We start from the raw sequence: 144179 nt of genomic DNA on the forward strand, positions 1-144179 counted from the left end.
GCAGGCCCTCACGTTACACGACTCTAAAATGAATTGAGGAAGTAGTATAATTTATAGTAGCATCATTGTGGGCAAGATATGTAAAAATAAAGTTATAAAAGTGCAAAATGTAAACCATGGAAACTATAAAACACTTCTGAAATGTAGGCATCCTTGGTTTGTTGATTGGAAGACAACATTATTAATATAATGATGTCACCTAAGCTTATCCACAGATTTGATAAGTCTTTATCAGATTCCCAGATTACATCATCTTTGATGAAATGTACAAGCTGATAGTAAAATCCATATGGAATGGAAAAGAGCCCAGGACTATAGCTTCAAAACTCACACTAATTCCAAAAGTTATCATGAAGTGACTGTGGTCAAGATGGGGACAATGTGCTACTGACGCAGAACAGAAGTATAGATCAGCAAATTGAGACTTGCAACTGAGTGCTAATTAATTTAGTAATACTTCAGAAATAAACCCGCACAACTGTAAATTGGCTGATTTCAGATGAGCCTTCTCTATGGAATTTTCCCTAGGAGTTGACTCAAAAGTCCCCAAGACCAAGTTCTCAGCATAAAGATTTATTTGCCTCAGAAGACGGGAAATAAGAAGCAAAGATAAGAGATAAAGCACAAGGAAAAAAATGGAAGTGGACAAGGGAAAGGAAGCAGAGGCATTTGTCTTAGAGGAGGACAGACTGATTGCCTCTAGATAGAGAGGAGACAGGCGTGACCCTTAAACAAATGACAGTATAAACAGTTAAAAGGGAAAACCTTGTGTTAGGATGAGGTGTTGAATTTTAATTGGTCATGTTAAGTAGGTGAGCCAAAGGGGCTTTTGATTGCTGGACTTCAATTCTTTGATAGCTGGATGTTGGTAGTCAGACTCAAGAGAGGAAGTGGACAAATGAGAGAAGAGACCATGGACTAGTTTTAGAAATGTGATCTATCGGTCTTTAGCAAGGCAGAGAGAATAGGGGAGAAGGGCAAGTCCTTCCAGATACACACTTGCCATGCTCAGGCTGGCATCTAGTCTATCTAATAGAAAACAAAACAACAACAACACAAAACAAGTCCTTTCTACACATGATGCTTTATCTTACTATTTCTGTGCAGATGTCTTAATGTGTCATCGGGCAGCTAAATAGTAGATGAGGGGACAAATCTCTTCATAAAACAGTCCATCTGAGAAAAAGAGAAGAAATGATACAGTTAGATGTTGCAAGGAGGGGAGCCAGTTGTTTGTCCAGGGTGCCCGGCTCCCAGCTGCCTGGATAGCTTAGCCCTGAAATAACTACACAGAAACTGTATTAATTAAGTCACTGCCTGGCCCCTTAGCTCTAACCTCTTACTGGCCAACTCCAACATATTAATTTAACCCATTTCTATTAATCTGTGTATCGCCACATGGCAGTGGCTTACCGGGGAAAATTCCCAATGTCTGTCTCCAGCAGATCCATGGTGTCTCTCTCTAACTCTGCCCTTCTTTCTTCCAGCTTTCAATTCTGTCTTCCCTGCCTACCTAAGTTCTGCCCTACTAACAGGCCCAAAGCAGTTTTTTTATTAACCAATGAAAGCAACACAAAGACAGAAGAACCTCCTACAATTAGATGACATATATTTTATCTATTTACAGATTTGGTAAACAGAGTATATATATATATATATATATATATATATATATATATATATATATAAGTAGACATGCATTAAACAGTCACATTGCTGAGGTCAAACACCTTTCACTTCTTTTGGCCTTTTGCTTTCTTTCCAAATATTATAATATAGCCAAATAGATATTTCTGAGTTTATCTAGGTGGGAGTTTGAATGAGATGTCTCTCAGAGTCTCGGGCATCTAAATGCTTGGTCCCTTGTTGGTGATGCTGTGGAAAGTTTAGGAGGTTAGGATTTCCTGATAAAGATGAAGTATGCCCCTAGGAGTAGCCTTTGAGGTTTTCCTAGTACCACCTTCGGTGTTTCAGACACTGTAAACTGTGAGCTTGCTGCTCCAGTCAACATGTCTGCCTGCTCCATACTTCCCTCCAGCAATGGTGTTGGTCTTTTGTTTCTTTGGAACCATGAGACCAAATAAATGCTTCCTTCTGTAAGTTACCTTGGTCATGACATCTTATCATAGAAAAAGTAAAGTAGATAATGAATCTAGTCTCTGAAATCAATTGTAAATTTGCAGGTAATATCAAAGACTGTATAACAGAGCAAACTTCACCATGCAAATGCAAAAGCTAAATTTAGGCAATGGGACACTCCTCAGGTTATGTTCTGTGCTCTCCAACATGTAATTGAATGAAAACAAGAACACTATGGCAGTAAAAGGAGAGGTAAGTTTGAGATGGAGTCCATGTAATAATATTCTGTAGTACTGGGACATTTGTTTCTTTTCAACTTATTTGTTTGTTTTTTATGTAATTACTTATAATGCTGAGAATCAAACTCAGGGACCACTTTTGTTAGGCAAGTCCTCTATCACTGAACTATAGCTATAGCCCCCAAACTTCTGTTTCATCAGCTAAACATGTTGATTTATTATGATCAATAAGTATAGTGTTTGATTCATGTGGGTAAGTATTCATATTTTCTTTTAAAAATAAAGATAATTTAAGTAGGCTAGTTCATATTATGGAAAAGACTTAGTGGACCTAGTTCAGTGACTGGATATGTATCTGTTACATCACAGGCAACAGTGAAAGTTTTTGAGTAGAGAGTGACATGATTATAATGGCCCATTAGAAAATTAATCAAGCAATGTGTGGGCTAGATTAATGGACCAAAGATGAGAAGACATTCAGCAGATTATGAAGCAGCTTCAAAAAGAGTTAATTAAAATATGACCCAGGGCAAAAATAGATGTGACAGGGTTTGCAGATGCAGAGTGAGTCTTGTGAAGTGACTGCACATGTTTAGGGAAAAATGAGATTTAAGAACAATCAGGAAGAGTTTTATAGTCCATTTTTTAAATTTTAATGTATGTGTTTGGTTTTAAATGAAACAAGGTTTTATTGTGCAGTCCCAGGGCAGCCTCAACTTGGGATTCTCTTCCTCAGCTTCCTAAGTTCTAGGGTTAAAAGAATATAACCAGGATAAAATTCCCTTAATGAGCTAAGAGATTGGTAGTGCAAAGCAATGTAAGTCAAGAAAATGCATGCTGAGTATTCACAAGCACTATAACAGCAGAAGTGTACACCACACTGCTACCACAGTCTTCAGCTAAACCCTTCTTTTCTCACCTACTGGTCTGTGACCCTGAGTAACTAAGCCTTCTAAAAACATGATAGACTTGCCATAAAATAAAAGCAATGCCAGAATTCATTTCAGGGGCTACTGTGAGGTAGCTACTGTGAGGGGCTACAAGCAAAGGTGCCAGGCCGGCAGTGAAGCAGATGAAGGCTGCAGGGACTCATCTGGACCCTTAAAGAAATGCCTGGACACTAATAAGCATGTGAGCCCACCTTCCAAATGCTTGAAAGTGGATGAAAATAGATCTCTAGGGGGAGAAGATGGAAAAAAATTAAAGAATTTGCTGGAATTTCTGTGTGCTTATAGTGGAGGTGGTGTTACAAAGATGTGTCTAATAGGTATTACTAAAATATCTTCATTTCCCTTTGTTTTGTCAATACTTTTGTCCTAATATCTGGTTAGAAGAATTCTAGAACTTTCCCACTTAGGAGCAATTCAACAAATAAAGGGCCATGTGGACTGACTTCTCATCTGCCTGACATTAGCAGATAAGGGAGGATGAGTTCCATATTCCCCTAATCACACTCCTCTGCCCATCAACTGGATTTAAGTCATCTGGGCACCAAATCTTAAGTTGCAAGGTTTCTCAGTGCCCATGGATTTGGTGGTCCTGTTGGTTTTGTGGTTTTAATAGACACGGTTTGCTAACATCACAGCAGACATGCTGGATCATAGATTCCCAGGTCGTGGTGATTTTTTTTCCACTCCCCTCCTCTTCTTTATCTTTGTTTTCGATGTGGTTTGCCTGCATTCGTGTGTGTGTACTTATACATATGCATGTACATGAATGCAAGGAAGTGATGCTGGGTGATTTCTTCATCACTTTATTATGCCAAGGCAGGGCCTCTTGCACAATCCAGAGCTCATATTCTGATCCGACTTTCCCTGGGGGCCAGATCTCTGCTTCTGGAGCTCCCCCGGACTTAGAGATTGTAATCAGGAACCCATGCTTGTCAGACTTTTATGTGGGTGCTGGTGATTAGAACTATGGTCCTCATGCGATAGTCACCAAGCTATCTTCCTAGTCCTACTCTGTCTATTGATTGGATAGACAATATTATTAATTATTAAATTAAAGACAAGAACAGACTTCTTTAGCCCAAGGTATACTATGAAGAATCTGAGCCTAGTGCTCAATTGGAGGATATTTCACAAACTTTCGCCTAAGACATAGTCTCATTTAACATAATGCCTGACCTTCCCGCTCAACAGTCAGGTCCAAGTTGTTACCATCTGACAGGACCAGAACAAACCAACAGTCTTCAGTTCTACATTTATTGTCAATGATGCCTGACTATTAAATATTTGACAAAGGCATACTACATTGCATTCACTTGCTTCCTCTCAGCCTTATTAAAGGATACCAAGTCCCTCTTCATCAAATAGAAGGCTCCAATTCCTTTTCTAGAGTGCTGGCTATTTGGGGGAAATTCATAAGGAAGAAGATCTTCATGGAGGTGTTCTTTTTTTCCTTACTAGAATCAAGTTTCCTTGGGAACCTTGTTTCACATTGCCCAGTGACTCTCAGTGTCATACATAACTGGGCTCAAGCTGATTCATTTGCTCAAAGGATATGTTGCCTGCCTCAGATAACATGAGAAACAATTTTAAAATGATTTTAATATGAAATCTCTGTCTTTTCTAAGATAACTTGCAAGAGGCCACATTTCCAGGGAAACAATTTTGAAAAGAGAAATTAATTACTATATATATTCCAAATATTCCAGAAACTTACCCATATCATCCTGTATACATGACTAATGCATGAGGACCATAGTTCTGTTTATCAGTATCCACATGAAAGTCTGACAAACATGGGTTCCTGTATATAATACCATATATTATATAATTAATCTGTATAATATATTATATATAATATATACTACTACACATATATCATTCTGTATTTATATGGTACATATAAAGTATACATATAGGATGATATGGTCAAGTTTCTGGAATATTTGGGACTGGAGGAAAAAGGTCCTCAGGAAAAAGCAAATGCAGTGAGATGCGCCCAGCATGCCATGGGCAGTTCACCCTTTGAAGTGTTTCCAGAAGTCATAGGTAGAAAGATGCTGATGAGCTGGACAAGAGACTGCAAAATTCCTAAAGAAAGCCACAGCTGGGTACATGCCTTGGCAATTTCTTGGACTGAGAATACAAAAGTCAAAATTTAGAATGTCTAACTGTTAAGGGTTGAGACAGGTTGCCCTGACTTCCACTCATGATAGACTATAATCTAAAACAAAGCCTTTTCCTGTTCAGGTTGCTTTTGTTACGTCACTTATCACAACAATAGATGTAAACTCGAGTATTACCCTCCAGCATGGACCAATATAGAGCTACATTCCAGGATGGAGAGATAAAGGAGCAGATGTAGCTTTTTCAGTGATTAATATTGAACAGAAACATGCTAGATTCTGTTAGAAAATGCAAATTAAAAATCATTATGACTATCTGAAGGACCCCTGGCAGTAGGACCAGGATCTTTCCCTGGAACATGTTGGTGGGAGACCATATTTAGCCTTAATGCAGAGATGGAGGTGCTTTGTTCTGCTGCAACTTAATGTGCCCGATTTTGTTGACTTCCCATTCAGAGCCCTTACCCACTGGGAGGAGTAAATGGGGGATGGGCTTGGGGTTGAGTGGAGCAGGATAGCGGGTGGGAAGGAGAACTGTGGTTGGGCTGTAAAAATGAAATTTAAAAACTAAATTAATTTAAAAACCATAATGAATTAAATACCTACGGATCAGAATAGCTTAGCTCAAAACACAACAGCAAACAACACTGACAAAACTGAAGTCAGTGGAAATGCAAAGCAGCGAGCAATCTCCTCTGACAGAGTGGGAAGCAGCTCAGCCACATTGCAGAATGGGTAGGAAGCAGCTAGTGAAGCTAAACAGACGTACGACTGCAATCCAGTAAATGCATTCCAATTCAGACATCACACAATACACATATTCATGTTCACTAGAAAGACACACAGGAAAAACATATCAGTATTATAGAAAAGATAAATCGCTAGGAGTCTATGTGATGGACGTGATACAATGACATGGGGACAAACTACTCCACAGAAAGGTGGGCCTCCTAAACATGAGAAAGAACCAAGGAAGCTTCTGTTCTCTATTTGGTTGTTTTTCGGGAGACTTTCCCCATGAAGGACATACCCCCTAAAATATGGCTTCTAAGGTTTACCAAACATTGACTTATCCAGTTGCAACTCATTCGAGATTGTAAAACGTTTGTTTTTATTTCACCATTTGAAACCATTTTGTGTGTTCCCTTAAAAATGAATTTAAACTGAATTTGTGTAAAATGGAAAATTAATAACATAACAGTATAAAAATCAACACCAATATGTATCATGAAATTTAATCCCATGTTCTCCCCAGCACTAGGAACTATCTTATTAAGCTATGTCAAATTGAGTTTAAAAATTATGTGTTACTTTAAATCATAATTGACTGATTTCTAGTGATTCATAATTTAAAATTACATTTGCATTCAGTGTCCTATGAATTTTTTGGCTTTCTTTGAGATGTCAGCTTTTCTTAATGTTTTCTAAAGTTTTTTTTTATATAATGAAGATATTATTGTGTTTTGCTCTTGAGATTGAAATGTTAGCCAATTAATAAATAATGGCTGGGGGTGTGGAACTGACTAGTAAGAATTGTACCTAGGTCCTCACCGGTCTGCTCAAACACCCTATCCATAAACCACATCATTGAACCAGTACAGCTGATATTGGAGACAAGAAAAGTTTCTATGTTAAAAAAGCTAAAAATTTTTCCCTTTAGTTTTTTTTTTATTAAATTTGTGCATAGATGGTTAATTTCCTCAATCATTTCAAACCTCTTTTACCCCTGTTTTTTGTAAAGCCTGAATGTCTTGGCCTGTATATATCTCTAGTGATTTCATTGAGGCACCTAGCCTCTGGTTCTCATTCTGCACATGTGATTCCAAGGTCTAAAGTTTTTCCTTTAAAGATAACATCTCATCCTTGGACATTATTTGGATAGCATACAGATTGCCTCCCTGGAGAGATACTCTATCTGCCAAACTATCATAACTTTTAAAAAAAATTTGATTGTCAAATTTAACAGTATGAATTCTTTCAAATAATTTCTCAGTACCCTTTGACATGGATTCAGTTTTGTCTGTCAAATTAATATTACCCTTTTAAATAGTATTAATTTTTTCAGGTAACTTTTGATTTTCAGTGGTATTAATCCTGCCAGCTAGCTTTTCATTATTAGTCTATAAAGACTGTATCATTTCTAAAAGTGCCTCATTCTTGGCTTTATTATCAAACCATTTTCTTAAGGATATAATATGAAGAAAAAAACTCAGTCCAATATCCAATAAATGCATGTGTCACAATAACTATATAAGCCTTGCAGAATACAATCCATAGTGTTAGCAAAAAAGTTACTAAAATTCTCTATGGTAATATTGTCTACAATTATATAACTTTCAAGTTTATTGATTTATTAATTAATACAATATTTACCTTATGTTATCCGGTAAATTGTTTAAGGTGTAATAATCTTTATTGTCCAGCAGGCGTCGTGGTTGCAGAGTCACAACCAGCCGTGTAACCTGGTGCCATGAACAACAGTCCCATGTTGTTTTAGTTTTTTCACCTTGATGCTGGTTAAATACTGAGAAATATGCTTTGCTTGACAAATTAAAAGCAATTAAATCAATTCTGTACATGGAGCAAAAAGCCCAGAACTCATGGGCAGGGAACACAGACTAGAAACTGAGCAAGTCACCATGTGGCAGGGATGAAAAACTTTCTGGGCTGTGGACCAATTAGGCCTTTAAGTTGGTCCCCCCTGTAGGTGTGGAGTGCGGATCCACGTGGGGCACCAGATGAAGAAGGAACACTAAAAAGAAACCCCACACTAGCTTAGAATTGAGTATAATAAAGTGTTATTTATTTAGGGGGTAGACTCACAGATCACAATCCTCTGCACAAATGGGGAACAGGAACCAAATCTCACCACCAGAAGAGAGGCTGAACACGCGTTTTTTACATAGGCATTTATAGTATGAGGCCACGCCCAAGTGGGTGGGTAACTTAAAGGCTATTGGCTGTAGGAAGTCCTAGAGCAGATAATGTGTAGCCCTTTAAAACTGTCACAAGATATGTTAGGGTTAGCTTTTGTGTATCAGTTTTGACTAGAGCACAGGGTGTTCAGATATTGGGATAAAGAGTGTGGTGTATGTGTGAATGTGGGGGGAGAGAAAAAGATTGAGGGAATTCTGGTTGAGAGTATTTGAATCGATAGACTGAGTAAGACAGATCAGAATCTCCCCTGTGGGGAGCGCTCAGGAAATTTGCTGACACCCTGAACAGAGCAAAGTAACAGAGAGTTTTTCATACTCGCTTGCCTGTCTTTAGGCTGGGGTCTGCTCCCCTACTTTGGACTCAGAATCATATTGTTATTTACAGGGTATCTGACTTGTCAGTGGCAGAATCTAGAGTTCTTTACTTCCATAACAGTGTGAGCTCAATCGATTGGCAGGCAGGCAGACAGACAGACAGATAATAGATAGATAGGCAGACAGAAATAGAATGGATAGAGATATGGATAGATAGTCATACTGGTTCAATTTCTCTGGAGAATCCTGATTAACACAATGTCCACTTACATTTTTTTCTGAGGTTTTATTGCTGTTCCTTATATAATCTTAACATGACCCAGAGGTTTCAGCACAAAGAAGACATCAAATTTTGCTGCCTGTTGTGACCCTGAATAACTGACTCCTCCCTTCAATGTTTGAAAGGAAGTCGACGATTCTCTCCCCAGTGCTGTCATTGCACCCGAATTGGTCTCTGTCCTTCCCTCTTCTCCGCAGCTCAGTCCTCCTGTCTCGACCGACAGTTTTGGCTGAGATCCTTGACCCCTGACCTTCTCCTGGTACCAGGTTTTCTTTGAAGCATGTATGTAAGAATCCGTGTCTGACTCCTTTTCTGCTGGAGAGGCCCTGGGTGTCACGCAGGGCTCACATATTGGAGATTTCATAAAGTCAGATCTGTTCTCAGCATGTGTCCATTGACAGCTCAGGTGCACTGATGGCATCACCAGTACCAGAGGAGTAGCACCCTGGTCCTCACTGCAACTCCCTGCCTCCCTCTCTCCCAATTCTGCTCCATTGAGAGGTTCTAGGTTTATAATGGCTACAATAATAAGCAGCACTGTATAGCCAGAGGCATTGATACAGTCATTTAGAAGGTGTAAAAACTGCAATAATAATTCTTAGCCACATTAAAATTGTCATGCTGCTAATTTAGGAAATGGATAGAAGACAAGTAAATCACAACACTTCACAGTAAACTTAAGCTTCAGATAAGCAACCATTCGGATGCCTAGACATCAGAACCTTGGACAATCACAGGACCAGCCTAGGCACCTTGGTGAGATATTTCTGTCTCACAAGAAGAAAATAAAGAAAGGTTAGGGTATGTTCCAGTGAGCAATTCCTGGCATAGTATGCAGGGTGCCCTGGGTTCAGTCTCCAGGACCAGGACTCCAAAATCAAAACTACATCATATGTATTTTTAAATTACACGTCCCACACAGTTCCTGAAAATCCTAACATGAAAGTGTATTACACCCAGAAAAGCATTTACCAAATAAAAGTAATCAATAAGGTGAAAGCAGAGAGGAAAAGGAAGGACGATGATTTACTATTTATTTCTTTTTTTTTTCTACATTGGGCTGCCATCACTTGAGTATACAAGACACTTTTGCTTGGTGTGTGTGTGATGGGAAGGATTGACTTACGCAATTATAAAGGCTAAGAAGTCTTACCACAGTCTCTCTGCAAGTTGGGGGGAAGGCAAGGAAAACTGATGCTACAATTCGAATGTTAAGACCCAAGATCCAGAACGAGTCCTAGGAGACAGTAAATTCACCTGGCCTCTGTCTTTTGTTCTACCCATCTCTTGAAGGATTAGAAGGCTCCCACTCTCTTTATTCCATCAGCTGATGGCTACAGCCAATCTCAGTGCGAATCTCCTGTAAAATGACCTCCACAGACACACCCATGTTTGGCCAGTTATTCCACCATGCCCTTAACACAGTGAAGTTGGCACATCCAACAGATGGACTTCTACAGCCGCTGCCCTTCCTCCTCTCCCAACTCACATCCCTCCCCAGTCGTCCAGGGCTGGTGATGAAAGAAGCAGAAGGAAAGGAAAAGAGAAAAGGGAGGAAACTGTCTTTTCCCAGAATTCCCAGCTGAATCTGATCTTGCGCTATCCTCTTGCTGATGGTGACAGCTGTGCCGCCCTAGGCAATGCTGATTCATTCTCAAATTAAAACAATAAAATTTACTAACAACTCTACAAGTCCTCGAGTGAAGAGATCTATAAAGTGCTTTCCCAGCAATTGCTTTCCCAGCTCCCTTCCCTTTGAACTCCAGGGTTTAAGGACTCTGCTAAAACCTCACAACTCTAGTTCTCCCAGTTGGCTCTTAGCTTTGGTCTTGCTCAGCTTTTAATGTGTCCTCCCCCCCACAAACTGTCTGTTTTCCTCAGACAAGCAGAGGCTGGAGCCTGCCAGACATTCTCATTCTCTCCAATAATATGTGTGTTAGAGACCCTCGCCTGGTCCAACATCATTATCCATACAAAAAAGACCAAAGAGCACCATTGCAGAATATTTTTGATAATGTTGCAATCGAGATTTTCTGGATTACTTCAGATTGGTTTAGGTCTTAGATACAGTTCTTTGAAAAACAATTTCCATTCAGTCTTAAGACCAAAGAAGACACAAGGACTATTGAATCCTTGCTTTATGGTCAGAGAGATATAACAGACAATCCTAATGATGGTGTGTGGTCAAAAGCCTCAGAGTCCCACGGGAACACACACACACACACACACACACACACCCCACACACAGAGTCACAGCAGTGTGACTCCTTCCTGGAGATGAAGTTAACAGCAAATAGGGCTTCGTATTTGTACTTATCTGGAGATGGATCCTTAAAGCTACCCTTTTTGTATAACAACAGAAAACCTATCCTGAGACACTGTGTGATTGTGTTTGTATTATTTGGCCTTTCTGATAGGCATGCAGGTGGGGAAGTCCAGAGTCATTTCATGAAGGAAGCCAGCAAGCATTTTCAGCCTTGTTTAACAAGTGAAATCGCAGAAGGTCCAGGGAGGAACTGTGAAAGACGATGTTGTTAGGAGGCTGCCAGCCCAAGGGCAAGCTCTGTGTTCACGTGCACAGGCAATGGGTGGCACAGGTAGAATGCTGGTTTGCAAGAAACATGATTCCTGAGACACTCTGAGATTTCTGTACTAACTAAGGGCTCTGTTCAGCCTTTATAAAGTCCCCCTATGGCTAAGTAATAAATGCCACCCCTTAGTTAGATGAATTATTGAAAAATATTTAATCCCTCATTCAGAGGCAATTAGAAGGATAGTCTTTTTTAGTTAGAGTAATAATTACAGGCAGAGACCATCTTAGCCACACACTGCTCATATCGGATGTGGATAAGCTACCAAAACCCTATAGGTCTCCTTTTTGCCAATGATATAAGCAAACCCAGCTCTATTGTAATGAGAGCAAACACTCATTAAGCAAAATATCTCCATAAATTTTTATCTACAACTTAAAAATTATCTTCCATTTGCAGTTTTCATCCCCCCAACACTGATATCCATCAGCTTGTGACATCGCTAGAAAATTGCAGTGAAATGGCTCTATAAACAAACGTACATATTTAGACCTAAAGATACAACGAGGAAAATAAAATTTTCTGAGTGAAAGAACGCAGTTGGGAACTTAACTTCTATCTGTTTAGATATTAATCTGTTGATGAGGGCACTCCAAATCCCCAAACGCCAGCACTCAATATTCGTTCCTCGGAGTCTACGAAGCGCCGAGCACTGAACATGAGACATGGGCTCTGTTTCCCAGGCCTTTCTCAGAAGCATTTACACCTGCATAAAGTTGCTATCTTACAGAGAAGGCCAGCACAAAGCAATGTGGCACCAGAGCAGATGACGTGGGAAGGTAAAGAATGGAAGAGCCCTGAGATTCTGCCTAGAAGATTCTCTGAAGTGGAGACGCTCATGCCTCATAAGAGAAGTAAATGGTGCATTGGATACGGGACCCTAACAATGCAAAGTTTTGATGGCCTATGCACTGCCTATTTATGTCATTGCCATAACAATAATAATATGGTGAATCAAGATTATTAGACACCAGCCCAGCAAGATGGATCAGTCGCAAAGAGTGCCTGGTGTTAAACCTAGCAACTTGAGCTTGGTTCCTGAGACCATGTGTCATGGAGGGCATTTTGCTCAGGTTGTCCTCTGGCCACAACTAAACCCACTTGCCGTGGACAAGAAATAAATAATTTGATGCATTTTTAAAGCTTAGGTACCATACCCCACACCAAAACACATGCTGAATCCTTACAGCCAGTCTTCCTAGAAGAATAAACAAATAATAAACATCTTCGTGTTTTCCTCTCTCCCTAGAACCTTCAACACTTCTACCTTTGGAGGATTCTTAATATAATTGCTTTCTGTCTTTTCCATGATAGAAGCTAGAAAATTGAGTTTCCTCGTCTCCTTTACCAGAAAGGCACGGCTGTCGACGGTGTGTGACATAACAAAAACACTGTCACCACATGGTATATTTGTTCAACTTTTCTCTACAATGAAGTTTTACAGGTGAAATACTAAGCACGGAGCAAATATTGGCTGGAGACCCTATGTGAGGCATATTTGCCTGTTTTCTCTTACTGAAGACCTGAGAAAAATCAACTTTAAGGAAGGAAGGGTTGGTTCTGAACTGTCAATTCTTGCTTCGCGGCTCAGCTGCTTTTAGGTCCACAGCTGGGCAGTTCATCATTTCAGGAAGAAGATGCTCCTTCCTGCATGGGGGAAGGGGAGGCAGCAAAGAGAAAAGGAACTTTTATAACAGAGCTCCTTGAAGCTATGAATCCAGAGGTGGATTAATGTACCGAGAAAGGTAGGGCCTTCATGATCTAGTCACCAGTCTAAGACCTGCGTCCGAACCCTTCTGTGTTGGGGATCAGACCATCAGTACAGGCTTTTGAGGAACATTTTAGACACAAATTTTAATAAGAATTCAGTCACATGGAAGAATGAGGATGCCTGGAACCAACTTTCTGGTAAAGCTAGAGGTAGAGAGGATCAAGGTTTGTGCTACCACTGATCTTAAGGGCAGGACTGGGGCACAGCAGTGGTGAACTTGCCCTGTAGAATCCAGTGTTCAGGAGCTATGAAGCAAGGGTTCTAGCGTCAAGCACCTCTCCAATGTGGTTGCGACACTGATTAATGAACTAAGTTCTTAGAGGGGAAGAGAGAGGCTGACCACAGGCCAGACACTAGAGAGGTGTCTTTAATGATGAAAAAAAAAATAGAGAGGGATGCATCTCTTTCAGTTTAACCGAAGCAAAAAGGAACCACTCCCTGAAAAAAAAGCACAAAGAACTATAGGAGACTATGTATAGATCTGGTTCCATAACTATAGAATCTCTGCTGGGAGCCAGAGAGAAAGAGAGATCTGTTGAGACAGAAATGGATAGAGTGTAAAGGGGTAGAAAATGACCACACAGGGTCATTGCAGTCCAGAAATGCAGTTTGGAAGTGATTCTAGAATTTCTGGAAACTGCTGAAGATTCAGAAGTATCTCTAATCTACAGGTCATATATTTTCCCAGCAGCACATGGCATCCTCGATATAGACTCAAATGATGTAGATAATTAAGGTCACCTGGGATGGAGCTCTTGCCAAATGGAAGCAATGAACAGACAAGCGAGCAAGAAAATTTATTTCTTGAAGATCTGATTTTTGTCTTTTGTTAAGGTTAGGAGCAGAAAGAGCCTTCAATCTTAACATTACACTGAAAAGAAACATTACAGTTTTAATTGTTCATTTCTTGAAAATCTCGCAGATAATAATTGTGAAAGGCATTCATTAGCCGAGGAAAACTATATAAATTGTGACTCTTGTAGCACATTAAGCAAAACTGCAGTCTGCATTTTAAATTCCTGTTATCGGGAACAACAGTTCAAAGAATAATGAAATAAGCCATTTTCTTATATTCATAGCACAATTTATTATTCCCCATCTCTTAGAAAAAGAAGCCTATACAGATGAATTTGAGTGCTTTTTCCCTAGTATAAATAAAATGTTAAGTAGTGTGAGGAATTGCTGTAATGCTGTAGACCGAAGCACTTCCAGTAATGTTTTTCTTGAACAATGGTGGCAGTTAAAAGAACATTTCAGGACTTGTTTGTGATGATGACAACATAGACCCAAAGAAGTAAGATCGCTGTTCTTGAGAAGCACGTGACATGAGCTGTTGGAGGTTGCCCACAGGGTCCATGTGTGTTTGAAAGAATGTGTTTTGACATTTCCGTAGCTGCTCCCCCTTGGCCACTCATGCCCCAATCTGGCTGACATTCCTCTAGGACTTTGTCCTCTTCTTCTATATGTGTTATTCATTTGTCCCTTTCTCTCTCTCCCTCTCTGTTTCTCTGTCTGTGTGCGTGTGCATGTGTGTGTTTCTCTCTCTCTCTCTCTCTCTCTCTCTCTTTGTGTGTGTGTGTGTGTGCTTGAAGGTCAGAGGTCAACATTAAGTTTAAGTTTTCATAAGAGGAAATCATGGTACCTACTGTGTAGAGGTCAGCCCTACAGGGTCTGGATAAAATTTCTATCATTCTTCGTTCTCTTCTTATTGTCTGGGGCTCAGTGGCCGCTCAGTTACATTCATGAGTAGAACAACACTGTCCTAGGGTTTATGACATGGCAAAGTGGAATATATTAGGCACATAATGGTCATCATACTAGAACAGTCACCTCATATTATAAAGCAATTGAGTCAAGCTTATTCCATTTTTGCACTGAATTTTTTTATCATAGTGGCTTTAGTATTATAGCACTTATCAATATTGTGTTGACTTGTGTTATTTGTTTTGTTTATGTTTTCCCTATTAGAAGTCTCTGTCCCTGAAATGTCCATGGAAAGGAAATGCTGGCATTGTTTCCTTGAGTCCTAGCATGGCGAACCGGCCAATATGAGGGATATACAAGGATTGCGAGGCCAAGTATGTCAACATATGACTGCTTCCTAGGACTGGAGTTACATAACTGTCGTTCTGGTCCCTTTGGTGCCTCCTCCCCTCCCCGTCTTTCATGTGTGCCTGTGTGTTTTACTACATGGCCTGTGAGTAGTGTCTGCCCTTTACTGATGTGGCGCTGATGGTCAGGCTCTGGTGTGGCAGCCTATAGTCTCATCCAGGAACAGAGCCCGTCTCCAGAAATTCTGTTCTGTAACTTGGCTTTCTGAGGGTGTTCACCTCTGTCAGGTGGCTTTACATTAATGGCCATTCTGAGGAAGAGACAGCTTGGCAAAGCAAAAGGAATCGAGCCCTGCAAAGAACTCATCTTGGAGATTAAATCTTTGAAGATTCTCAGATAGCCATTATTGCTCTGGCTCCTTTCCAAGCGGGAGAGTCAGCAGAATGATTAGTGTCTTATCTCCCAGTTAAGGATACTCACAGCCATTTCTTTTTAAGTGTATAAAATAAAAAAATCTATTGAGTGGTTACTTCCTGTGTTTGGCAGTTTGAAAGATACACAGGAAGTGTCTGGAACAGAGGGGCACTGCCAATAGCCAGTTTTCGCACACTAGGAGAGCTTATGAGCTTCTATAAAGGGGTGTGTGTATTGCAATGTTTTCTTAGTTGACATGGAATTGTTAATTACATACATGTATATATTGAAACTCTAGGGCTATTATAAGGTTCTAGCTAATTTAATAACAATATCCAATAACATGCTAAGAGCATGAAAGATGTTTCTTTGCAATTTTACTTTTAAATTAATGACATAATTCAACTATTTCAAGATGCACATATACATAGGCCCAAATTCATTGTATTTTTACATTATATTAAACTACAAAATTATCTCTTCTTGCAGTTGGGGTGAACATTGGCCTTCTAATGATTTTGTTTATCTTTTGCCTTTCCCTATTTTTACATAGATGATGAGTTTCTTGAAAGTACAGTGTGACTTTAAAACTTTTCTTGTTCAAATCAGAGTTGTGATCTATTCTGTTCTCATGGAGACTTGATTAAGGAATTGAGATTAGAAGTTAACCTGTTGTTGGAATATACTAAATCCTCTAAAAGTCTCCAAATTCTGCATATTTAATTTTCATTAAACCCCAAGTAATAGACAGCCACAGACTGGAGACTGAAACTGAGTCAGGCTGTTCTCAGGAATCACAGGGTGGACACTTTCATGTTCAATATCATCTGCACTAAGGACTGGAAAATTTACCTGAAGTTAAAGATCTCACTTTCCCCATTGCAGAGTTCTGGGTGCTGACATACTTCAGTAGCAGAACCCTGCACCCCAGAATCCCCTTCTCTGGAGCTTTCCTGAGGGCAGCAGTAGTGGGGGTAGGGCCTTCCCTTGAAGATTCCTCATCCCCTTTCAGTACTGGAGCCAGACAGTGACAGTGGTATACTGCACAAGGGGTCCTATATGCAGACTAGACCTCAAGTGCTCTGATTCCCTTTCTCCCTTTGGTGTACTACTTATTGCTTTCTTCTGAGGGCTGACTCTGCTACAATGAGCCCCAGGATTCATGTTTGGAGCACTGATAAGAACCTACACCCCCAACTCCTCCAAGATGATGGTTTAGAAAGTGGGCTATGGTGGAAATTTATTTTATGGTATTGCATATATTTTACACACTGACTTCTGTGTGTACCCACATGGGCAAGAGGATGAGTTTAAGGATCTGGGCCACCAACTGGTCATGCTACACTACCAGGGTTCCAAGGTTCTGAAGGTTTCACAACAACCTGGCTCACTTGTGCGTGGTGGTAGTGCTGCCTCCAATCTGTAGAGCCAGAGGACAGCAGATGTTTCCCCGTGTCCTTCCACTGCTGGCGTTAGTCATGCAGTGGCTTTGTCGTGTGTCTCACATGCAACACACATGATTGGTCTATATCTTTCAAAGTATTTTAAAACAACTGGCCCATGGTTTCAGTGAATATTCCTAGACAATATGCTATCGTCTTTCAAATCAAAAAGGTAAAGTGCTGTTCCTGAGACAGTCTGTATCCCACTAGAAACATTTTCTAAGCTTATGGTCATCAATTAAGGCAAACCAGTGGCACAAAATAATAGAAGTTCATTCCTGGAGGCCAGCAATCCAAACTCAGTTTCACCGGGGTGAAATCGAAGTGTGACTGGTGACCCAGGCTGTTGGCAGAAGGTCTAGGAAGGGATGTGTTTCCTCCTGTCTTCTGATACCAGTGGCCCTGAGAATTTTTTTGTGACATCACCTGAATTTTGGCCACAGCAATTCCTCTTTGGAAAATATCATTTGTTTCCTCTTATAAAAACACCCGAGATTGCCTTCAGAGCTCACAGGGATAATCCTGAATTACATCTCTAGAACAATAAATCAATTGTATAGGTAAAAATTATTTGTTCCAGGGATTGTAATCTTGAACTATTTGTGACAATCATTTATTCACCCCCACTAGATGAGAACAGACATTCCAAGAGTAGACACATCCCTCTTTTAGTCGTATGTATAAATCAATCTCATTGGTGGTGGTGGGGAGAAAACAGAGGTAGAGAACCATCACATCCCAGGGCTAGGGGATGACTTGGTAAACAGCTCACAGTACACACATGAGTACCTAAGTTTGAGCCCCTGTGTTCAGGTATAAAGCCAAGCACAGTGACTTATCGTTCCAATCCCAGACCTGGTAGAGACTGGTGGATGCTCCAGAACACCTTGACCATCGGGTCTAACCTTCTCAATGAGTTCCAGACTGATGAGAGACTCAGTTTCATAAAAATAGAAGGCCAATGGGACCTGGGGAATGAAACCTGAGACTGAGCTCTGATCTCTACACCAAGAAGCACACACAGAAGTATACATGGATACATATACATACACATGAAAAATCACATTCTAGGACTGCCATGGATATTTTCTCAAAGAAGACATGTATGTAAGATGTATTTTATACTATATAAATGTGAGAAATAAATTTGGAAATAATTAATGTTCTCATTCTTCCTCTTCAATACTGGAGGTTTGTTTTTTGACGTATTATCAATGACAAGTTGTTGGAAGTGACTGTGCCCAGAAGACATGATGGATGGATGATGCAGCACCAAGATTAACTGGGTGACCAGCACTGAGCAAGTGGCATTGAGGGATGTGGTACATACACAGTGAGAAGACAGTTTATTTCAATAAAAGCTACATTTAAGGATTCATTATCTTCCAATCTTTTGTCATGAAGAGAGCTGAAATTCCTCAGAAATGGCACATCGGAAAACAAAACCAGAGAGGGTCTTGTTAGAGATGAATAGGAAGACATGGTGCCCCCAAAATATAAGATGTTCTCTTGCTCACTGATTAGAATTAAGTAGTTCAGTATTTTTCTATTCACTATCCCCAAACTTTATTAATAGTATCATATAATGAGTGCATAGATTTTATAAAACATGTTTAAATTGCTATTATATACAGAGGCTTCAGCAAAGCTTTATGTTTGACTCTAGAGTCCATAGAAACAGCTCTAAGCTTTCCCACATGCCAGGTACAAGGAAGGTGATTAGTTGATGAAATTAAGGTGGAAAATTTTTATTTACTTCACTAGTTATTTCCTAAGTAGTAGTTTTAATAACTACGGCTAGATTTAGATTTATATTAAAATTTAAAGGAGTTTGTGAGAACAAGGATGCTTTAAAAAGCGTTTGGTGTCCGCAGTGTATTTCTGGTTGAGCAGGACATCATGAAAGTGCTTCAACGATCTGTGGGATGGTAGAGTAGCACCCGTGCTAGCCGTTCTGCCTACGTGCCTGAGTTCTTCTTTGGAAGTCTGTAAAACAGCAGTGCTCAGACTGTCTTGCGAATACACTCATGTGCATTATATCCCAAAACGCCTGAACTGTCTAACTGATCAGGAAGTTCATGTCCCTATTCATCATTTCCATATCCAGACATATTGTCTGCTCAACCTTGGAACTGACAGACAGCACGTTTGCTTCTACCATTGTAAACATTAAGTCATTGTTCAACGTTTTCAGACTAGAGTTCCCATCATTATGGATTTCCACTTTTGGTGGCTGTGCCCATTTATCTCCAGGAGTGGCCCCTGCTCAGAAGAGATGCTGTGCTTCAGGCAGTGGTATAAGAAACGTGTGGGTTGGGCTGGAGAGATGGCTCAGCGGTTAAGAGCACTGACTGCTCTTTCAGAGGTCCTGAGTTCAATTCCCAGCAACCACATGGTGGCTCACAGCCACCTAGAATGAAATCTAGTGCTTTCTTCTCTCCTACAGACAGGGTACTGTATAAATAAATAAATAAATCTTAAAAAAATAAAGAAACGTGTGGGTTGTCACAACAACCACAGAGAATGATCGGCATTTGGAGAGCAGGAGCCTGAAGCTTGTGGCACAATGGAGGAGAGAGTTATGCCCGAGATGACAATTTTGGAGGTGAAAAGAACCCACTGCACCTGGCCTGAGATTGAGAGCTGAATCCAACTTCCATGCTACATGTAAAATATTGTAGTTTTATGATAATATTAGTCTACATTGAGGTTTACAGGATTGTAACTTCCCTGGCAATTCAAGGAAGTCTTTACTTTGCTTAAAATATTCATAATCTGGTAACCATTTTGGAAAATTACATCCTAGAGGGGAAAGAATTTATTGTTCACTACATGCCATAGGTAACAGTTTATCTGTAGCCTCCATGTCTTTCATAAATGTACATAGAGAGATGAACATCTAGTGTCTCAAACACAGCTTCTACTTTAGCATTGTCAAAACTTTATATATTGAAACCATCACATGTCTTAAAAATTTCTGCAATCATTATACTAGACTTCTGCTGCTTTTATAAAACATGTTTGTAAATAAGTAGTCTATGTAACTTACCACAGGTAAACATGGTACTTTTGGATAGATTTGGAGAAGCATTAGTACAATCGTCTACAGTGGAAGCCTCTATTTATTGAGCCAGAGCCTGCTGCGGGAGCTCCTTCCGCTCCTTCAGCCAATAGCCGCTGAGATACCAGCCCATTGGGACGTGGTCTCTCTCTCTTTAAAAAAGCAGCGCTGTCCTCCATTCTCTCTCTGGCTTCCGGCTCTGCTTCTGGCTCCTAGACTCCTTTCCTGATTGTACAGAGGGGCTGTTGTCTGGGACAGTAATCTGTAAGTGTTTTCCCCTTCGAATAAATAACCATTCTATTAATCATAATTCCTAACTGGTGTGGGACTGTTTGTGACTTACGCCTTCAAGGGCCTAGGTTGTAAAGTTCAAGAGTACCAGGATCAGTTGCTTTGCTTCGCAGGAAGGAAGACCTGTCCAGGATACCGATCTCCTTTGGTGTTCATTTTCCCTTGGAGGTCCTTATTGGCAACATACACCCAATGATAAGAGCAGAGGAGAGCGTCTGCAAGCCATAAACAGACTGAAGAAACTGGTACTACGTAACCTTTATACAGCTGAGTTCATTCAGAGCTAAGTAGGTGAGACTGCTGTCACCGAGGAAGCCATCTATTTCATTGGAGTTCATTTGTACCCTCTTGAGCACAGCACATGCAGAATAGGTCCTGTCCAGAGGAGAGGGTGCCTGAATCGGCCGTGGCCCATAACCATACTGATGTATATTTTGCTTATCACCATAGATCCTTCATCTGGCGAAGGACGGCGATACAGTCGGAGACCCACATTGGAGCACCGGACTGAGCCCCCCGAGGTCCAAATGAGGAACAGAAGGAGGAAGAACATGAAAAACGAAAGCAGTACTGCGAGGGATGCTATCACCTACTGATACAAGGGAACGGATCTAATGAGAGTTTACCAAGGCCAGTTGGACGGGGACTGAACGAGGAAGTGATCTAACCAGATTCTCGGAATTTGACCGGATTCTCTGAATGTGGCTGGCTTGAAGTCTTTCTGAAAAGCCATTGACTGATACTGGGACCTGTTTCCTCTGCATATACTGGATTTTGGGGATCCAGTCTGTTTGGACACTCACCTTCCTGGACCTGGAGGGAGGGGGGAGGAACTTGAACTTCCCACAGGGCAGGAAACCCTGACTGCCCTAAGGGACCAAGAGGGAGGAGGAGAGGGAGTGGGGGGAGTGGGAGGGTGTTGGGAAGAGGGGCGGAAATGGAAACTTTTATAATTTAATAAAATTTACTTAAAAAAAAAAAGAATAGGTCCTGTCAAGGGGAGAGTCCTGAGACAAATAAACAGATTCATTTCAGCAACACCGGAATGTCTATCCTATGAAGGAGAAGGCTACGTATTTTTGCAAGCATCGCCTTCCTGGTTCCTAGAAGAGAGTACTGGTACTGAAGCTACCAAAATCACCTGTTAGTGTATGCCTGAGAGTCACTGTGGGTCTTAGTTCTCGGAATGTCTCTGTATCATGATTCCCAACTAGTTTTATAGGCCTAAGCCTAAGTGCAGTGTGGAACACTGTGTTTTGGTGGTGGCAGCATCTCAGATGTGTTTTTGATAATCATGTGTGGTTATAAAAAGCACAGTAAGGTTTTCATTCATAGAAGAATTAATAACACCCCAAAATATGAACTGACAGGCACGAAGGCCAGGAGGAACGCTTCACAGCAGCCTCTGTAGTGCCAAGTCCTTGAAAGAAAGGCTCCACTGGCCAGAAGTCTGCCTCAATGGTTTCCATCAGAAGTTTATTCTGAGTCTATTTATTATTCAAATAGAAGGAGAATTCAGCCAAATCATGAATCACTATCATTAATTATTCCCTGGGATTAAGGAATCAGTTATAACCATGTCTCCCTTTAATCCTGTTTTATTAATTTATATTCTTGGCAAACTCTTCTACTAAACGGATTCAAGCTTACCACAGGGACCCAGAGGAGAACGGAGGTCTCTGGGGTCAGAGAGCAGCATTTGCTTTAATTTGATAAAATAAATTAGCATGGGATTATGGGTGCTATTAGCATAAAATCCCCACTGCTGCTGCTCTGGCCTTCAGGAGAACGCTGAGTGACTGTGTTGACTCTTGTCTGAATTTCTATCAAAGACAGATTTCCAGTACAGCTGTCCTAAAGTGACCAGGCGGATGGGAAGCTCTGGGTCTTTGGGAATGTGTGTGTGTGTGTTTATACAAGAGTGTGCACCCTGTCATGTGGAGAAGTTAAGGTGACTTTAAATGTAGAGAGCCCCTCCCCAGGTAACCAGTGCCACTCTCTTGGCATGTTTTTTTCACTCTTGCCACGGAAGGCAGAGAAACAGATTTTGCTGAGATAACCACTCCAAAGGCTGGATTGAGCAGGTATGCCTTCATAATTTATCAACCAACATTGCAACCAATCTCTCTCTCTCTCTCTCTCTCTCTCTCTCTCTCTCTCTCTCTCTCTCTCTCTCTCATTCTTACTCCCAAAACATTCTAAATCAAACCCAGCCTTCTTTGATATAAACTGTAAGAAGTTTTCTCTTCTTCACTCGTTTACAGTAAGCTCATCCTTAGTTCACTCACTCGGGGCTTCCTCTACTTCCCACAACATGTAGAATCTTAAAAACATAGGTCCAAACTCATTTTTTACCCTGTAAGAGTGGAGCAAAATTGAACAGTGAGAGAACGGAGCTCCTAGAATGGCCCATGCCTATGGTAGCGTAAATATCTAGCAGCTGTCATAGAGTTGGCAAAGATGACCTAAAATGCAGTATCTAAGTTTCCTTGCATGGGAAAAGACTCATGGCTAACACTTCTGAGACAGTATTTATCATCAGCCTTACCATGCTATTCCTGACCAGCTGCTTTGTTCCTGGGGCAAACTAAGTTTGTTCTTGTGAGCATCACACTGTCTACACAATATAAACATTAGTAAGCTGTAGCACGTCGGAAGACTGAGAGACTCTAAAAAAATGACCCCACTTTCCTAACTTCCCCTCTGATGGCAACTGGGAGATGTGACAATAAGAGAGTCAGTGCGCCAGCCCCAAGAACTATAGGAAGCTATGGTTTCGAGTGTTAGATAATTATATGCGCATGTTTAAGGACTGCATTTTTCTTTGGTGTCTTTAAAACAGATATGCAAGCGAGACAATGAAGTCATTAGATCTTAAAAGATGACTCTCAATAAATGTTAACTGGGACATTGATAAAGAGTGTGTTATATCTGAACAACTAAAGTTTACATATATTATATATCAGAAAGTAAAGGTCCTTTATACTGTAAAGGGAAATCCCTTTGAAAGGGGGAAACAATTATTTTTTAAATTTAATTAGAGGCATAATTCATCCGTTCATTTCAGATGGTATGTGAACAAAATTACGTTTCCGTATTTTGGGGGACAACATCTGCAACTCCTACAGATGTTGATTTCCAGCTCTCAAAGTGAAAAGATGTGTGGTGTGGTATGGTGTGGTCAGGTGTGTGTGTGTGTGTGTGTGTGTGTGCGCGCGCGTGTGTGTGTTTTCCCAGCTTTGCATGGGTTCTGGGGACCTAGACTCTGTTCCTGATGCTTATGCAGCAGGTAAATTACCCATGGGTCCATCTCCATAACCCCCAAAGAGGGTAACTGAGATAGAGTCTCAGAGATTAAAAGGTGATATTTCTTCTCTTCTCCCTTCTTCCTTTGCACATCTCTCTGTTGCGACACTTGAGCATGGTGTAAGCTATCCTACCCACCACCAATCCGAGAGCAGTACCATGCACGGAGTGATGCTCCCACCAATACCTTGTTACTCTGGAGCTGCTGTTATCAATTAGCAAATGAAAATTCTAAGATTGCCCTGCAAAAAAAAAAAATGAGTTATTTCGTTTTGAGAAATTTGTATATGGGCTGTTCAAAGTTATTTGATATTAAAAATGCAAGAGGGAAACTCCACTGGGAGTCACAATGCAGCAATAACATTTAAATAAATTACTGAACCTGACATCCAAATCGTTTATTTTTCAACACCCCACCACTCTTCATGATAATTCTCAGCCATAACCATGATGCAAGAGGTACCAGCCTGTTTATCACACGTGGGCACACTACCTGTTTTGTCTTTAATACAATTCCAAGTGTTTTATCTTAAAAATATAGGTGCAAGAAATGCTTCTACTCTAGTCTGCTCACACTTGACTTTGGCTCAGTGTAATGCGGCTGGAATTTCAGCTGCTCAGTCAACCTCTCCAAGGCCAGGATGCTTTCAGTCATCAGCCCCATAGCAAAGAAAATGAAATGACTAGTGTCCTTTCTTCCTCCCTCCCTCTCTCTCTCCTTCCCTCCCTCCTTCCTTCCCTCCTTTCTTCCCTCCTTCCCTCCATCCATCCCTTCCTCTCATTCTCGTTCTTTCCTTCGCTCTCTTCTTGCTTTCCACCTACTCTTTTACTTTCAAACAGAGTCTTGCTATGTAGCCCAGGCTGTTCACAAACCTACAATCCTCCTGCCTCGATCTTTCAAGGGTGGAGATTACAGGCACTCACGGGATCCCCACTTCCATCTGAAACTTCGTTCCTCTGGTGCCACCTGGGAGTGGGCCATTGGCTTCAAGGACTACTTTTCCTGTCAATAGTAGGCATTGATCTCAGAATCTTCTCTGAAAAAACTCAGAATTACAGGGACACTCACTTTGAATTTCAAAGTGAATGGTGACCCAACTGAGTCTGGAATGATTTTTTTCTTTATTGTACAGTCTATGAAAGAAAAGAAGGCTAGAAAATGAATAGCTCTTCATGCCTCCCGTTCCACCCACAATCATCCTCCATGTCCTCATAAACTATGTGTACCAGGAGATTAGTGTGGAGCCAATGGTCATGCTGTTTGCTCTGTCTTGGCTTCTGGAGAGAGAGTAGAGTGGGGACGAACCTGGTCTAATAACTCAAAGCTCAAGGCTGCAGACAGTCCCACCATGCATACTATTATTGTGTCTCTCTCTTTGTAATCCATTTCCTTATCTGTAATCTATTTGTGCTTATGCACACAGACCCAGGCTACACTCTACCTTGGGCAGAGCAGCTTTATTTGGCAGTCGGCAGCCGTCATCAGCCAGATGTTTAACTCTCAGACCGGCAGGAATAAGGAACTCAGAGCTCAATCCTTAACAAGACTTCTACATTAGCCCCTCCCACCAGGGAAGGTGCATCTCAGAGGAGGAGGTGGAAAGGATGTTGTTAGGCCCAGAAGGCAGGGTGGGTGCTGTGAAATGCTGCCTGCTCAGACCTGGCATGGCTACTACACTCAAACTCACAGCCGCTGTGGTTCCCTACACAAGACCAAGCCAGCTAAAGTCCCAGGCTCCACCCCATACTGAGAAGCTAGTGGCAGTGGACAGTTGTCAGAGGGAGGAGATTTTTTTTTTATTTTTTGAGGGTGTGGTCACTGGTAGCCACATGTGTGGGGGAGTGCAGGGAGACATAGTGGTGGATATGATTGATCATAGTTCACTGTGTGCATATATAAGATTCTCAAAAACGAAGACAACATCTTAAAAAGATTAGACTAGGTCATGCTTTTGCACCAATACCAAACAAATAAAAAATGGTTTTGTGGGATTAAAACAATACTTTTAAACCATTATACTAATTTGTGATAGAGTTTAGCTTACCCTGACAAAAATCACATTCTTAAACATTAAATTTACATTCTTGGGAGGGAGGAATAAACACACACACATACATGCTGTGCATGTGTGTATTCATGTATGTACACATATAGACACACATTTATATGTGGTTTTCCCTCATGGGAGTGGCACTGGATAAGGCAAAGAGCTTGGCATGCACTAAACTCCATACTCTATGGCATCACTGTATTCTTCAAGTTACTGGACTGGATGGAATTGGAAATCGGCCGTGGATGGTGTGACAGGGAATGAAGTACACCAAGTGATACCCAGAGGGGTTTAAACTGCAAACCTCAAACTGGAGGTTGTGAAGGAACCGCTGTGTGGTCTCCATGAGATGTGTAATGCTAGTATATAAGTGGTACCAGGAGCGAGGAAAAGTGAAATTCAGAACTTTTATAGAAAAATTATTTCCCACTATACCAAACCATTCTGAAACACAAACACTTAGTACTCACAAATCATCACATGGTGTAAAGACAGCTTTGCATACGTAAGCTTTGCATAAGGACATGCGCCCTGTCTAGATTCAAGTGACTATATATTCTCTAGTTACTATCTAGTAAGCATTGGATTAATTTACATTGTTTTTCTATTTAACTTATTATTCTTGCATCCATGTGTATAGGTGTGTTTTGTGAGTGAATGGTGTGTGTGTGTGTGTGTGTGTGTGTGTGTGTGTGTGTGTGTGTACATGGGTGTGCATGTGCATTTGTGGAGGTCAGAGGACAACTTTGGAGAACAGCTTATCTCCAAAGATGGAGATGAACAAATAAAACTAGGTCGTTAGGCGCATCTCCTTGCTAAGCCATTTTTCCTGCCTTGATTTAACTCTTTCTTTTATCACTAAGCATAAAAACAAACAAAAATAAAAACCTTAAATCTTCATGTACTTACTTGTGTATCAAGTCTTTCATGTTATTATGACTCTTGGATCTTTAAATTTTTATAAAGCCACTGCAATCATTTTAGAGCCCACACGCTCTCTGCTGACAGCTCATGGGTATGGGAATTGGAAGGTATGGATGTCAACGCTCCCTTCTTCGGGTTCCTAACTAACGCTCCCAGTGGTTCCTCTATTCTTTTGTCCTCTAGCTCTTTTCACAAAAGAAAAGGGACTTTCTTCAATTCAGCAAAAGGCAGATGCAAAGGCAGCTTGGGCAGTCATATACTGTGATAGGAGCAATTTAAACTCTGGCTCAAGTCTCTCATCTGGGAGCTTGCATTTCCATGTAAGACTTTGTGTCTTAGGAACAGTGTATCAACCAAGTGCTCACATTATGCAGGGAACTGCTGTAGAACTTGTATGAATATAGATTCTTAAAGATGACAACCGTGGCTATGAGCTATCTCACATATGCTTTGGTTCCATTGACTTTGGCTACGGCCGTCAGAGGAAATCACACAGCTTCTGTTTAACTACAGCATTTTTGTAGTCTCTTTCTAACCAATAAAAATGATTTCACGCATGCCCCTTAATCACGTGACTAGTATTGTTTAAAACATCCTTAGGCATTCTTTACATTTCACATCTCCTAAGTAAGGGACTGTCTCATTCTTTTCTTAGAATGTCTCGACAGAAGCTATTCAAAGGAAAAGGCATGATTAATCTACAGCTCTTATCAGGATCTTTCAAGTACCATTCAAAACAAGAGATAAGCACTGTAATAATGATGGAGCTCCGGACAGCAATTGACTAGCCTGTGCATTGGAATCTCCCATTGTGGTCAACATAGAATTCTCTCTACTTCTGAAAATCACTCTCTGGTCTCCTGAACATTACTTTACATCATCTAAAAACAGAAGCGATTCCCTCTCTCAAACCTTTTGCTTGGTTTCCAGAAGTAATGCTTAGCTTCTTCCTCACTTAGGACCATTGCTTTGAGACAGTTACACATTTCAGTGAGTAGTTACCATGTTGAATTCTCTATGAAAAACTGGGATTAATTGTCATGGTGGGTGGGTGGCTGGTAGGAAGATGCTGCAATAGAGGTGGTCTGTTTGTGCTTCACCCCATCTTCAGACAATCCTTCTCTCCCTCTCTCCCTCTCTCTCTGTGTACACTATTAACTCTGAAAGCATCGTGTCTGTGTGCATGTATACTCTTACTTCTGAAGGAATGTGTCTGTGTGAGTATGTGTTTGTATTCATGTGTATATGTGTGTGTGTGTGTGTGCGCGCGCGCGTGCACGTGTGTGTGTGTACTCTAACTTCTGAAACCAGTGACTTTCAATTCTTGACCTACCCAGGCCAGCCTAAAGACCACTTTCAGAGCTAGTGTGACAATGTATTGGGTATCTTCACAGCAATACTGACCCAAATCCTCTGTATGGAACTAGACGTGATGAATTTTATTACATATGAAGTGACAGATTGACTTTGTACATATTTCTAATCAACTTTTTAAAATAATAAGTTTCTCACTGCACTATACCTCGTATTTATATTGCCACTCTCAAAAAAGAATTATTATATATTCTTTTGGAAGGTGACTAAATTAGTCAGATGATAATTACAATGGAAAAACATCTACTTTTGCTCTTCTCTCTGGTTTTGGAAACATATCAGTTGACGTGCAGATGCACCGGAGTGTAAGAATTGAAATGTCTAAGATTTCAGCTGGTCCAACTTTATCATCAGAATGAGAATGAGGCCAAGGTGCAGAAAAACATGACTAACACTGACGCTCAGTGCTACATTTGGGAGCTGACACATGGGTGCTGCTTTACCCAGAACTTTATTATCTACCTATGTCAAGGGAGTTGGTCACTGAGATGTGCAAGTGAATTTGCAGTCTCTTTCATAAAGAGAGGACTCAAATCCTCTTGAAAAGCTGTCAATAGCTTCCGGGTGGATTCTCTGCATAACAGCTGACTCTTTTATTTGTGCATAGAATGATGCTCAATACATGCTATTCTGTTGAGTTTAAGTCAAGCACGGGTGCTTCCCAGTGTCTAATAGAGTCATCTGCTTCCACACGAGATGTCTAGGACCTGTAATCAGGTTCTCTGTGAATGTGTAGTACGATCTCAGCTCTTATTGTATCAGCACACAGTCCAGAAGCAGTTCAATGCCATACGTGTATAGAAAAGGACAAAAGTTAGATTTTAATTGAAACTTAATAAACATATAGCCTGGCATTAAAATTAGTGGTTTTGATTTGTAGAAGGAGGTTGTAGCTAGAAGCTTACAAAAGACTCTTATTCTTTATTCCGTAGTGACAAGAGGTGGGTAGTAGAAGTCTCCTTTCACTGGAACATTGTTTCTTAGCTCTCTTCTTTCTCAGCAAGGTTATGTGACCAGTTCCAGGGACTGAGAAGAAATGATGTGTGCTGTGTAAGGGAGGATCCTCTGAGAATCAGTTCCACTATCTGCTTTCCATCATCCACCTGAATACAGAATCTTCAGGCCCTGGAAAGTAGCAGAGAGAGAAACAGACAACTTAATGTCTGAATCTTCACATAGGAGAGACCAACTTTATCTTCTTTGACTAGTATCTGTGTGGCAAGAAAGTGGATTTGTGAAAAGCCTAAGAGAGTAAATGGTAGATGCATTCCAACACTGGAGTTACCGCTATGCCAGATTCAATATAAAAATGACCATATTTAGTCCAAACAAAAAGTCATTTAAAAGGAAGATTCGGGTTCTGTAAGAGATAGCCAATATCACCAAGAGGCATGGGTGCCAAACAAAGAGTTGTGTATCTCATACTCCATCTCTGAGCTCTATATACTTAGAGTCATGAACTGAGGATTGTAATTGAAAGGTCAGATTGATGAGACCAGCACCAGAGATAAGATTTTCATGACAGGTTGATGGATACTCCACTATCAGGGTGTACTTTTAATCATAATCTCATTACTTTACTTCTGGATGGTTGGACTCACCTTGCAAGAAGAATATTGTCCTGAGAGTGGACTGCAGGGCCAAGGGGAAGGTGAGTGAGCGAGAGAGAAAGGACAAGTGAGTGGCAGAGAGAGAGATGAGGGAGAGAGAGAGAGAGGGGAGAGAGAGAGAGAGAGAGAGACAATGAGAGAGAGAGAGAGAGAGAGAGAGAGAGAGAGAGAGAGAGAGAGAGAGAGAGAACACATAGCAAAGTACTATTAGTCTGGTAAAGAGAATGAGGTGTTAGACACTTAATACAGAGTCTGCAGATGTCTCCATGGGACCAGGAGGAAGTCATCCCAAGCCAATAAGCGAGTCATGGGGAAAAATGAGGATTTAAACTTAATAGCAAATAGATCCAGCAATGCAGCTTTGTAGAGCTGTGGGGGAGTTTGGTTCTTCGCCCAGAGAGAGCTTAATAGAAGTCAATAATGAAATCATCAAGATGCAAGCATTAAATGCTTAAATGTGCTGTCTTTGCCTTTGATTACAAAGGCTTTGTTTCTCTCCAAGCACAAGCACAGTCTTCACTCAAAAGAAAACAAAGTACTTACTTTACAGAAGAAAAAAAGAGTCATATTGTCTTAGGCATTATCTTTGTCTTCCTGGAAGGAAAATCAAAACCAAAGAAACTGAAACAGTTAAGGGGTGGAGTAAGAGCACTGAATATAAATAGAAATGAATGTTTAAGTGGCTTTTCTTAAATCACCATCTAGTTAGAAATATTGTTTACAGAATCCTTTCGTCTGAAATTTAGCAGCAGTGACATCCGGTAGTCTAGTGTTTTCAATGCAATAGCCTAAATGCTTCACCAACATTTTTGTCCTAAATACCAATATATTCTAGGTAGAGATATAAATATATTGTATTCACATCCAGCTAACTCCCAATGTGATTATTTAGTCACACGACACCTCATCCTGGTAGATATACAAATATCACATCTGGTAGTAATTGTCTTGGGGAAGGGCATCATTAGAAAATCATCTCTATAAAATTAAATAGGCTAAAGTCATAGCTCTGATGATTCAGAACTATACTATTAAGTGTAACTCATATAAAAAGGTGTGCCATCCATTTATTCATTCATCCCAATGCACTCTGCTGGACTTCTCTGAGAGGCACAGCTCCTTGTGCAATGGCTGTAGGAATGTGTCTGACACTGTTTCTACCATTCAGAAGGTCAAACAAGACTGTTTTACTCTGTTCTTCGATTAAATTTCTAAACGAAAAGGAGGGAAGAAAGGTGACAGAATCATAAAGAAAATTACACTGTAGTTTGCAAATATGGAAAATGACTGGACATTTGTCAGCAAAAACTCAATCTGCTCTGTCATTAAAGTCCAAGTATTAGAAAGCAAGAGGTAAGAAAGAGTCTGCACCCTTCACATTCTGTGAGCAAGGTTCTTTGAGGGTCTGCCAGTGGAATTTAAGCTCTATCCCTCTCTTTCCTAGATTTCTCCGAAAGGACCTCATGCAGGAAATACATTGGAAAGGAGGCTGTGCTATAGTACACAAACACTCCAGACTTTGGAAATCAGTAGTAAATATTGGATTCTATCTGGGGGTTATCAGACAGGCACTTCAAAATAAACAGGCTTCTAAACTTGTGAGTCACTGTGTGGGTCAACCCACTGATGTCCTAATAGCTAGGCAAAGAAGACAACAATGAGTCTGGGTTCTACCTGTTACGGACAGACTTAGGTGGTGTGGTCTGTGAGTCCTAGGCGGGACCAGCACTCAGAAGGAAATACAGGCACTGAACAGATGTCTCTAGAGAGGTATAAACTTTGCTAAAAAATAAAGGACACAGCTTCTTCCTTTCTTTCTTATTTACACAGTGACAGAATTTACACGGAGGAAAATAACAGATTTTAGGTGTGGTTTTGATGACTTTGGTCAAATGTCTGGGCTCATGTTACATCTTCGACAGCAACAACATTTTTTAAAATCATCTCAAAGTCTCCTTTTCTGCTTTTCTGTCATTGCCTCTTCTTTCAGACCAGATTCCACTTTGATTTCTGCCCCTCTAGCCTTCTGTTGACCATTCCAGCATTTATTGCCAATAGAGTCATGTGATGTGTGTTGTTTCTTAGTGCCTGATTTCATTCACTTAGCATAATGTGTTTGAGATTCATCAATGATGTTGACAATCATTTAATCAGAAAAACACCATAGTTTTTCAACAGTCAACTGTGGATGAAATTTGAGTTGGTTTAATTTTTCCTATTATGATTAAGTTTGATATGAAAACTCTGCTTGATTTTTATAGACATACTTTATTACTCTCATTATAAGTGTAATTTTTGAGTCATAGGATAGATCTATGCTCAATTGCCTATGTTCTCAATAAGTAACTACTTAGCAATGCTATCAACAAGACTTGAAAGTTCCAGTTCTTGCATAGGAGACTTCCAGTTCAGTTTCAGACACTCACACTTGTGTATACATACATACATACATACATACATACATACATACACAAGTGTATACATCATACACAGTGCATTCACACACGTTTCATAAAATAGTATGGCTCCTTTTAGCTTTTTCAAGCATCCTTAGTATTTATATAAAGCCTCTTTCCTCTTCTTCTGAATTATCCTCCCTACCCCTTTCCAGCGGAAGCCCTCCCACCCGTTTTGCCCACTTAGCTCATCATAACACCAGTGTCTTACTAGCCCGATCTCTAGAGTGCCTTCTCACAAAACGATCCTATTTTACTCTCCTGGTTTCTGTAGTCACTCCAGATTGTATATTCACATCTGAAGATTTGGAAGTAAGATCCCCGAATAAGAGGGAACCTGTGCTGCTTGTCTATTTGTTTCTCTATTACATCACTCAGTATAATATTTTCTAGTTTTATCCGTTTACCTGAAAATTTTGTTATTTTATATTTTTACATATGAATAGAATTTCATTGTGTAGTGTGTCACCCAGCTGTAAAGCTTACAAGCCACAATAACTGGCCTGGTAAGAAATCCTCCCACTTGTACAATGTATATATATGCAGTGTATATATGTCCACATACATATATGCATACACACACATATATATACATACATACACACACACATATATATATATATCATATATATTATATATATATATATTAGGAGTAACCAACTATTTTCTAGTTAAACTTAAGTTTCACTGAATAGAAGGGATTTAATACCTGGTACTGTAAACCTACCCAAGAATCTATGGCTGGCATGGTCATAGACCCTGGAAGAGAATCAAAGACTGGCATTTTCTTAAACCACTATAATGCCTAATTGCATTCTAAATATTCATTCTATGCCAACAGATAAATATAGCTCTCACTCCTCATCAAATAATTTTTATTTAGTTACTTTTTGCCATGGATTTATATCATTTTAGAAATTCACAACTGGCCAAAACTGCAAAGAACACCTGGCCATGGAGTGCCCAGTACCAACTGATGATACAATACAACCCCTACATCTAAGGTGCAAGAAACATTGCAGAAGAGGGGGTGGAAAGATTATAAGGTTAGAAGACCAGGATATCTGCTGTGAGACTGTGTCTTCTAGAGATGTCAAGAGTTGCATTCCCGAAATCTCAACAACATAGCTGACTAAGCAATGTCCAGACAATGGCAATACCAGGTGGCTGGGGGAAACTTCAGGAAAAAACACTCCCGATGAAGAACTACAGATTTCTAGGGGGAAGAAGAATCTGTCTCCTCCTAATATGAGCCCCCGTATAGGCTATCCAAACCAAGTGGTCACCCCTAAACACATACCTACAAACAAAACAATACCACATGGACCCAGAAGATTGAGTGTGTATGTGTGTAAAACAATAATAATGAGAAGAGATTGTGAATTTGAGATGGAAAACGGGAATTATAAGAGGAAACAGAGAAGGAAGATTGTTGTAATATAGCACAAACGTGAAACTCTCAAAAAGCATAGGTGAAACAAAATGGATATAATTTTCCGTTCCCATTCTTGAAAACATACAGATTTGTGAGTCTTTCCATTGTGGTCCTCCATTTCTTGGGGCAAAGCTGTAGCTGAGGCAAAGTCTCACTTTGTCCATCATTGGTTTGTCTGAAACTCACTATGTATGGCAGGGTAGCCTCGAACTCATGTCAATCATCCTGCGTCAGCCTCCTAAGTACTGGGATTACAGCATAAACCATATGAGAAGTTTTCAGCCTACTAAGAGTAAAGAGATTTGGTTGCCATCCTAATAAGTATCCAATATAATTATGGAGGTTGACAGAAAAAATTGATTAAAAGTTTGTTCAAAATCAAAAATGTAAATATACTAAGTACAATATCAATGCTAAATATGCAAACAAGAAGATGATTTCAGGCATGAAAGTGCAGCCAGAGAAAATCAACAAGATATTTGCTCTGGGTTCAGTGGCCTGGAGGGAGACAGAGCTATAAAACATATGCACACCTAAAAGGCTTTGTATAAACTTCTTTAAAAATGAAAAATATGGATGGACATATGTTCAGATGATGTAACAGTTCCTCTCAAGTTATTAAGGTGTAAAGGTAATTATGACTTTCACCAAGAAGCAACTCCTCCTCTTCAATCTGGTAATGCTCCTGAAACAATTCGGGGAGGTCCATTTACCCCTTCAATCATTAGTTAATGAATGCCAATTTTATCACTTATTTGAGCCCTGAGGTTGCTCTACTTTTTCTATGTTTCCTTGCAGGCGGGGGAAAACATGGTGGAAGAAGTTGGTGGGCAGTTCTTCAAACCGTGAGTCCCTCTCCACTAATCATTTGGAAAAGCAGAACAGAAGAGTATGAGAAGTTTCTCAAAAAGCGGAACCATTGTGATTATTACGTGACAGGGCATTCATGCTTAAGGAAGGCAGAAGTGTCAACGAAACATGAAATACAAGGAAATTGGTCTTGCTTTACAATCTCCCCAACACTTGACCTGACAATGCAGGTTATAGGTACGGTGAATTATGCTTCTCAAACATATCTAACTGCAGATCATCTTATTAATGTCTCAAGCAGCTTTCATTTCCATTTGAAGGATCAGAAGTCAGCAGGCACAGTCTGAGGGATGGTATTCTAGTTGGTACCCACCTGATCCGTTATTTATGAGCAACTAATCCTTGTGAGCCCTCGTCCCCACGGATGTCTGAATCTTCTCAGATCTCGTTTTCATCATCATAGAACACTAATGAGGAAAGATCCAACAACAAAGAAAGAGATTTGATGATTTTGCAGTGGAATTTTGTTGGCCTCCCGCAGCCAACTTGCCTGTTCAAACCTCATCCGGCAGCCCCTCACCTAATAGCTTGTCAAATCACGATGTAATTCATTCCTTTCTCCCCCTTGAACCTGCTGGAAGAGTTAGTATGTAAATTTCAACCTATTTTTAAGGGTTATTTTCACTCAAGTGAAATCTATCAAGGAAGGAGGGTTATTTTTACAGCACACAGCAACTGCTGATCTCCATGGCAACCGGCCTGGTGAAATGCAATAAAGCATCCCTCTGTTATCGTAAACACAAAAGGGAAACACTGAAATCTAAAAGAGAGGCGGTTATTGTAGGGGAAGAAACAAGATGCCAATGGGGCCTTTGCAATATCACACGGTGTCCCCCACGCTACACTGGTCTGGATTTCCAGAACCTGCCCTGACCAGTCTATGGCTCTCTTGATTAGGACTAAACAAAGATTGGGTTAAGAGTTCTTGCAAGAACCGCATTTGCTTTCATTTCTAATTGACAAAATCAGACATTTTTGTTCGAACCAATATAAACCTGTTTTTTTTTCTCTTTTTCTCATTTCTTAAATCATGGAATGGGCTTAGAAAAGAGAGACATTGGGGAGGAGGAAGAAAACATTATTCCAGCATTCTTCAGGGGGACATTTTGTTGTTGATTGTGGAAATGTGGATAAAAAAAGAAAATAAAAAAAGAAAAGGGGAAGAACAATGTGTATAGAACTCATCTTTTTTTATATATTTCCTCTCATATCTTAATCATCTTTTACTATGATTACTGGTATTTCCGAGTAGATAGAAGTAAGGCCCCTTTTAACAAATGCTTGAATTTTACACTTAGTAAGTTCTAAGATTCATGTAAAATATGGAGCATGGAGAGTGCTTGGAGCACACATATGTATTGAGAGGAAGAGAAGAATAAATTTTTATTTCCACATTGTGGATTGAAGGAAGAGGTCCATAAACATTCAAGTGAAAAATGAGCTAAAATAATGGAGTGACCAGGAATTGTGCCAAGAGTGCATGGGTCAGGATTTAAAAGATTGAAGATTTCATAAGCCCCATTCACTTTTGAGGTTTTGTTTCTTGAACAGCATGAAGCTCAAGAACCTAGTTGGGTTTTTCTTTCTCATCAGAACTGCCTCTGGCTAATGTGCTAAGGAATGGGAGTGGACTGCCCCAGTTGCGTTCCCCAGCAGGCCTCAACCATGATCACTGCACGCCTTCTCTGCTTTAGCACCTGGCCTGAAAATCACAGTGCATGCTCCTTCCCTGATGGGAGTCTGCCCTTTCTACCTGGAGCTCTGTAGAAGTGGACAAAGCATTTTCCGCCAGACTGGCATGCTGAAGTTGGTTTATTGACTTACTTCACTGTGTTTGCGTAAAACTTAAGGGAAGTACATCTTATAAAACAAGACAGTGAAACTGGCAGGTCATATATAACATTGATGGTCCAAAGGGATAGTGTCCCAGGTTAAAGTCTTCATGGATATTGTTCAGTTACAGAGCTGGCTGTCTGTAATTCTCCCTGAAAAAAAAAAAGCACTTTCCTCCTGTCTTTATCTTCTAACTTTCACCTCTCTATTCCATCGTATTGTGTCCTCAGTATATTCCATTACTCATCCAACAAATATTTATGAAGTTCATAGTATTTGCTAAATACCATCCATGTGTTGGGAAGACCCAGAGTAGGAGCACAGGTACCTATGCCTCATGGAGCTTACAGTGTAGTGAGGGAGGTGGACAATAACTTAATAATCCAAGCATGTAGTAGGTCAGATAGAAATAAATCCCAATATAAAATAAAGTACAAAAGGAAGCTGCTAAGTACAAAGTCTATGAGAGGACATCATTTTCATAGACTATAAGAATGGCTATACTGAGAAGATAGTCTCTGACTTAGACTCAAAGTAGATGGCAGATGGAGGAGTGAGTCAGGTCATATAGGTTGTATAAATGAAACTGCAATAGAGAATTCTTGTGATGTGCATGAAGGCTGGTGCCACTGTACACATGTTGGCTTTGTAAATAGAAGCTTCACAACCTGACAGGTGTAATGGAAGAGCTCTGGGTTTTGAGTTGAGAATATACTGCAGGGATACCAAAGCAAAGACCCAACTTGGAGATTATGAGAGTAACCTAGGTACAGCAATAATGACTGCTCAAAGACCACAGTGGGTGTGAACTGATGTTCTACAGACCCCTTTATATGCATGCATATATTTAAGATGTAGATTGTAAGAGTTGTGAATGGCATTCTAAACCATGACTGTACCTAAACTAATATCTCAGTGGCTTCATGAGATAGTATCCTTTTATACTTTTAATTTCTTTCAGGATTCCATATATGTATACTGTATTTATATCATTCCCCATCTTCCTCAGCTCCCTCCAGTTCTTCCTGTGTCCCTCTCACTCCTCCAATTATGAGTCTTTTCTTCTCTACTCATAACTTTTAATATAGGTATATGCATATAAATTTATAACTATTACCCATGTATTGTTTCTAGTTGAATTCTTTTTTCTTTTTAAAAATCCAGACTCCTATGCCAACATCTCAGTGACCAAGGCTGTTTTGTCATCACTTAGCTTTTTATTTTTATGGATAATATCAGTAAGATATGTTCTTTTCGAGCTATGTCAACATACCACAACATTAATGTCCAGAGTATCTCCTAGAACTCAAGCTAAAGGAAGAAAGACCAGAAAAGTCAAGCTTTTCTTGGAACTGGTACCTCAGGTTCACTTACCTTCAGAGCATTAGGTTCCTCACACTGGCCACAGTACTTGGGGTACATTGTGAGAAGAGACTACAATGGTCACTTACGTCTTGGATATCAAGAACATACTAAATAAAGCCATCAAATCCATACCTCTTCTTTGCAAGTTCCTGTAGAAACAAACTTGCGTTTCTTTTGCTAAAGGAAGAGTAAGAAAAGTAAAAAGGTTTTAAATTCTTTAATACCAATTAATTGAACAAACTGCTAATTTGAGTTGAACTTTCACTGACTTTAACCCTATAGGGAAAAGTTCTTCCTGACTCTGAGTTTAAGAGGGGGAAAACAGAGAGAGAAGTAGGTTTAGCACCATTATTCTTACGCTGCTTATTAAATGGTAGAGAGCCCATGGATTAGAACATGAACACTGTCTGCATTTTTAATAAGTAATTAACCTCCAATGTTTAATTCAGGATTTTCACACTTTCCTTTTGCTATTAGCATAATACCCAAGCTGGGTATATTTTAAACAAGGGAGTTTTTATTCAGCCTTGTGTTTGGGAGGTTAAAACTCCACACACTAAGGCACCAGCACTGGAAAATATTCACTGGTTGAGCAACATCACTATGGATGGCTTCATGTCAGGAACAGACGGCAAGGTTCTCATGGTGTGCAGGAAGCTAGAGGCCACTGTTGGTCTCTGTAGGAGTCGCTAGTTAACCAGAGCCCTGTGAGGACTGCTGTAATCCCTTCTAAAGGCAGCACTTCCTGTGGTCTCACTGCCTATCACCCTTAAAGATCCCACCACCTCTTAACATTGCAGCACTGACTGCCAAGTCTCACATAAACCACACACAAGTATAGCAATGGCATCTTTCTCTCCATATCAGGCTCCTGACTGCTGGTTATTTATAGAGATGGGCGAGTTGGTTGGCCCTTTGATTTTCTTTCCTCTCTACTTCCCTACCAACCCAAAGCCCCACAACCCTGCCTGACCCAATTTGATGATCACTGGTTTAACCACCATTTAAGAAGAGAAAATCCTGGACAACACAATTTGTTCCAACTTTAGAGCCTTCTGGAGGCAGGTACAGACTGTCTCATAGATGTGTTCCTAGTGGGCAGTACTCCTCTGTATAGACCTTTCAAGCTTCAACTCCTGTGACTCAGGCAGTTTTCTGGAGGAGGCATTTCTTCTCTCTCCTCTGCTACACCGGTGACTCACTCATATCAGAATCTCTGTGGGAAACCACTTGGTGTTTTCAGAGAATCTTTTCAAGCAAATGATAAAATACCTCAATGCTGCTTAGTGTTTTGTTTGTTTGCTTTTAGTCTGCTTGGTTTTTATTTTTTTGCTCATTTTTTCCTACACTGAACCACATCTATTCCATGGAAAATATACATGCATCCAACCATCTTTTTAATGTCATCATCATTAACTATTTTAAAATCTATCATTAACCTTAAAATGTTACTCATAATAAACAGGGTGGCACAGATATTTAAACTATGTTAATCTTGATAATTGAATGTGTACTGTAAGTATCCTTCTGAAATACTTAACCTAGCAGAGTCAACCAGCATCCTACCAGCCACGGCCTCATTCCAGAAGTGGCCATTGGAAGCCTTTCTGTTATTCTTGCTGCATCGGACAACCAGCATTTGCTGATTAGCATGCTGGATGTCAAATTTGATTTTTATTGGTGAAACTAGCAACCTATTAATTAGCATGATGGATGTTAGAAATGGGCTGTCTTTTATGAAATTAAAGCTTTTAAGATGCAAGGATTGGCTTGACTAGCTTAGAGAGCCTCCTCACCTTTGCATTCAAATATTCCCCTGAGACCTGTATTCTGCAGCTCTCAGGGATGAGTCCCTTGAGGTTGGACCCCTAATCAGTCTCTGTCCAGCCAGTAATTTGGGACTTCTGGTTGTATGATCCTGGCAATTATGCAAAAATCCTTCCTCTTGTCTAGCAAAATTGCTGCATGGGGTTACAGTTCATTATTCTTACATTGTATTAGAATTTGGCTCCATTGAAGGCACCTACATGAGTATATGGAAGGATATGCCTCTAGCCAAAAAACAAATCTAGCAAAAATCTTATGCAATAAATGCTTTCCACTGTCACTAATCTGGCTTGAAATCCTTGTTTATGATCATCAGATATTCTGTTTTGAGAAATTAACTGTCTTTTATGACCTGAATCTTTTTTTGGAGTGGTTACAATGATTTATTGAGAATAATCTAAATATTGCATATGACCAAGCTGATTTAGATCAGCTTACAATGCTTTTTTTCTCCCATATACCTCACTTATGCTACAGGCACACCTCCTCCAAAGTACCAGAAATCAAGAGACATTGAGTTAACACCTCTTATCCTAGTATTTAGGACTAAAGCACATAGTAAGTAAATCAAATGTATTTTTGTTGTTAAATCATTTTTTCTCATTCAACAATGAGAACAAAATGCAACAATGTTTAAAGGGTGAGTTTACTTTTTGCTAACTTTTAGATTATCTTGACTCATTTTTAAAGCCTTTCCCAATATTCCTCCTCCAGGTGTGTGCCAGACCTCTTTTGGCAGTCCCTAGAACCTTTGTTTTAGACTTGATTATTTTCTTGCATGTGGACATTGTGTGGATTTCTGATAAAGGGGGGAGAGAACAAACTTGATGCAGGGGGATGCCTTCAAAGAGAAGTTGATTGGTTGGAGCTCTGATAAGTCAGTAGGTTCTCATCTCCCCTTCTCTCCCCTACCCTCTCCTTCCCTCCCCTACTCTCCTAGCTCTGGTAGAGCATCAGAATCCTCAACAAACCTCATGCTAAGAATCAGTCATTAATGCAGAGCAGGAGAAGAAGGAGGGCTGGGGACTGTGGTGTAACCGTGGTGTTTTTGACAAGTCTGAGGCTGCAAACCAAAGCTGCACACGAAGAAAAAGAATGAAATTAATGAGGAAAGTAAGATCAGGGCTCTCTAACTAGATCTGTAACATAGAGAGAACTGAGTTTCCTTTTAGCTTTCAGCCCCACCCAATGCTGAATGAGTTTTAACCACCAGAGAGCCTCTCATTTCTTCTCTCTCTTCTTCCTTATTTTTCCAATTTCTCTTTATTTCTTTTTTTCAAAATATAAAACAATGGTTATAACTGGGCTGTGGTGGCCCACACCTTTAATCCCAGCATTCAAAGGCAGAGTCAGGTGGATCTCTGAGTTCAAGGCCACCCCTGTCTACAGAATAAGTTCCAGAATAGCCAAGGCTATACAGAGAAGCCCTGTTGTGAAAAACAAAAAAAAAATTAACCAAATAAAAAGCCAAACCAAAAAAAAAATAAAAAAGGTGGTTGTGAAGAAGAGATGGTTGAAAGGAGGGAGAAAGGAAGGTAGGGTGGGGATTATGTGATTAGGAATAAGGCCAGGTGATTAGGAATAAGACCATTCATTTCTCTGGTGTGAGCAGAGACATTGAATAAGGGATATTTCTTTCTATGCTGATCAATATTTGCACTGGTTTTATTTCTGTTCCTGCGATAGTAAAATGACTTACTGGAGAAGCCGTTTATAAAGCTTACAAATGCAGGTTACAGTCTATCTTTGTGGGTAGTCAAGACAGCAGCTTGAAGTGCCTACTAGCATCTACAATCAAGAGCAGCAAGAATGAATTAATGTGTTCATGCTAAGGCTCAGCTCACTTTCTCCATTTTCATATAGCTCAGGACTCTAACTCAGGGGAAAGCACTGCACATCTGAGGGCAGCTCTTCGAGTTAAGGTATTAAAGACCATCCTCTACATAGTGCCCACTAGGCAGCCCGAAAGAACTATCACAGTATGTATACCCAGTTTATATCTAACTCGTGTGGAAGTTTGACTAGTTTTTCTGTAGTTTGACTAGTTTTTCTGTACTAGAATTAAGTTCCAAACTGTAGAAAGAAATGTTCCCAGGACAGAAAACGCCAAGTAGAGTCCTTCTTCCTGGTTCAGCTCTCTCATACCAGCTCTGTGGTTCTAGTGTATGCCGCTGCCTTAATCAAATTTATTTCTATTATTGCTCTTTTCACGTTGAGTTATTATTTTAATCTCCCACTTCAGTTTTTTTTCTTTTTTGTTTTTTTTCAAGACAGGTTTCTCTGTAGCTTTGGTGCCTGTCCTGTAACTAGCTCTTGTAGACCAGGCTGGCCTTGAACTCACAGAAATCTGCCTGCCTCTGTTTCCTGAGTGCTGGGATTAAAGGCATGTGCCACCACTGCAAGGCAGTTATTTTAAGAGAATACATAGTGTAATGGTAAAAATAAAATACTGCAGGTCCCCGAAGGGTGGCAGTGGGCATTGGGCCACAAGGGGCAACTGAGTCCCAGGCAGGGAGCCATGCAGTAGATGAGAGATCTCAGTGGGTCAGCCAGTCCTACAGGGAGCCACTGTGGGTGAGAGACAGAGATAGATAGGCACACGATGCAGAGAAAGTGGATATTTATTTAGTGGGCTATGGAAGAGAAATGGAAAGGGGAGAGGGAGGGAAAGGGGGAACAAGAAGAGAGAGAGAGAAAGAGAAATAGAGAGAGAGAAGAGTGGGGAAAGGAGAGGAGAGGAGAGGAGAAGAGAGGCGAGGAGAGGGGAAGAGAGGAGAGGAGAGGGGAAGAGAGGAGAGAGAGGCTACCTCTTTGGGAGAGAGATGGAAAGGAAAGAGCTCAGGTTGGAAGCAGAAGAAAGATCTACTTGCCTTGGTGGACAGGGGAGGGAGTGGGTGGGACTTGTCTCTTAAAGGGACAAGACAGACCATTACACATAGTATAACATCAAAGTAACAAACACACACACATAGACAAGTGCATACATGCACGCACGCACGCACGCGTGCACACACACACACACACACACACACACAAAGAAGGTACCCTCATAACATTTTACCAATTTCTACATATAAGTATTTATTACTTATATATTTATGTATTTAAAATGCTTATTATTTATAAAGTATTACTCTCAAAATAATATGGGTGGGATTAGTTACTCATGTCCCCTTTCCTTTTCTTGTTCCCTTGTCCTTGTTACGTTTTCATATTCTAAAGGATGTGACTTTACTGAACCTCTCTGGGGCCATATTCAGAATGGCTCCTGTAAGTGGTAGTTATGGTAGGTGTCAACTTTCAGCTGCCAGATCTTCACTGCAGACTTCTTTAACCCAATTGTTATTCAGCTGATAATAACTTTCCTTTCCTGGAAGAAAAAAAAATCACAAGAGTGGTGCTCCATCAACAGCAGGAGAGATAATTTTTAAAAGCAACTTGGAGAGAAAGGGGAAAGACATGCACATGGATAGCCAGTGAAAGGGAATTCAGCCAGCAGCAGGTCTAGCTTGAGACCACAAACTGTCTTCTTTCCCTTTTGTTTTCTTAACCAGGGGAAGGACTGTGTCCAACAAACAAGCCGCAGGTCAAGCAATCACTCCCTGGGGTCCCCTGCTGAACAGGTGACTTTACAAGCTAAGAAGGTGACTAGTCCAGTCAAATTACAAAATTATTCCAAGCTAATGTGATCTAACCTGGTTTTTAGAGAATGTAAACTCTCACTGAGAATGCACTCAGTTCATGAGGACCCATTAGAAAATGTTCGGTAAGGAAAATGTGGTACATTTACACAATGGAGTACTAGACAGCAGGAAAAAATAACGACATCTTGAATTTTGCAGGCAAATGGATGGAGCTAGAAAACATCATTTTGAGTGAGTTAACCCAGACCGAGAAAGACAATTATCACATGTACTCACTCATAGGTGGTTTTTAAATATAAAGCAAAGCAAACCAGCCCACAAATCACAATACCAGAGAACCTAGACAGCAATAAGGACACCAAGAGAGACATACATAGATCTAATCTACATGAAAAATAGGAAAAGACAAGGTCTCCTGAGTAAATTGGGAGCATGGGGATCTTGGGAGAAGGTTAAAGGGGAGGGGAGAAGAAGGAAGAGGAGCAGAGAAAAATGTAGAGCTCAATAAAAATTTTTTAAAAAGTCCAGTAATTTTGTATGCTGGTGTCCCTGAAATATGATGCCTGAGATCTGTTGCAAGGGAGTCCATTTGTTGATTCTTAGTTGCTCAGCCCCAAAATAATCCCACAGAAACTATATTATTTAAATCACTGCTTGGCCCATTAGCTCTAGCTTCTTATTGGCTATCTCTTACATCTTAATTTAACTCATCTCCATTAATCTGGGTTTCACCAGAGATCTAAGTTTATAGATAAAGTTAAAATCATACCTGTTGGGTCAAGCAGGATCTCAGACATAATCTTTCAGGAACACACCAGCATACAAAATTATTGAACATTTTCTAATGGATCCTCATGAATTGAGTGCATTCCCAAAGAGACTTTATGTTCTCTAAAAACCAGGTTAGATCAGATTAGTTTAGAATCAACAGCTCATTTCGTAATTTGTTTGGGCTTGTCACTTTCTCAGCCTGTAAAGTTACCTATTCAGCATGGGACCCTCAGGGAGCGATTGCTTGACCCGTGGTTTGTTGGACACAGTCCTTCCCTTGGTTAAGAAAACAAAAGAGAAAGGAGACAGCTACAGCCTACATCATATATAATCCTGACACAATGTCTGCAAGATACCAGCATTCATCAATTCCTGGGTCTGATTATTAAGACATTTAAATCTGGAAGCTTCTTCTGTCTAAAGAAAGACATAATTTTAAAGACAAGACAAAAATACAACTAAGTAACTTTAGGCTTCTTTATTTGAGCAAAGAATACAGACTCCCTGACGTCTCGTCTTTGAAAGATTCACTGTGAGTTTAGGATACTTATCCCCAATTAGAAAAAGCAAAAATATCAGCACAGAAACTTTTTTCATCCCACTTACTCCTGTAGTGGGATGAAAATTGTTGCCCTTAATTCCTGGACATTAGATGTTCCTGGGAGCCAGGTATATGGGCTCCTCCTACAGCATTTCTTTCCACCTCCACTGATTAGCTTCTCTCTTATGTACTTTTCTCAATTTCTAGAAGCAAAGCTCCACATTGTTGAGGTAACAACACTGCAATACTCATTGGTTTACATTTTTCTTATCTTATTTAAAAAGTAGATTTATTTTATTTTCTGTATATGCATGTTCTGCCTGAATGTATGTCTGTGCACCATGGAGGTCAGAAGAGATCACTAATCCCTTGGAACAAAATGCTGTGAAAGAATCTTTCCGTACAGTATGAAAATGTGCTGCTCTCATTGTTAATAAAAAACTGATTGGCTGATAGCTAGGCAGGATTTTCAGGACAGAGAGAATGCTGGGACAAAGAAGGGTGCAGTCAGAGGAGTTGCAAGAGAGACACAGAGGAAGCAAGAGATAAAAATGCCATGCTAAAAGAAGGGACCACCACATGGCAGAAAGTAGATAAGAAATATGGGCTAAATGTAATTGTAAGAGTTAAATTAAGGGTTAGTAACAACAAGCTTGAGATCAGCCAACCATTTGTAAATAACATTAAGCCTCAAAATGACTATTTGGGAGTGACTGCCGAGACACAGAAAAAGTCCACTTATAACTAAATTTATAGATAACTTGTCATGTGGATATTGGGAATTGAACCTGAGTCTTCTGCAAGAGTAATAAATGCTTTTAACCATTCAGCCACCTCTCCAGCACCCTAAATTGATTACTTTGAATCATGGGTTCACACTTGATTCAATCAACTATGGTGAAGGCATAGGAAGGTGAAATAAGGTATGTGATTGGACCATGGCCAGCTCTGTAGAAGAAGCAAATGTATCTCAGTTAAGACGATATATAACACATTTTTTTCATTAAGAGAGAACCATGAATATGATATATTTGACTAATCTCTCCATTGTCTTGCGTTCATTCTAAAAAGTGAAGTCTATGACATTATGTCAAGCTAGCATCATATATAATGGGTTATTTTGTGCAGTGCAATGATTTGAACTGATTTCTAGGAATATAACAGTAATATAAAACAGTTTAACCATGGAAGACATAGAAGACACAAAAGCAGAATCCAGGAATTCCATTCATAGGCCTATGCAATATCCAGCAAGACAGGTTGTTGCCAGGAAGGAGTGAAAAGAGTCTGATACATCGGGGAGAGTTCCACATTAGAAAGAGCTTGGTCAGCGCCCCTGGGATTCTTAGTTGGATGCAGTTGGCCTATCTACCTTCTTTGTTTACCTGTAATTGCCCATCTGGACAACTCTGGCATTCTAAACCTCCACCACCTAAGGAGAATTTGGTAGCACTCCAGACAGCTGACTCAATAAGGCATTGTGGTTCTTGATAACTTATTTCTCTAGCTGGATATGGAACCAAAGTAAGAGAATCTGAGAAAAAAAGCCAAACCCTTAGGCAGTGATCATAACAATGACCTACACAGGGAGGGGCCGGTTATTTCAAGGTCGACAACGTCCTCCAAGCTGGAGGTCAATATTGGGATTGGAACCAGGACGATTTGCATTTGCGGCCCTTTCCCAAGTGAGACACCCATTTGGCTTCTGGTTGCGGCCATCCTGACAGAGGGCACCTGCCCACCCATGGTGAGTGCAATCAGATGGAAGGTGCATTCCCCACCCAGCTGCCCAAGGCCCATGGCAACCATCTGGAGTCACCAGAGCATGACTGCTCCAGCTGGGTGGGTGAGCAAGCCCTCTGCCGAAGAGCCGCAGAGTTAAGGAATCCTTGCAGTTCAATAATGAGAATTGGGCTCCACTTTTAACCAGGAGGTCTGAAATCTGTTTCGTACTCTTTTGCAGGAAATACCGCGTCTACATGAATTGAATTGTTTCCATGAATGTATATTTCCCATGTGTCAGGAACAGGCTAGAGCCACAAGGATTAATAACACACATTCCTCTTTTGAGCGAATCATTCTTTTCAAGGAAACGAACACATCAATGCAGATCTTAAAATGATATGGCAAGTATAATGAAAATATGCACACAAATGTTATGGGGACACATATTTAGGGGGAAGTGATTATGGCCAAAGAAATTAAAAACGCCTTAGATTTTGAAGAGACAAAGTTTGTCAGTGAATATGAGAAAGAGAGATATTCCCGACTGTCTATGCAGCTGCGAGAGCATAGGAAAGAAGGAAATGCCTGCTATACTTGGCAAATAATGAATAAAAAGATTTTAGCCAGCACACTGTACACAGGCAGAGAGCAGCGATTTAAGGGGCAAGTTGTTAACAGGTTGTAAATGGTTACTTTATTGGGTAGAAAATATAAAACCATAAAACATGTCTTGTTTTTCCTTTCTTTATCAAGAGAATAACAAGATGATTTCATAAAAACTGAGCATAAATGTCTTCATAAGCTGAATTTGAACCTTCCACTCTGACTCAGTATTTGCACTTTATATTTTTTATTTCATTTCCAACTGTTTACTCTGCCCCCGATTTTCTCTTCTGTATCCTGCTCCACATTATTTTCCATCTTCTTCCACCAAGATAAATATGAGACAGTGGACATCAGTGAAACTAGTAAAACAGTGAAATAAAAAAAAAACAGAAAAGGCCTTTTTTATACATCCAATAAATAGGTAAGAGTTAGTTTTTCAGAAACATTCAGTGACACTAAAAATATTTTCTGACTTCAGATACAACCATAAATCACAACGTGTTTTCATTTTCAGCCCAGTCACATGAAAATATCAGTTAATTTGCTTGAAAATTAAAGGCTGTGGAGCTATGGTTCGCCCTTCACAGAGATACAATCTATGTGTATGTATTGCTTTTTGAGTGATTTTTTTGAGGCAGTTCTATGTGTGAAGAAATCATTTTCCTTATGATTTTTTATTATTTTAATTTTCACTAGCAAAAGCCTATATACATATAAACAAGATGATCAGTAATATTTTGGTGACAGGAAAAATGGAAACAAGTCTACCAAGTTACCTTTAAATCTGTTCAATAAGAACACTTTTTTATTGTCTGCGCTCCTGGGGTTCTGCTTAGGAACTGGTCTCCTGTGCCTATATCTTGTAGACTACTTCCCACTTTCTCTTCTATCAGGTTCAAAGTGGTCGGATTAATGTTGATGTCTTTAATCCATTTGGACCTGAGTTTTGTGCATGGTGATAGATATGGATCTATTTTCATTCTTCTACAGGTTGACATCAAGTTATGCCAGCACCATTTGTTAAAGATGCTTTCCTTCTTCCATTGTATACCTTTAGCTCCCTTGTCAAATATCAGGTGTTCATACGTTTGTGGGTTAATACCTGGGTCTTCTATTCGATTCCATAGGTCGACTTCTCTGTTGTTATGCCAATACCAAGCTGTTTTCAATACTGTTGCTCTGTAATAGAGTTTGAAGTCAGGGATGGTAATGCCTCCAGAAGTTCCTTTATTGTATAAGATTGTTTTGGCTATCCTGGGTTTTTTGTTTTTCCATATAAACTTGTCCCTCAGGACCCAGCAATTCCACTCTTGGGAATATACCCAAGAGATGCCCTATCATACTACAAAAGCATTTGTTCAACTATGTTCATAGCAGCACTATTTGTAATAGCCAGAACCTGGAAACAACCTAGGTGCCCCTCAATAGAAGAATGGTTAATAAAGGTGTGGAACATATACACATTAGAGTTCTACTCAGCGGTAAAAAACAATGACATCTTGAATTTTGCATGCAAATGGATGGAAATAGAAAACGCTTTACTGAGTGAGGTAAGCCAGACCCAAAAAGAGGAATATGGTATGTATTCACTCATATGTGGATTCTAACCATAATTAAAGGTCTTTGAGCCTATTATTCGTGATCCTAGAGAAGCTAAATAAGAAGGTGAACCTGTTGAAAATCATGTAGCTATCTGCCTGGAGATTGGAAATAGACAAGAGTCCCAGATCCTTCATCTGACGATGGATGGCGATACAGACGGAGACCCACATTGGAGCACCGGACTGAGCCCCCCAAGGTCCAAATGAGGAGCAGAAGGAGGAAGAACATGAAAAAGGAAATCAGGACCGCGAGGGATGCTATCACCCACTGATACAAGGGGACGGATCTAATGAGAGTTTACCAAGGCCAGTTGGACTGGGACTGAACGAGCATGTGATCCAACCAGATTTTCTGAATGTGGCCGGATTCTCTGAATGTGGCTGGCCCGGAGCCTTTCTGAAAAGCCACTGACAATGACACTGGGACTTGTTTCCTCTGCATATACTGGATTTTTGGGATCCAGTCTGTTTGGATACTCACCTTCAGGGACCTGGAAGGAGGGGGGAGGAACTTGAACTTTCCACAGGGCTGGAAGCCCTGACTGCTCTTAGGGATGGAGAGGGAGGAGGAGGGGGAGGGGGGAGGGTGAGGGTGTTGGGAGGAGGGGCGGAAATGGAAACTTTCATAATTTAATAAACTTTGAAAAAAAAAGAACACTTTTTTTGTGGTTGCCATCTCACCGTGCTGGCAGCAAAGTCTTAAAACACCTAGCCTGGTACTGACTAGCTTTGGGATGTTCGACAAAGTATTTCAGTCTCTGGACACGTCATTACCAACGAAAACTGAGGCCTATATTTAGATCACACTGTCTTTTGAACATTCAGTGACCACAACCTTCAATGAGGCAATCTTTACAGTAACTCGTCCCAGAGTATACTTTCCTGGACAGTGTCAGTAAAGCCCATTCCAGAAGATCACCTGCCCACCACACTTCCGAAGCTCCCTGTTTTTCACCAGTCTGACCAGGCTAACAGACTTCAGTAATTTCTCAACCATTCATCAGCTTACATAAGTAAACTCTATAAATTGCCATGCATGAATTTCCATTTGCGGAGATTATGGTTTTGAAAAGCTAGTAAGGGGAAAAGGAAGAGTAGAAAGATCAGTGATGGAGAACTAAAGATCTAAAAAGGAGATAATCTGCACTTTACTATGGAAGTTTGCTTTTTCATAATTTCCCCTCATGGTTTATCCAAGCATTGAAAAAGGTCAGAGATTCTTATCTCCCAGCCAAGTGACACATCCGTTTATCACACTTGAGCAAACACAAATGCTTTGGGTAGAACTTCAAAAGAACTGGTGAAGTGATTGTTGTAGCCTAGTTTCTTCTTTAAAAATATATTTTGGTTAAAACATTTTATGTTAAACCTAGAAATACATGATCATGCTAATCGGGAGTTATGGGCAAACTCAAAAGTGATAGGTTTCCTAATGAAATATTAGCTAGTCAGCAGATAGACAAAGAACTAGCCTCCTCCAGCTCTTGCTGGAGGGAAATAAACACAGGGTATTTGAAAACAAATGCGATTGCCTGTATTATATAAGTCAGAGGACTTTGATAGGTGGATATTAGTCCTTAAATAAATGATAAGCAACCTACAATCCATAGACCCAGAGAGGTTTGCTATAGAGAGGGGGACTGCGGAGAACACTTGGATCTTCCTGGGAGGGGAAATAGAATAGATTTTATGGGTGGATTGAGGCAGGTGGGGGTGGGAAGGAGAGGACCAGGTGGGGAGCAGGAGGAGAAATAAGATAGAGGGAGAGACATCAGGAATTGAGGGACACCTGAGGGATGATATAGCAGCCTAGTACAGTGGAAACTTCCTTCAAATATATGAAGATACAATGAGGTCCCCTAATAATGGAAAATATGGAGTCCCAACTGGCCATCTCTTGCCATCAAAGAAGGCTTCCAGTAACCTTCTTTGCATTCAATTGAGTTTTTGGCTGGGGGGGGGGGGTGGTCCTATGAAAAACCTCAATCAACTCAGGCTGTTGATAAGACAATGGGCTACTCTCTGCAAAATGATAGCAGGGCCACACTGTGGAGTAAAACACCCACAGAATTCATGGGGCATGAAGAAATGGAGCTAATAGCTACACGGAGCCTTCACTCTTGCGTTCTCGTGTCTTTATTGCAGGAATACTCTATGTATGCTGCAAAAGGAGAAACACAAGCATCAACCCAGTTATTAAACCTTTGACCTCTGTCCTGCCTGTAAAATATGCTTGGGTAGTGGTGGCGCAAAGTTTGAAAGAGCAGCCAATCAATGTCTGATTTGACTTAAGGTCCACTCCACAAGATGTAACCCATAGCTAACACTGTGTGGGTGAGCAAGAACCAGAGACTAGATAGTCCAGAGACCTAGGGTAAAGCCCAACACTACTGAATTAATAAAATGACTCCTAATGATATTTTGCATTTTTCATAAATCAATGCCTTATTCGGTTTTCTCCAGATAAGTTTTATCCAGCAGCAGATGGGAATAAGTACAGAGACCCACAGCCAGAAATTATGTGGAAAGAGAGAGCCCTTGGAACACATGGCTCTACCTGGGTTGTTTCCATCAAATTCTTCCACTCAGAGTTCAGGGAACCCCACTGAAGAGGATGCAGAAAGAGTGTAAGACCAAAAGGGATGGATAACACCAGGAGAGCAAGGTCCTGTAAATCAGCTAATCAGTGTTCATATGAACTCACAGCTACTGAAGTGAGTTTGCACCAGGTCCTCTGTGTATGTATTACATCTTTCAGCTTAGTATTTTTATGAGACTTCTGAGTGTGTGAATGAGAAGCTCTCTGATTCTTGTGCCTGCTCTTAGGGCTCTTTTCCTTCAATTGTGTTTTCTTGTCTAGCCTTGATGTGATGTCTATTCTTTACCTTATCATATTTTATTTTGCCATATTTGGTTATTATCTTTTAGAAGCCTGATCTTTTCTAATGAGAGACAGAAGGGGAGTGGATCCAGGGAGGAGGGGAGGAGGAACTGAAAGGTGTAGAAGGAGAGGAAACTATAAGTAGGATATATTGTATGAGAAAAGAATATTTTCCAATAAAAGAGAAAAATGGGGGGGGGGCAATAAGAAGGAAAACCAGGTGTTAAATTTTCCAAATAACTTTTTCTAGCTATTCCCATTAATTCTACCTTCTCCCTTTGAACTCTGCTCTGATATGCCCGAGATGCCACAATTCTCAGATTACAGCACTATGATTCCAGCAATTATTTTAAAAGTCACCAAGGATTTTAATTAAGAGAATAAATCTATTTTGAAACAAGTTAAAATCATCTCCACTAGTTACAAGCTAAATATTTCCTTTACTATGACTTCTTTTGTAAATCCCACTTTTTGTGTGTGTTGTTAAAACAACATGAAAAAGAAAAGGGGCATGAATATTTCTGTGGACAGGAGGTGGCTTTTTAGCACCTTTGGCTGAATCCATGATTGATTTTACCTCCCTTGCACTCTGTCTGACCCCATCTGTGTAGCAGAGACCTGGCATGAGGGCTGACGTCATCGTAATTAGTTCACGTACACTCCTCGTGTGTTTGCTGAGTACTTATTCTGAGTACTTGATTTGACCTATCACTCAACTCCTAGAATAAGTTCTGTGGAATAACAACTCAACATTTCCCCTTTAAAAGGTGTTTTCTATGCACCAGGACTATGCTGAGAACTCCAGAGATGATATAAGACCCAGACGTTAACACTATTATTTGAAACAGATACTATCATTTTATTTGTAAGAAAACTAAGACTCATGAAATTTAAATAATCCATGTGGATCACAAGCCTATCAATAGTAGAGCTGGAAACTTAATTCCATTCTGTCTGACTCCATATCTTCTGTTGTTGTTGTTATTACTATGATGATGATTGTTATTATTATTTATTTCAGAGTTTTTTTAAACACTGGACTGGAAGCTAGGTTGTGATTCATAAAATTCTGAGCTATATAACAGAAAAAAATCTGAAAGGTGAGAATGAAGATTTTCTTATGGAACTTTTATTTTAGTCTTGCTGTTTGTGCGTGTGTGAGCGCATGCACACAGACTAGAAAGTGAGTTAAACTACCTCACAGAGAAATGATTTTGAAAGCCATTAAGTTGTGCTTTTTGAATTCCATATCAATCTTTGGGGATAGAGACCCCGTTTTGCTTGCTATCATAATTCATGCACATAGTCAATGTTTAAAATATTCCCAGGTATATATGGATACCATGGCTATTTTGTAATTAGAACATTGTTCTGTCATGAAACCTGTGGTTAGGTGCTGGTTCCATCTGAACAATGAGGCCGCAGCTATGAAATATGTCTTTCCAGTCAAGAGGTGTGAATGAAGGGGGAAATCTCAGACTGTTCACCCTAGATTTCTTTTCTGGGTCAAACTGTCAGAGAAACCAAAGTTTCCCAGCTGGGCTTCTGAACTGGGGAGCCCATTGCCTGTATTCCTCACTTGGAGTCAGGCTGTAGTTCAGAAGATAAAGTCAAGGTATGGAAATGGAAAACACACTGACCATATGGGGATAAAACATAAATATCCCCAAACAATAGCGAACGAGACAGGTCTTTACAGCTCTAGGAGCTAAACGCCTGGACTCTATTAAGTAGCCTGTGTGTCTGTGATACTTTGACTTTCCAAGTTCACTACTATTTTCCCATCAGCCTTTGCCCACCAATGGAAATTTTCAGCATGTCAACTCGGCTCTAGGAAGCAAGGGAAGGAAAAAATTGGGGTGCCTATAGTTGGCCAGTTTTCAAATTAATGTCAATTGTTTATTTTCCCATTTTAAGGAAGTTTTTTTTTAAATTTGGAAAATGCATAAAAAATGTAAAGAAATCACTAAAGATACTAGAGTCTCCATATCTAGGAAACAGTCCTGTTGAGGCATTGTGTATTTTCAGCTGTGTTCTTGAGAATGCTTTGAACATAGACACACTTCACGTGTAATTCTGATGCTACTCCTCCCCTTTAACATTACATTGATGCTTCTTTTGACTTTTGGTAATTTAAATGTGTGCTTTTAATTATATATATTATATCATTGTCTATGCTTGCACTGTATTCTTTCAATAAATCTGATTTTTAATACACCATTTTGAGAATCATATAATCTGTCAGCATTCTGGGCATTCTTGCACTTTTTCCTAATGAAGGTTTAAGATTTTACTCTCTCTTTAGATGCCAACAGCCTGTCCACCATTCTCATTTTCAGTTGATAATTTGACCTGTGTTTCATCAAAAGTATAGAGACCATCAGAAAAGACTTCCAGTAGCTTCTTCTGCCATATGAATGTTTCTATGCATTGGTAGCTATCTGCCCTTTGCCTACTTATATAGAATATTCTGTGTGCATACGGGTGTCTGTGTCTATGTGTGTGAGCAAGCATACTTGCCTTTGCACGTGTATATGGAAACCAGAGGCTGATGTTGGGATGTCTTACTCAATTGCTTTCCTCGTTTTTTGAGAGAAAGTCTCTTCAATGACTTGGAATTTGCCATTTTAGCTAGACTGGTTGGCCAGTGAGCCCTTGGGATTCACTTATCTCTGTCCCAGTATTGGGATTACAGGTACACACATTCATGCCTTGCTTTTATGCAGGTGTTTGGGGATTTGAACTCATACACATATGCTTGTGTGATAAGCATTTTACCCCTTGAGCAATCTCCCTAACCCTGTTATCACAGAATCTTCTTTTTATTTTAGATTCCTCTTTCCTTTGTGTGTAAGACCACTTATCTTCTTGACTGTAGGAAGATATGACTCTAGCAATTGTCCTCTGACTCTGTTGTATTATATATTTAACTTTTTTCCTAGGTCACTCATCTCTTTTTTAGTAAATAATCAAAAGAATGCAATTACTTATACTTTATAGATGTGGAAGTTAAGTGATTTCTGATTTTCACCTTACCCTCACTTTATTGATGTCTTTTTCCCCTGAGTATATTAGTTAGCTTTTGATGCATAACAATCATTATTACACTCTGTAGATCATGATTTGACTGAATTGACTGGTCATACCTTCTAGGTCAGTTCTGTGACTAATGACCAAATGATGCAGGATGACCCCAGTTCTAGTCCTGTCTCCCAGACAGGCTTGTGGCCAAGGGAACCTTGATTCTTCTTCTCAAGTCTGTTGCTCTCCTATATGCTGGACTTTTTATGCTTCTGTTCAGTCACACTGTTAAGGTACACTTGATCAAAATAATCCTTGTTACAAAATAAAAGTTGCAAGCTGAAATATAACTAGCAGTAGGACAGGTGGAAGAGGAAGGGATTCTGGCAGCTGCCAGGTGTCCTGAACATTGGCTGCAGTAACATGTCACTTTTGTAGCTTTCCTCATAGATGTCATCAAAGTAATCTTAAAGGTAGCAGTTCCCGATGTAGCTCAGGCTAGCCTCAAACTTACAACCCTATGCCGCAGCCTCCTAAGTACCAGCATTGCAGGTATGTGCCACCATGCCCTGCAAAAATATTTCAGTGTATACTAGATATTTTGAACATTAGCTTTTGCCATATCTGAAATATGTGGCCAAACTGAAGTCAGCAATCACAGCTATGTGACTGAACCTAGCAGAAAACAGGTGAGCTGCCTCTAGATGCTGTGACCTGTTGTCAATCAAAGAGGACGTCTATGATAACATAACAATATCCTCTAAGCTGGGAGGCACTGGCAGTAGCTGGCTTCCTAGGACAGAGAGTAATGATTGACGACAGGATCTTTGCGAAAAGTGTAGCTGATCCCATGGAGCAACAGCACCATGGATCACTCAACAAAGCTCAGTTCTTCTTCAGATTAGCTTTCCGTCAAGGCTCATGCCCAAAATGTCTTCCAGTCTTCTAGGCATCCACCCTCACAAAGACTTACTGAGGTTAAAGTCTTAGAGAAGGATGAAGGTAAAACCAAGTGCAAGAAGGTCTTCACTAACACCAGCAACACTATTTCATAGACATAGGGAATGTAGAGGAAATGGCTGAAGCATCACACAGTTCTGGAGATGAAAACTCCAGGAGGGAGTGGAGAGTAAGGCCTTTGCTATAGTTCTGTGTTTAGAGTTTGGAACTGGGGTCCAGCACAGGACATTGAGAGGTGAAGACCAAGGGTGGCATGTTCAAGCAGAGTTGGCACAGAGTGGGAAACACTGGATATGAAGACCAATAGGACAGAGAAGGTCACTGCTTGTAATCTTTCAAGTAGAGAAAAATACTAAAGAAAGTTGAGCCTTCAGAGTAAGAGTTGATGCTTGCTTAGTTAATCCACCTTTGTCTTCTCCTCATAATATATATATATATATATATATATATATATATATATATGGTCACCCAGGGCCTCATATCACCACAAGAAACCCACCTGGAGTGAGATGGTCCCAGTAACACAGTGGAAGTGCTGAGATGGTCTTGATCTAATTCTGGTTTCTATAATTTGCTCATTGTATGAATTTGGGCATTAAATTATGTTTCTTCGTGTTTAATTCTTTTTCTGTTCAATAGATATACTAACACATACCCTGATAGGTAAATGTCAAGATTAAATTAAATTAAATGTATGTGTATGCCCCTGTGTGTGTGTGTGTGTGTGTGTGTGTGTGTGTGTGTGTGTGTGTGTGTTCCAGTATAAAACTGACAGTTAGGTCACATGAAATCACTTGCTATCTGTTAGCCTATTTTGTAACTTAGTTAAGTTACTAGTAGCTTTTGACCTCAGTTTCATTTTCTGTAAAATAAGGCCACTTCCAATTTGCAAGGTTGCAAGAGTTCCCCAAATCCTTTTCAATTATCTATAAATATTATAATTAGGGTATGCAGCACATCTTTCTACTATGCCCTTGAGAAGCTTCAAAATTGGTTATTAATGAACCTGGACTTTCCCTTAGATCACGGTAATAATTCTACTGGAGTATAGTTGGAGCTTTTGAACTGGGGTGAAGAAGGGGAGATATGTACAGCTGGAATGTATCCCTTGTGCACGGTACCTGCTCCTGTGAATTCGCTAGTGAATTTTGCACAGATGTCTCTTTGTTTCCAAACGGGAAACTAATTGCCTTTCTGGTTTCAGTCTAGGTTTTCCCATGTTGCTCTGCAAATAACAGGAGATTCTTAAACTTTGCAAAGCTCCTCATCAGTGGAGTCTCAAACCAGATGCCTCTCAAGCATCCCACATCACAAGAGGGAGCCTCATCTTTGAAAAATCACCTTAGAGCAGCTATCTTATGATGATTGCTTGCCAATTGTTTACACACTTAGACATCTTGCTGGCGTGTGAGTGTGTAAGCATGTGTGTGTGTGAACCTGCTTTGGGGCTTCATGCTAAACTCAGAACTTTTCTTTTTTTCTTTCTTATTGTTTGTTTGCGTCTGGTGAATTCCAAGATGATGAAATATGCCATATCCAGAACCCAGGATTCAGAAATGCTCTTCCCAGAAGATTAGAAGAGAAGACCTCCCAGGCAGCAACTACTCATGAAGCTCAGCTTCCTCTGTGCCTCTAGCGACTGTTTCCCTGGCAACCAGCAGGAGCCTGGAGTATCCCTGAATGTCCTGCACAGTTGCTACAGAAACCCCAAGGCTTTTCTAATTAGAGCCAGGTGGAACTGTAGCTGGTCAGGATAGGCGGGCTTTCTTCCTTTGGGAAAAACCCGTTGAAAGGCCGACCATGGCATTCCTGATCCATTCACAGTTTGTCTCCTATCTTTGTGAATTTATGTACACTTGATTTGCCTCATTCTGTGGATGAACAATATCGGGCCTTAAGGTATTAGTTAAGTCTTCAAAATCCTTAGTGTAACACCGAGTCCCAAAGCCAGAGAAAATGGAGCTACCCAGATGTTCTGGGACAGGCCTCATTTCAAATACTCTGTCCTTTGTTTCCATGAGTATGGATATATTTGACAGTTTATTGTGTGACCTGATTTTCATTTGTTATTAGGGTGAGAGCAATGTGGAGATTTTCATAGAGCTACCTGACTAGCAAAAGAGATGAAGTCTAAACAGAAAGTACATAGTATATATGAACTGTAGCCAGAGGTGTAAACACACTCATTCTTTTTGTTTCTTTTAAGTCAACAACCTCTGTACTAAAAAGCCTTGTTTGAACACAATAAATAGAACCTTGCCTTTCGTGACTTAGAACACAGATTTGACCAGTTGAACCCCTCCCCCGGCCACATTTTCTCACTTTCCATCCTTTTCCTTTTCAAATGTGTTATTCCTCTTTTAATTTTTGCCCCACCCATAAAATTACAACCTTTCTTGCACCACGTAGAGACTTTGCCCCTTAATTTGAGAAATGACACAGCTAAAGAGCCTTGGATGGTGTGGTTCGGTGCCATCCCAATCCGGATTGCTGAACTGGTCCAGATTGCTGAACTGGTCCAGATTCTTCCTACAGTTCTCCCAGTTCAATCTCTTTTTCATTTTTCCCTATTACTTACACGGCGGTCTCAGAAGATGAAATCTCCAGAACCTCATGCAGAAGCTTCGAGTCATTTGCAGTGAGCACCTTTGACCTCTGAGCAGCAACGTAAGACTTCCGGACAACCTGAACTTCCTCTGCTAGTTTTCTTCTGCGCCTTTAAAAGGTTCTGGTTTTGCAGACTTCCCTTCTACCTCACGCAGAGACTGGTTACCTCCACATGCTCAACTTGTAATTCGGTACTGGTTCTGGAACCTCAAATTGCTAACACAGTCACCAAGAAAAATATCAACAGAAAAAATACCTTACAGCTTACCTTTCCCCTCTCTCATTTGACTTTGTCAAGCATCATGAAGTAATAACACATCATACATAATAATTATAAAATATACATATTAAATACATACTTTGCCTTCTTTTAGCCTCTGTGCTACATAGGCAAAGAAAATAAAATTTTTCACTTTTGTCTGAAAATGTATTGTGAAAGAATACAAACATTACTAAATAATAATATAGTGTCTTGCAGATGAAAAGAGCTATGATGGAAAAGTAAGGCTGCGAGATAATATTAACAGTGAAGTTTTAAAGAAAAATTCCATTTAGAACAGCACTGGAAAATCAGATGCACAATTATATAAAGATAAGTAAGACCTGCATAGATAAATCTATGAGATATTATTGATATAAGTAACTGGACACAGTAAATTCTTCTATTAAAATGCCATATTATAAGATGTCATTTCTCTTTAATTTTATACCTCTAGTTTCTTAAATTTCAACCTAAATTTCAAAAATACCTAAGAAAACTATGAAAAATAACATTTGAGGACTTTAAATAATTAAGAGTGTTTGGCATTACATGAGGATAGATGAATGAAATAAAAAAGAAACTGCTGATATTTATTGATACATATAAGGTCACTTCATATATAAGAAATATGATATAGAAAAGCAGGGGAAGTTTGAGTGTTTAGATTCTTTCTACAAGGTCAGTTTGTTTTACACACACATGTATCAACAGACATGTATGTGCTCCCACCCCCAACCTAATGTGACTCCAGTTACTCTGAAGTCCTCATGTTTGCACAACCAGGGCTTCACTCACAAGCCATCTCCTCAGCCCGCTTTCTAGAGTGATTTTAGACAAAATTTCAAATTATAGAAGAGAGATGGGGAGAGCATTTCCATGTCATAAAATTAAACATATTTGTTTAAATAAAATAATTGGCACCAACAATAACATATCTATATCTATCTATCTATCTATCTATCTATCTATCTATCTATCTATCCATCTATCTATCTTATTTTACATTTAGCATGTGTATATGTCGATCTCACCCATTCTTTCCACAGAGCATATGTAGAGATGAGACATCTGCCTGTGGGAGTTGGTTCTCTTCTTCTACTGTTTGTGTGCCAGGGTTTGAACTCAGTCCAAGCGCCTTTACCTGCTAAAACAAGATATCTCACTGGCTCAAGGAAAATAGTAGAAAATAAGAGCACATCAGAATTACAAAAGTCTTTGAATTTGAAAATAGGAGTCATTTATATGTTAACTCAAAATTAATTAAAATGTTTTAAAAATCATGAGAGTAACCAGCAACAAAATATCCATATTTATTCTATTCAAAATTTACCTTTAATGTGAAAAAGAAAATTGGACACTACAAACTTTTAATCTTATTTTTGAGATTGTAATGTATTACATTGCTCCCTTCCCTTTCCTCCCTCCAAGCTTTCCCACACACCCCTCCTCACTCTTCTGAAAATTCAAGGCTTCTTTTTTCACTACTTGCTATTGTATATATGCATGTATATGTATATACAATTATATTCCTAACACAACCTGTTCAGTTTGTGTAATGCTACTTGTATATTTTCAGGGCTGACTATGCAGTCAATTTGTGTGTTCTTCCTTGGAGAAAGAAGATCAAATCCTCCACTGCTGGATTTCCTCAGTTGCCTAAAATTGTTTGTATAGGGTTGAGAGGCCTGGTGGGTTTTTCCCATCTTCTTCCACTGGTGTGATCCTTGTTCAGCTTATGTCTAGGCAGTCATGATGGGGAGACTTCATGGGTTTAGCTTCTGACATTACAAAGATAAACCATCTCCTGTATCAAATCAGAAATGCCAACGGTCCCCTGGCTTTTACAATCTTTCCACTCCATCTTTTGTTATATTTCCTGAGCCGTAGATGTGGGAGTGTCTTGTTGATGTGTCCCTTGAAACTTGGCTCCACACCTCTGCAGTTTGATTGGGTATGGTATTCTAAGTGGTCTCTATCTGTTGCAAAGAGAACTTTCCTTTATGAGTGGTGAAGACTATACTTATCTATAGGTTTAGGGACAAATGTTTATAGACTACTGTCAAAGTTTATGCTGGCTTAGTAAATTGACAGTTGTAGATTTTTCTCCAATTACCATGACGTGACTAGTCCTGAGTAGTTAGCTAGGTTTCAGTACCAGGTATAGTTTCCCTCTTGTTGAGCAAGTCTTAGGTCCAATTGAAGAGCCATTGGTTACCACAAAATATCATGCCACTACTTCAATTTTCAGATGTTCAAAAGACTTGAACAGTTCTTCATAAAATAAGATATCTAGACTACTATATGCAAGTAAAAAACCCTCCTACTTTAATTAAATAGTAGCTTAAAATACTTAATAAGTATTTTTACTTAATAAGATACTTTAACACTTCCATGAGAGAGATTATTCACACCAAGTAATAGTGAGTTTTTGAAATGAATGTATCCTTCATTTATGGGAAGGGTATAAACTGGAAAAGCTAACACATAAAACTATTTGGCAAACTCTACTAAATCTGTACTTAATGATAACTATTTAACTTGCAGCCACATCTGCAACTAAATTTTATGCAAGTGTGTACTAACTATAACCACAAGAATCCTTATGTCAGCATTCTTCCTGACAGCCAAAGCCCAGAAATAATCCAAGTATTTATTGAAACTAGAACTTATAAATGCTGTAGGAATCTTGCCTTGCAGTCATCTCATCTGACACAGCCAACACCTTGTGTTGAGAGCTTGTCTAAAGCACTGAAGGAGGCAAAGGGGCTAGACAGTGGGGCAGCGTGAGAAGAGACACTAGGGGTCCTGAGGTGAAAAGGTTGGGTTGTGCAGGCCTGTGGAAAGGCCGTGACTTTTGGTCAGAGAAAAGGTAGGAGAATGTTGGAATATTGATGATATGAGAGATCAGATGACATTCCCTTTGGGATAAAAGTAGGTGCTAGAATGTGAGTATGGAAGTATAGAAATCAGAGATGGCTGTAGACAGAGAAGTTGTAAGACCCTAGACAAGATGCACTTTCAAAGTCTGATGAAGATGCAGCTTGCCATGTAAAGTCTAGAATGTTTGTTAGACATGAGCCTCTCTGTTGCTTACTTCCCAGTCATTGTCAGTGTTTCTGACGGATTGGGAAACTATTAAACACTTTTCAGGCTTTTTCTGACTGGATATCTGCTCTGTGTGAACCTTTTAGCAGCATGTTCATTTAAAAATCATGTTTACATGTTATGAATGAAGCTATTCCTTCTAGTTTCAATTTACCATTAAAGCATCCCCATTTCTAATTTTTATAGCTATCTCCTTTACCTCCCCTTGAATTACAGCTCCTTTACAATGTAACTCATACTGTGGATATGGTTCAGTGAGTAAAGCATTTGTCTCTCGAGAATGAGGGATCTACATATATTCAATCTAAATGGTATCTCAAAACAATAGCAATAGTTCTGTTATCCATTGTGATTGCTGAAAAGCTCAGAAGAATGAGAAATGCCTTTCCGTCATGTCTCCTGTGGTTTCCAAAGGGTGGAGATGAGGTGAGAATAATAGAAGAGTGAGATTTGAACATCAGAAAGCTGTTAAGAATATTTCTCCTCCTGTAGTTTGGGGTGTCCCTGTTTATCCTTTGGAGATCTTTTTTTTTGCCACAATACAATAAAATCAGAACCACCAGACAAACTGAGTGAGATAACCCAGACCCACAAAGATGATTATGGTATGTACTCACTCATAAGTGGATTCTAGCCATAAACAACAGACATTGAGCCTATAGTTTGTGACCTTAGAGAAGTTAAATAAGAAGGTGAACCCAAAGAAATACATATAGTTATCCTCCTGGATATTGGAAGTAGACAAGTTTGCCGGGCAAAAGTTGGGAGCAGGGGAGTTAGTGTGGGTTGGGGGAATAGGAGATGGGGAGAGAGAAGGGAGAAGGGGGGATTGAGGAGAGCTTGGGGGAATGAGATAATTGAGATGGAGGAAGGGTGGATAAGGGAGCAGGGAAGATATCTTAACTAAGGGAGCCATTTTAAGGGTTGGCTAGAGTCTTGGCTCTACAGGGTTTCCTAGGTGGCCAAGGGGATTTCCCCAACTAGGTCCATGGGCAGCAGAGGAGAGGGTGCCTGAACTGGCCTTCTCCCATACACACACTGATGAATATCTTGCATATCATCATAGAACCTTCATCTGGCGAGGGATGGAGATAGTGACAGAGACCAACACTGAAGCACTGGACTGAGCTCCCAAAGCCCAGATGAAGAGCAGAAGGAGGGAGAATAAAAGAAAGGAAGGCAGGACCACAAGGAGACTGTGTGTCCACCCACGGAGACTGTGGAACTGATCTAGTGGGAGCTCATCAAAGCCAGCTGGACTGGGTCTGAACGAGCATGTGATCAAACCGGACTCTCTGAATGTGGCTGACAATGAGGGCTGACTGAGAAGCCAATGATAATGGCACTGGATTTTGATTCTACTGCATGGACTGACTTTTTGGGATCCTAGTCTGTTTGGATGCACACTTTCCTAGGATGGAGTAGAGGGCCCTGGACTTCCCACAAGGCAGGGCACCCTGACTTCTCTTAGGACTGGAGAGTGAGGGGAGCGGGAGAGGGAGGAAAATGGGAGGATGGGAGGAGGTGGACATTTTAAACGAATTAATTAATTAATTAAAATAAATAAAAAAATAAATAAAAGGGAACTCAGGCTGGAAAGATGGCTCAGTGTTTAAGAGCACTTGCTGCTCTTCCGGAGGATCCTGGTTTGGCTCATAGCACCTCCATGGTGGCTCCCAACAACCGAAAACTCCAGTTTTAGAGGATTTGATGCTTTCTTCTGACTTGAAGGGTCACCAGGCAAGCACGCAGTGTACCTGAACATATACTGACAAAAAAAGAATATTCTGCAGAGAAGCTTCTGGAAGCAATTTGCCCTCTCACCATGTAGTCTCTTATGTAACAGTATCATTTCTGCCGTAGTTGTAAGTTAGTTGATTTCAGAGAACAGAAAAAGCATTAGCATCACATTATAAAAAGAGCATGTGAGATATGGAGTATTACTGCACTAATTTTTGGAAAATACAAATATACACACCCCACATTCACTTACACGCCCCTACCACCAACACAGCTACCTGCACACAATAAATTTATACTACAAAAAAGCTGCACGTGGAATATCTAGATAATCCTTTAAAGGGAATATGATGAACGGGGCTTGGGGATGGTGAAGGTTGGCCAGCACTTTTCTTACTATTCCTGTCAGCTAGAATGTTGGGACTGTCTTTTTGTACACTGTGAAGATGTGTCTCTGTCCTTCCTCACCTGCTCAAGACACTTTCTGATTAGTTTAATAAAGAGCTGAGTGGGCAATAACTAGCCAGGAGAGGATAGGCAGGACTTCTTGGGAGAGAGAGGAACTCTGGGAAACAATCTGAGGTGCAGGAGATTCACCAACCAGACATGGAGGGAGTCAGACTGCCGTACTGAGGACAGGTAACACGCCTTGGGGAAGGATGTTGATTAATATATATAGTTTAATTTTAGCTTAAAGATATAGTTGGGAAAAGCCCAAGTGAAGTCCAAGCTCTCATAATTTATAAAAAGTCTCTGTGTCATTATTTGGGAGGTGGCAGTCCAGAGAAGGACCAGATATACCTAAATGTATATATGATGACATAGTTCATCAGCCTCCTTCGATGACAAGATAAATGCTATATATCCACAGTCACAAAGAGCCTTCTATCATAAATGGAAGAATAAATGACTATAGGCTTTGAAAGAATTAATAAAAGAGTAGTATGAACAAAATGACACAAATTCATCCAATGTATTATGTTTAATAGACAAAATCACAAATGGTTAAATAGATTGATGTAAAAAACAGACAAATTTCCCATCTGGAAGAATTCTAAGTAATAAGTGTAGATGTGACTGACTCAAGGAGAGAGACCTTCCCTTCACTGTGGAGAACGACTTACAAACACCATGTTATGAAGCAGCAAAAGTAAAAAGAATACACTATGGAGAAAGCTAGGAAAGGCCTCCTCTATCATGAGATCAAGTCGAACATTTTCAGTTAAATATGCTGACCGTGTGCACCACTGGTGTGAACTATATATAAACACACCTAGAGTGGAACTTGACCTTTGTACTCATTCTTCTGAACCTCATTAAACCCTAAAGAACTCATTAGGAAAATTCCAACTGGAGGAAAATTCACAAAAACACTCATGGATTTACTCTTTGAAATTGTCAAGGTCATCAAGACTAGGAAAAGACACAGAAACTTACAAAGCCCAGAGTAATTTAAAGAGACACAGTTGGGGGCTCCATAGTGGTGGTGCATGCCTTCAGTGGCAGTACTTGGGAGGCAGAGGCAGAGGCAGAGGCAGGGCTAGATCTCTGTAAGTTCTAGGCCAGCTTGGTCTACAAGAGCTAGTTTCAGGAGACCTAGGGCTTTTACACAGAGAAACCCTGTCTCCGAAATGGGGGGAGAGAGCCTGGGGGGGGGACAAAGCATGGTGTACAGGATAGGATTTGGGATAGGGGTGGAGAACAATGAGTAAAATATAAAAATATATGAATAAATTCTGAATTTGATTTTATTTTAACATTTTGTACCACTCTGGCTCCTTACTCATAGCAAATGTACCATCCTAATGTAACATTCATCATCACTCATCATCATAGAGACACAAAGCAAAACCATAATGACATATGACAACAAACCTGTTAGAATGGTATTAGCAAATGTTATCAAAATATAAGAGCCAGAAGGCATTTGTAAAGATGTGAAAAAATTGGAGCCCAACATATTATTTTCATGAACTAATGTGAATTAGTCCAGCTGTTGTAGAAAACAATGTGTAGGTTACTCAAATGTCCCAGACAGAACTATGACCTAGAACTCCAACTACTAGGAATATATTCAAGGGAAGTGATAGTATTTCTTTAAAGATGTATCTATAATTGTACAAGTACAGAATCAGTTGAGTTGATCATCAGTCAAAGAATGGATAAAAACACAGCATATATGCACAATGGGTTATCATTCAACTTAGAAAACAAGAAAATGTCATTTGTAGCACTGTGGATAAAATATAAGGTATTACATAAAATTTAATAAGCCAGGCACAAAATGGTATGTATACATCCTCATTACACATGGTATCTAACAATGTCAGACTTACAAAAGCAGACAAAAGAATGGTTATTACCCCACTTGGTAGTCATGCTCATTCCTATCCCATAGATGTCCAGGCCTCCTCCAGGAAGTCCTTCACCCTTGCTACCAGCTAGGTCAGCTCCTCCTTACTTCATTGGATAAGTAGTTTGCCCTAGGACTCTCCTTGTTTTTACCATCAAGAAGGCTTGCTTATTCCTATCCTACAGGCCCATGTGGCTCCTCTAGAATTTTCTACCCTATACTACCATCTAAATCCACTATTTTTCACCTCAAAGATCTGCTCTCAACTCTTCAAGAACACACTTTCCCTATACCTTCAACCAGGGCCTCTCCTTCACATTTCATAGACTTATCTATCTCATCTGGGATTTCCCTTCCCTGTGTTGCCAAACAGGCTCTGGTCCTCCTTAACCCACACACCTTCCTCCTAGGGGATTCTTCTTATCCTACCCAGTAGGCTTTGCTTCTTCTCACCACATAGTCAGTCCATCGCTTCTGTGATCTTTCTTTCCTAAGATACAGGGTAGGTATCACTCAATCTCACTACTTAGGCCTCTTAGCTCTTCTGAGATTTAGTCTCCAAGTGTTGTCAGATTGCCTGTTATTCCAATGTATCCTACATCCATGTCTCAGACTAAGCCTAACTCTTCCTATGCTATAAATCTTTTCTAGGATTTTGCTTTTCAACACACCAAGGTATATTTTGCTTCCTGGGACCCAATAATTTTTTTATTTATACATCCAGATTCATAAAATCATCTGTCCTCAATCATCAGTTAGCCAGAGCTTATTCAAGGTAGACCAACCAGACTTGGAGTAGTGTAGAAGAATGCCAGAGTAAAGGATCAAAGAATCTTTTCAACATAATCATTGAAGAAAATATCTCAAAACTATAGAAAATTATGTCTATCTAGATACAAAAGATAGAACACCAAATAGGCAGCAGAAAATAAACTCTTAATAACATACTTAAAATATTAAAAACACAGAATGGGATATTGAAAGCTGTAAGAGAATAAGGTCAAGTCATTCTTAAAGGCAGGCTAATAAAAAATATCTGCTAATTGGGCAGAAAATACTGAAGACCATGTTTAGAAAACTGTCTTCCAAGTTCAGAAAGGTTACAGTTGTCAATCCAGATCATTATACTCAACAAAATTATTTTTTTAAATTAAAGAACAGTTAAAAAACTTTCAGTGACAAAAACAGATTAAAAGAATCTATAACCACTAAATCAGTTCTATAGATGACACTGGGAATATTCCAGTCGGAAGAGAAGGATAAATACACTCATGAAAATTCAGAAAATAAATAGACAATAGCAGGACAGCTAATCAAAAGAAGTGTAAAAGCAATCACAACATCAAAAAGATGAAAGAAATGAATAGATACTTTTCAATTATAACTCGTATATTAATGATCTCAATCCCTCAAAAAAATGACACAGACTAATAGACTCAATTAGGAAACAGGATTAATCTTTTTTCTGCCTCCAGAAAACACATTTCACCATCAAATACAGATATCACTTGTAGGATAGCCAAAAGCATTCCAAGCAAATTGAACTAGGAAACAAACAGGCATAGTTATCTACTATCCAACAAAATAGATAATATATCAAAGCAAAACTAATCAAAAGAAGACCACTTTAACTCATCTAAGTAACAACCTACCCAGAAGATATATTCTAAACACATACACACTAAAACTGTCACAAAAGATATATTAGTAGATCCAAAACTACATAGTAACATCAAAACAGTGACTATGGGTGACTACAGTATTCTACTGTCTCCAATAGATAAGTCATCAAGACAAAATTTAAACAGAAATATTGGAGTTAAAGAACATCTTAAGTCAGATATACCTAACATAAGTCAGATATATAAATAGAATATTCTACCTTGACACTAAAAATGTATATTCTTTTTAGAAACATATCAACACATATACGAACATTGAAATAATTTTAGGCATTTTGTCAGACAATAATTAAATAAAGCAAGATAGAAATAACAATAGAAACAACAGTAAGTACACAAACTCATGAAAACTAAAACACACACTATTGGGCAATAATGGGGTCAAAGAAGAAATCTAGAAGGAAATTTTAAATTTTCTAGAACTGAATAAAAATTAAAACACACCACAGCAAAATTTATGGGATGAAATGAAGTGTAGAAAGAATGTGGTGAGTGTTGTAGGAGATCAAGCACTTGAATGGTGATTGTAGGCAGTGTGATGTAAGTTACTTGGTGGCAGCATGGGCTGACTGGTTACCAGCATGAGCATGGCTCCTACCCGGCAGTCTCAGAGGCACTGAACAGACCTCTGCCTTGTCAGACTGGGCCAAGTCAAAAGGCAAAGCAGCCTTAGTTCTAGTATGATTGCTTCACATTTTAAGAAGTACTTCTGAACAGAAAAGAACTTAAGATACACAATAGGACAGATTCAGACATAGAAGACCTTGAAATGGCTCACAATGTTGAATAAATGTACGTAGGCTTGGGAGAGAGAGAGACCTCACACTTTACATATGCATTTATAGTATAAGAGGCCATGCCCAAGTGGGCAGGTAACTTAAAGGCTACTGGCTGAAGGATATTCTTCAGCCGGTGAGTACCTACACAAAAGACTTAAGAAATGTTAAAAAGTTAATAAAATTCTATAGGACTTTGGAAAACAAGAAGGAGAAACAACTTAAAGGGCAGATTGAAGAGATAATCAATAGTAAGGTTGAAATTAATGAAATATAAATGAGAAAAAAATACAAAGAATCAATGAAATAATGAAGAGTTTATTCTTTGAAAATATTAACGAAAATTACAAGCATTTAGTCAAATTATCCACAAGAGATAAGACCAAAATTAATAATGTTAGATAGGAAAAGCATTACCACAGACACTGATGAATTTTGAAGAATCAGTAAGGAAATACTTGAAAATTTTACATTCCATAAAACTGGAAAATCTAAGAGATATGTAAGAATTTCCAGATATGTATGACCTATGAAAGTTAAACCAATTTGAACTAAGTGATTTTAAAAGATTGATAACAACTAATGAGATATAGGCTGAAATTAGAACCAATCAAGGGTCTGAATTTTTTAGAATCTTAAAAAACCCAAGTCAAAATGATTTCAGCACAGAGTTGTTCCAAACCTTCAAAGAAGACCCAGCCTAATCTTCCACATATTAGAAAGGAGGGACCTCTTCCAAGATATTTTTTTCAAAGTCAATATCACATACACATGGGGGCGTGGGAGAGGCCTATTTTCCTGATGAACATAAATGTAATAATTCTCAATAAAAGACTTGCAAATTCAATTCAAGAACACATCAAAAATATCATTCTTCATGATCATTTTAGTTTCATCCTAGAAATTCTGGGATGGTTAACACATATAGATCAATAACTGTAATTCACCACATGAATAGAATCAAGGACAGAGAAGGCTTTGACAAAATTTTCAGAATTTTCTAGTTGCCATCATGATAAAATTCCTGAAAAATCTAGAAATTCAAGTGCCATATTTCAAAATAATGAATACAATATACAATAAATCCACAGCAAAAACCATATTAAGCTGAATAAAACCTCAAAGCATTTCCATTAAAATGAAAGGAGATAAAGTGACTGCAAATAGGAAGTATATAGTCAATATATACTTCTCTCTCATGCTGCACAAAATTCAGCTTAAACTGAATGAAGGACAGCCATGTAAGACCTAAAGCTTTGAATTTGATGCCTACAACCTTCAACTTGTAGGCACAGGAAAGGATTTTCTGAACAGGACTTCAGTAGTCCAAGCATTAAGACCAACAGTTGGTAATTGGGACACTATTTAACTCAAAGGACACCATCATGCAAGTGAAAAGGAAGCCTATAAAATGGGAAAAAAATGCCAGCTATAAATCTAGATAGAGTTTAGATACTAACTTTATAATATCAAGACTACACTAAGAACTCAAAAAGCTAAACATCAAGAAAATAATGCAGTTAAAATTGGGGGCATAGAAATAACCAGATTGTTCTCAATAAAAGAAATATAAATGTCTGAGAAATATTTTTCAAAATGTTTAATATCCTTGACCATCATGGAAATGCAAAATAAAACTACTTTGAGATTTCATCTTCCCCCAGTCAGAATGGCCAAGACTTGCAAAATGCAACAAATGCTGGCATTGATACTGAAAAAAAGAAAAATGCTGAATCTTTCCTGCTAAGTCACCGCCACGATACACAGATTAATAGAAACGGGTTAAATCAAGATTAAGAGTTAACCAATAAGAACCTAGAGCTAATGGGCCAAGCAGTGATTTAATTAATACAGTTTCTGTGTGATTATTTTCGGGGCTAAGCTAGCCGGGTGGTCGGGAGCAACAAGCAGCCCCTCCTCCAACAGATTACTATTGGCTTAGGAAGAATAAGTGTTCTTCAGGAATGTGTTCCCTAAGAAGTTGGTCATGCTCCTGTAGATTCTACATTATGAGTATATAGGCAGGACTAAGTGGGTTTAAAAACATATCACATGAAGTTAGGAGTAAAAAATTGAGGGAAGGGAATAGGGAAAGGTTGGGAGGGGAGACAGAGGGGATGGATTTAATCAAAATATATCAATTGCATATATAAAAATGTTAAGCAATTTTTAAAAAGAAAAGAAAATGTTCTTATATTTTCCAGAACATAAAAGTTCTAAATAAGGTGGTGTGGTGGCACATGAGACAGAGGCAGGCTGATCTCTGTATGTTCAAGTACAGCCTTGTCTACATAGCAAGTTCTGGTTCAGACAGGGCTACATAGTGAGACCCTTGTCTCAAAAAGAAAAAAAAGTTTAGAATAATGATGTGGTTTGTCAGCATATGCACGTTGTTTATAATAAGATTTACATTTATCTAAAATAATTTCAGTCTTTTTATTAAAACTAAAAATTGACATAATTAATGAATACAGTTGTTAATTTATTTTACTTAAAAATATCTTTATTCCTGGCTGGAGAAATATCTTAGCTGCCAAATGCTGTTAAATGGAATAAAATGTCCTTGTTCCATTTTGAAGAACCTTAAGACATATTACCAGACTATTACATGTACTCAGAAAACTCATATTTATCCATAGAATGACACATTTTTAAAAATAATTGGGAACAAAACTAAACATATCTACGTTTGACCCCATGCAACTTATCATGTGTGCAGAACAACGAGCTGAAACTTTAATAGAAGTGGGGCTTTCTTCACTCTTGATTTGGCTGTATCTGAAGCTCTCCCATTCGATGTTAGCATCGCCTGTTGTGAACCTTTCTGCAGGGCCTTTCATCTCACATTTAAGGTTTTGGTATGTATGCAGCAATGATATTTTAGAAAAATTTTCCAATAAAAAACCCAAAAATCTGTCTCATAGCAAAAAAAAAAAAAAAAGAATGGTCTTTATTATGATGTGGGGCCCAAAGGGTTTGGACTTGCAGCCTTAGGGATATTACAGAAAGTGGATGTTCAATGCACTGCTTGTGTATAGATACTATAGCTCTGCTTGTTAAGCCTTGCTGAAAGGGGGTTCAGTAGTTCTACTACATGTGCAATCTTAGTCCTAGGTATTTCTAATAAAGGAATCTATCCATAAATCTTGATTCGATATTGATATTTAAATGTATACAGAATCATCAGAAATCAATGCTGAAATATGCAGTAGTGTAGCATGTTCAATTACTTGTATGTAAAATACACAGCAAGAAAGAAGATAGGTCAACACCAAAAGGTAAAACAAGTTTTGCTCTTCAAGATTTTAATATTCCATAGTAATAACTCTGCCTGAAAGAAAAATAAATGTGAAGTTCCTTTGTTATTTCCAGCTAACAAGTCATGGAAAGTGTGGAGAGATCCATAGTCTTATCATTGCCTTTCCTCAATACTGAGTATTGTTAGAAGAGACTCAAGAATTATTAATTGAACTAAAATAAGTATTTACATAGAGATGACTTATAAGTAATTTCCAGAAATTACTAACATGATAGGATGATCTATTCCAGAAGTCTTGATGCTGAAACTGGTCTATACCGATCTCCTTAAAATAAGCACCAGAGGAAACATAAATTTTCTTGTATTGGTTAGAAATAGCATGAGGGGACCTTCTTGTTATAACTTATTTTGGGTACTTCCAGTTAAGTATCAATTCTTTCTTTGTGTGAGAAAAGAAAGATTTCCTTAGAGAAAATATAAAAATATGCTAAATGTGGCAACAGGAAGGGAAGCCTTCAGAGAGTGATGTATTGTACATTGTTAAATTTTAGAAGTTTTCTGAGTTTATCATCTCAGATGTTCACCAAGTTATTTCTGTACCACCACCGGGCAGTTTTCCTAGGAGGATGTGCCACAGTGGAGCTGCGTGATGCAACTTCATATTGCATTTGATTCCTTGAAGAGTGGAACACATGAGCCTATATTCACTTTCTACCACAGCTATTTCCACAAAAGAATGAGGTTCTGCAAGAGCATGGATGGATCTGAAAAATATAACATCCACCAAGAACCATACTCTCCCAGACCATTAAATCTGCTTGCTCTTTATCTTATTGTTCTTTATTCTGATTCGATTTTTCTCTTCCTGGTAAGAATCCCAAGCCATTCCTTTATATAAAAATGATAAATAAGTTTGGATAAGAGATATGGTCTTGCAGTTAAGAGCCCTTGTACAATCATGAAGACTAGTGTTCATTTCCCCGCACCAATGTTACAGTCTGGCAAACACCCGTAAACCCTAGCATCCTGCAAAAACTTCTTTAACTCTAGCTCTGAGTTCCAATGCCCTCTTCACACCTCTCCATGTGCACTCATTCACACATAAATAACTAAAATAAAGCTTTTGGTAAAGACTTACATCTTTTATATGTAATCTTCTACCTGCCATGTCTAATGCCATCTCATCACAAAAGGCCTGGCCTCAAACCAATATTCTTCATGTGTTAAGTAGGAATAAAAGTGCACAGAGAGAATCATCAACACTAGCAGTATTGCTTTTATCCCCCACTATATGTACCTGGAATCCCATCTTACTCCAGAGACTTTTGTCTATCTTGAGTTCAGGTTTCATAACTAGATCCTAAGTCCTGATACTCCTTGACTAAGATCCTGTCTTAATACATTTTTCAATTTCTTTGTGAGTTCAAGAACCTACCTTACTTTAACCATTTTATGTGCTTACTCCAAGTCACTGCTATATGCTAGATCATATGCTATATGAGGCAGCCCATCTGCCACAGAAGACAGTGCCTTCACTCTGCAAGTTCACTCTTCCTCTGAGTCTCCCATTGTCATTGGCTGGGTTATGTTGATGCCCAGTTATTCCATTTGACTATTCCTTAAGACAATAATTTTACAGGCATGTCACTTCTGAGTTACATCTCTGATATAAGTTTTTTTCTGGTTAAAAGCTGGATCTGTATCTCAGAATCCTTTGTACATCACCTCTAATTAGAAAACCTAGTCCACTTCAATTTATTTAATTTAACTCAAAATGACCCACCTCTTCAAACTTTTCAAATATATGCTGTAGCATTCATTTTAATTCAATATTTAAGTTTGGGTACTTATATATCAATTTATCTCATGAGCCAAAATAAGGATTCATTTTCTCAAAGCTTCTTTTAAGAATAAGAACTCACTTATTTTTAGATTCTCTTTTATTCTGAAATATAGATTTGACACTTTTAGTCTTATAATACTGCTAACCTTATCTGTATATTTTTAATTTCTAAGTCAATTTTCTAACTTTAGTTCACTTAATCTGCATAAATACTTCTTAAATTTTTTTTAAAGCAATTGTAATCAAAACTCCAAATTCATCCAATACACGGTGAAAGAACTACCTCTTAAAAGCCTGAATTTGAAACGAGTTAACGTCTTCTGCATTTAAGGTGAGCATTTTTTTTTAAGTAAAATCAAATTTTCACAGGCAAATGGCTTTGTACACGAAATTACAGATTACAAAAATCATTTCACTCTTCATCATTTGGTCAAAAAGAATAAGAGGGCAGTGAGCTTAGGTGTGTGTCAGGTTCTCCTAAATGTCAGCAGAGTCCCCTGTGTATCCTGTGCACTCAGAGCCAAAAACTAGGATGAACACTGTTCCCGTTCACTGAAAGCCCTTTTCCTTTACAGTGAAGTGACAACAAAGTCTGAATGTGGTCAGGAATCAACTGACAGCTGTAACATACACCTTCCAAACAAGGCGTGGAGTGAGAATGTCCTTCACATGCTTAACACAGTTGCTTTTTGTCCCTATACTGCAGTCACAATGATGACCGTATACCAAGACAGCCACGTCTTTGCCTGGTCATTACGATTGGGAGCTAGTGTTTGTCATAAACCATCAGAGAGAACATTAGTTAGAGAGATGTGTTTTATAGTATTACTGTGACAATAGGACCATCTGCGAAGTATATATTCTGTATTACACATTCTGAAAATTGAGGTTAGAGCCATTCAGACTTTCATAGTGAAAATTAAAAGTGTCCAAATGATCTGAAGGAAAGCATCCTAGTGAGGCTGCTGTAACAGAATACCAAAGACAAGGTGGTTTAAACAGTGAGCATTTACTTACCATAGATCAAGTTGAGAAGGGCAAGGTTAAAGAAACCAAGTCCAGTGAATAGTGAAGAGCCTGACCCTTGTTTTCAAATAGCTTTTGGTCACATCTTCATAGATGTAGAGAGTGCAAAAAGCACAGAGAAATATTCTTTCCTTCTTCTGTCCTCCCTTCTTACTTCCCTTTCTCTCTCTTTTTCTCTCATTGTGTTGATCAAGCCAAGAACTCCCAGAGGTCAGACAATCTCTCTACCACAGACCTACATCCCAAACTCTGTACCTCTCTTTACAGTTTCCTTCTTCTTAAATTTTGTTCAAAAAAGTTTCACCCTGGCAGCATTTTCCAAAGGCCCCTCCTTTCAATACTATGATATTGAGCATTTATTTTAATGCATGGAATTGGGTGCCACATATTTAGCTTATAGAAGACTAATGTATCAAGAAAATATAAGCTTTCTTGAGTATTTTGTGACAGTATAATTTTGGGTAATTTTTGGATACCAAATACTATATTATAGTTATTTTTAAAACATTCAACAAAAATAGTTACATCTACTATTAGTTTATATGATAAATGTGTTGTGCTATACATGTATATACACAAACGTAACAATAGTCATAAGGAAGGGAATATATCAATAAGTAAAGAAATAAGATTTATATATGTTGAAGGGGGAATACAGATAAATGATCAGAAATAAATAGGATGTAATCAGGGAAAATTCTAGAGAAATGTATTTCAAAGTGGGCCTGAAAATATCAGTAGAGGTCAGAGAAGAGTGACTTGCAGTTGGGGTGAATTGAATTAGGAGAGATATACACAGTTTAAAAATGAGAAATGACAAAGCAGTTAGCTTGGTTCCTGTAGAAGGGATGTACTGACAAAAAATGAAAAATCATATTGGCATGTAATGATGGTATTTTAAAATGTAAGAGTGATGTCTATCTAAAGTAAAAATCCTACCAGGTCGAAATCAATCTTATAACAGTGTTTGGATCACATTGATCTCTGGCTCAAAGCATTTGTTCACTCATTAAACAAAATGGTGACATCATCATAGTGAGCTCTGCTGGCAGACATGGGTCGTGTCCTATAATCCCAGCTGACACTCTCACGACTCACCTCCCAGCCATTTCCTTCTAACTTCCTGCTTCCTGTCTATATCTGACTTGCTCTTCTTTAATAATGTCTTACATATTTCATCTCCTTTTCCTTGGGATATTTCTATCCACTGCTCCTTTTAATAGCACCATTGAGATATGATTCATATTGTATAAAAGCTACCCATTAAAATCTATGATGCGGTATGATCTAATGCTATTACTATGATGTCTACAACACTCTCATCACTTTCAAAGAAACTCCAAAACATTATCAATGTATTCCCATCCCCATGCTTTCTGACCCGGACATCCATAAATGCAGTTTTAATATCTACATATTCATCTGCCTAAAGGTAGATGAGGGTGGATGGACCATCCCACAGTGGCAATGTAAATGCTCTGCATTGGGCAGAATGTTTAGGAATGCATAAGTCTATTTTCCTGTTCTGATAAGATATAACCAGATGTGCAGTTATGTATGATCATGCTATGTGGTATATTTTACATTTGTTATTTTTGTCCTATTGTAGAAAAATGAACTGCCACCCCACCCTTAAGAATGTTTCTGCATGGGTATCAGGCTTCAGTCTTGCTACTGTTGCCTATAACCTAGCCAAGGATGGAAATTCATGCTGTATGAGTTACATTACTTTTCTCATGATCAGTGCTCTCATGAGCTTATTGATCAGTGACATAGGTGGCTAGGCAGAGCAAATAAATGATATCTACAGAATGAATCATTCTCTTTAATTGATTGTTAAGGCCTTCTACATAGTTTCATATTTCTTGTGCAGGCAAAGTCTCTCTGGATACTTTTATGTAAATAACCTCATTGGTAATTTTCCAAGTTTGTTTTGTTTTCAAACTTCCCGATGCTCTTGTCAGGTGATATATAATCACACATCTGACCATGCTGTGTCAAGAAAGTGAACAAAGTTATGCATTGCCAAACATGCTGCCCAAATGCAAGGCATTTACATTGCTCTGCTCACCTGGGATGGTCCAGAAAGGAACTATAGTCTTGTAGATGCTCACTGAGAAAGCCTGTATATCAGTTTGGACGGTCTGTCAGTCAGTTCTGAGCTTACTTTTCCTATGCCCTACTGATCATGAGAACAAGGGAGCCAGCGAGGAGAGAAACAGTATTAGAAAGGATATGTAACTTCATTTTCTCCCACAGTTTGCGTGTAGACAATCCCACATATTCCATTTCCATTTTGTGCTGTAGTGTTACTGTATGGTTTGGGTCAGACAGTGCCTGGTTCTTTGGCATACACTGACTCTTCTACAAGGGTCCCACAGAATCTGCACAGCATCTCCACCTAACCCTGACCCAACAGGCCTGAATTTGCTAGCTCTTGCAGCTCCAGCACCAGAAAAGCTTCCACAATAACTCAGGTCTCAGTTTTCCCTTGTTTTGGAACTCACTCAAAAGAGAACTGCACACCCAAAAGGCAAATACATTCCTATAAATTCATAGGTATTTTGTCAAGCATCAAGCATTGTAACAGGTTTCTGGTAGAGGCATTGAAAAGACTGAAAAAAAAACCTTTCCCCTTGCCTTAAAAATGATAGACCCCCACAAAAGGGGTCCCCTAGAAATGTCAGTGAGAATGTGTGTACATTTAAAATTTATTTCTCTACTGTCTCAGACATAGTTGTCTGAGAAATAAGTTCAAAACAGTACTTACCTTGTGCTCACTATGTCTAATGAGAATAATACCATAAATCTAACAAAGCTGTGTGATCTGTTGTAGACAGGAGAGATAGTCAGAGTTCCTGCAAAGTAATTGATGACATTGGTCCAGAGAGCTGATATCCCACTGCGGCAGAAGAGTGGAGGTATATTGCTGGCTTCGCCACCTGAGAGCAAATCGCTTCTGGTCGTGTTCACAAGCGGGTAGCTGAAAAACACAAAGCTCATCTGCCAGCTTCATAATTTCCTGCCAGGCACAATAGTATGCATTAAACTGCTCAAAAGAGGAAGCCATGTCTTGCACAGAAAACTGTGGTCTAGAGTCACTCACTACTCCTTTAAGTTTCTGAAAACTCACTGTCATTCTCCAAGATCAGCCGTCTCCTGCACAAGTCAAGAAGGGGAGATGAATATGGATATGCTAAATTTTCTGTCTATGTCCTTCAAATTCTTAGTGGTGACAGGAATGACTGCGATCCTGGAGGGTTGGGACATTGGTGTTGGTGTGTTGTCCCATGGGGCTAGGTAATTCCACTAGCTTCCGTTTCTATAATGGCCATTTCTCCAATGCTCAGAGAAACATTGTGGAATTTCTGCCAGTTTCTCTGTTATTCAATATACAGAGGAAACAACCCGAGATGGAACAGGTCACCCAATAGTACCTCTTGAGATGGATTTGAGAAACAAAATCTTTTGACCACCTGAACTTCATAATTTCTTTCTATACCTAAATGGCTCTTGGCATTTTCTGTCTCCTAAAATTACTATCAATTTCAAATCATATAGAGTAGTCCTTGAAGGGTATAATTACCTCTGCTTACTTAACACACAGTTTCTCTGGAAAAATCTACGGTCCCCTTGAGATGTTTTAGGACAAGAACTCAACAATAAAACATCTTTTGCTATTTACTCATCATCCTTGCTCTGCAATGGTCACCCTTTTTATTCAAGGGGATTAAGGTCGAAACGTGGTATTTCCCCCCCCCCCCGAACCATATGTTTGAACACTTAGTGCTCAGATGATGGCGTTGTCTGGGGAGGTTGTGGAGGCTTTAGAGGGGAAATCATGGCTGGCCAAGGTCAGTCAAGGAAGGCGGGGCCTTCCAGGGTTATGGCTGGCCCTCCTCCTGAGCTGGCGCTCAGCTTCCTGCCTCCCACTTCAATACGATTTATTCTTTTGCAGTCATCCTTCTGCACAAATTAGAATATTTTGGTCTTTCTCCTTTGGCTTTCAGCACATTTTCTCATTAATCATACATAGTCTTTCACTACTAGTGGCAGCTGAGACTTGAGTCTTGGACAAAAGGTAGGGGAGGTTGGAATTAGAACCTAAGAGAAAAGTTTTAGATTATAGCATTTGGAGTGTTACTTCATAATATCATAGGAGTAACCATGATATTATACCATTTTAGGTCTTGTCTATTGACAAAACAAAGTAAGTAAACCTTTGTTGGGTTTTCTTATTAATCTGTTCCACTGATATGAATAACCCTTATTCATATGATAATCCTTCTTTCTTCTTTATCGGTATTAACATTTATTTCTTTATTTTGATACAAATCTGTTCCCAGTTTTTAATTGTTTACTCTTGGAATCAGGACTGGTTTAGCTTTGTCATATATTAGATCTATTTCTAGTGCTTTCATGAACTATCATACTAATTTCCAGAGTGGCTGCAGCAATTTACTCTCCCACTAATAGCGTATGGGGGCACCCTGTTCCCCACAGCCTTGATTAAGAGACTGCATTAATTTCCTCTTGTAGTTTCAAGTGGTGAAGGACTTGCAACCACTGTTGGTGTCAAGAACTTTCCCCTGAGGATAAAGGACATGAGAATTGAGGCCTGGGTAACTCCAGCTTCTCCAGGGCTCCCCCACATTTCCATGCCAACGTTAGCATCTGTTCTTCCTCCAATCGGTTTCCCCCATAAGAACAGACTCCTGACAATAATGGAGGATTCGTTACATAATTTATCTAATTGCAAAGTGAAAGTTTGAATTTCATTACCATTAGTCTCAGCCCTGCAACTATGATGCACAAGACTCTGCTTTGAGACACAGCTAATGCATTCAGGTTCCACACATAGCTCTCAATCTGTAAATATTTATTTCTGAGTTTACTCTTACTTTTTAAAACAGCTTTTCTAGTTTTCTATGTTTGGAACAACGCTGATGTTGTTATTATACTTTTATTTTTTCTAAAAATGACAAAAAACTACTATGTATATAGTCATCTGACTTCTTGCTTCTTATGCAGGGTTGATTTCTTATCTGATTCGATTTACCAATTGAGAGAGAGAGAGAGAGAGAGAGAGAGAGAGAGAGAGAGAGAGAGAGAGAGAGTGTGTGTGTGTTGAGACTTCTGATAAGCAATTGACTTATTATTATAGAGACTGAGAAAGCCTACAATCTGTTATTTGCAATCTGAAGAATAATGCAATCTTTTGAAATAAAATACTAATTTCAAAATAAGTCCAAAGTCCTAAGAACCGGATCTCTAATGGTAAAAGTCAGGACAAATAAAGGGAAGAAAAAGAATGATTGGCTGGCCTGTTATGTAGCTAAGCAGAGAAAATCCAAGTGTCCTTTGACTCTCTATTCTTCTCGGGTGCTTAATGGTAGATGCTGCACACCCATTCTGGAAGGCTCAGACTCTCTGTGGGGTAGACTCTGCACACCTACAATGGAAAGGAACTCTGCTTCACTCTGTTCACCAATTCAAACACTAATCGCCTTCTGGAAACACCTTTGCAGACACACCTAGAAATAATGTTTACCAGATATTCTTACATCCCTGGCTCAGTCAGATTGACACACAAAATTAAACAATCCATGTGGAAACTATTTTGAAGTTTGACAAGCTGCCAAACAATTCCCCAATAGCTAAGACATTGTCATTTACAGCCTATGACAGTATGAATTTCTACTCACCCTTAATAGCATTAGTAAGCTTGTACTATTTGTTGTATATTTGCTTATTGATAATAACCATCACAGTATATATGAAGTGATGCTTCATTGTAATTTGCCTTTCTCTGATGTACTGAGATTATTCTTAAGTGCATAAGACACTTGTGCATCTGCTTATATAGTGCTAGTCATTTTTGTAACACTGTAAAAGTATGTGCTCAAATCTTTTGTACATTTTTAATCAGATTGTTTGATATTATTAAGTTCTGTGAATTCTCTGTATATTTCATGTATCTGTCAGGAACTTATCAGAATAAAATTTGCAAACACCTCTTCCTGTGCTTGGTGCTGTGTTTTCACTTTATCAAGAGTGCCCCTGTGTAGCACAGTTTCAATGCAATCCAATGTATGCAGGTTTTCTTTTGACATTTCTTCCTTTGGTCTAAGAAATAATGGCCTAATTGAAGCCATAAAGATATACTCTGGCTGCTGGAATCACTCGGTGAGTGCAGGTACTTGATGCCAAGCCTGACAGCCTGAGTCCTGAACTGTTTATTCTTAGGACTGAGAGGGGGGTTAGCTGTATCATATATTAAACCTATTTCCAGTGTTTTGATGAACTAACAAACCAATTTCCAGAGTGGCTGCAGCAATTATCTCTTCCACTAATGGTACAGCTTCGGCCAGCATGTGTTGTCTTTTATATTTTTTAAACTGATCAGCCATCCTGGCTGGGGTAAAATAGAATTTAGAATAGAATTTAGAATTTAGTTTTAATTTTAAACAGTAGACTAAAAGGAGATAGTAAAACTTTTTACTCAGAATAGATCGGGTCAGTTTCTGGGCTTTGAGAGATGTAACAGCAAAAGGAATTTGAATAGATACAAGAAAGAAAGAGGAGGAGACATGGCAGCGAAGGAGAGTGTTGGTTTGTCCAATCAGCACTTTAATATGATGGAAGACCACACCCCAAGTTATTGACATTTATTAGCTTCTAGGCAAAAAAGAAACAGTTGTTAAATCAAATACTACTGATTTAACAGTTTATAACAGTTAATGTTATAAAACATTAGCAGTAAAATGATTTCTAATAATATTGCTATACTCATAGATCAGTCCCTTACTTGGCCATCATCAAAGAAGCAGATGGGAACAAGATAGCACACACAGACATCATGCAGCGAGGGAGAGACCTTGGGACACTTAGCCCTAAAGAACATTATTCATCAATCTCTCCCATTAGGGCTTAAGAAAACTTGCAGAAGAGGAGACAGAAAGAGTATCCTTTGCAAATGTCCTGTGGCTCCCAGATTGGTGTTTTTAAAGAATTCCTGAGTGCAAACAAGTTCATTTCTGCATCGGTATCTGTTTCTTGTGCTTTCTCTCATGCTCTCTCTTCCTTTTGTTTGTTTTGTCCTATTCCAATGTACTAGTTTTTATTTTATTTTATTACTATCCCTTAGAAGCCTGTTCATTTTCTTATCAGAGCCCTAAAGGAGATGGATCTGAATGTGAGAGAGGTATGGAGAAACCAGGAGGAGCAAGGAGAGGGGAAACTGTAATACGAATATATTGTGGGAGTAAAAGAGCATTTTGCTATAAAAGGGAAAAAGGATTGCGGCCCTGGTAGGTCAAACATCTTTCTGTGAAATGGTACCCCACCTAATAGTATATGGTCAGCATAAGCTCAATTTAGTGAATTATTAAAAAAAGAAAAGAACATGAATTGTGAGGGGAAGGAAGGTGGGCGTGCTTCAGAAAAGCTTTTTGGAGGAGTGTGCAGTGACTATGATAAAAATATACTAAATTAAATTCTCAAAAATAATAAAATATTATATTAAAAACTTCTTATCTTTTTCCAATTTGAAGCTCAAAAATTGAACTTGCCTTATATGGCATTTAGTATGTTGAGGTAAAGTTCTTCAATAGTTAACTTCTAATATATATATATATATATATATATATATATATGTATATATATATATGAATAACTTTTATCACACACTTTTCATATATCCATTGAGATTAACATATTATTTTTATCCTCTATTCAGTAACAGGATGTCACACAGTGATTAATTAGATTATATTAAACCATTTTTTCCTGTAAAGGATAAAACGGGCCTAATTATAGAATGCAATCTTCTTAATATGATATTGCACTTAACTTTCTAGTTTTGCTTAGGATTTTTACAGCCATGTTCATTAAGGACATTGAATGGTAATTTTCAATTCTTCCAGTGTCTTTATCTGTCCCTAGTATGAAGATGATACTGGCCCCTTAAGACTGGAAAGGTTCCTTTTTCTCATTTCTGTGTAAGATTTTAAGAATGTCATTAATTATTCTATAAATGCTTGGTAGAATTCATCCTCCAGGCCATCTGGTTTAGAGCTTTTCTTTGATAGGAGACTTTTTATTGCTCAGTCTTCTGACTTATTGTTAGTCATTCAGTCTTTGCAGCTTGTTTGTGGTTAAGAATGTATCCATTTCTTCTAGATATGTCTTGTAATAGCATATAACAATTCATTATAGTGAAGTTGCTCACAGTTATACCCAGCATCCTTTGAATTTAAATGCCTTCAGATGTAATGCTCTTTCATTTCTGTTTCTATTTGCTTAAACATTGTCTATTTTCTTCTTACTGTGTCTAAAAGTTGTCAATTTTTAAAAGTTCGTATAAACAACACCTCATTTGTTGAGATTTTCCTCTTGTTTCTTTACTCTGTATTTCATTTCTCTTTCCTCTATTGTGTTAAATTTGTGCCTAGACTTGACTTATTTTCTTAGTTTCTTGAGTTGTAACATTAGTTTGTGTGAGTTTTCTTTTTGTCTTTTGCTGTGTTTGTGTGTGTGTGTGTGTGTGTGTGTGTGTGTGTGTTGTTTGTGTCTATCTGTCTATATGTGTTCACATGAATGTGATGGTATGCATCCACATGTGTACATCTGGATGAGGAGGTCAGAAGTCAACCTTGGATGACATTCCGCAGGCACTGTCCACCTCTTTTTAAAGGCAGAGCTTCTCAGAGACCCGGCTCTTAATTATTAGGCTATGCTAACTGCTCAGTGAGCCCCTGGAACCCACACATCTCAGAGTTCACAGTCCTGGGATTGCAGAAATTCTTCCTGGCTTTTTTATTTATCAAGTGGGTTCCAGGGATCAAACTTAGATCCTTGTGACTGAAAATCAAATATATTATTGACCAAGCCACAGCCACGACCCCCTTTATCCTTTTCTTAATATTATCATTTATTGTTATAAACTTTCCTCTGTGTTCTTTATGTTTTATGATTGCCTGTAGATACAATGGTTTCCCTTTTCAATTTTCTACTGAACAAGTTACTTAGGGATATCATTTATTCTCCAACATTGTGGGTCTTTCAAACTTCTCTCCTACTGGTTTCTAGTTTCATACCAGTGCCATTAAAATATTTGATATGATTTTAGTCTTTACAAATTAAAAAGATTTATTGGTAGCCTACCATGTGAGCAATCATGATAATGTCAGGTATTCAGAGAAATGTGTTTTCTGTTAGTGCTGGTGGTGTGTTCTACGTATGTCTGTCAGGTCCATTTAGTCTATAGTGTAATACAAGTTCTTGGTTTCTCTATAGATTTTCTGACTAGATAATTGATCAATTACATTATCTTCTATAATTGCCTACATACTTATTTTAATGATAGAGTTTGTCAGGGGATGGATTGAAAGTACTGTCTGATATCATTGACACTCAACCTGAAGAGCCCCCTTCTTTTAAGACAGGTCTATAAAGAACAATTTCTCTCAGTTTTTATGTATCTTGGAATTTCTTTATTCTGCCTTCATTTTTGACAGGTGCATTTTTTCTGGAAAAAGTTTTGGTTGACAATTTTCACTTCTACTCTTCTGAAGATGTCATCCCACTGCCTCCAACTTCCATTGTTTCAGATGCGACATCTGCCGTTAACATGGTCTCACTTGGGCTCCCTTGTCCTTGTCATTTTTATCTTGCTGTCTTATGGATTTTTTTCTTTGTCTTTTGCTATCATTATTTTTATTATAATTTATCTAGCTATAGATTCAGGTACACTTGTCATATTTGGAGTTTTTAAAGTTTTGTATGTTCAGATGAATGTTTTTCGTCAAGTTCGGCAAGTTCACTTACTCTTCCTTTGACCAGACTTTCCCCTAATTATTTCTTCTTTTGTGTATGCTTCCTTCTTCTTTCTACTTTCTTTTACTGAAGCCCTACGTCGGTTAGTTTGCTTTTCAGTTCCAGAGCTGCTATGTGGTTCTTTTTTATTTTTTATGTTTCCTTACTGATTCTTTATCTGGGAAAATATTGTCAGTATATCAACTTTATCTACACAGGGTCCAATGTATTTCTTTGAATATATTTATGTATATATAAATACATATGTTGGTTATATTTTCTGGTTTGATTGTTTCTAGTAAGTTTTGCTTAATATCCCTCATTTCAGATAATTTACTATAATATGTCAAGATCCTGATTCCCTCACTTGACCCCAACGTTGATGGTATCATTTTACTTTGTCATTTATTTATTCATTTTAATAGATTGGTTGAATTGGTGCTGAAATACACCTCAGACATATTGTGTGACCTCTAGTATCTCTATTCAGACTTTGTCCCTTTTATCTTTTAACCCAGATGCCAGGGTAGAACCTGGGTTACCATAAATAAAATTTTTTGTTCTTGTTGTTAAATTTTGTGATGAATCTTTCTTAGTAAGGCATTATTTTTATTGTGTTGCTTTTATATGCAAATTGGAATATCTTTCTCACTTTAGGGAGATTGAATTCTCCCCTGTCATTAGCCAGGAATTTTTCAATTGGGTTTTTTTCCCCTACAGATAACACTTCTGATAGAACACAACTTTCAACAGGCATAAGTCCTTAAGACTATCAAAGGTGTGTGTGATTTTATTTTTTATTTGGCTTGCTAGGAGTGTGCCCTTGACCTGAGGAAGTGATTGTTCAACCAGAGAATGTATTTAATTTTCTAGGATGCTAAGGCTTCTACGCTCTGCCAATTGTTCTCTGTGTGTGTCTTGGGAAATATTTTCAAACATTCCTTGTATCCCACTCTGACTGCTCTTTTTCAGGTGCACACCTTGCTTGTTCTGATTTCTTCTTTTCTTTGTACATACCCTTCCTATCCCCTGACTGTGCTTCCTGTAAGGTCTGTGTCGGCTCTTCTTTTGATTCTTCTGGTTAACTTTTGATTGTTCTGAAATGTTCTTTGCTGTTAATTTTAATCACAAAGCTCTGAGAACTCACTTGCATGCTTTCCATCAATGCCCTAATTGCTTCCAGTAATGCTTTTTTTTTAACCTGTGGATTTTTCTACACGTTATTCCAAAGTTAATTCTTTCAAGCAGATATGTGGAACTACTCATCATTCATACTTATCTCTCCTGCATTTTTTTTCTGCTGGAGCAAAGCCATGGAAGGGAAGAATGCACATTTCTCTTTGTTGTGCTTGTCCAGAATATTGTGTCTTTAACTCGGGTAAATAAGAAATCTTAATAACCTGTTCTTCCCAGGTTACTGTGTACAACACATTTGAACTTGTGGAAAGGGAATGACCCATTTTCCTCCTCCTTTCCAATATGAATTGAATTTTTTAATAGTTTCTATAAGAAGTATCTTGGGTCATATCACAGATATCATAGACTCTTTTTGTTGTTAGGGAGTCTTAGACCTTCTTGAATGAATCCTTATCTTTGATTTGATGCTTTTAATAAAATTTGGAGAAGCATAAATAACCGTGTATGTGGGGATATATTAAATAATTCTCTCTAGTTACACGGTCAGTTGTCGAGGAAAGAGTCCAATTCTGGAAGATGAAGATAGCTGGGTATTTTCTTTCAAGGTGATCTAGCCTTCCACTCCAATGGCTCCTAAGCTGCTACTCTATCCATGGCACTCACTCCTGTGCAGTTTAGTTCAGAGTTATTTTCTTAGGAGTGTTTCTGACATTGCTTCAGGGGTGTCTATTTTCCTGACAAATATAACAGTGATTAAGCTCTTAATCTTGTCATTATAAACCATTTCTGAAACTTTCTTTCACTACGACTCATTTTAATTCCATTGCTGTATCCCAAAATTGATGTAGAAACCAACTCAAAAATGCTATCTATCTTGGCTATTCTGCTCTAAGGTAGATATTTTGATAGCAAAATCGAATAAGATATGTTCACTATGCTTGACAAATGTGTAATCACTATAGATAGTAGATATTTCTTAAATATTATTTTAATGCATTCACTAGCATTTGGAAACATGGAAATATAAATGTGAGAATTTATTCATGCGTGGGACTTATGTTTAAAACAATAAGTACTAATCATTTCTAAATCCCATTATTACCTTTGGTTACCTTCATTATTGCACCCAAAGACTTCACATCTGTTTTTCTTAGAAATAATTTATGCTTGCCAAACTACATCTCTTACCTTTGGGTCTCTCTTAAAAACTAAGGCAATCTGGCGTGCACCTTCACTGTTCCACAGATAAGCGCTATGCTACAGTCATTCCCATCCTCATTTTGCTCTACACAGAGAATGCTCTTCTGCTACGACCATAAATGAAAATTGTGTAGCCTTAGACATAGAGAAGTCTGCCTCCCTCTTGAAATGCATCCTCTCTTGAGTTCTGCCATGCTACAATGTGGTACCTCTTCTACTGTTCCATGTGTTTCTCAGCCCTCTTATTGTTCTTTCTTCTCTGCTTTTCCTGAAGGTTAGTTCACTTTTCAGTTCTCATCAGCTGATGTCACCATTTCCATGTAGTCCCCGTTCCTGCACTAACCCAATCATTCATTTCTTACACATCTCACTGTTTTGTTTTCTAGTTCTATGTTAACATTTTTCCTTAGCCATCTGGTAGACCTCAGCCCTTTAATAAACACACCGCATATGAAGAACTCACTGTAAAATGGCATATTCTGGCAAAGTCACTCTTCTCTAGTTTTTTGGAGATGCTCAAGATAATTTTAAGCTTGTGTAATTAAATTATATACTCCTTAGCTGAAATCATTTAGTGATTTTAGCATCTGGCACATCATAGTCTCTGCTTCTAATCCAAACTTGAGGTTTGATAGTGCCAATAACCATTTAATTAAAACAGTCCAACCCGTCTTCTGACTTCTCACTTTCTTGAATGAGTTCTGCACCATTCTCACTTCTTCAATTTCACATCATCACCAATTGAACTACTTTGGGGACATCAAATTCGATTCTCTTTCCCTCACCCTCTCTCCTCCACCTTGTACTTACAGCTCACTATGATAATGCCAGTAAAGCAGTTTCTCCCTCCTCTGAAGATCTCTAGCTGCATGTGCACCTTTATTTTGTTCATCATCCTTCACTCTTGTCCTGTGACACAATATAGCAATCAAACACTTGGAAGCCCCATCAGTTCCTCCATTCTCCTTTAACCTGTTAGCACTAACTTAATAAAAAATAATAAAAACTGGGTAAATTTTACCAAAATTGATTTTTTGCTAGTATTTATGCAAAAAGTATTGTTCTTCTCTTCTTTTTCCAGACCTCCCCATATTCATTCTCAACCCTTATCTTCAGCTGATAATTTGTCTCATAATTCTTTGAGAGGAAATGATAGCAGTTAGGAAGGAGCAACCTTATAAAATCGCTACTAAATATATCACTCTACTAGGTATTTTTAACTTCATTCTTCTTTTCGGTATCCTACTTTCTTATTCCCTTAAAATCAAAACGTTTTACATAATAGCAAACTGCTTCATCATTTTCATATTGATGTGAGAATACAATTGAAATTCCTTACTTAAACCCACTCACTTTCACACTTTTGCTAGCATTCAAATTCCTGCTCAATTTTGTGAGTGTGTCAATTCCCACTGCCCCACTCACCTGGTCACTCAAACAGCTCAGAGCATTTGTTTCTAGAACATACGTAGTTTATTCAAACTTTAGATCAGGGGTCCTCAACCTTCCTAATGCTGCGATCCTTTAATACAGTTTCTCATGTTGTGGTGACTCCCAACCATAAAACTGTTCCATTGCTGCTTCATAACTGCAATTTTGATACTGTTAGGACTCATAATGTGAGTATCAAATCCATGACCCTTATGAGGGCCACAACCCATAGGCTGAGAATCACAGCTTTAGAACTTCTGGCCTATTTCCTTTGCCTGGTATGCTGAGTTCCTAGGTATTCAAGTCTGTGTCCACCTCCCTAATCACTCCATATAACATATTCTTAGAAAGATGTGCTGAAGCATCTCTATACCTCCATAATTTCTCATCTGTCTCCCATCACTGTTTATCACATCTTTATCATTTTCTTCCTATCAACTTAGACCCTCACAAGTAGAACTAAAGTGCATTCCCACTATATGATTACCATGCTTATGTATTCAACAATTTGTTTCCTTCTTCTTCCCCCACTTGCTCTTCACAGTATCTCTAGTTCCAGGGACAACAAGGAGCCAACAATAGTGTTCAGTTTTATTTCTGTGATTTATAATATCTCTGGAGTTTTGTTGTCTCAAATAATGGTCTTTACACCATACTTTCTGCCTGGGTTAAAAGTCCTATCTTGAAATTTAGTGTCTCTTTACTATTTCCAAAATCAATATGTCAAATTTGCCTCAAAATTTCTTCTTAAATATATATATATCTGCCTTTTTAAATCTTCATGTCTGATCTCGAGCCATGTGCATTTCAGCACTGAGTCTGAGTAAAGACACCAGTCTCATCTTCCTTCTTCATGCTCTCTTTTCTAATCCAGACTCCACAATAAGAAAACACTGCTTTCAAGTTATAACGTTACAGTTGAATCTATCATTAAGTTAGCAGATGAGGTTATTCGTGGTTTCACAAACTATTTCTCTTTACCATTTTCAACACCAACCAAATGATAAGGCATATATTTAAAACTATTTCTATACAAAAGCCACTAGAATGTAAGGGTGAAGGTTCTATGTAGGCAGCAACTTGACCTCTCTGTGTTCAAATAGTTGTGTGGGTGTTGTTCTCAGCAATAGAAATTTACTTCAGTTTGCAGAAAGCAGTCTATAGTCATGGCAACCTCCTGAGTCATTTGGAGTTTCCATTTGGCCAGCAGCTCAATTGGATATAACCCAGTCCTAGTGAAGAGAGCAGTCCAAAGCACTTAGGCCTAGGTAGTACCATTTTGTCTACAGATTCCATTTTATCTGTAGCATGAACTAAAGTTCAGGTTCCTAAGCCCTAGTAAAGCTGAGAGTCCAACGGCTAACCAATCTCCTCCCTAAACCATAGAAATAGCTGTAATGTCATGTTTAGCATGTTTAGTTCTTGAGAAATATTTTGGCTGTCCTAACACCAGAAGAAAGAAATGAATCTGACTGCTTATACTGAAAGGCTTGCATTGTATAGCAACTAACAATGATGGGACATTCAAGAAGCCCTTAATCGCTAAATCCTGATTAGTGAAAATCATAACTAATTTGACAACAAATGTTTGTGATTTTTGTGCTTATAAACCCCATTTCTGCCCCTGTTTGGGATTGTCAGGGGAAACCAGCCTCCCAAGTCCTTGTAGCCCTGATCCATTAATGGCCCACTCATGTGATGATTTTAAAAGTCTTTGTAACCCATAAATATCATCTCTCTCCTAACTTGTGGCATAATGGCCTGGATGTAACATTTGAAGGTACCACCGAGATGCCTCACTGAGAAAAGGGATCAAGGTGTCTCATAGGCAGAGTCTAAGTCTTCTCGAGACAGGTAAATTTTGGCACCAGGATTTGGACTCAATAAAGAGACTAGATGCACCATCACTCCTGAGTCTCCTGTAGTCTGGAGAAGAGAAGGGATGACTCTCTTGACCAAGGGTGTCCCAGCAAGGACATGTCTCTCCAGTTGTTGAAGAGAAAGGACCTCTTCGGTGGGGGCGGGGCAGTATTCAGAAATTGGTGTCCCAAGTTGTACAGGATCTAGGGGGTTCCCAGACTTGGACTGGATCTCAGGTATCCTTATAAGGTGATGTCTTGTCTGGATTATTTGTCTTTATTGTCCATTTGTCTTAATGTGATCCCATCTGCCCTTTTTATCCATGTTCAGCTCAGTTGTCTGCATCCAGTTTTTCTTTCTCAGTATTCTTATAACTGTCAGCTTTGTTGCTTTTCTGTGCTGGTCTCTGTCTTGTTTTGTACTTTGAGATTATGGGATAAACTATCTCACATTCTCTTACGTGCCTAGATCTCATCATACAGCACTTCAAAAACTTTTAAAAAATGTTCTACTCTTGGAGCATCACATTTTGACTCTTTTAATCCAAGGCTGAAGCCCATGATTTGGAATCAGTGAGCTACTTAAAGACCCATGGTCTCTGGAAGGAAAGTAGGAAGCCACTTCTGCTACAACACTGTGGAAATTAGATTTTCACACTCCCCTGTTGAAATTACAGCTAGGAGAAGTGGGGAAAGTTTTGTATGTCTGTTCTGAATGTATGAATGTGGCCAGTGTGTGTTTGTGTCTGACTGGTCTTGAATGTATGAATTTACTGTGTTCTGTGTATCTTGGTTACAGCTTAGCGGTTACTTTTGCAGCTAGTCACCTGGGCTCAGAATTTATATCTGGGATTTCTGGCTATTGGAACTAATGTAATAGGGATTCAAATATCAACTGGATATGAATAATATTAAAGTTGCTTTGCACTGCTCTGTTTTACTGAAGAGCTGGCTCTGGAATTTCATGATGTCGTTTTTTTTTTAAAGCTGTATGATAGTTCATTGTGTAAATTACCACATTTTTGTTATTCTTCTATTGAGGGACATTTAGTGTTTCCCAAGTTTCTAACTATTATGAACGAAGCAGCAATGAATATGGTTCATCATGGTCCCTATAGTAGTATAAACCATCCTTTGGGTATATGCCCAAGAGTATTATAGCTGGATCTTGAGTTAGATTGATTCTTAAATTTCTGAAGGTACTCTGTAGGCTATCAAAAGAGAAACATAAATACCAACCCAGCCACAAAACTTTTAATCTACCATCTGTCCCACCTGCAAAATATGCTAGGACAATGTTGGCACAAAGCTTGTGGGAGTAACCAAACAGTGTCTGACTTGAATTAAGGTTCACTCCATGAGATGAAACCTACACTAGATACTGCTTGAGTGATCAAGAATTAGAGAAAAAAAAAGAATTAGAGACTAGATATTTCATAGACCTGATAAAACCAAATATTACTGATAAAAAATAACAATAATATTCCTAGTGATATTCTGCTATACTCATAGATCAGTGCCTTATTCACCCATTCTTCATGCAGCAGATGACAAAAAAATCAGAGACCCACATTCAGACATTATGCAGTGAGAGAGAGAGCTCGGAACACACAGCTCTAATTGGGATGTGTATGTCAAATCCCTCCCCTCAATACTCAGGGAACCCTGAAGCAAGAAGACAGAAAGAGTGTAAGAGTCGGAAAGAATGGAGGACACCAGGAGAACAAGGTCCTCTAAAGCAACTGAGCATAGCTCATAAGAAGTCAAAGAGACTGAAGCAGAAATCACAGGACCAATGGGCGTCTGCACCAAATCCACCTTGTATAGCATAGGTTTAGTTTGGTGTGAACAAGTGGGTCTCTGATTCTTGGGTCTTCTCTTGAGGCTCTCTTCCTTGTGTTGGTTTGCCTTGTCCAACTTCGGTGTACAAATTTTTGTTTTATATTATTGTATTTTATTTTATCAAAAAAGAAATGTTGATAAAATTGATATGCATATGTACTTGTATCATAACTGTAGACAGAACATAGTTCCTTTTAGATATTGAAGGCATTATCTCTATATTTGTCTTTATAGCTAGTCTCATCAAATTTCTATACAGAAATTTTATACAGAGAGATTCAGTTTTTGTTTTTTTTTACACAAGAATTGAATAGGTTACTTTACATGAAAATTCTGAATACAAAATATATGTTTTAGTATAACTCTTCTGTGGATCCCCTTCATATTCACTAATAGTCTTTTTTAAACTCTTCTACAATTTCTGTTTCAGATTCCACATGTGGGAGAAAACAAATTCTTTATATAAATATGTTATTTCTACTGTGTAAAATATACAATTTTTAATTATCATTTGAGTGAAGAAACTCTATCAATGTAGGCTGACTTGAGTAATTTACCTTTTGTTCTGTTTAATGACATTATCATAAGCTTCTTCCTCCAGAGTAATTTTCTGCTCTGCCAGTCAGTTCCCAAATAATGACATGGAGACTTCTTATTCATTATGAAAGCTCTGCCGATAGTTTAGGCTTGTTCCTAACTAGCTCTTATAACTTAAATCAACCCATTTATATTAATCTATGTTCTATCATTTGGAGCTACCTCTCTTCCATCTTGCACCTCCCACTTCCTCTCCAGGCCTCCTGTGCACCTAGATTCCTTCTTCTAGCTTCTCTTTCTCTGCCTGGATATCCTGCCTATTTTCTGCCTAGCTATTGGCCAATTAGCTCCTCATTAAACCAATTAGAAGGTGCCTTATACAGAGACACATATTTAGAAAGCCAAGAAATATTTTTCAACATTCCTCTATGTTACTCTGCACCTGGACATTTATACTGTATTGTTGGCATACAATAAACATGCATTGGTGATTATACTAATGTACATGCATAGAAATGATACTAAGTATCAGCCAATAATTTCAACCTACTTAAAAAGGAAATACTATAAATTTTCCAGGTGATATAAATACTCATCCTCCAATAAATATGTTTAGATATGGTTATAAAACATGCAAAACCTATCTACCATTGCTTGACACCCCTGCAAAAGGCCACAGCTGAAGCTATTATCCGTGTGCTGTTCATCACTCGAACCATTTTAATTTCTATGACACTGAGCTCTTTTATTCCTTCATTTTCTAAGAACAATTGACTCTGCCTGCCTGGCCTGGGGAGGGCTCTTGGGTATCATTGCTCTGGCAGGTGGTTTCCATTTGCCTGCCTGGAGATGCTGGCATTCCTGCAAAAGCAGCTCCCATCTTCTTCACAGCCAGGTCCCCGGTATTGCCTGCATCTGACACAACGGCTTGTTACCTCCTGAAATATGTGTTCCTAACAGCACCACAGTCTTCTTCTCCCTCAACAACTTTCAGAACTATGATTTCTTGAACATTGTAAATTATATCTTAAGTATAATGAAGCGCACTCGTTTAAAAATGCTTCATCTGGAATAATATGTGTTGCACATTTAACCTCTGACAACGGAACTGAATTGGAATGGGACCTCATTGCAAAACCCTGACAGCTGCAGCCTAGGTTTAGTTTCCTAAGCAACCTGGAAACTTAATTATATCCCAACAACAGGGATGGGCATTTAGAAAGGGGGAGATATAGTGGAATCACTATCATCAAGGACCTATGAACTGAGATTATTGATGGGAAAAAAGTAAAAATGAGAAAATGCAATATGGTGATTAGAAAAATTAGCTTTGGAGAGATTTTAAAACAATGTTCTTGGAGTTTAGAATTTTAAATCTTTGTTGGGTTGTTTTCAGTAAGAGATTAGCTTCAATCATCCTGCCTGGGACAGCATGGCAGCTAACACCTGTTGAAAGTAGGGAGATGTTCCTCTGAGAAATACCCCTGGATCTGGACCTTATATGATGGACTGAACTTATATTGGATGATGTTCACTTACATTTATGATCATTCACCTTTTTCCTATGTATATTTTACTGACTTATCATTGCTGTTTGCTTGACTCTTCATGATGTCCCCAGCATCATGCTGTCTTCCTACAACATCCATGAATACTAGTCCTGGGTAGCGTTAGGGAGTTATGAAGAATCTGTGTCCTCATTTGATTACAGATATGTGTTTAAGACAAACTCAAGCCATTGCTGTTTTGATGTTCAGTTAAAAAGTGGGGATTAGATTCTCAAACAGACTTCCAACTAACTTATTACACTTGCAGTGGCATCTTGCTGGATGATCAAAGGGTTCTGCTTCACCACACCCACAGAAAGACTTTGGCTACCTCATCAGAATACTTCTGTATTAGGAAACTGAAAATCTTCTTAATATGAACCAGCACCCTTTTCCCTGTACAGTCAACTCTTTTTCCTAGCTATATACTCTTGTCAAACTAAATCTATTTATTTTTCTTTTAGAACTTTTAATATTTTAAATAGATGCCACATCCTTGCTTTTGGTCTATTCTCTGGAATAGTTTTCTATATTTCTCCAATCAATTTTTAGCTTCTGTGGAGTAAGATATTTGAAAATTAGAGTTTTATCTCCACTGCCACATTTGCCCTTCTTTGGTTTTTAGTCTTAGCTTCAATTTGTTTCCTATTGTGGACTGAAAGTGTTCACTATTTTTTTATTTGATAAGATCTACAAATGAAAAAAGTCTACTCATTATTACCATTATTCTTAGCAGTAATCCCCATACCTTCGCCATGTTGGTCCATTCACTTTCACTACTTGGAAAACAATATGACTTGGGAACCAACTCAAGAGCCCCTAAACTGTGTTCCGTTTTGGCACAACCTGCATTTGCATACTCTTCTTAGAAGCCTGGAGTCTATAACAGTAGGCATGATCTGGCTACACCTACTTTACTTAAAATGAAATAGAAGAAAATGATTCATCAAGTGTTTGTTCAAATATGATTATATACCCAATATAATTGTCTTATTGAGGCCACCAAGCACACCCTACTAACTATATCATATCTTTTCAACTTTCAAGTTTTTGTTTCCAGAGTTCATTTTTTGTTTTTATTCTGAAAATCTTTCTTACCTTGTTATATCTTTCCAGTTATATCCTTATAGAGATGTAACTATTATAATGATAGATTTATTCCTGAAATACCCTTGAGTACTTTATGTGTATCTTCTTAAAATACCCAGATATTTTATGAAATAATAACATGCCCATTTACTTCTGGTGAAAATATCCACATTCATCTCCCTTTTATTGGTCTAGATAGATAAAATCTTCCTCAAAATTACTATTTTCTTTATTGCTTCTTTTCTTCTCTAATTTAGATGTTAGTGTAGAAGTGCTAAATGCCTATCTTATGGTTGATAAAAAGAATTGCATACCTTTAAAGTACCAAATTTGCTGATTTTTTTAAAGAAAATCAAATGCATAGAAGATCCCCATAGTTGTATGTGCAACAGAACTAACTTATGGGAGAAACTATGATAAATATGTAAAAATAAATATGAATCTAGATAAAGTGTTGCCAAAAATTAATATTTAAAAAGCACATTAGAACAAGAAGCCTGAATATAGGGAGAATTGAAGTCAGAGGAATTTGGAACATAACTGACTCCAGAAGGATGGAGATGTTGGAAAGACAACAAAGTCTCAACGTTCACACAGTTGGGCATTAGTTTGCACCTTGGTTTGTTGTCTTCCCGTTACTCTTCCCCAGAGTCCCATATCTGGTTTTCAATTTTTGCACTCTGTCTATTCTCCACACTGGAAATGGTTTATTTCAAAACCTTTCTAAGAATCAGATGCAGGGCATGAAGTTATTGGGGCATGAGTCCATAAAGCCTCACTTAGTGGACAGACACAAAGATGTTCCGAATCCGAACACTACTAAATGAGAGTAATGTCTTCTCTCTGTGTGTTACTAAATTAGAGAGCCTGTGATTGCGCCTACTGAGTGTTCCGGCATCCAAGTTCTCTAAAATGGAAGTATCAGAATTTAGGTGTGCATCAGAGTTTACCTGATTCAAACTCTTGTCAATTCTTTTGAGGAAAAACAGATCCAGGTAGATCCGGTATGCAATATCTTCAGTTTAGATTTTTATTTTTCCTATAGTGCATTTGCCTTACTGATATCAATACCTCCTCTTTCATTTTCCTATAAATATGGCACATGGAGTTAAGAGAATGACCTCTAAGTTCAACTCCTACCACTAATATCTATTAACATTAGGGCTGTTAGACCTCTTTCTTCGAACTGTATGCTCCTAATTTAGAGGGAAGTTGTGTGGGTTTTCTTCTTACCATGTGACCACATTTCTGACTAGGAACATAAGAGAATGATTCATTTTAGCTTGTGGTTTGAGAGAATACAGTCCATGGTAAGAGGGGCATGGAAGCCGGGACTTCTATGGCAGCAAGAGTGTGCTGCTGTGAGTTTTCACCTCCTCCCATCTCAGTGGGACAGGCAGCAGAGCGGACAGGAAGTAGCTGAATTAGAAACCTCAAGGTCTACCCACCCCCACTCTTCTAACTATGTCCCATCTCCTAAAGGTTTTACAACCCTCTCAAACACTGTTACCAGATTGTGGGACACATTTAATAGTCAAGCCATATGAGCAGTCATAATACCAGTATTATGGAGTTGTGATAGCAATAGATAAGATAGCTAATAATAATTTTAGCACAGTAATATCACATAATATGATAAGCATTCAACCAATTTTATATTATTATTATTATCATTTCTATATGCTAAGCTTGCTTAGTATGGAAATGTAGTAATGCTTTAAAAAAGTGATTTATTAAGACAGTCAGAGTTCCTTTCATTTCAGATGATATAATGGTATACATCAGGGAACCCAAAAATTTGACCAGGGAGCTACGATAGCTGATGAACCCCTGCACTGACGTTGTGGGCAGGATACAAGATTAACTCAAAGAAATCAGTACCCTTCTTGTATATAAATAACAAGCAGACTGAAGAAATGAGGGCAACAACACCCTTCCCAATAGCCTCAAATAATGCAAATATCTTGGGGTATCTTTAGCTAAGAAGGTGAAAGACTTGTATGATTAAAAACTTCAAGTTCTTAAAGAAAAAAATGAAGAAGATATCAGAAGATTGAAAGGTCTCCCATTTTCATGGATCAGAAAGATGAACATTGGAAAAACGGTCATCTTACCAAAAGCAAACTACAGAACTGACACAATCCCCATCAAAATTACAACATAATTTTTTACATAACTTGAAAGGACAAGACTCAACTTCTTAGAAAATCAATCAAAAAACCAAAATGGAGGGTAGTTGAAACAATCCCGAACAGTGAAAAGAACTCCCAGAATTATCACTATCCCTAATTTCAGGCTATACTACAGAGCCATAGTAATAAAAACTGCCTGGTATTGGCATAAAAACAAGCAGGCCAATTAATGGAATCAAATCAAAGACCCATATATAAATCCACACAGCTATGGACATCTGACATTTGATTTTAAAAAATCCAGAAAACACAATGGAGAAAAGAAAGCAACTTCAACAAATGATGGTGGTCTAACTGAATATCTCTATCTAGAAGAATTCACATAGATCCATATTTATTACTCTGCACAAAATCCAAATGTATCAAAGACCTCAACATAAAAACTGATGCACTAAATCTAATAGAAGACAAAGTGGGGAATAGCCTTGAATGCACTGGCACGGGAGGCAACTTCCTGAACAGAACACAAATACCATAGGCCCAAAGATCAACAATTAGTAATTGGAACCTCACAAAAGTGAAAAGCTTCCATGAGGCAAAGGATATCATCAACAGAACAAAACAGCAACCTACAGAATAAGAAAAGATTTTCACCAACTCCACATTCAATAGAAAGCTAATGTCAAAAATATATTAGAACTCAAGAAACTGGACATTAACAAATAAAAAATTCAATTAAAAAATGTGGAGTACATATCTAAACAGAATCCTCAATTGAGGAATCGCAAATGGCTGAGAAACACTTAAATATTCAGCAGCCTTAACAGTCAGAGAAATGCAAATCAAAACTACTTTGAGGTTCCATCTTACACCTGCCAGAATGGCTAACACAGGTGACAGCACATACTAGGGAGGATGAGGAGCAAGGGGGACACCCCTCCACTGCTGGTGGGAGCACACATTTGTCCAACCACTATGAAAATCAAGATGGCCAATCCTCAGATAATTATACCACAACCCACAGGCCTAGAAAATCTAAGTAACAAGAAGGGGTCTAAGGGGGACTCGCAGATCTCCCTAGGTGTGGGTGGACTGAGGGCGGTTGGAAATGAGAGCAGGAGTGATGGAGGGGATGGAGGGAGAGTGTATGGGAAGAGAAGACAGGAATTGGGAGCAACTGGAAGGAGTAACGGAGAGGAAACTGTGGTCAGGCTGTACTGTATGAGATAATTTTAAAAATTAATTTAAAAGAAAGATAGCTAGCAGTAACTCAATTTAAATATGTTCACTCTTAATATTTATTACACAGAAAATGTCACATGCCCTTATAAGCTTAAGCATATTATTTATACATTGTCATCTTATGTAATAGAATTAATAAAAATAGAGTGGACTAACCTCCAACTTATTTGCAAGTATTTACCGACTTGTCAGTTTCTAATACTATCTTCGTCTTGAAGAATACAAAAAGAGTCAAGCTTAAGTATGGTGGCTTTGTTATCAGTTTTATGCTACTATCATTTTCAGGAAACAATAAAGGAAGTAATTATCCCTTAGATTTGAATTGTGCATCTTGCAAGAATTTTCAAGACTTTTGTAATCACAATGTCCGATCAACTTTCCTGGGGACCTGTTCTAGAGTGTGATGAATCTTCAGCACACTGTAAAATCAGTCTAACCCACGAAAACACATGCAATCTATGCACTTCAGTAAAAGGCACACTGGAGAAGGCAGTTGGGTGTAGAATGGCTGTGTGGTGTTTCTGGTTATAGACCCTTCCCTGAATATAGCCAGTGGATTTTGCCCTACAACACAGTGACCTTGTTTGAATGTTTTTTGTTCTATTCGTTTATTCCTTCTTGTATTTACTTATTCAGTCTTTAGTGCCATAGTCACTACAGCCTTGTTGTACCAAAGGAGCCATGGAAACAGATACCAATAAGATGATATCACAATTCTAAAGGATTCATCTTCAGCAAAGGGAATTAGATAAAGCGAAAGTTTTATTACATAGTGATAAAAAGAACTGAGAACAGGAAGGGCACTTACTACAGAATCATGAAGGTAAGTGCCCTGTACTCATCCTGGAAGTGACCAGAATAGGTTCTTTTTGTTTCGGTTTGGTTTGGTTTGGTTTTTGGTTTGTTTTTGGAGACAGGGTTTCTCTGTGTAACTTTGGCGCCTATCCTGGCACTCTGTAGACCAGGCTGGCCTCAAACTCACAGAGATCCACCAGCCTCTGCCTTCCAAGTGCTGGGATTCAAGGCATGTGCCACCATCACCTGACCAGACAAGGTTTTTTTAAAATACGTGGTTTCCAATTAAATTGAGTCTTACCATGTGAAGCAAAGATTCTTACTAGGGTTCCATATGAATTTGGATATGTGTGGAGTTTGAGTTTTTGCACCTCGTTGGTGCTAGAATTAACACAAGTGTCTGCCTGTGCTTGGTATTAGGAGAAAGTTACTTCCTTTTTTATGCCATTGACTTTCACTTTATTCTGCGCCTATAATTGCTTTATGTTCTTCACTCAATCTGCAAGTGATTTTTTTTAAAAAAGATTTTATTTTGTGCCCTCTGAGCTGGAGCCTATTTGGAGCTAAGACATACATTTAATAACCCTCAATGCAGTGTTCTAGTGTGGTCACAGCAGAAAACTGGAAACACTCCCAACCACTGAAAAAGAAGTAGACAGTAAGTCTAGTATGTCATTCTCTACAGATGTTCCCCTGGCAGTGGGAGTGTGTGTGTGTGTGGGGGGGGTAGTTTGTAAATCTCCCAGCCATAACTTGCTTCATTCAAGAAACATTCTATCTGCTGTCACATTTTTAAAGGTGTTCTTCTCCTAACATCCCTTTAAGCCGCTGTTTTTCTGAGAAAGATGTGTCTATTACAGCAGAAATAATACTGTAATAGGAAACAAGTGAAGGGGAAAAGCCATCAGTAGTTAAGAAAAAGATGCCTCGTGGAGTCAGAAGTAGGAGAGGCTTGTAAGATGCACAGCATAGGAAAGCCATTGCTTGATGGTCAGTTGCTCTCCCGTTTTTATAAATGGCAGCACCAAGTTCTACTCAAAATGGTGTGAGGGCTTTCATGGCTGTAATCAATTGCTATCGCTACTGCCTTTAACTGACATGATCACTGATCGTTACAATTAGTGCCCATTAGTATAGAGTAAAATTAGAGTTTCAGTCATATAGAATTGCCCATTATGTCCATAAAATACACAAAGTTCATCACTTATGATTATCATTATCATAACGAATTCAAAGGGAATTATAAAGGACCTGTCACTTTATAATGTTGCCACGTGTGATTATCAGAGATGACGGAGCAACTGTCAAAACTCAGTATTCTGATACAGGACACATTCTTGTTACATGTGAAAGATGGAGAATTAGGGTAAAACGTTTAGCATACAGGAACTTTGAGAGGACACATAGACAAGAAAACTGTTGAATAATTAAAATTATTGGGAATGTATTTTATAAACCTAGGTCCTTAATAAACATATGCCCCTGGGTTTTTTCTTTTTTTTAATTGTATAAAATATTCAAAGTGGCAATGCAGATTTATAAAGGGCCAGTGTGAGTGCAATTTTTGCCCTGACATTTTAATTAGAGTAGAAATTGGCCGATTGCAATATTCTTGTGATAATGATTGCTAACAGCAGCGCTAAATGGACGCATTTGAAACTGAAGGATAAGACTGAAGCAAAAGATATGAGCAGCAGAAAGCTCCATCTTCAGTCTGAGACGATGCAGTGACCTTGAGCTTAGAATCTGCCAGGCTAGGGAGAGTACAAAGACAGAGGGGACCTAATTCATCTGTAATTATTCAGCTTGCTTTCTGCTCTTGATCTGTCAAGTGCAAATTATGAGATCAATCACTGAAAATACATGGAATGTAAAAGAAGTCCACTTTGTGGTCCTCAGTAACTACTGAACATCATTTGCGTTCCCACACGCTAACACCAAGTCAGTATATATTTCAGATAATTGAATAAAATGTTTGCTCTTCAAAATCATTAGCCTAGGTATAGAAGTAGTTAAAAAAATAGTTTCCATGTCATTCCTTTGGACATGTTCTTTTAACAGCTCCCTGTGTCTCTTTTCCAGCACTCCCTACATATACAAAAATCATTGATGTACTCCAGCCATTCTCAACCTGTAAGTAATGGCCCCTTTTTTGGTCCAAACAACCCTTCCACAGGGGTAGCACCAACAGATAGTCTGCATATCAGATGCTTAAATTATGATTCATAATAATAGCAAAACTACAGTTATGAAGTAGCAGCAAAATAATTTCATGATGAGGAGTCACCACAAGATGAGAAATTGTGTTAAAGGGCCTGCTCACCTTTAGGAAAGTTGGGAACCCTGGTGCACTCATTCTCAATACACTCACTTGGTATTTCAAGAGAGGTCACATGGTTATATTCCACCCCAATTTCCTTTGCTCACACTCTTCATATCTTATTGTATATCTTCTTTCATATTTGGCTTAAGATGTATTTAATAATGTTGATAAATTTGAATTTATACTTATTAATAGGCATTTATATTGTCAAATACAGTTAATTAAATTATATCATCTAATGATACTTTTTATGTTGCTACTGGTATTTTTTCTTTGTTTTCTTTATTTTTCTCTCATCCAATACATCCTGACCACACTTTCCCCTCCCTACACTCCTTGCAGCCCCCACCCCCTACCTACCCTTTAACCCAGGTCCACTGTTCCTCCATTTCCCTTCAGAAAAGAGCAGGCCTCCCAGGGATGTCAACCGAACACAGCATAACAAGATGCAGGAAGACTAGGAGGCACAAACCCTCATATCAAAGCTGGATGAGGCAACCCAGTAGGAGGAAAATGGTCCCAGGAGTAGGCAAGAGTCATAGTCACCCCTACTCCCCCTGTTAGAAGCTTAGCACATTAAACAACCATAACATATATGTAGAGGAACCAGCACAGTCCATGCAGTCCTGGTGATTGCTGCTTCGGGTTCTGTGAGCCCCTATGAGCCCTGCTTGATTCTGTGGGCTGTTTCCCGAGTATTTTAGACCCCTCTGGCTACTGCAATCCTTCCTGCCCCCTCGTCTGCTGCATTCCTTGAAGTCAGCCTAAAGTTTGGTTATAGGTCTTTGCATCTGCTCCTACCAGCTGCCTAGGGAAGCCTGGCTGATGACAACTGGGCAAGGCAACAATCTTTGCGAATACCAAAATATCATTAAGAATCTTTTCATTGTCTTTTTTTTTGCCAGTCACGTTTGGTTCTACCCTAGGCTTCTGGGCTATCCAACACCCAGTTCCTGGACATTTAGGCAATGTTGGGCGTAGGCTTCCTCTCAGTGGCACGGACCTTAAGTTAAACCAGTTATTGACTGGTCACTTTCACAAGTTCCAAGACACCATTGCCCCACCACATCTTGTGGGCCTGCAATCCCAGCATTTGAGAGGTAAAGGCAGGAAGACCACAAGTTCAGGGTCATCCTCCACTGTGCAATGAGTTCCAGCAATGATGCTTTAAATACTCTTTATATTTATCTATTTGTGGATATTTAATATGGTGCATTTATTTGCTCAAACTGAATCCAAAAATACAATTTATATTTCTGACATTATATGCAAACATATTACCAAACTTAGGTCCTTGTAAAATAACTGAAAGGTGGCATTTTGTTTGAATGTCTCGGTTGTGAAATCATGAGGTTATTTCATCGTTTCTACATAAAGGTATTAACAATTTACATTTCTCTGTCTTTGTCCTTTGGATTTTAAACATTTTTGTCTGTGAGACTGATGACATTTCCCTTTTTCTGTTTAACAACTTTATCATGTTATTATGTCTAAAATAATACATTTTTTCCATCTAAAATGTGACTTTGTCTTGGTGTATTCACAGGTCTGGGCAAACATCATTATTGTCTAATTCTATACTGTTTTCTGATTTAAAAGATTTTCTAAATTATATGTCATTCTGTGTGTGTGAGTGTGTGTGTGTGTGTGTGTGTGTGTGTGTGTGTCGATATGTGCACATGAGTGATGGTGCCCACAGATACTGATGGAATGAGGCAGCCTGACCTGGAGCTGGAGTTACAGACATTTGTTGGTTGCTTGCTTGATGGGGATTTGGAGAAGCAAACTGGGGTCTTATGTGCTCTTAACATCTGACCCATCCCTCCTGCCACCAACTTTATATGATTTCATCGTGTGCCACGAGAAGAGCACACATATAAGTAGTCATTGCTTACTCCTTTATACCATCAGTGGCCCAGGTACAAATAAACATGAGTTTACTTCTTCATGGGTAGATTTCCAAGTCCTGCATGGTTTATATAAATGAAATATTACCAGTTGTGGCATTGGTGATAAACTTCTTTCCTTTAATACATTCCCAAGGTTCTCATATATACACATACATGTATATGTATATATATATATATATATATGTGTGTGTTCATGTGTGTGTGTGCACGCACGTGGGTGTGCATGAACACACATGCATGTGCATGTGTAAGTATGATTTGTCACTTCATTTCTCTCAGCTGTGTTCTATTCTGTGGCTATAGAATTTCATTTATTCATTTAGCATGGGAGATACCTCATCACTCATGGTTTGCGTTCAAGGACATCTATAACAGACACTATTCATGGACATTTAAGCTATTTCCATATTGGTGCTGTTGTGAGCAATGTTTTCATGAACATTGGAGTGTGGATGTATATTTCCATTTTTGTGAGTACATAACTGCTAATAGAATGCAAGATTACATCATAATTGTACAATTACCTTGGCAAGCAATCATCAATTGTTTTTCAGAGCAACTCTACCACTTTGCATTAATAACAGTGACTGAGTGCTCCAAAATTTCCAAATTGTCTTCATAGCTTATTACTATGTCTTTTTAACGTTAGCTGCTGAAATGGTTATGATAACATTTTTACACATGTCTTCTTTCCATTTGTATATGCGGATTAGATAAAAAGCCTGTTCAAGCGTTATCTATTTTCAAGTTATCAAATTAGTCTTATTACTACCAAGTTGTGAGTGTTCTTTATACATTATGCCAAGAGAAGAAAAAAACCCTTCACGGTGTTCCTTATCACACAAGTGTTTTATTAAAATACTACTTACCTATATTTTTCCTTTTCTGTGCATTTGGTGTCAATAGCTAAACAATCATTGTTTAACCCAATACAATAAAGAGTTTTGCTTCCTTTAAATGATTTCATAGTATTTTTATTTTTACATTTACCTCCTAATGTCTTTGAGCTTTTCAGTGAATACCAATATTCAATGGATACCAGCATTCAGTCCATAAGAATATTTTATGGGGAAAGCATTCAGTTATGCTTGTTGTAAGTTTTTCATTGATGTCTTTCATCAGACTTAGGCAGCTCCTTTCTTTGCCAAGTTTATTGAGTGTTTTTAATAGGAAATCATATTGAATTTTGCAAATTTTTCTTCATCTACTGAGATGATTGTGTGTGGCTTGAGTCTATGAGTGTTAAAGAAAAGCAATCTTGAGTCCTTCAATTATGGTCTTTGATCTGTTACAATGCTTAATCTGCCAATAATTTTTTGAAAATTGTGGTGTAGTTATTCACATGAAGTGGTACTGTTTAGCTTTCTTTTGTAGCAGCTTCTTGCTTTTATTGTGTAGCTAATCCCTATGACATAGAATGAACTGAAAATTGTCCCTTCTTCCTTTAGTTTTTGGAAGAGTTTGTGAGCAGGAAATGCATAATAGAAATTATGAGTAAAGATACAACAGCTTGGCCTCTTTCTGAGATTGTTTTATTGAATTTATAGCTTAATAATTCAACTTCTTTAATTATTATTTATCATATGAGCTGATGGAAATTTTGAGTCAATCTTGTAGTTATTATAGTTCTGGAAATTTTTTTACTGGATTTTAAATTTTGGGGGCAGAGTGGTTCAGTGTTCTCTTATTATTCTCTTTTACTTCTGTAACTGAGAACTGCTCATTCTTATTCTCCACATGCCTGAAATTCCCAGAGTGAGACCCTTTTGCGTCTCTCTTTATAACAACATTAAATCAATGCTGCTAATTATACAGCTTTTATTGAAGAATTGTGGTGAACTCTATGCAATTTGAGTTCAGACATAAAATAACTTCGATTTGAATTTCAGATAGACTTTCTGTAAATGATATGGATTGGGACATCTGAGTAAGAATTGTTGCAACTGTTTACTAGCTTGTGGTATTAATGCTGATAGTGGTGAGCAGTCTCCATGTATCTTTGTTCTGAGTACGTTTGCTCCCACAGTGTCTCTTGAACAAACCATTACACATTGATTTAATTCCTTATCAAGTAGGGGGAGTTTTATTTTTCTTTTCTTTTTTTGACCAGTTCTTATTTAGTGTTAGATTTCTTCCTTTCTCCTAAATTTTTTTTCAGTTTTAAACTGTGTGACTCTTAACATTTTAACATTTTAAAGAAATGACTGTTTTTTCACTGACCTATAATTTGCATTCTTTCTTTATGCTAAGAAAGCTAAATTTATAAGAAGCTATTGCTTTCTATTATCATTCCAATGTCATCATTTCATAACTTACAGTTCTCTTCTGTTTCGTTTTGTATCATTTTACCAAGTCATATTTCACAGTCTTGACTCTTTTAAACATTTATTGTAAATCTTAATCAGTCTAAATGGTAATCACTTCCATAAAAAATGTTCTTTCTTTCCATTTCCCCTTTTCCTTCCTTTTTTTCTGTATTTCCTTTTGTTTTTCTTCACTTCTCCCCTTTTCCTTTCCTTTGCTTTTTTCCCCTTTCTTTCGTTATCTCTTTCCTCTTCCACAAAGAGGGCATCTTTTTAAAGAACTTGTATTATTTATGTTTCTTCTTTAAATGAGAAAATACCTTATATATACCATACTTTGTGTGAAATTAGTGTTTTCTCATATAGTTCTTTAAACAAAATGTATCTTTGCCTCTCGTCCCCCCCCCCTTGGTTAAAGTTAGTCTTTTTCATTGAACTAATATTAGATAGATAGATATCTTGGTTTTAATAAGAAATGTCCTTCACAAGCTTGCATATCTGAGCCATTATCCCCGGGTGATGCCACTATTTGGAGAGCTTAAGAAATCATTAAGAGATGAATTTTCTGGAAGAAGAGCTGCATCACTGTCTCACCACTGGTCGGCTTTAGGGGTTTAAAGCCTTGCCTTCCTTTTGCTCTCTCTGCTTTCTGTGTAGGTGAAATGTGATCTCTTGGCTTCCGGCTCCTGTTCCCATACCTCCCCCACTCTTGTGGCCACTGAGCCTCCTGGAGCTGTAAGGCAAAATCAGCTCCTCTCTAATTTGTTTTGAGTCATGATATTTCGTCACAGCAACAAATACAAGTGACTAACACAAATATCTCCAGCTTATTAACTTTCTTCGAAAGGAAGAATGCAATCTCAGCTCACCAGTGGAGATGGAGACAAACTGAGAAGTCAGAATGTCTAATTCACATAAATTACTTGTAAAGAAAGTAAGTCTTCTATCTTCTAATTTGAGTGATTAAATTTTTCAAAATTATTTCTTAAGATGAATGGAGTACATTGGTCAAAAGAAAATATCATGCAAGCTTCTTCATTTTCTTAGCTTGTGTTAATCTGTGCCCCATGACCTCTAACCACAAACTGGAGGTGTTTGCTGTGAATTTTCTTCTACACATTTTCCTCATTATGTTCTTATTTATTTGTTTTCTTGTTTGCTTAGGTAAGATGGAAAATTTTCCCCCATTCAATTTTCTCCTACTTTATTCTTCTTTGGGTGAAACTGGGTCACTTTAGGATTGCTTTTTGCTTTTCTTGTGGCAGATGTCCTTATCAATACGTAGGCCTGATGCCATCATTGCTAAAAAAAAAAAAAAAAAAAAGACATTATTAGAATCCACGCGACTTCTAGCTCATTGTAGAGGGTGACATTCTTGTGGGGACAGTTCATGCTGGTCAACAGTGTGCCTCACTTTTAACAACTCTGTTTAGCTAACATCCTTCTTGGGAAATGGAATCTTTATTGTTTTAAAATAGGTTTGGTTTTTGTGCAAGAGTGCATGTGTGTGTGTGTATGTGGGTATTTCCAGAAATCATATGTAACAATAATTTCACTGTATCATCCTTTATAAGGCACTCTTAAAAATAAGACTTTGAAATATAATGTTACACAGAAATAAAATCATCTTTCCCTTACGATGGTTATCAAGCAAAACTTGACATTTGGTGGGGAGGTGTCAACTCAAAATTCTAAATTTTTAGCCAAGGGTCATCTGTGAAAAAAAAATCTCTCTTTTTTTTGTGAAAATATCATACTAAGGAGTTGAAATATACCTCATCTTGTAGTCTGGCTATGATGTGAAGTTGAGGTATGTTAGCATGTGCATAAACACAAATCTGAACACAGTTGATTATTCTTGATAAATCCTCCATTTTAATGGTTAATTAATATCCCAGTCTTGCCTTCCAACAGGTAGTCTTCATTTCTTGATTTCTTGGAGGTTTGGTCATTGCTACATATCAGGAGGTTTCTCCTGGGGGAAGTCAGGCCTTCCTTCCATGACCTTCTGCTCCGTTGTCAGTAAGTCATCTTCGTTCAGTATTCATCCATGAAATTGTCTAGGAAGGGTCAGGACCCCCAGCCTTTGCCTTTATGACCCGAGCCAGAGAGTTGGCAGATGAGAGCAAACAACCAGACTTCCTGCCAATGTCCTGATCCAGTGCATACAGTTTCGGCCTTGCTCCACAATGCCTCTTCACAGCCCTGGTCAGGGGCTCACAGTCTAGGCTTCTCTTCGCAAAGGATCATCAACGTCAACATGTTGTCTCCACGGCCGTAAATTTGCAATGTGATGAGACACAACCAGATGTTGCCAAACGTGAAACGACTCACAAAGCAGTTCTCGCCTGCTCTGCTTTTCTCTCCCACTCAGAGTCGTTGATAGCCATTTGAGCTGGGGTGGTTTGGACAGACTTCTGTCACGTTGGGAAACAATTTTCTTTTTCACCCTGAATTCTGAACTACTCATTATTCCTCTTTGATGGAGACATTCTGTTTCTTAGATGTCCTGTGTGTCATAGGGGGGAAAAACCTTTCACTTTTTCATTTATTTATTCTAGTACTGGCTGAAGTAATGATGCAGTACTCAGCACATTGTGAAGGGACAAGAGGTGTCCATCTCTCGTCCTTTCTCTGACCTCTGGAGCTTGAGCTGTATATATGATTGCATTTATTGGAATGAATCTGGACTAGTCCAACACCCCAGGACACAGTCCATTGCAATGAAAGTGCTTTGAGTCCCTTTGGGTTCTTGAGTATACTTTCTATTTAAGTTGAACCAACCAAGTCCACAGGAGTTAAACAAAAGATCCAGATTCATCTAATCTGCTACTCATTCCATTGCGTGGCGCTCTTCTGAGGTGTGTAGAACTTCTTCAGGAAACCAAGAGCTCATTGGCTGGGTCATGATCATGACCTTGGTGCTTTAGAAATAAATCCATGCAAAATTTAAAGCAAAGCTCAATGGGAATTAAAACAGACCTCGAAGGGCAAATATAGGACATGGGAGATGGCTTGGTTTGTAAAGATCAAGATCTTGACAGAGATGCATAAAGACCTGGATTCGAATCCCCATTATCTACGTAACAAGTGGGAGACATTGAAGCAGATCTCTTGGCCTCCCCAGCCAGCCAGACTAGTCAATCTATATGCACATGTGTGTGCACACACACTCACATACACATATACACACATGTTATATATGATCGGTCATTGTAAGTAGTTTTTTTTAAAATTTTCAGCTATTTCTTATAAAACTGGAGAGAGGGCAAGAATCAGTCACTGTATCATATTATTCAGAAGACATGTCAGCTAAGCCTTCTCTTAAAGATCCTACAAGTTGTCTGTGAAAAGGCACCAAATGGCTTCTGTTTTACAATTTTGCCTAAGTGGTTTCCTTCCCATTTGTTATTAGAATGAGGTGATTATTTCATTAGCTGCTAATACCAAGCAATTGGATATTCCCATATGACCAGCAGAGCCAGGGAAGGACTCAAAAGCAATGCAGTCACTGTGACAGGCAAGACACCTTCATTAATAGTAAGACTGCTTTAAGATACTTTAACATTTCAGAGGAAAAAAGTCCCTAAGGTCTTACATAACCTTCATTTCTCATTGTTGTCATTAATGTATGTTGTATTTTTATTTTAAAATTAAGATTCTTTAATTTTTACAGGAAAGTTTGCATTCAGGTAAAGTGTTAATTCTTGAACTTCTTTTTAAATATAGAACTTACACTTATTTTATAGTTTGGATTTTTCTTAGTACCTGAAATTAAATTTAAATTTATTAGTTTATCTCAGCATCAAAATACTACCACATTCAGTTTGTTTAATAGATGCACCTTAACACCATTTTGGAATTAGAAACTTAAGTGTAGCATGATTTATAAAAACCCAGAGACAGATACTGGGGTTCAGCCTGAAGGTCAAAAAAGCGAAACAGCTATCCAGCGACTCTTACCTCCACCTCGGTCTGAAATGGTGATTCTGCCTCTAGGAATCAATAGAATGAGACTGTGTGAGAGCTGTCTCCTCCCATTTTATATTCCTCTGTTAGGACTGGGATTAAAGGCGTGCACCACTACTGCACAGTTTTTTTTGGCAAACTAGTGTGGCTGCGGGGATTAAAGGTGTGTGTCACCATCTGTGGGCTGTAGGACTGACCAGTGGGGTTGTTTTACTCTGATTTTCACGCAAGCTTTATTTATTAAAATACAAAAGGAATTGCACTAAACTTAAGAAAACGTTAAACCACTACACCTTTCTGCCTTAAGTATCATTTTGGATCCTGGCCTTCAGTGTACTAGATACAACCAATCTGAAAGAATATGAATATTCATATTTAGTCTCCTAAAGACTAGGATTAAAATGACTGGGGACTAGGCCCAGGCACAGAAGCAACTCAAGTGTGCTGAATTCTCACATTGTCCCAAAGCTAGGACCAGAACCAACCTTTCCCCTACTCATTCTGTTTCCATACTCCCAACACAAAGCAGAAGGAACTTGTGACCAACTCTTGATAATCTCCTGTTGCCTTGCCCAAAATTCCACATATCAAAGGTGCTTTGCAAAACATTCCCTAAACGTTGAATGGAGAAATCATTGAGTGACTGTCAGAAGGCTCCCCAAGTCATCGTTATTATATAATTTCATTAAAATAATAAGAATATTTTAACTTGAATATGACAACAAATACTGAGCATCAACTTTAATAGATGCTCCACATCTTCCCTGACTTGATAGGAAGGTCACAGTCCTACGTCACACAATACTTTCTTATTAGCTCAGAAAGCAGATAGAGAAATTGACAATGGAAGGTCATCTTCGTATGGAGAGTGATGCTCAAGGAAAAGGCAGAGACTTTAGAACATGTTGTATGTCAGAAGAGAGGCTGTAGCTCTTCCCATAGAAGTGTAAGGAGAGTCATCAGTCTGAACATCAAGAATTCAAAAAGGCAGGCACTCAAAGCTCTCAGGGACCAAGGCCTGTCTATTGTGACTGCTAATCCAAGTGAGTTTGGGTTAAAAGGGGTTAACAGCCCTCTGCTGTAACACATGATTGGTCTTTATGAGGTTGAAGCTCTTGTCTGTTTGAGGCCTACAGATGATGCTAAAGAGCCAATAATGACAGCAATTCAAAGCAATCTAATTATGCAAACGGGAGGCTAAACAATTTCATCATCCTTAAATTAGATTGTCCTAATGAGATAAAGACACCAATTAATCCTGAATTAATTTCAATAGCCTATTTCAGGCAAACACTTTAATATGCAAATGTAAATGAGAAACAAAGCCTACTGTAGAACGCCAGAGTTCAGAACCTCTCTCTTCACAGCTGCAGCGGGTGTAAATAGTGCCTAATGAGTTTGCATGGAAAGACACAACCAGTTGAAAATTTTAGACTTCATAAAGCACAGCGGGTACCTCAGGTATACCGAAGATCTCTGGAGTCAGACATATGAAGAGGGGGAGCTTTTCAGGGGAATGTTGTGGGGAGGGAGTTATGCATTGCCAGAGTCACACTTGCGTTCCTCTGAGCCAAAACAGATCTGTTGTCTAGGTAAGTCTCCATCTGTTTATCTGTATATGTGTTTTTCATGTGTGTACATAGGTCTGTGTAAGCATGTGGTTGCCTGTGTTTACACATATGCATGTCAGCATGTATGATGAAGAGAAACTAGCGAGTAGAAATGATGGTGCAATGAGGGTAGGCAAGAGGGGACATTGAGGAGATACTTTTTAATGAGTTGATGTTTTGAGAGCCAAGTTGCCATAACATACATCTGGACAGAAGTCTCTTCTGTACATAAAGTTGATTTTTAATTAGTGACCACTTAATCATTTTCAATTAGCCATCCCTGACCCATTTAATACTTCTAAATAACTAATTTCCTAAATAAGACATGGGAACAGATTCAAAAATCCTAGTAGCTTATGCAGAATCCAAAGGTCTGTGATTTTAATGATATCTGGCTGGAGGGTTCTTTGATGGACTAATTCCTTTATAACTAACCAATTTTCTCATAGGCAATCAACAGGATCATAATCTCTCCTGCCTAGGAAGGAAAGCGATTGCCAATATGAGAAATGAATTTAAAGTGAAACAAAGGAGCCTGTGTTAAACAACCTTGATCCCGGGATAAGACAATTCATGCCTGATGACTAAATGCTTTGCCTGCACAGCACAATAAGCTAAGAGGTGCAGAATAATGTCAATTGTAGGCCTTTCTCTCAACAAGATATTTGACATCACTACCCCCACAGCTCAGGAAATATGGCAGAAGAGGGGGAGGAAGTATCAGGAAGACAGAGGAAAGGGTTGGAAAATGCCATCAATACAGTCAAAAATCTATGACTGTTAACTGGACTCAGGCCTCCCAAATTTGCCCTATTAGCAATTATTCATGGAAAAGGGAGGGGCTCTCTGGGTCCCACTTTTTACCAAAGATCTACTGGCTACTCACAGATTCCGAGAGAAGGAAAGTCATTCTCTTCTGATGAGAACCCACTGTTGAGTTGAGGGGGCTCTAATAGCTCCAGACCTACGGGCACATAGAATACCCTCATTAAGCTCAATAGGTTCACAAAATAAAATGAATAATCATATAAGTGTGAGAGAGACTGGTTGGAGAAAGGGGCTAAAATGAGTGGTGGGGTGATAAGAGGTTGAATGTTAGAGTTGTCAACATGCATTGTGTACATACATGTTATTGCCTAAGAACAGGTTTTATTTGAAGAAACTAGAAAATATAGGATGCCCATGTAATGTTTAGAGCCTAATTAAGCTGAAAATATTATTTTGAGATATGTTTGTTTGTTAGATAAATTTAATATATAGTTATCATATAATACATAGCAAATAAAAATAAATTTATTAAAGCCAAACCAAGCAATCTTAATACTACCACATAATAAGTGCTCAAAAAGTATTTGTGTAAAGATATCAGAATCCTCTGTCATTAGGGAGTTGAAATGCCGTTTGCAAAAGTCATGTAGCAAATGCATTTGGACACCAGCTTCATTTTTAGAGACTAAATTATTCTTGGGCAAAGAGCCTCTAAGTTATATCTGATGGACTATTAGATGCAAGTTTTTTAGATGTAAACATCTAATGGATGTTTACAAAACACAAGTGTCCCTGACAGAGATATTCATCTCTTTTTATTTCCTCCAGGAAGGTATTGTCATGGTTTCTGAAGGACTCAGAATAGAGGAAGGGGAACTGGACTCCTACTTACCCATACCTTGATATCTAATGTCAAAATGTGGGTCATGGATGTAAAACGGTATTTCTTTATTCCTGGAGTCAGATGAGCCGATGGTGAAATTTTCCTGTACCAAATTCACAGAATTCACAGATGTCAGAGAAGTCTTGTGACTCAGAAGTAGAATGTTTGTCTACCCTGCAAGATATCATCCATTCAATCACCAATACTGAACCCACCACCCACAAAAAGGAAGAAAGTATGGGAAGAAGGAGGGGAGGCCAAGGAGGGAGAGGGAGGGAAAGGGGGGAGCACAAGGAAGGAAAGAGAGAGAGGAAAGAAGGAAGAATTCAAAATCTTCAAAATTCTGACAGCTTCAGTTGTTTCATCTGCACAATGAGACTTTTTCATCACATATTGTGCATTAAACTAGCGACTATGTAACTGGACAGAACATGAACTTGATCATTGGTAGCAGCAATGCATTTAGTTACCAAGCACTAGACTCAAACATTTCAAAGACTTTCAAAAGAAGTCAACACAAGAATCAGAAAGAAAATGCTTCAAGTTCCTACAGCTTAATTTATCCATGCAACCAAAGTATGTGGTATCTTCAGCAGCAGGGTCTTACCATCAAGCTATAATGGGCAATCAAGAGCAATGACAATAAGCTCGCTTGCTGAGAGTGCTTCTGTGGTCCTCCTGATCAATAGCTCATAGGGAAGTATCCTTCACTTGACACTGAGATGTCTTGGGGGGGGGCGTTATTACTCTAAGTAACCTCCCTTCAAATTTCTTTTGTAAATTATATTTTAATAAACATGTAAAGTACCAGGTTCCCAGGGGGCTTTCACAAATGCTTAGAGTTGGTTCTATTCCCTCTCACTCTGTCCTACCCTCCCAAATCCCCCATCTTAAACCTCCCTACCATCATTCTCCACGTTTCTATTTCCACTTCACCTCTATTCTATTATTCTTCCCTCCCTTGAGCCCTCTCTGTTTTGTTCTCCCTGTTTCTCTGATGGCCTCTTTCTGTCTTCCTGACTTCTATGCCCACTTCAAGTTAAACATACTACTCTAAGAACTCCTTGCTAGGATCTACATATGAAAGAGAGAGTGTGGTATTTTTTCTGTCCAGTTCCATCCATTATCTAGCAAATTTTGTAATTTCATTTTTCTTTACAGCTGAATAAAATGCCCCTGTCTATACAACACAATTTTATTATCAATTCATCAGTTGATGAGGGCTATTTCCATTTCCTGGCAAATGTGAGTAGTGCAGCAAGGACCATGGATGTGAAAGCATCTCTATAAAAGAATATAGAGTCTTTTGGGTGTGTGCCCAGGAGTGGTCAAACTGGGTCACACTACAGCTCTGTGTTTAGCTTTTTGGGGAAACTCCACACTGTTTTCCAAAGTGGCTATACCAGTTTTCATTCCAACTAACAATGGATAAGTCTTTCTTTTTCCCTACATTTTTCCAGCATTTGTTATCATTTGCTTTATGATAGCCATTCAGACTACAGTAAGACAAACTCTCAAAGTAGTTCTAACAGACATTTCCCAATGACTGAGGAAATGAATCACAAATGAAATTATTTCTTAGCCATCTGTAATTATTCTTTTGAGAACCTACTATTCAGTTCCACAGATCAATTTTTTTTAAGTTATGTTGTATGATTTCTTGATATTTAGGTTTTTGGATTCTTTTTTTTCTAGGCTTTTTAGTTTTTATCTCTTGATGAACTTTTAATGAAATGTAAGCCTTTATAAAGCTTTTGGACTATTTCAGCAAAATGAAAACAAAATAGATAAAGCAAAATAAAATGAAAAGCATTTTAATGAGCTGTAAGGATTCTATGAGTTTCCCTCTCTTAAGTATCATCAGTATATACTCTACAGGAGCTCAGCATGAACAGGCCAGAAGTAGAAAATAAGGAGCCGCTCGACGAACAACACAGAAACCACAAGCTGGGAAAAGCAGCCGAGATGGAGGAAGTTCCTCCTGAAGGCTATATGCTCTCTCTGCTGAGCACGAGCAGAAGGGAGAGCGGTGTGTCTGAGGGGCCTGAAGACAACATTCATTTCCTTTTCCCATTCCCGCTTAGCCTGGGAAGGCCTGAACAAATCTGATACACTATGGAAAATCAGGCTTTGCACTGCTCTCACCCTCTCTTCATTAAGGTAGATGCCTTGGTGATAGAAAGTTGCTAATGCTTCTTTGAACTATGGTCAATTTCAGACATTCTTTGAGTGAATTTGAAAAATGAAATTAATATTTTGTAAAGCTAAACATCTCACAAAAAACTTTCAAACATAATCACTAAATTAATCTGGTGCGGGAGAATTATCTGTATTCTGTCAATCATGTATTTTAATAAAACGCTGATTGGCCAGGCAGGAAGTATAGGCGGGTCAACCAGACAGGAAGTAGAGGCGGAGTAATGAGACTAGGATAAGGCTAGGGAGGAGAAAAGTTCCTCAGTCATTCCTGTACAGACCACCGAAGAGGCAGCATGTAACTTGCCCAGCAGAGAAAGGTACAGAGCCATTATGGCTAACATAGATGAGAATAATGGGTTAATATAAGTTATAAGAGTTAACAAGAAGCCTGACCTAATGGGCCAATCAGTTTATAACCTTATGGAGTCCTGTGTGTGATTTTTTCTTTGTTGCTTGCCGGCTGTTGGGGTACTGGGAGGGACAGAAACCCCAACAAGCCAGCCCTCATACTACATTAATCAGCTTTGGCAACAAACAGCCCATTGAACCATCTTCGTGGTACTCTATGCCTGGCCAAATTCACAGCTAGAGGAGTCATAGGCTGTAGAGGGACACCTAGTCATGTTTTATTTTCAGATTGTTACATTGTTAAACTACCTATTAAATATGTATATTTCTATCCACAAGTTTGTGTTCTCCCAACTTTGGTGAGAAAACTTCTTGTTTCCATGGGTAATGCTTTATAGATGCAATTAATGTTCAAATGCTGAAAATAATCAATTGCTAGTGCTTAGCCATAGATGGAGCATCACTATCAACCCCAGCCCCCAAAGGCTCAGTGATAGCTTTGGATTCTTTTTATATTCTAGGTACTTATTCCTGTCCGTCCTAGAGCTTGCAAGGATTGTATTCACATTCCATAGTTTGTTTCTTCTTCCAGTAAACTGTTTCCTTTGAATGTAGATGCTTTCTAATTCCACAAGGTTCTGCTGGTTTCTTGCAGGGCTTATTCCCTGAATGATCAGGATCCAATTCAGAAAGTCATTCCAATCTGAGGTCATGTCATCCTGAAGAAGCCTGACATCATCAGAAAGTCCTCCCTAGGCCTGTGTCTTCACGTATTTCCTTAATTTTTTCCTCTAGAAATTTCAGAGTTTTGGATCAAACTTTGGAGTCCTTGATAAATCTGGAATTGATTCTTCAGTGGGATGAGACTAAGGATAAAGTTTCATTTTTCTATATGTAGATATCCAATTTTCCCAGCATCATTTGCTGAAGATGCTGTGTTATTCTTCAATGTACATTTTGGGTGTCTTTTCACCCAAATACCAGGTGGCTATAAATATATGGACATATATCTTCTTTCCCATTGATCTATGTGTCTGTTTTTAATACCATGGCTTTGGAGCATACCTTGGAATCAGGTCTGGTGAGACCTCTAGAAGCATTTTTAGTGTTCAGAGTTACTTCTTAATCTAGGATCCTTTACACTTCTATAAGAATTTTAAGATTGATTTTTTCCCATTTCTGTAAAAGTCACATTGGAATTTTGACTGAGAATGTATTATTTGTGTAATTTGTTTTGTTTGGGTAGGATGGGAATTTTCACAGTATTATTCCTACCAATCCACAGGCATGGGAAAAATTTCTATCTTCTAGTGTATTCTTCCATTTTCCTTCAGTATATAATTTTTTAATCCTAATCCTAATCTATAAATCTTTCACTTCATTAGTTATATTTATTCCAAGGTATTTTATGTTGGATTTTATTTTTGACTACTGTAATTATTATTATTTTTAAATTTTCTCTCTTAGTATATTTGTTCTTGATCTACAGGAAGTCTACCAATTAGAGTATGTTATTTTTGTATGCTACTAACTTCTTTAACTTTGCCAAAAATATTTATTCATTTCCAGGAGTTTCCTGGTGACATCTTTTGGGGTCTCTTGTATATAGAATCATATTGTCTGCAGTCAGAAAGATATATGCATGCTGTGATACTGGCATGAATATTGTGGAAGTTCCACCTTTTGGTTGAATTCAAGGCTTGTTTCATAGGAAGAGATTCACACCTGGCATGACAACCTGATTAAGATCTGGTGGCTGGAAATGTCATAGGTCCTAATGGGAAGCCTACTAGTAGTTTGGCTAAGTGGACATGTGGTCAAACTGCCTTCTAAATACTTATGCTTAGATTCATAGATTAGTGCTGCTCTCGTCCTTATCAAAGAAGTTTCTTATTATACTGAGCAGCATTTAATGAGTCCTCAGACCTAAATACATTACCTATAGCATCCCTTCCAAAGCTCAGAGAACGTCATGGAAGAGATAGAGAAAATATGAAAGATCTGGAGGATAAGGAGGTGTGTTCCCAAAAGATATGTTCTGGAATCAATATGGCTGTTATACTCATGAACTCAATGCAGCTGTGATTATCAACTCAAGTTTTAAATAATATTGGCCCAGTCCACACTTCACTGTGGAGGAAGAGGACCTCTGGAAACCCTATAGCTCCCTGAGTGGCTGCACACAGTTAATAGTAGCTAGAGGAAGGGGTGCTGGCATCTCCAATGATATAGATGCTAAGTTGATCATGTTCCAGTAAATAACCTCACACTCATGTTCATGTAAGCAATGCTAGTTAAAGTCAATGGAACACACACACGCACACACACACACACACACACACACACACATACACACATACTCATGCACACACGACATGAAAGCAGGAGGGGATTTTTTTGAGAAAAGGGGTTCAAGTGACTCATATTCACTATATACACGTGTAAAACTCAACGAATAAAAACAAGTGTTAAATAAGTTGTATCTAAAGGCAAGTGTCATCAATGGACAGGCAATGCTGCTTACACATTAACGATTTCTGAGTTTTCATATAAACCCACAATGGGTAGGAAATACCTGAGAAAAGGGATTGGTAGAACATAATTGTTTTTGTTGTTGTTTTTGCTTTTTGTTTTTTTTCTTCTTTTTAATCTTTCTCTATATTGGTTTAGTAGACGAATTCTTTTAATTCTGGCATTTGATGAAGTTCTAAGTGTGGTTGCAGGTAGAGATGAAATGGTACCCATTGCTGCGTTAGACACAGAGCGCAAGCGTGTCAGTGTGTCTCCTGGTGACCTGTGTGTGTGTAGTGGAGGACATGACCCTAAGTGGAACAAAGACCCCCACTCTCGTGAGCTGGATGAAACATGCTCTGTAGCCCTTCTTATCTGGGAAAGCTGTTAAAACTAGCACCAGCTCAAACGGCCAGAAAATAAATCCAAGTGAAAGTTGTCTGTAAAATTCAAATTGCTAACTCTTAGAATACCTGGGTTTTCTTATCCTACACAGTAACAAGTTACTTTAGTGGCTATTTTCTTAGAAAAAAGACAAGGGCTTTGGATACACTTTTTAAATTGTATTATTATTATTACCCCCTCCGTGTTTGTGTGTGTGTGTGTGTGTGTGTGTGTACATGTAAGTATGTGCATGTGCTGTGGTTCATGTGTGGAGTCAGTTTATGGGAATTGATTCTTTCCTTCTCCTCTGCGAGTTTCTGGGATCAAATTTATGTTGTCAGGCTTGGAGGCAAACACCTTTGCTTGCTAAGCCGTCTCATTGAGCTGGCACTTAATGGTATTACTCCAAAGGTTATCACACCATAATGTTGTTCCTTAGGTAGAGTGCACCATCTTGTCTTGGACTTCAGGCTCTCTAAAGCTTTAATAGGCTGTCAGTCAAATTTTAAGCACTACTGTGAAATGCTATTTGCAGATCACTGTTGTGAGATAAAGTGGGCCAGAGTTATGATAAGAGGTCAGCACACCCTGGCCAGCAGCCCTGCTATACTGCTGTTTGATAAGCCTAATAAAACAGTGGTGCTTCTTCAGATCTCTGCTCTACTAGGTTGGAGCAGCCTGAGGTCATCCATCCTCTGGAACTGAAGCCAAATCTAAGGTACGATGGAGCCACAGTCTAGGGAAGCCAGCTGTCTCAGCAGAGAAGGTGGCTCCAGGCACTTATTTGATAGGGTCACTAATTCATTATTTTCTGGTATTTGTTCTGAAGAGAAGGACGGCCTTTTGATGGATGTTTCATGCTCGTGGGAGCAATACATGGATTTGAGTCCTCTTTGAATTCCTAATACGTTGTTCTTGGCAGGATGCTACAGAAGGGGATGGGTCACTAAGAATCCTGTCCACATTAAACACACACCATACTAATGATAGTTGGAAATACCACATAAGAATTTCTTGGCTAGCCTGAAATTACTTTTCCTTTTATGTAGTTGTATTAACCATATGTATCCAAAGTCAATATGTTAGATTAACTTAACACTCCAAAAATAATAAATGTACGAGATATATAGTCGTGGCAAACATTATCCAAACTTAAATATATATCCAATGTTTTATAGCATAGAAGAAACATTTTATTTCTATAATACCCAGACTTGTTCCTTTTCTTCTGCCTTTTTTTAACACCATATTGTAGTTAGTTTCCATGACCCAAACTCAAGTTAGACTCTTTAGTTCTTGGAGTCTCATAACACAATCCTTCAAATCTTGTTTATTTAACTTCCAAATTGCCATCTGTGGCAATTTGAATGAGAAATGTCACTCACAGGCTTGTATATTTGAACACTTGGTGTGAGAAGTTATGGAACTCTTAGGAGGTGGATCCTTACTGGAAGAAGCGCATCACTGGTGAAGGGCTTTAAGGTTTCATAGCCTCATCCCACTACCTGCTGGGCCTCTCCGCTTCCTGCTTGTGGATGAAAATGTGATCAGTCAACTTCCTGTTCTTGTTACCATTCCATGCTTTTCCTGACATGATGGACTTTATCCTTCTGGAACCATAAACCATAGTAAACCTGTCTTCCTTAAGTTGATTTTAGTCAGGGTTTTTTATAGCAGCAACAGAGAAGGAAGCTAGAACACCACTTGTAAGTTACTTGTGTACGCAGAAAAACTTTGGGGATACCAATGGAACATAAAATCATTATCACCATGTTTTGTTTTCCCCAAATACTAGAGAGAGTCTCCTTACTTAGTCCGTTGTGCTACCCTTTGTATACTTGTATATCTAACATAGCGACCAAAGTAATGTCCTTAAAAAGAAGGATCAGAAATTACTTAAAATTTCCCAGGGGTATTCCATTAGGATCATCTCCAAACTTACGTCTTCTTACAATATGATAAAATGTCTTGGATAATGGTGTGGTTAAGAAAAATAATTCTACTGTGTTTTGTTTCCATTAGTGGGTAATTTAGATGAAGAGGAAAGGAGACATTATCCACTTGCTGGGTTTGCTTGAACATCAGAACTTCTTGCTTAGCAAATAGATAAGAATGTATAAGTGCCTGCTGCTCAACCCTGGCGATTTGCATTTGATCTAATGATCCTATATAAAGATGGAAGGAGAGAACTGACTTTACAAAGTTGTCCTCTGACCTCCATATGCACACTGTGACACAGAGGCCCACACATATCATGCACATACACAAACATTCATAACAATTAATAAAATGTAAAAATTTTAAACAAGTTTATTTTGAACATTTGCTGACTATCCAGTATATACTCTTTAAGTGATTGTTCCAAAATAACTTACTCAGAAAGTCCCGTTGTCCTTAATACAAATCCAGAAGGTTCCCCCTTTAAATTCACTAACTATATTTTCAATGAAAACTGTAGAACCCTTTTAATCATTGAAATGGTTAATACACATTGACAACATGACTCGACATGTTGGCATTTCAGAGGAGTCACCTGAAGTAATGAGATCTGTTCTGTATGTAGGTGGCATCATCCCATGGATTGTGGTCATAAAGTAAATACAAATATGGAAAAAAAAAGAAAGCCAGATAAATGCCTGTATTTTCCATTGCCTACGTCCCATGGAGATGTGAAAAGTCCCGTGCAGATGGTCCAAACACCTTGAATTCTGCCATGCTTTTCTATCACAATAGACTATCCTCTCTTAACCATGAGTCAAAACTAATTATTCCCTCAAATTGTTTATATTAGGCATTTTGTAGTAGCAATTAGAAGATTAGAAAAATATGGCTATATTTATACAAGTTGTTACCTGTAACTTTTTGTTGACTAAGAGAAAATTCAAGCAGAAATCATTTAAATTGGGATGTTATTGAGAGATGCTGCTTTTTATTAGTATTCTCTTGGCATATTAAATAATTGATATTACAGAGTTGATAGTACATCAAGAAATGAAGACATTTTTGTACATTGTTTGGATATTAGGAAAAAACTTGGAATCTAGTAAATGGAAAATTCACTCACCACAGTCTGTGCATTCAACATCACAAATAAATCTATTATCAATATAAAAATATTTAAAAGAAGTAGTAGATAATATAACACAACAGCCTAAAAGATACAGTTTCCATGTTTCATTTTATAACATGAGTTAAAATGTATACAGTGTATTTTCTTTCTTGAAATCAAAAAAAGAAATAAAAGAAACAAGAGGGAAAAATAAGAGCAAAGATGATAATTGAAAAGATAAAATATGCCAAGAACCATCAAGGACCCTAATTAATGAGTGAGAAATAAGCAATATTTAAAAGCTTCATAATGAAATTCACACAGGTGCTCTTATTTCTCTTGTTTTATAAACAACAAGTGAACTGAGATATTAAGTATCTTGTCCAAGGTCACAACACCACACCAGATGGTCTAGCTGCAGCTCCCTCCAACTTGACCACGTTCCCATATGGCCTCACTTTGCAGAAGATTGACAGAGAATGTAGCAAAGTAAAGGGACATGATAAAGGGATAAACTGAGCCTAGGAAAAGTAAGAATAATAATGAAAGTGCCACCATCCTAAAACTAAATTAAAATATTTTGGCCCACTCATTCATTTCTTACATATTATATTGCATTTTTGTGAATATTTTTGACATAATTTCAAACTTAAAGAGAAAAGCGTCAGATTCGAAGAACAATACAATAAGCTTCTTTAGACTCTCAAAAGAGATTCTTCATTTATGTAACATTATGGGGAAAGTGGATATATCATGATTGATATCATTCATTCATCATCATCTTATCTGTCTTCTAAACCATTTAAAAATGCATTAAAAGCATCAAAGTCCCTTTTCCCTAAATATCTCAATGTGTATTTTCTAACAAAGATATATTGCCCTATATAACCATAGAAGTAACAGAAGGGTTGGGGAAAGTTACACTTATATTGTATCTCCTTTTAAGATACAACATTAAAATTTTCTAAATTGTCACCTCTAGAACTATATTTTTCTGAGTCATAATTCAATCCATGCATGAGCCTCTTTTAATATGCATTGATTTTTGGTCTTGCATTTTTGTTAACCTTTAGACATAAAGATTATGAACCCAATATTCTATAGAGGGTCACCTAATGACTCTTTTTTTGAACTTAAAAAAAAGTTTATCACATTCACTTGTGTGTGATGTGTTATTCGTGTGCACAGAGGTCAGAAAATAACTTGAGGACGCTGGTTCTCTACTTATACATACAGATCCCAGATATCAAACTCAGATCATTAGATTTGGTGGAAAGTGCCTCTATCCCCTGAAGCTTTTCAGTATTTATGGAAGGATTCTTTATGTGGAAGATTCAGATTATATGTTTGTGCATCTCATACTATAGAGCAATGTGGACTGCATTTCACTTTATCTCATCAGAAGTTTTATAATGATGACCTGTGCCAATATTCAACTTTCCATCTTGTACCATGGGCTTAAGATGGTGTCTTCTAGGTTTGACTACTGTAACATTACTATTCTCCACTTTGTAATTAATAAACAATTGACTTAGCATTGTTTTGAAACTGGAATAAGTCAGTTCTTGTCAAACGTTACCCACCTAATTTTAGTTAGATTGTTTTGTAGTTCCTTTATTATTTTAGTAGGATTTCTAGTATCTGAAGTAAATCCCTTTGTAGAACAGGGTTGTCTAGGCTTTTTGTTTATTTTTTCTTCTCACACTCTTTCCCTACTTTTTTTTTCTTCCTTCTGATCTGTCATGACTAACGTCTACTTCACATTACTCTTACAAGTTGCTCTGTCTGAGGTCCAGCTCCTAGCCTGGTTATGTCTGTACTCATTCTTTGCAGCAGCCTCCTCTAACCCACTGTCTTGCTCTAACAGGTGTGTGGTAATGGCTTCTGATTTTGATTCCACTGCTAAAATTTTCTGGGGAATCTTTAAAACCCCACGAGCTTCCAGATGCTTGTTAAGACATCCCACAGACATTTTGGTTTCCAGTATACAACCTTTTCCTTTTTATTCCTTTTCCAAACCATTTCTGCTCTCCCAGGCCTTATTTTATCTATCTATCTATCTATCTATCTATCTATCTATCTATCTATCTATCTATCTATCTATCTATCTATCATCTGTCTGTCTAGCCATCCATCTATTCATTCATTCATTTATTCATTCATTTTTGGTTTTCCTTTTTAAACTTTTTAAAAATTTCACTTTACATTCCAACCACAGTTCTCCCTGTTTCCTGTCTTCCTGATCCCCTAGCCTCACCACTGTCTCCCACATATGGAGGACCTAGTTTGGTTCTGTGGAGATTCCATAGCTGTCAGCCTAGAGTTCATAAGTTTCCACGAGCTTGGTCCAGCTGTCTGTATAGGTTTCTCCATCATGATCTTGACCTCCCTTGCTCATATATTCCCTCGTCTGTCTTTTTGTTTGGATTCCTGAAGCTCTGTCTGGTTCTTTATTATGGGTCTGTGCATCTGGTTCTGATAGTTACTGGATGAAGACTCTATAATGATAGTTGGGGCACTCTCCAATCTGATTATAGGAGAAGGCCAGTTCAGGCACTCTCTCCACTATTGCTAGGTGTCTTAGCTGAGGTCATCCTTGTGGATTCTTGGGAATTGCCCTAGCACCAGATTTTTCTTCAAGTCAGGGTTTCTCTGCGTAGATTTGGATCCTGTCCGGAAACTCACTCTGTAGACAAGATTGGCCTCAAACTCACAGACATCTGCCTGTCTCTGCTTCCCGAGTGCTGGGATTAAAGGTGTGTGCCAACATTGTCTGACCCATGCCTTATTTTACATTTAAAAAAAATCATACATTCAATCTCTGACATCAGAAAGCTAGAATTCACAGCAGGATCTTCTGCCCTTCCTTTGATCAGCCTCCAAATTCATTGTTCGCCAGCGCCGATAGTTCTGCCTGGTATGTGCTCCTGAGTACTGTGAGAACTCCTCTTTTATAAAATCCTTAACTCCCGCCCTTTATGATGCTGCACATTGTCCCAGTGCCATCCTGACACATACCCCCCATTTCTACTGATGTAATCTGCCTTGAACACTGTCTGGAGGAAACATGGTGCTGGTCCATTTCAAGCAAGACAGTGCTTTCCAAGAGCTGGCAGAGTGGCGTTCTAGCAGCTTGGCACAGTTGCCAAACACTAAGTAATCCAGAGTATAGTTTACACATTACTTCCTGTACTTATCTACAAATTTCCAATATGTGCTTTCAACCCCTGACATTCATAATCTGTGACTATATTTTATAACTCAGAGGATTTAAGGATGCTCTAACCTTCACACAAAATTTCTTGCCAGCCCTTCTTTTAAAAATGATTTATCACTGTTTATTATTATTATTATTACATCCTAACAATAGTTTTCCCTCCCTGCTCTCTTCCCAGTCCCTTCCCATGCTTCTCTCTGCTCCCCAATCCACTTTTCCTACATTTCTATTCAGAAAGGGGCAAGCCTCAAATAGAAAGTAATCAAACAGGGTATGCCAAACTGCAATAAGACTAGGCATCTTCCTTCATATTAAGGCTGGACAAGGCAACCTAGTATGAGGAATGGGGTCCCAAAATCCAGCAAAATAGTTGGAGACAGCCCCTGCTCACTCTGTTAAGAGTTCCATAAGAAGATCAAGCTACACAAAAGTAACATACATACAGAAGGCCTAGGTAAATCCTATGCAGGCTGGTGGTTCAGTCTCTGTGAGCTCCGAGTCCAGGTTAGTTGATTCTGTGGGTTTTCTTGTGGTGCCGTTGACCCCTGTGATTTAGCTGGCCACCTCCTGTAACCAGGGGGAGGGATTAGGACACCAATATAGCCACATAACCTTTCACTTACAATTTGTCCTGCCTACAAGAAAGATGCTCTGGAGTAAAGGTGGCGCAGAAATAGTGGGAATGGCCAACCAATGACTGGTCAAACCTGAGACCCATGCCACCCCTGACATTTCCAGACTAGCCTGAGAGGGAGCCTACTTCTGACACTGCCTGGAGCACTGAGACCCAGAGGATGGATATCCCAGAGACCTAGGTTAGAATCAAACATGACTGGAAGAATAAGTCAATGTAATGATGCCTTATGATATTTACTATACTCATCGGCCTGTGACTAGCCCAGTTGTCAACAGAGAGGCTTCATCTATCAACTTAAAGAAACAGATGTAGACCCACATAGGCAGAGCTCAGGGAATCCTGGGGAAAATAGGGATGAAGGAATGTAAAGTCGATTCTCTTGTACTAAATCTAATAATGGTTATGAGGAACTCATCTCAGTAACTCTTCATCTGGGAAGGGCCTCTAACCCGTTTCCTACCCCATTCATTTATATGACACAACTCAACCTCTCTGATCTCACATATCATTTGTCTATAATAACACTGTAACCTATTAGTGTATTTGCTTATTTACACCCTGAGACAGAATTCTCTTGACAGCATGAATAATTTTGTTGGCTTTTCATTTTCAATGACTTGCATGGTACGTGACTAGAAATACATAAACAACACAATCCAATGAATGATGAACGAGTGGATACATGTATCAGTATAAATAAATGCTCAAATGATAAAATTTAATATTAGGCACATATTAGAAACTACTAAATAATACTGGAAAGTACTGGAAAATAGAATGTTGTCCCACAGAATACTTCATCATAATTATTATTAGAAAGTATTTGAGCTTGGCCCTGATCATACATTTTGTGTACCAGGCCAGTCTGATCAGTCCATGACACATCTAACTTTCAGGCCTCACCAGGATCAACGATCCAGGCCTCAATTCTAGTCCGATGAGTGCAACTCTTACCCAGCATCTAAGAAACTTCTTGCAGCAGACAGAGACCATTATAGAAGCCCACAACTGGTCAAAACCTAGAGAACAGCTGACTGTAGGGTGCTCAGACCCAACTGATATATCTACAACACAATCTCTATGATTAAGGCTCAGGGAACATCGTAGAAGAGGGCACAGAAAGATTGTAAGAGCCAGAACACCAGGAAGTATGCTGTGAGACTGTGTCTGCTATGTAAGACACAAGTTTCAGCCATAAAATCTCAGCAATATGACTATATAAACAAGTTCTGAACAATAACCACCTGCTGTGGAATAATGCTCTTGCACACTGTAAAGATTTGTCACTTGTATTAGTTTAATAAAACACTGACTGGTCAGTAGTCAGGCAGGAAATATAGGTGGGGTAACCAGATTAAGAGGATTCTGGGAGGAGGAAAGACAGAGAGTCAGTCACAAGCCAGACACCGAGGAAGCAAGATGAAAATGCCTTACTGAGAAAAAGTACCAAGCCACGTGACTAAACATAGACAAGAATTATGGGTTAATTTAAGTTGCAAGAATTAGTTAATAATAAGCCTGAGCTAATAGGCCAAGTCATTTATAATCAATAAAAGCCTCTGTGTGTTTCTCTGGTACTGAAAAGTTGTGTGATCAGGCAGGTCAGAAACTTACATCAACCAACCAACAGTTGATGTCCCTATGTGGATAAGGGAAATTTCACAAGGCTTTTCCCCTACCTGAAGAGAAATAGGCAGCAAATTACTGAAAGAAAATCTACGTTGTCCAGGGATTTGCTTCCTGTGGTGTGTGTGTGCATGTGTGTGTGCGTGTGTGTGTGCGTGTGTGTGTGTGTGTGTGTGTGTAAGAAAGAGAGAGAGAGAGAGAGAGAGAGAAGAGAGAGAGAGAAGAGAGAGAAAATGTAATTTTAAAAGGACCCCAAAAATGTCTGAAAAACCAAACAGGTGATCCAAGTAGCACTGGCTGAGTCTTTTTTTTAATGATTCATTTATTTTTGTTTTATGTGCTTTGGTGTTTTGTCTATATGTATGTCTGTGTGAGGGTTCAGATCTTAGAGTGAGTTCTAGATAGTTTGTGCTGCCACATAGGTGCTGGGAATTGAATTCCCTACTCTAAACGAGCAGCCAGTGTTCTCAACCACTGGGCCATCTCTCCAGGTCATTGCTGAGTTTTTTAATATTTGAGTAAGATCATGTGTTAGCTATCCAAGAAATATATAGGAACAGGAGAAGAAGAATTCATTATCTAGGGAGAACTGGACAGGTAGACTCAACACTACACAGAAAGATTTGTCTAATTTAAGGAATGAGAAGAAGCCTTGTTAGAAAGCAGAGAAGATTGACTCCTCTCTATAGCTGTGCCACAGACAGATTCCAGCAGGAAGCAAGAGATCACCCACCTGTAATATCTTGAATTGAAGTAAAGTAATTGAGAATTTATTATTTTTAAGGTTTATGGTACCTCTAATATTCCTTATTATTAGAATAGGGTTAACATCTGTTCAATCTCTCCTTCACAGACTATCTGAACTATTCTAATACTTTGTTACTCTCTTCAGTTCTTCTTCTGCAAGTACACACACACACATACACATACCATACATACACATAGCACAGACACATATACACTGTCTGTAATATACACACCATACATACCACACATACAGATATACAGATATACACCCACACCAAATACACACCACAGGCTCATACACACACAAACACACACACCACAGACACATAGACATACACACATACACATACCACATATACACATAGCACAGACACATATACACCATCTGTAACTATCACACACTCCATACACACCATACATACAGATATATAAATATACACACACCAAATACACACCAGACTCATACACACACACACACACCACGACACATAGACATACACACACATACACATACCATACATACACATAGCACAGACACATATACACCATATGCAACACACATACACACAATACACAGCACACATACAGATATACAAATACACACACACACCAAATACACACTACAGACTCATACACACACACACACACTAAATACACACCACAGACTCACACATACACCAACAGCAACAGATCATCTTGCACTAATATTCGAAGTTCTTGTCATTGTCTGGTTCTGTGGATTTTTTTGAACTCAATATTATAGCTTTCCCAGCATTTCTTAAAATCCAGTTTTGGCAAAGCACAAGAGTCACCGCTGTGTAGGCACTCCAGGGAGTGGACAAGGGATTTCTCAAGAGGAAGAAAGGTGGTTGCAGACGAAACATTAGATGAAACCCAAGTTTCAGTTGAGAAATGATACGAAGGAGGGAACGAAAGCAAAAGCTGGAATATCAAGAAAAGCCGGAATGCATATCGTCATGGGACATAAAATAACAGGGAAGGAGCTTTGTGTAAAAGCCACCTATAGTTTCAGCAGCTCAAGCAAAAGTGAAACCAGGCAGCTAGGGGGGATGTCATGTTTCTTTACAAACAGAAAATTAGGAATGACCTTCAAAGTAGCCTCCGTGCATCTGGATTGGGTGACTGAGCCTCATCAGGAGCCTCTTCAGGTGGTCATAAAGATTTGTATGTGACCTGCAGTAGCTCCGAGATCAGAGGAGGAGAGTGTTGCCGCATGCCGTTACCACAGAAGGTCAGCTTCTCAACGCCCTTGTCCATTTCCTTGTCAAGATAAAATACAGTAACCGCTGCTTAATGGGCATTTTGTTTGAGGCTCCCTTTCTGAATGCATTAATCCATGACTCCCAGCTTCAGTCTTACAGTCACTTCTTTGTAATTAAAGCAGATAGCTGATTTTGATAAGCCATTCCCTATAGCTTTGTTGTCACCCACCTGCTATCCTGGTCATCAATGTCTTTCTTGTGACATAAAAGTGACCCCTTTACAAGATTTTCTGATAGTTGCTCCATGCGTGCTTCTTTTTATGAACAAATGAAAGCATGTATCCTGCCCAAACCAAAAAAATAAACTGTTGTCTCTTCTACTTGACTACAGGGAACACTGTTCTCCTCATCCTCTATTGTCCCTGTACGTAGTATAGAGTTGATTTTTTGGTTGTTGTGTTGAGATTTTGCTTGTTTTGGTGTGTGTGTGTGTGTGTGTGTGTGTGTGTGAGAGAGAGAGAGAGAGAGAGAGAGAGAGACAGACAGACAGACAGAGAGACAGAGACAGAGATACAGACAGACAGAGAGACAGAGAGAGACAAAGAGACAGAGAGAGAGAGAGAGAGAGAGAGAGAGAGAGAAAGAGAGAGAGAGAGAGAGTTCTCAATAGGTATGAAATGACATCATTATTTGAGAATTTCATGGAGGTATACACTGTATTTTGACCCTGCTTACTCACAATCTTCCCTTCCCAGACTAACAACCTCATCCTCTTCCTGGAAACTTGCTCTTTTCCAACTTTAGGCATTAAAAAAAAATCCACTGAATCTAATTAGTGCCGCCTATCTGCACGTGGGTATGAAGCCAAACACTGAAGCATGGACAACCTACCAGGAGCGATACCTCTGAATATATAACTAACTCTCTTTCCTCTATTAGCCATCAACTTCCAATAATTCCTCAGCTAGATAAAGTCAGTTAACATTCCAACATGAATGGAGGAGGGGCACATGACCCTACCTCTGTCTGTGTCAGCACTCTCAATATAGTGCCTTCTTATGGACCTGTGCTTCATCTATCATAGCACGGCAGAGGGTTCCTAGAACTCATGTAGTCTCTGTAAGTAATAAGGTCCATGGATTGGTTGCAAACATCCAAATCCTATAGTCTAACTGAATTGAATTGAGCACATGCTCCCATTTCATTTAAAAAAATGATACACCTTCCAACACTGTTTGAAAAAAAAGAAAGGAAGAAAACTGCCCCTGGGAAACAAGAAGTGACCCCTAAGCATTATCATCTCATTGCATCTCCGACACCGCTCTGGTAGAAGATTTGTAATCTTCTCTTGCAGCAAACCAGTCATATACAGAATGCTGACGAGAAAGCATTTCCCCTTTGAAAATGTCACGGGGCATCCAGGCAATCTCTTTTAGTTTTATCTTGGCAAACAAATGTCCACTGATCAATATAAATGAGAAACAGGCACACCAACATCAATAGGAAATGACTTTTTGTGAAGTACGTTTTGATTCATGGCACAGCGTGGCCCTTCCTAAGTTCTGTTCTATTATCAGCTGGGAAGCAGGAGATATCATAAAAGGGGCCTCCCGATGACTGTCATTTTCAAGTGGGGTGCTCTTAAGTTATAGACTTCTGCCACCTCAGAGATAAATGACTGGCTGCCCTTGACTGACCCTGTCTTTGAAGAAGGGATGGCTGTCTTTGTCGACAGGAATGCAGCCTGAAAAACTTTGAACGACATAGCATTTAAAGACAATTTTATTTCTTTATCAACTGATAGTTCTCTATTTCACGTCTCCGGTTTTTATCGCTTGCTGGCATATGTGTTGAAATGAGATCATGAGGTCTCAGCACTCTTCCCGTGGCCTCTTAGAGACTTACCCTACTGAAAGTATAATCCTGTGAGTAGGGAAGGTGGCAGAGATGATGTCACACCCCAAGGACAACTGACATTGTGTGTGATGGGCTGCTAAAACTGACTGGTTCTTTAACTATCATGTCATATTTTTTTAACATAAGCCAGTCATAGTACTTTTAAGATAAAAGAGTGCAATAATAACTACTGTGGTGATATTTAAACCATGATGGGCTTATTTAGAATTTTTCCACATATTGAGAAATAGTTCATGAAAAGCTACTTAAGAGAGCTGAAAAAAATCCTTACAAGCTGTAGGGATTTGTGTGAAATGAGTAGAGAATAAACAGTGACATACAGATACTGGGGCCAGAAAGTTTGGGTGAAACTCAAAGACTAACTCTTAGACCAGGTCACGAATGCCTCAGCAGCTTCTGGTGCAAAGTGAGGCTGGTGAGGATCTCTACCTAAGTGGTGGTGACGACTGAACACAAAGAAAGCCCTTGAGCAGGGTTGTCAACCTGTTCAGTTCCCAGTGACCCCTGCGCTGCTATTTGTTATTCATTCTCTCCCTTTCCTGCTTCCAGAAAGGCCAAGCAAATTTTATGTTCAAATAGAGCTTTCTAACAAGTAATTAGGCTAAACTCTACATTCATGTCTGGAGATGCCATGTTTAACCTGTGTCTTATGCCCAATATCTGTGATCGTAACTTGACAAGTGTTGAAAAAATTATCTTAAATCCTGCAGGCACCTGCTTCATGCATGTTTCTTCTCCTGTGTTAAGATCCAAAATACAAGCTTTACTTTAGATGTTCTTTATTATTTTAAAAACACATGAATGTACTCAAATTATGACAGTGGAAAAAACAAAAAAACCCCACATGAATGAGTTAATAATATAGTACTGCTTTTTTAATAAAAATAGACATGGCTAATAATGAGAAATGTATTTATTTAGTAATTGGTCACTGTCTTAGGATTTCTATTGCTGTGATGAAGCACCATGGACAAAAGCAACTTGAAGAGGAAAGTGTTTCTTTCATCTTATACGTTCAGGTCACACACAATCGCTAAGGATAAGTCAGGGCAGAAAGTTATGAAGGGTAGGCACCTGGAGGCAAGGGCAGATGCAGAGGCCATGGAGGAATACTGTTTATAGACTTGCCCTCCATGATTTCTCAGCCTGCATTTTTTATACCATCCAGGGCCACCTGCCTAGGGTACCACCACCCACAATGGACTGTGACATCCACATCAATATTCAACCAAGAAAATGTGTCATAGGCTTGCCCTCTGGCCAATCCATTGGGAGCTTTTCTTCAATTGAGGTTTATTCTCCCATTCTCCCCAAATAACTCTAGCTTATGTCAAGTTGGCATAAAACTAGCCAGCAAAATCACACACACACACACACACACACACACGAGCACACATTCACATACACACACACACACACACACACACACACACACAGATATTCTGGAACAGTGCTAGACCTTATGGAGGCTTTCTGAAAATCAGAATGGGTGCTCTCTGGGAACAAATTAGAGGAATGTACCATCTGTGCACACAATTGCACCTAGGGCACATGACCTGTCCTATCTGAAGGACAGGTCTTTCAGATTTATGTACTCCAACTACATAGCCACATGACTGACTCCCTCCTGTAAAATGCAAAAACTCAGCACACACACTGGGGCTATGTATGTTTAACTACACATTGCTGAAATGCACATTTAAACATGCAAATAAATTAACACTAATTTGAGAAATATTTTTCTACCTTTTATCCTTTTAAATGTAGAGAAGTTTTAATCCATGAACTGCTTTTACAACTTACAATAAGGCCACTAAAGTCACATTTGAACTACTTTCAAACAGATCTTTTTTCAAACAGTACTTTCTGTTTTCATTTTTTCTCTCGACTAGGATTGTTATTTTTTTTTTTAGGAATTTAAGTTCTCCCATAAACACCTTAATGTTTTTCCTTTCAAATATTGAGACATTGTGGTCAGAAAAGATCATTTGTATTATCTTTTATTTGGGGGAGAAAGTAGCTTTTCTTTGTGATCAGTGGTTGTAATTATTACATGTGCAACCGAGAAGTACGTTTTTTCACAGAGTTTGATATAGGCAGATACATGCACTGTGCACACACATACATGAACTCATGAATGAGCACACATATTCACACATGTGTGCATGTGCACTCATATAACTGCATGCAAAGGCATGCTCATGTGCATACACACAGATATTCATGAATAAGCACACATAAATGCACACAAACACATTCACACACCTATCACACAAATGAATGCACACATACACACAAACACAAATCTAGATTGGCTGGTGATGTCACTTGTGTCTCTGATATTCTTAGGTGACTTTGATGTTGCTGTGATCTGCACAGGCTGACAGTAGTGACCGAGCCTTCTTGTTGACTCCCTCTTAAGTCTCAGGCAATTTCTGCTCTCTGTTATCGTAAGGCTGGTGAAGAATAAACATTCATATCTGCTGCTAAGTTTCCTTGAATATTACAACTTTCAGCATGTAATACGTTACTCTATCTCAGTTCGTGCTTTTTGGCATATTGTTCACTTTGACAATAGAATGATAAAATCTACTTTAATATTTTTCACATCTGCCTGATACATTTATTTTAGCACCTTTTAAATTTTCACTCTTCAGAATTATCTGAAGGTGTCTCCATAGAATGGAAATTTACTTTGTTTTCCTGTCAGTTTGACATGATTGCTCTTTTTACAGTAGCAGTTAAACATACTTCGTTTTCAAGTGGGTCTCAAGTATTCCCATGAATTTCTGTAATGATTACTGCGTAATAGCGTATGTCCTTTGTTTATAAGGGCTGTGCCTTCTGTTTTCTCTCTTTTGATTTGCCATCTGTGTCTGGTTGGAATGGCTACGGGGTCTTCCCAGTTTGGGGATAGATGAGGACATGATCTTCTGGTCTGTAATCTTCGAGTAACCTGTCTACCAACTCTTGTTTTAGAGGGCATTCTTGGGCAGCCAGTATTTAACTTTACTTAAGACAGAATTCTCTATACTTTATCTTCATTTTACCTTTGCTTGACTTTTTTTCATGTTTCCTTAAGATATTTCCATTAGTGCCTACGACTTGTTCAAAATAAGGACTTTATTATGATGTGTCCTTCTCTCTGAGTTATCTTTAGCTGTCAACTTGACACAGCCCAGAGTTACCTAAAGGAGTCTCACTTGGGGAATTGTCTCTGTCAGATTGGCCTATGGGCATGTCTTGAGGGTATATTCTTAATTTCTAAATAATTAAAGAAGGAGCTACCGACTCTTGGTAGCACAACCCTAGGCCAGAGGATCTGGACAGTGTGAGAAAGACATCTGAGCTCTAGACAGGAAGATGGCAAGCGAGCAAGCCAGTAAACAGTGTGCCTCTCTGGCTTCCTCTTCAGCTCTGGCCCTAGTTTCTTTTTGTGATGGGTTATGACCAGGAAGTGAAAGCCAAAAGAAAATCTTCCATTCTGATAAGTTCCTTTTGGTAGTGGTGTTTATTAAAGTAGCAAAGGGACCTTGAACACCCTTTATTTGTATCTTTCCAATTTCTTGAGGTAAGATGTTGTCATAAGTCTCTTCTGCCTCTTAAATCTTAATTAAATGAATGCTTCATGAATGGTCAAACTTTGGAGATCTGTATTTAGAATTGGGAACTTTCATCTGATGTGGTGTTGGTGATCTTTTCCCATTCGGTAGGCTGTCTTTTGCCTTATTGACTGTGTTCTTTGCTTTACAGAAGCTTCTCCATTTCAGAAGTTCCATTTATTTATTGTTGCTCTCAGTGTCTGTGCTACTGGGGCTGTATTTAGGAAGTGGTATTCTGTGTCCATGCATTGAAAACTACTTCCCACTTTCTCTTCTATCATTCAGTGTGGTCAGATTTATATTGAGGTCTTTAATCTATCTGGACTTGAGTCTTGTGCATGGGAATATATATGGATCAATTTTCATTCTTCTACAGGTTGACATCCAGTTATTCCAGCACCATTTGTTGAAGATACTTTCTTCTTTCCATTGTATAATTTTAGCTTCATTATCAAAAATCAGGTGCTCATAGTTGTGTGGATTAATATTTGGGTCTTCAATTCGATTCTATTGGTCAACCTCTCTGTTTTTATGCAAGTACCAAATTGTTTTAAGTACTGTAGCTCTGTAAAAGAGCTTGATGTCAGGGATGGTGATGCCTCCAGAAGTTTCTTTATTGTACAGGATTGTTATGGCTATCCTGGGTTTTTGTTTTTCCATATGAAGTTGATTATTGTTCTTTCAAGGTCTTTGAAGAATGTCAGACATGGACTGATCTTCCAAATATATAAAGAACTCAAAAAATTAGACATTAAACTCAAGAAATTAGACATCAAAATTCTAAATAACTCAATTGAAAAATAGGTACAGAACAAAACAGAGAAATCTCAACAGAATAATCTCAAATGAACAAAAGATACTTAAGGAACTGTTCAATATCCTTAGCCATCAGGAAAATGCAAATCAAAACAACTCGGAGATACCATCTTACACCTGTTAGAAAGCTAAGCTCAAAAACACCAATGATAGCTTATGCTGGAAAGGATGTAGAGTAAGGGGAACACTCATACATTGCTGCTGGGAATGCAAACTTGTACAATGACTTTGGAAATCAGTATGATGGTTTTTCAGAAAACTGGAAATTAACCTACCTCAGGATCCAGCAATACCACTCTTGAGCATATACCCAAAAGATGTTCAATCATACTACAAAGGCATTTTTTCAACTATGTTTATAGCAGCATTATTTGTAATAGCCAGCACCTGGAAACAACATAGATGCCCCTCAACTGGAGAATGGATAAGGAAAATGTGGCACATTTACACATTAGAGTACTACTCAGTAGTAAAAAAACAAAGACGTCTTGAATTTTGCATGCAAACGAATGGAATTAGAAAACACTATCCTGAGTGAGTTAACTCAGACCCAAAAAGATGAATATGGTATGTACTCACTCATAAATGGACACTAGCTACAAACAAAGGATATTGAGCCTATTGTTCATGATCCTAGAGAAGCCAAGTAATAAGATGAAATATATATATATATATATATCCAACTGGAAAGTGGAAACAGACAAGATTGTCTGACAAAATTGGGAGTATGGGGGTGGGAGGAGAAAGGAGGATGGAAAAGGAAGGGTAGTGGAGGAGTGGAGAAGGGGAGAGATGAGAAGAACTTGAGGGAATGGAATAGTTGAGATGGAGGAAGAACAGAGATGAGAGCAAGGAAAGAGATAGCTTGATTGAGGGAGCCATTATTGGGTAAAGCAAGAAACCTGGCTCTAGAGAATTACCAGGAATCCACAAGGACAGCCCCAGCTAAGACCCTAAACAGTAGAGGAGAGGTGCCCCGATCTTGTCTTGCCCTGTAGTCAGACTGATGAATATCTTAAATATCACTATAGAACCTTCATCCAGTACCTGATGGAAACAGAGCAGAGACCCGCAGTGGAGCACTGGACTGAGCTCCCAAGGTACAGTTGAAGAGTGGGAGGAATGAAAATACGAGCAAAGAGATCAAGACCATGATGGGTACACCCACTGAAACAGTCTACCTGAACTAATGGAAGCTCACCAACTCCAGCCGGACTGGGAAGGAACAAGCATAGGACCAAACTAGTCCCTCTGAATGTGGTTGACAGTTGCACGGTTGGGGCAGACTCACTGAGGGGGGTGGGGGCGCACTGGCAGTGGCACCAGGATTTATCTCTATGGCATGTACTGGCTTTTTGGGAACCTATTCTCTTTGGATGATACCTTGCTCAGCCTATATATAGTAGGAAGGGCCTTGGACAGTCCCCAAAGCAATATGTTTTACCCTCTCTGAGGATTGGATAAAGGTGGGGTGGGAGGCTGTGTGGAGGGAATGGAAGGAGGAGAGGGAGTGGGAACTTGTATTTTATTTTTTGTGTAATGAAAAAAAAGATAGTTTGTTTTCTTTTAAAAAATATTTTTTAAAAAAGAAATTGGGAGCTTTCTAAAAGCAGTTTGTTAAGCTATGTCCCAGGATAGCTAATCTCTATACATTTTCTCATTAATTCATGAGCCTTTATTAAAAGATACTTTGTAGCCATGTGTGCTGTAGATACCTACAATCCTGGCATTTTGGAAATTGAAGAAGAAACATTATCAGAAGCTTGAGCATATTCTGGGATATCTAGTGAGTGCCACACTAGTCAAGGCTGCATGCGGAGAGGCTGCCCCCCCCCAAAAAAAGTTAAAAACTTTGTTGTGATCTTTATTTTACTTCAAAAAAGTTATTTTTGAGGGGGGTGAATTACTAACTATAAATATTTATTATAAATAATTATATATATTATAAATAATTATAAATATAAATATTTCTTCCCTTATTTTGTTTTTCTTTTCCAGAAAATATCCCAGTAGGAAGAGAGAAAGAGAGAGAGTATGTTAGAGGTTTTATTTATTCTTGGAGAATTTAAGAGGGCATAAGATGCCCTGGAAATGGAGTTACAGGTAGTTGTGATCCTATATGCGGGTGCTAGGAACTGAACGCAGGTCTCCGAGAAGAGAAGTCAGTGCTCTTAGCCACTAAGCTGGCTCTTCACCCCTCACCTTCTCCTAGTAATAAGACCATTCTGTTTACATTCCCTACTCTGTTTTATTTTATTTTGATCAACTCAGTTTTCATATCATTCTTTTTTTGGGTAATTTTTCTTAGTTTTTGAAGTTTTGTTATTGCTTAATAAAGTTGCCCAACCCCACTCTCCGAATAGCCCTTTCCACAAGAATTCAGGGATATTTCATGCCAGTAACATTTCCTGAGCACCAATAATCTGAGACATATGAAAATATTTCTTGCAAGGTAATGGATTAATTGTCAGGTCTGGCTCAGTGGCTAGACGACTTCTTTGGATTTTGAGTGTACACATTGACCCATTAGTCAGGAGACATAAAAACTCATCTTCAGAGAGGTCCAGAACAGAAATAGACTTTTTAACATGGCAAGCCTCATGGGGCTATCTGATTCAGCAAACAGAGCTAACTCTGCTTGAAATGTTAGTGCAAGCAGAATATAATTTATCTAAAAGGCTGGAGACCAGAAATGTTTTCAATTTCTAACTGTTGTCTCTGATTTTAGAATATTTGCAAACATATAATGAGTCACTCAAGGATCAAACCAATCTTTGACCATAGAATTCATCTGTGCTTTACGTGCCTGTTAAACACATAAGTGAAGGGTAATTATACAGTAGTTATTCTGTGCTTTGATGTGGTTCTTCTTAATGGAACTTTCCTTTATCAGGTCATACAGGCACTCCAAATTTCAAACGTTGAAGGTAGTTAGTTCTGAATTTTAGAAAAGGGTTGAATAGCCTGAAATTCGGTCTGAAACTTAATCTGATTTTTAGTGCTTTGTCTGGTGAATCTTTAAACGTGAAGTTCTGAGTTCAGTAACACTTTCTTTGTAAACACAGTGAAAAAGAGTTTCTGTCATTGTTGGCATCCTTTATCTTATCATGGGTAGATACTGGTTTTGTGTGTAACAAATAATGTTCTGGCTAACTGGGGAGATGACTCAGTAGGTAACAAGCTTGCCTTCCAAGCATAAGGACCTGAGTTCGATTCCCCAGCACCCACGTTCCGAATGCCTGATGTGGCGATGCACCTTCCCCAACTGTGAAGGCAGATACAAGCAGATTCCAGGGCTTCACTGGTCAACTAAACTAGTCTATGTGACAAATTCCCGGCCAATGAGAGGCCCCGCCTCAAACAACCAAATCAAAAAACAAACAAGCAAACAAAATTGTGGTCGTGGCTGATGATCAACATTCAAGCTTGCCCTTTGGTCTCTATAACCACATACATACATTTGTGTGTTAACCTAGAAACACCTGTACACACATCAACAAGCATACATGAAAAGGAATTAATAAAAGCATAAATAAATAATGTTCAGATGTATAGAGTTTTAGGCAAAATATAAATATTTAATGGAAATTTGCTTATTCTCCATAGTCAGGTTTTGTTTCTTACTCGAGTTTTTTATTCCATAAATCCACCCCAACATGTTCTTGCACCCTCATTCTAACATATATGTGAAATGATTTACCTTCTCCATCAGGATTCCTCGTGTGCACCCAGAACACAGGAGGTGACGGAGTTTGTGCTTCCTGTGTGCCCAGGGATGGTACACAGCAGCCTGTGGAGCCATCTCAGGTGTCCTTCCTCCTCAGGTGCCATCCACCTTGAATTTCTGAGGTAGGAACTTGTGGAGGAAGATAGGCCACCAATTGGGCTAGGCTGGGTGGCCAGCAAGCCCGGGATTCACCTTCTCTGTTTCCAGTACGTGAATTCTAAGCGTATGCCATTTTGAGAGCTTGATTTTATGAGTTATGGATTTGGATCTCGGGTCTTCCTGCTTGTGTGGCAAGCAGTATGTAGTCAGTGCTAGCTCCTCAACACGTTTAATTATTTTTAAATTAACAGCAGAGGCAGAAGAAACCATTTTCTGATATATTCTCACTGATTTTTATTCTCAAAAACTGTGCAGAGGGCCGTCCGCCAATCTACAACCCTGCCTTTCAGTTAGTGTCATTTTAAAGGACTTGGCTCTGCCTCCCATACAAGTGCTGACTTTGTTATACGTTACCTCTGACACATGTGTGTTTCTGTCTTTGGACTTTGAAAAGCTACATTGGACAATTTGTCAAAATCTGTATTAATACAATGTAATGAGATTTTATCCTTGGATTTTATGAATATATGAACTCAATTATGTTGTGTAGACTAATTTTATTTCTAGTCGGCCAGGCAAAGTCTCTTACCAAGTCTCATAAATAAGAGATTATTTTGTACTTTCTGTGTGAAATCAGCTACAAATGCTGACAATTTCAAATTTCAAACATTTATAATTTTATAAGTTTATTAACTTATTTTACTATTAATGACTAAGAGTAAAATATGAACCTAAATTCTAATCCTGGCTTATTTTGAGAATAATTTCATATTTTCAGTACAAAAAATGTCATTTTTTTAAACATTCTTAATCAGATTAAGAACATATACTTCTGATATATGTGTTTTATATTTCCACACATTTGTCAAATCTCTTCTTTGAGATAATCTTATCTCCTCACTTCACAAATTAATTTGGACAAGATATATTTAGATAGTATATTATATATTCTTTTTAATTTCTAACACAAATATACTCTTCCCTATTTCTGGGGCTCATACTGCTCAGTCTTGATTTTTGAATTTAAAGTGTTAATGTTTAAGACTTTATTTTGAGTTTTTGAGTCTATTTTCTAATCAGTTCAATTTTAGATCCACTTTTATAATGTAACTGGTCCATCATTTTTCCATCTCTTGCAAATTTTCATTGATTTCTATCCCAGAGTTAGTCTAGTCTTACAAAAATGAGTTTGGTATGTTCCTCACCCTGCTTCTACAAAGAATTTCTGCATGAATTAAGAAGTACCAAGTTCATGAGTGTTTGATGGATCCTCTAGTAGAGATATTTTTCCCTCGACCATTGATGTCAAAGGAATAGTTTATTGCCAGTTGGCCTCTTTACCATGTTTTCTTTCATTGGTTTCTGCATTTAGCTTTTATAATATTATTATTATATTTTATATTATTTATTTTGTGTCCTTTGACTACTTTCTATAATTCTTTAATGTTTAAGTGAGCCTTAGGAAATCCACTGCCTGCCCTCAAGCTATGTAGAAAAGCTGATATATTTTAGTTTTTAGAGTTGACATATCTTAATTTCTAGTGCCACCTTCATCCATTCAACAACTTTTGTGCATATTTTGCTGTTATTTACTTTTGCAATTTAATTTTCATTGTGGTTTATTGTTCAATAGCTAAGCTAACTTGAAAGACTTTGCAATGTCACTTTGTTCTTCATTTTTCATTAGACAGGAGCTTTGTACAGAGACCAAATTAACCTCAAACTTAACAAGATCTGTCTGCCTCTCCCCCAGAAATGATGGCATTAATGGCATGGGCAACCTCACCCCATTGGAAATTTTTATTTGTAAACAAGAGTTTTGCTTGGCTTTTTGTGACTAATTTTTTATTTATCTGCATTATTTTGAGAAAATGAAGACCCTGTGACTGATTCTTTTGCACTTTCAAACTTTCTGATCCAATACCAGTTTAATTATTTTACAAGGTCTAAGGAAATTTTTTTTCTTCTTTTATATGAAGGATTTTAAACTTTTAGTCTCATTAAGGATGAGGTTGTTATTGCTTAAATATATAATTTTTCGTAAACTTTGTCTGATAAATCTCACTGTTGCTCATAAAAAATATATTTGAAAGCTTTAACTCTGATAGAAAGTCCACTAACTTCCTCATCTAATTTCATCACTTTTTTTTTGGCCTCATGTGTGTTTTAACTATTTCACACATAACTAGGAGGCAGATGCATTGCATTTCCCAGGAGAGCAGAAGCTTTGTTTTTTTTCGCCGACAAGAATAACTGCACATCATGGTGCAGAGTTGAGGATGCAGAGCTTAACTGGTGGATTTAGGGCCACAAGTGTGAGCCTTGAAGGTTATTTGATACTTCTTCTATCTACTCAAGTTCCCTGCTTCCTGCTGTAAACAAGCAGCCTCACACTCCATTGGCTGCAGACAAGAGCTGGTCCCAGTGCCAGGGCTTCCTCAGCATGATGGACTGGATCCCTGAACCATGCATCAAAAGAAAGATTTCCTCTTTCTCATTTTTGTATTGTTTTGTTGTTTTTATTGCTGTTGTTGTTGTTTTGTTTTGTCAAATATTTGGCTGTAATAAAGCAAAAAAAGAATTAATTAATTTTGACTTTAAGGATCGTTAACAATTATCAAACTAGTTCTAAGACCTTTAGTAAATCCCTTTCTATTTGATATGAAATTTTTATTTGACACATGAAACTCAAAATTTCATATTCAATGCTGTTTGTGGAAAGTCAAGATGAAATAAGTCAAGCTTATAGGACAGCTGAAATTATCCATCTTGAGCTTCATAACTGAACAAAAATGGAACCAAAGTTCTTTTGAATATTTGTGACCACAAGCTGACACTCACACAGATGTGAAGCCTCAAGCCCTGCCACCTGCTTATTCAAGTTCTCTTCTCCAGATTTCACAACTAAGGGGCCACAAACGAAAAAACAGCAGAGAAAGAAAAATGATAACTTACCTGTTTGAATTTCAAAGTTATGATATGTTAACTGAAACCTAAATAGACTCAATCTGTTTAAAATATGAGTTAGGAAAATGAGATTATAAAAATAAGCAAATATGTTTGAGAAAGATCCAGAATGAGTTTTGAAATCACTTAAATTGATAGATGTGGGTAAAAGATTAAATACACATGAAAAGACAAATCATAAACTCAAAATACATCACAGAAAATATCTAGAATGCAGCTAGGGACACAAAAATATAAATAGCTTACAATCTCCAAGAAAGTGAAATTTTAACACACAGTTAATGCAGCTTCCAGGCGAAGAAAGAAGGCCAATGGCATTAGAAGAAGTCATGGGTTTCTTATGTTTTGGTTTATTTTTAAATAGAAAAAAAACTAAAATTGTTTCTGCAAAGAAAGTTGTCAGTTTCACATTCCCTTAAAAAACTGATGTCTATCCTGGCAGTGGTGGTACACACCTTTAATTCCAGTACCCAGGAAGCAGAGGCAGGTAGGTGGATCTCCAAGTTGGAGGCCAGCTTGGTCTACAGTGAGTTCCAAGACAGCCAAGGCTACACAGAGAAACCCTGTTTCCACAGCCAAGAGCTGGGTTAATCTCCTGTTGCTTAGTTGAAGAGAGGGAGGAGGGATCATATGAGTAAGGAGGAGAAAGAATCATGATTGGGAAAACCACAGAGACACTAACCCAAGTTAGAGGAGCTCACAGACTCTGGACTGACAGCTGTGGATCCTGCTTGGGACCGGACCAAACTAAGACTTCTGAATGTGGGTGACAGTTATGTGACTTCATCTATTGGAGGGGCCTATTCACAGTGGGACCAGGCTTATCCTGGGTGCGAACTGACATTTTGAAACCCATTCCCTATGGTGGGATGCCTTGCTCAGTCTTGATTGGGAGTGGGGGGAGCTTTGTTCTTCCTCAGCTTTGTATACCAGACTTTGTTGACTGCTCAAGGCAGGCCTTACCTCCTCTAATGAGTGGTTGAGGGGGAGGGTGGAATGGGGGAAAATGGGGGCATGAGAAGGGGAGGAAGGGGGAACTGGGGCTAGTATATAAAATTTAAAAATTTTTTAAATAAAAGAATACGTTAAAAAACTGATTGTTGGGGACCAGCCTTGATGAAAATACCTTTTGCCAGGGTGCAGGCGTGGGGATTTAGAAATACAGTAAAGAATATATTGAAGACACGAATAAAAAACTAAAACAGAAAAACATAGAATAGTCCCTTAAACAGGATATGAATAACTCCCTTAAACAAATGGATGAGAAGTATAACAAAAAGTTTGAAGAAATGAGTAAAGAAATGGAAGAGAAGTATAAAAAAAGTTTGAAGAAATGAGTAAATTCGTAAATGGTACCCTGGGAAACAAAGAAAAAACAACCAAACAGGTAATGAAAACAGTTCAAGTATTGAAAACTGAATTGGAGGCAATGAAGAAAACACAAACCGAGGGCCGGCTGGATATGGAAAATCTAGGTAAACGAACAGAGACTACAGAATCAAGCAAAACTGATAGAATACAAGAGATAGAAGAACGAATCTCAGATTCTGAAGATGCCATAGAGAAAATAAACGCTCTGATCAAAGAAAACAGCAAATCCAACAAATTCTCATCACAAAACATTTAAGAAATCTGGGACATAATAAAAAGACCAAACCATAGAATAGTATCAGGAAGGAAATTCAGTGAGTACTGAAATTTGCCTGCATTTCATTTCCAACTGCTTAACATACTCCTGAACCCAAAAGGTAGGAGTAAGACAAAAACAGTGCATTAACATGATGGAAGGAAATGAACAGACCAATTGAAGGTTGCAGGCTACACCCGTGTAACATTTTGTTGTTAGAACAAACAAGCCGTGCTCTCATCCAAGACCAGAACATTCTGTAGACAAATCACTCCCTGGGTGGAATCCAAAGTTATCAACTTAAGGGAACTGGAACTTAGTTGGGTCCTTAGACTCTTGTTTGAGGTCGGAACCATCTACTATTTCTGAAATACAATGGGTCTGGCAATTAGCCACAGCTGTTGACAGTAACGTGAGAGAGCAGAACTCTAGGTGGAACCTTTGTTTGAGGTGGAAGCACAATAGCCTTGAAGGAACTAGAGGTAAGCTCCAACTCTCTGAGCTTTGGTCAACGTGGACCTCCACGGTCCTCCTGATGCCCAGACATGACAGAGAAACTACAGTATTGCTGTGTCAATAAACCAGAGTGGAAAAGGTGCATCAACTACATAACAGTACTGTTGACAAAACGTGTATGGGGAATTTTCACAAGTTTCACCCTTAGAAGAAGAGCTACAGGCCATCAACTACTGATGAGAGAATGAGAGTCCATTTCCTCTAGACATGAACCTTCTGACAGGGTCTTCAACCCAAGGGGTCCATCCTGAATTCAGGTACACATAAACAAGCAAATTCAGAAGATTCTGGAGTTGTTCGTTAATTTTGTTTTCGTATAACAGTAGTAACTAAAGAATAGACCATATATTTCAGAAGGAGTAGGGGCATAGCGGATGTTGGAAGAGGGAATGGTTAGAAATAATGTAAATATAGTACTCATGTCTGAAATTCTAAAAATAAAAAAGTTAAAATTTTTAAATAAAAAGAAAAGAAAATCAAAGAAAAATTTTAGCATCTTTGTTATTTTAAAAGATTTCTTTTTCTCTTAGAAATTATGACATCTAAAGTTCCAAGTTGTAGGCTCAGTTGGTAGAG

The sequence above is a fragment of the Myodes glareolus genome, chromosome 5 (genome assembly GCF_982192425.1).
Source record: "Myodes glareolus chromosome 5, mMyoGla1.1, whole genome shotgun sequence".
Taxonomy (NCBI): Eukaryota; Metazoa; Chordata; class Mammalia; order Rodentia; family Cricetidae; genus Myodes; species Myodes glareolus.